At 48.9% G+C, this 133929-nt stretch overlaps 1 protein-coding gene and 1 pseudogene across 1 annotated transcript; one reads left to right on the top strand and one right to left on the bottom strand.

The window, feature by feature from the left end:
* The first annotated feature begins 5572 nt into the window (after window positions 1-5572).
* On the top strand, window positions 5573-5668 carry LOC119944851 (annotated as a pseudogene).
* A 30295-nt stretch (window positions 5669-35963) lies between these two features.
* NUDT14 (nudix hydrolase 14) lies at window positions 35964-122755 on the bottom strand. The gene is made up of 5 exons (XM_038765845.1): window positions 122650-122755; window positions 82576-82619; window positions 51179-51243; window positions 45329-45575; window positions 35964-36386 (listed from the first exon to the last, which is right to left on the bottom strand). The coding sequence occupies exons 1-5, from the start codon at window positions 122728-122730 to the stop codon at window positions 36122-36124; spliced, it is 702 nt and encodes a 233-aa protein (XP_038621773.1). The 5' UTR covers window positions 122731-122755; the 3' UTR covers window positions 35964-36121.
* Window positions 122756-133929: the final 11174 nt, after the last annotated feature.

Genomic DNA, 133929 nt, shown 5'->3' with positions numbered 1-133929 from the left:
ACACCTGTATATATGTGTATGTGTATGTATATATATATACACACATACATATATATACATATATATATACACACACACACACCTGTAAATATGTATATATGTGGCCGCCACCATTTATTCATTCACCCCCTCGATCCATTCAGGCATTCATTCATTCATTCATTCACCCCTTCAGGCATTCATTCATTCCATCGTCATGATGATGGTATACATATATATATGCACACACACCTGTATATATGTGTATATGTATTTGTGTATATATATATATATATATATATACACACATATATATACACACACACCTGTATATATGTGTATATGTATGTGTGTGTGTATATATATACACATACATACATATATATACATATACACACACACCTGTATATGTGTATATATATGTATGTGTATATATATACACATACATATATATACATATATATATATACACACACACCTGTATATATGTGGCCGCCGCCATTTATTCATTCACCCCCTCGATCCATTCAGTCATTCATTCATTCCATCGTCATGATGATGGAATACATATATACACATGTGTATGTGTGGCCGCCGCCATTCATCCCCCGCCATTCATTCATTCACCCCTTCGATCCATTCAGGCATTCATTCGTTCCATCGTCATGATGATGGAATGCATATATACACCTGTATATATGTGGCCGCTGCCATTCATTCATTCACCCCTTCAATCTATTCAGGCATTCATTCATTTCCATCGTCATGATGACGGAATACACAGAGACACCTGTATAGATGGGGCTGCCGCCGTTCATTCAGTCACCCCTTCAGGCATTCATTCATTCCATCGTCACGATGATGGAATACATATAGACACATATGTGGCCACCGCCATTCATTCATTCATTCACCCCTTCAGGCATTCATTCATTCCATCATCATGATGATGGTATATATATATATATATATACACACACCTTTACATATTTATATATGTGGCCGCCGCCATTTATTCATTCAACCCCTCGATCCATTCAGGCATTCATTCATTCCATCATCATGATGATGGAATACATATATACACATGTGTATCATCACCATCATCTTCAATCGTATTTATTGAGCGCTTACTATGTGCAGAGCACTGTACTAAGCGCTTGGGAAGTACAAGTTGGCAACATATAGAGACAGTCCCTACCCAACAGTGGGCTCACAGTCTAAAATGGGAAGACAGAGAACAAAACCAAACATACTAACAAAATAAAATAAATAGAATAGATATGTACAAGTAAAATAAATAGTGTATGTGTGGCCGCCGCCATACATCCACCGCCATTCATTCATTCAGCCCTTCAATCCATTCAGGCATTCATTCATTTCATCATCATGATGATGGAATACATATATACACATGTGTATATGTGGCCACTGCCATTCATTCATTCACCCCTTCAATCTATTCAGGCATTCATTCATTTCCATCGTCATGATGATGGAATACATAGAGACACCTATATAGATGGGGCCGCCGCCGTTCATTCAGTCGCCCCTTCAGGCATTCATTCATTCCATCGTCACGGTGATGCAATACATAGAGACACCTATATACATGTATGGATGTGGCCGCCGCCATTCATTCATTCACAGCTTCAGGCATTCATTCATTCCATCATCACGATGATGGAATACCTATAGACACCTGTATACATGTATAGATGTGGCCGCCGCCATTCATTCATTCACCCCTTCAGGCATTCGTTCATTCCATCGTCATGATGACGGAATACATATAGACACCTGTATAGATGTATAGACGTGGCTGCCGCCATTCATTCATTCACCCCTTCAGGCATTCATTCATTCCATCGTCATGATGATGGAATACATATATACACCTAGACTGTGAACCCACTGTTGGGTAGGGACTGTCTCTATATGTTGCCAACTTGTACTTCCCAAGCGCTTAGTACAGTGCTCTGCACACAGTAAGCGCTCAATAAATATAATTGATTGATATGTGGCCACCGCCATTCATTCATTCACGCCTTCAATCTATTCAGGCATTCATTCATTCCATCGTAATGATGATGGAATGCATATAGACACCTGTATATATGCATATATGTGGCCGCCACCATTCATTCATTCACCCTTTCAATCCATTCAGGCATTCATTCATTCCATCGTCATGATGATGGAATACATATAGACACCTGTATATATGTACATATGTGGCCGCCGCCATTCATTCATTCATTCACCCCTTTGATCCATTCAGGCATTCATTCATTCCATCGTAATGATGATGGAATACATATATATATACACCTGTATATATGTACATATTCATTCATTCATTCAATCGTATTTATTGAGCGCTTACTGTGTGCAGAGCACTGTACTAAGCGCTTGGGAAGTACAACTTGGCAACATACAGAGACGGTCCCTACCCTACAGCAGGTTCATAGTCTAGAAGGGGGAGACAGACAACAAAACAAAACATGTAGACTGGTGTCAAAACTGTCAGAATAAATAGAATATAGCTTCCAGACCCCCTTCTAGACTGTGAGCCCGTTGTTGGGTAGGGACCGTCTCTATATGTTGTCAACTTGGACTTCCCAAATGCTTAGTACAGTGCTCTGCACACAGTAAGCGCTCAATAAATACGATTGAATGAATGAATGAATCTGTAAAATGGGGATTAAGACTGTGAGCTCCCCGTGGGACAACCTGATCACCTTGTAACCTCCTCAGAGCTTAGAACAGTGCTTGGCCCATAGTAAGCACTTAATCAATGCTATTATTATTATTATTATTATTATTCTACTTATTTTTTTAATGATGCGCATAGGCATTCATTCAATCCTATTTATTGAGCACTGACTGTGTGCGGAGCACTGGACTAAGCGCTTGGGTAGTCCAAGTCGGCAACAGAGATGGTCCCTACCCAACAGTGGGCTCACAGTCTAGAAGCTGTATTCTATTTATTCTGACGGTTTTGACACCTATCTACGTGTTTTGTTTTCATTCTTTCAATTGTATTTATTGAGCGCTTACTGCGTGCAGAGCACTGTACTAAGCGCTTGGGAAGTCCAAGTCGGCAACAGATAGAGACAGTCTCTACCCAACAGTAGGCTCTCAGTCTGGAAGCTATATTCTATTTATTCTAACAGTTTTGACACCTGTCTATGTGTTTTGTTTTCATTCATTCAATCGTATTTATTGAGCGCCGACTGTATGCAGAGCACTGGACTAAGCGCTTGGGAAGTCCAAGTCGGCAACAGATAGAGACGGTCCCTACCCAACAGTGGGCTTACAGTCCAGAAGCAATATATTCTATTTATTCTGATGGTTTTGACACCTGTCTCCATGGTTTGTTTTGTTGTCTGTCTCCCCGTTCTAGACTGTGAGCCCGTTGTGGGGTAGGGACCGTCTCTATATGTTGCTGACTTGTACTTCCCAAGCGCTTAGTACAGTGCTCTGCACACAGTAAGCGCTCAATAAATACGGTTGAGTGAATGAATGAATCATCAGCACCACCATCATTCATCAACAAATGGAATTGGACCCTCCCAAGCACTTAGTACAGTGCTCTGCACACATTCCTCCCTTCAAAGCCCTACTGAGAGCTCACCTCCTCCAGGAGGCCTTCCCAGACTGAGCCCCCTCCTTCCTCTCCCCCTCCTCCCCTTCCCAATCCCCCCCACCCTACCTCCTTCCCCTCCCCACGGCACCTGTATATATGTTTGTACAGATTTATTACTCTATTTATTTTACTTGTACATATTTACTATTCTATTTATTTTATTTTGTTAATATGTTTTGTTTTATTGTCTGTCTACCTCTTTGAGACTGTGAGCCCGCTGTTGGGTAGGGACCGTCTCTATATGTTGCCAACTTGGACTTCCCAAGCGCTTAGTACAGTGCTCTGCACACAGTAAGCGCTCAATAAATACGATTGAATGAATGAATGAAAGTAAGCTCTCAATAAATACAATTGAATGAATGAATGAATGAATGATCATCATCATTCATCGACAAATGGAACTGGACTCTCCCAAGCGCTTCGTACAGTGCTCTGCACACAGTAAGCGCTCAATAAATAAGACTGAATGAATGAATCATCATCATCATCATTCATCAACAAATGGAATTGGACTCTCCCAAGCGCTTAGTCCAGTGCTCTGCACATAGTAAATACGATTGAATGCATTCATTCCCAGCTCTGCCACTTGTCTGCTGTGTGGCTTTGGACCAGTCACTTCACTTCTCTGGGCCTCAGTTCCCTCATCTGGAAAATGGGGATGAAGACCGTGAGCCCCACGGGGGACCACCTTATTACCTTATATCTCCCCCAATGCTCAGAACAGTGCTTGCCACATAGTAAGTGCTTAACAAATACCATTAGTATTATTATTATCATTCTTCATTCATTCATGCAATCGTATTGATTGAGTGCTTACTGTGTGCAGAGAGAGAGCAGAGCAATCGTATTTATTGAGCGCTTACTGTGTGCAGAGCACTGAACTAATCATGTCGAGGTCAGGATAAAGTTTTCCAGCATTTAGAACAATGCTTGGAACATAGTAAGCGCTTAACAAGTACCATCATTATTATTAGTAGTAGTAGTAAGCGCTTGGGAAGTACAAATCGGCAACATATAGAGACGGTCCCTACCCAACAACGGGCTCACAGTCTAGAAGCGGGGAGACAGACAACAAAACAAAACAAGTAGACAGAATTGTTTAATTGAGGATTAAAAAAAAAGAATGGGGATTTGGTTTAGGTCTCGTTCTGTTTAGAAAAATGTCCTTCCTCAGATGGGCCTTTCACCTAGCAAGTAGAGCACTGTAAAAATAATGATAATAATGATGATGGTATTTGTTAAGCGCTTACTGTGGGTTGCGCACCGTTCTAAGCACTGGGGTGTTCATCCATTCAATCGGATTTATTGAGCGCTTACTGTGTGGAGAGCACTGGACTAATAATAATAATGATGAGGATGGTATTTGTTAAGCGCTTACTATGTGCCAAGCACTGTTCTAAGTGCTGGAGGGGGGAATACAAGGTAATTCAGGTTGTCCCACGTGGGGCTCCCAGTCTTAATCCCCATTTTACAGATGTGGGAACTAAGGCACGGAGAAGTTAAGTGAATAATAATAATAATGATGATGATGGCATTTGTTAAGCACTTACTACATGCCTAGCACTGTTCTAAGCTCTGGGGAAGGTACAAAGTAATCAAGTTGTCCGAAGTGGGGCCTACAGTTTTAATCCCCATTTTACAGATGAGATCATTGAGGCCCAGAGAAGTGACTTGCCCAGAGTCACACAGCTGATAAGTGGCAGAGCCGGGAATGAATACATTCAATCATATTTATTGAGCGTTTACTGTGTGCAGAGCACTGGACTAAGCGCTTGGAAAGCACAATTCAGCAAAGAGAGTGCCAATTCATGCCCACACCGGGTTTACAGTCTAGAAGTGGGGAGACAGACATCAAAACAAGTAAACGGGCATCAATATAAATAAATAGAATTATAGCTATACACACATCAAGACAGGCAAACAGGCATCCAATATAAATAAATAGAATTGCAGCACATATACTAAAATTGGAACGATACAGAGAAGATTAGCGTGGCCCCTGTGCAAGGATGGCAAATTTGTGAAGCGTTCCATATTTTCAGTGCTTAGAGCAGTGCTTGGCACATAGTAAGTACTTAACAAATGCCATTATTAATATTATTAATTATAGATATGTGCATATATACCTGTGTTGTCGAGGGGAGAAGAGCAAAGGGAGAGAGATGAAGAGACGCGGAAGGGAGGGGGAGCTGAGGAAAAGGGGGCTTAGTCTGGGAAGGCCACTTGGAGAAGGTGAGTCTTCAGTTGGGCTTTGAAGGGGGTCTCTAGGATCTGGCAGCCGAGCCTGGAGGACGGGGAGTGGACATGGGTAGTAATAATAATAATAATAATAATAATAATAATAATAATAATAATAACAACAATAATAATAATAATGGTATTTTTTAAATGCTTACTATGGGCCAAGCACTGTTCTATGTGCTGGGGTAAATAATAATGATAATAATAATGATGGTATTTGTTAAGCTTATTTTGGGCCAAGCACTGTTCCAGGCACTGAGGTAGATAATAATAATAATAATAATGATAATAATGGTATTTGTTAAGTGCTTACTATGGGCCAAGCACTGTTCTAAGGTCTAGGGTAGGTAGTAATAATAATAATGATGATGATGTTAATCATAATAATAATGATAATGGTATTTGTTAAGGGCTTACTATAGGCCAAGCACTGTTCTAAGCATTGGGGTAGAGACAAGGTCAACAGGTTGTCCCACATGGGACTCACAGTCTTCATCCCCGTTTTACAGATGAGGGAACTGAGGCACAGAGACATTAAGTTGCTTGCTGAAGGTCTCACAGCAGACAAGAGGCAAAGCGAAATTAGAACCCACATCCTCTGACTCCCAAACCCGTGCTCTCGCCACTAAGACACGCTGCTTCTCATTAAGCATTTAGTATGTGCCAAGCACTGTTCTAAGTGCTGGGGTAGATCCAAGGTAAAAGGTTGGACACAGTCCCTGTCCCCCGTGGGGCTCACAGTCTCAATCCCCACTTTACAGATGAAGTAACTGAGACCTGGAGAAGTGAAGTGACTTCCCCAAGGTCACACAGCAGACAAGGGGCGGAGCCGGGATTAGAACCCATGACCTCTGACTCCCAAGCCTGTTCTGCTCTATTCACTAGTCCGGCTTTGTGGATTCCCTGTGGATCACGTGGGACAACCTGATTGCCTTGTATCTACCCCAGCGCTTAGAACAGTGCTTGGCACAGAGTAAGCGCTCAATGAATACCATAATAATTATTATTATTATCTTTTTTTTTACTAGTTTTTATTTTTAAAAGTATTCACCTGCAGGAAACCTGCCACCCCTCTGTTCTCTCCCGATCACAAGAAGCAGCGTGGCTCAGTGGAAAGAGCCCGGGCTTTGGAGTCAGAGGTCGTGGGTTCGAATCCCGGCTCCACCACAAGTCTGCAGTGTGACCTTGGGCAAGTCACTTAACTTCTCTGAGCCTCAGTTCCCTCACCTGTAAAAATGGGGATTAAGACTGTGAGCCCCACGTGGGACAACTTGATCACACCGTATCCCCCCCAGCGCTTAGAACAGTGCTTTGCACATAGTAAGCGCTTAACAAATGCCATAAAAAAAAACCCTCTAGCAAGCGGGGTGGATCCCAGCGGGGTGGATCACAGAGCCCCGGACTGGAAGACAGAGGACCCCGTTCTGCCCGCCCTGGTCGGCTGCGTGACCTTGGGCAAGTCACTCAACCCCTCTGGGCCTCGGCTTCCTCCTCTCCAAAATGGGGTTAATAGTACGAGCCTTCCCGCCGAACTGGCACGGTGGTAATGAGGGTAAAAGTGAGATCGGTAATGTGAGAGTGCTTTGGGAAATAAAAGTGCTGTCCAAAAATGAAAGTATTATAACCTCTTAAAGGCCTGTCACGGCCCGGCCTAGATGATAGGAGCCAGTATCCCCTTCGTTCCAGCTGGTAATCGAGTTGGCCGCATTTCGAGACACGGATCAACCCTCTCAGGGCTTGCCAACTTGTACTTCCCAAGCGCTTAGTACAGTGCTCAGCACACAGTAAGCACTCAATAAATACGATTGATTGATTGATTGATTTGCCTAGCTCCTTGAACTAGTGAGTTTCGGGAGTGAGAGCCTCATTACTTTCTCTGGATGGGAAGGATGAGATCTGGGGCATGGGGAGAGCAATAGTTTTGGGTTTGCCCCAAGGCAATAAGACTGCTAGACTCCAAAATGCTGTATTATTATTATTATCAATAATAATATAATCGTGTAATATAATAATATATAATATCACATATAATATATACAAAATATAATATAATATAATATGATATAATATAATATATAATATAATATAATAGAATGTAATATGTAATATAATAATATAGTAATATAATCGTATAATAATATTATTATATAATCAGTAATAATAATAATCATGGTATTTGTTAAGCACTTACTATGTGCCATGCACTGTACTAAGTGCTGGAGTAGATACAAGCTAATTGGGTTGGATACAGTCTCTGTCCCACGTGGGGCTCATAGTCTTAATCCCCATTTTACAGATGAGGGAACTGAGGCACAGAGAAGTGAAAGGACTCTCCCAAGGTCACACAGCAGACGAGTGGCAGAGCCAGGATTAGAACCCAGGTCCTTCTGATTCCCAGGCCCGTGCTCCTGTTCTATCCACCCGCTTTGACCCGAGCTTCCAACAATGGCCCCAGAGTGAGTGGAAGACAGTCAGTTAGTCAATCGTATTTATTGAGTGCTTACTGGGTGCAGAGCACTGTACTAAGCGCTTGGGATAATACACTACAACAATAAACAGTGGCAATCCCTACCCACAACGAGTTCACGGTGTAGATGGGGGGAGACAGTTATCAATACAAATAAACAGACATCAGTACAAATAAAAAAAATTACATACATATAGATAAGTGCTGTGGGGCTGTGGGTGGGTGGAGGAGAGGAAAGAAGTCAGGGTGACACAGAAGGGAGGGGGAGGTGAGGAAAAATGGGGCTTAGTCTGGGAAGACCTCTTGGAGGAGGTGGGCCTTCAATAATAATAGCATTTATTAAGCACTTACTATGTGCAAAGCACTGTTCTAAGCACTGGGGAGGTTACAAGGTGATCAGATTGTCCCTCGGGGGGCTCACAGTCTTAATCCCCATTTTCCAGATGAGGTAACTGAGACGTAGCCCCCTCCTTCCTCTCCCCCTCATCCCCCTCTCCATCCCCCCATCTTACCTCCTTCCCTTCCCCACAGCACCTGGATATATGTATATATGTTTGTACATATTTATTACTCTATTTTGCTTGTACGTATCTATTCTATTTATTTTATTTTGTTAATATGTTTGGTTTTGTTCTCTGTCTCCCCCTTCTAGACTGTGAGCCCACTGTTGGGTAGGGACTGTATCTATATGTTGCCAACTTGTACTTCCCAAGCGCTTCGTCCAGTGCTCTGCACACAGTAAGTGCTCAATAAATATGATTGATTGATTGATTGATTGACTCGCCCAAAGTCACACAGCTGACAATTGGCAGAGCCGGGGTTTGAACCCATGACCTCTGACTCCAAAGCTTTGAAGGCTTTGGTTTTGAAGGCTTTGAAGGTTGGGGGGAGATTCATTGTCTGTCGGATTTGAGGAGGGAGAGCGTGCCAGGCCAGAGGCAGGACGTGGGCCAGGGGTTGGCGGCGAGACAGGAGAAATCGGGGCACAGTGAGAAGGTTGGCACCAGTACCGATGTGATTGCGAGCCCACTGTTGGGTAGGGACTGTCTCTATATGTTGCCAACTTGTGCTTCCCAAGCGCTTAGTACAGTGCTCTGCACACAGTAAGCGCTCAATAAATATGATTGATGATGATGATGATTGCTGACTGGCCTTGGGTTTCCCGGGGCCCCAGCAATGATCTTCTCCCCAGCAAGGATCACCTCCAGGATCCCTTTGGGACCCGCGGTGGCCAGAAGAGATGGATTGAGCGATTTATTTTATTTTGTTAGTATGTTTGGTTTTGTTCTCTGTCTCCCCCTTTTAGACTGTGGGCCCACTGTTGGGGAGGGACTGTCTCTATATGTTGCCAATTTGTACTTCCCAAGCACTTAGTACAGTGCTCTGCACATAGTAAGCGCTCAATAAATGCGATTGATGATGATGATGATGATGTAAGCTCTCCCTCTAGACGAGAAGCTCCTTGTGGGCAGGGAAGGTGAGTACTCACTAGTATCGTAAGGTCAGTACAGTGCTCTGCACACGGTAAGCGCTTCATAAGTACCACCGATTCAATGTAAACTCCTTGAGGGCAGAGATGGTGCTCACTAACTAGCGTACTCTCCCAAGCACTTAGTACAGTTCTCTGCACCGAGGAAGCACTCAGTAAATACTATTGAGGGACTCGCAATTTCTCCACATTAGCACTTATTGTGAGCAGTGCTACTAATGTCAAAGTAATAATAATAATAATAATAATAATGGTATTTCTTAAGCACTGACTATGTGTCAGGCACTGTACTAAGCATTGGAATAATGGTAGTTGTTAAGCACTTACTGTGTGCCAGACACTGTATTCATTCATTCATTCAATCGTATTTATTGAATGACTGTACTAAGCGCTGGGATGAATACAAGGAAATCGGGTTGGACACAGTCCCTGCATGGGGCTCACAGTCTTAATCCCCATTTTACAAAAGAGGGAACTGAGGCACAGAGAATAATAATAATGATGGTATTTGCTAAGCACTTACTATGTGCCAAATACTGTTCTAAGTGCTGGAAGTGAAGTGACTTGCCCAAGGCCACTCAGCAGACAAGTGGCGGACCTGGGATTAGAACTCATAATAGTGGTATTTGTTAAGCGCTTACCATGTGCCAGACACTGTTCTAAGCGCTGGGGTAGATACAAGGTAATCAGGTCAGACACAGTCCCTGTCCCACATTCATTCATTCATTCAATCGTATTTATTGAGCGCTTACTGTGTGCAGAGCACTGTACTAAGCGCTTGGGAAGTACAAGTTGGCAACATATAGAGACGGTCCCTACCCAACAACGGGCTCACAGTCTAGAAGGGGGAGACAGACAACAAAACAAAACATATTAACAAAATAAAATAAATAGAATAAATATGTACAAATAAAATAAATAAATAAATAGAGTAATACATACATACAAACATATATTCATATATACAGGTGCACATGGGGCTCAGAGTCTTAATCTCCATTTTCCAGATGAGGTAACTGAGGCCCAGAGAAGTGAAGTGACTCTCCCAAGGTCACACAGAAGACAAGTGGCGGAGTCGGGATTAGAACTCATGACCTCTGACTCCCGGGCCCGGGCTCTAGCCACTGGGCCATGAGGTACTGATCTTAGATGGTACTATTCATTCATTCATTCATTCATTCAATCGTATTTATTGAGCACTTACTGTGTGCAGAGCACTGTACTAAGCGCTTGGGAAGTACAAGTTGGCAACATGCTAAGACTGCGTGAGTCCCATGTGGATCAGCAACTGCGTCCACCTGCTTATCTTGTACTTACCCCAACACTTCAGACAGTGCTTGGCCTATTAGAATGCGCTTAGCAAATACTACAATTATTATTATTATTATTATTATGAGTCCTAATCCTGGCTCCACCACTTGTCTGCCGTGTGGCCTGTAGTGTACCCTTAACAAATACCACAATTATTATTAGTACTATAATTATTTCAGAGCACCTACTGAGTGCAGCACATTGTTCTAAGTGCTTGGGAAAATGCAACAGAAGCGAAACACACTGACAATAAGCTTGAAATGGAATAGGGGAGACAGGCAAAACTATTTATAAACAGTGGGAGCAGAAGGAAGAACAAGGATTAGATTAACGCTCACCTAAATATCCCCTTTCCTCCTTCCTATCTGTAAATCGTTTTATTTCCTGTCTCCCTTTCTAGACTGTAAGCTCTCCCTGGGCAGAAATGCCTTGTGCTCTTTTGAATTCTCTCAAGAGCTTAATTTCAATCCTCAGGCTCAGGCTCATCGCGGGCAGGAAGCGCGTCTACCAACTCCGTTACATTGTACTCTCCAAGCGCTTATTACAGTGCTCTGCACACAGTAAGCTCTCAGAGGAAATTGGGGCAGGGACAGTGTCTTATCTGAATATAGTGTATTTTATCACAGTACTTGGCAAATAGTAAGTTATTATTATTATTATTATTATTATTATTATTATTATTATTATTAGTATCCACTCCTTCATTCACATTTATTGAGCCCTTACTCTCCCTCAGCACCTCCCAGATTTGGTCTTCCCTTTCCCTTCCTCCACCAGGTGACTTCTGTTTTTTTATAACCTTGTTTCAGCCCTGAAATATAATCAATCAATCAATCAATCGTATTTATTGAGCGCTTACTGTGTGCAGAGCACTGTACTAAGCGCTTGGGAAGTACAAGTTGGCAACATACATAACCTCCTGAAATATAACCTCCTGGGTCTTTAATTTCTCTGGTGCTCTAGAAAAAAATCTGCCTTCGTTACCCTTCAGGTTTCAGGATACTGTTATTTATTTATTTGTGCATATTTATTCTATTGTTTATTTATTTGTGCATATTTATTCTATTTATTTTATTTTGTTAATATGTTTTGTTTTGTTCTCTGTATCTCCTTTCTAGACTGTGAGCCCACTGTTGGGTAGGAACCATCTCTATATGTTGCCAACTTGTACTTCCCAAGCACTTAGTACAGTGCTCTGCACACAGTAAGCACTCAATAAATACGATTGAATGAATGAATGAATGAACTACCACAATTATGATGATGATGATGATGAACAATAAGTATAAATAAATTATTTTTAACTTGAGTGCACATACATACCCAAGGGTTAAGGCTGGGTATAAATACATATCTGTAATGTATTTTAATGTCCGTCTCCCTCTATAAACTGTAAACTCCTGTGGGCAGGAATCATGTGTACCAACTCTACTGTATTGTATTTTCCCAAGTGAATAATACAGGGCCTTGCACACAGGTAACACTCAATAATTACGACTAATTGATCGATGAGAGCACAAGGAGGCTGTTGGGAGAGTGTTGGGATTAAATGGGGGAAGGCTTCCTGGAGGAGTTTTTTTGTTTGCTTTTAAGGAAGATGGGGAAAGCTGATATCTGACAGATTTGGAGCAGCATTCATTCATTCATTCATTCAATAGCATTTATTGAGCGCTTAACTGTGTGCAGAGCACTGTACTAAGTACTTGGGAAAGTACAGTACAGCAATGAAGAAAGACAATCCTTGCCCACAGCGAGCTCACGGTCTACAGTAGCTTCCATGGTTTAGTAGATAGAACACGGGCCAGGAGTTATGTTGCCAACTTGTACTTCCCAAGCACTTAGTACAGTGCTCTGCACACAGTAAGTGCTCAATAAATATGATTGAATGAATGAATGAATGAATGAAGTCATGGCTTCTCATTCTGGCTCTGCCACTTGTCTGCTGTGCGACCTTAGGCAAGTCATTTCACTTCTCTGGTCCTCAATTCCCTCATCTGAGACTGTGAGCTCCACATGGGACAGGGACTGTGTCCAACCTGATTTGCTTGTATCCATCCTAGAGCTCAGTACAGTGCCTGGAACATAGTAAGCGCTTAACAAATACCACAGTTATTATTATTATTATTTGGAGGAGAGGGAGGGAGTTCAAGGATGTGGGGGGGGAAGTGAGAGGATGGGGACGGAAGCAGGAGGATCGGAAGTGGGGTTAAGTTGAGAAATCGCTGTTAAAAGAGCCAATGTGTATGATGGAGAGGGCTGTGATAAGTCTGGAAGCCAATAGTAATGAATTTCTGTTTGACGCAGAGGAAGACAGGCAGCTGTTGGGAGTTTTTGCTGAGCGACATTTCCGGAAGATTTCCTGTGAGTGGAGCACCATACTGAGGGCTTGGAAGAGATAAAAGACCCAGTCCCTGCCTTTGAGGAGCTTTCACTCTATCAGGGGAGACCAGTGGCTGCGAATTGGTGGCAGGAGCCCCAGGACAGTCAGGGGTGAGGAACCTTTGGAAGATTTGCTTGGGAGGAGTGGGGAGTTCGAGCTGGGATGTAATGGGAGAAGAGAGTGGGTCGATAAGCAGGAGAGAGCTGATGGGAGAGTCATTTTCATCACTGTCCTCACCATTGCTGTCTTTGTCACTGTCACCCTTCTTCTCCCATCTTTGCCCCAGGGTCTCTTTCCCTCTCCTGGTGGGAAAACCCACATTGCACCCCTAGCCTGCACCCAAGAGTGTCGGGGTGGGGAGGTGGAGTGGATTAAGTGGGGGGAGGTTGAGGGGTTGGGCTGGAGACAGAGGCAGGGCAAGTGGTCTCTCCACCCCTAGCTTGGGGGTGGGGGACTCTTCCCCTCCCCTGCCCCCCTCAACCTTCTCTTGACCGGTCCCACCACCCCTAGAGAGTCAGAGAGTGAACAGCGGAGCCGGGTGTATGTGTCTGCAGCAGGGAGGGGATACAGGGCTAGTTCAGACCTGATTCCACTGCAGAGCTGGGGGTGGAGCATTGAAACAGGGACCCACGGGAGTCTCTGAACGCTATTAGAGTCATGTCTCAGATACTTAACTAGAGCTCAGCCTGAAATCTCTGAGGTCATCGGATCTAAGCTGCGCAGATTCTCATCCAGCCGGCCGCCCACCCCCACAACTGAGGCAGTGAGGGGTGGCGTGTGGGAGCGGGGGGAGAGCGGGGGAGGGTTTGTCAGCAAACTGTGGCAGGTTCCTTGGGAGACAGGGAGACCCTCTGTTCTCAGAGCGGGTGGCGGGGGAGAGAGCCAGCGGTGATAGTAGCGCTGAGGCCTGTTACCTCGCCCTCAGGCCCGGATGAGAGAAGCGAGGAGCAGGCCGAGCCCCAGCCCCGGACATCCCTCACCCAAACTAGTGACGGCCTGAACGTCAGGCCTAGGAGACACCACCGTGGCCACAGAGGCACGGACACTGCAGCCGTTGCTAGGCAACGAGAGGATGTGTTTCCGGTTTAATGACTGACGTGTCAGGCGGGTCTCCTCTCCTTCCCCTAGGATGGAGGGTGAGGTGGGGTAGCGGGGGAGAGATGCCGTTGGCCAAGTTTAGTTGAAGGATGGGCGGGAGTCCCAGAGCACAATTCCCATGGGATAAGGGCCAGATCCGGAGGGTGCCGAATGGTTTGGAGGTTGGATTCATGGAAAAAATCTAGTGCGGTCTCTCCGCTACCTTCTCTGCTTCTGAACTCCCGGACCTATTTCCAGCCCAGGGGAGACTTTTTGAATCCAACATATGCATGCCTGAACCCAGGGTACATGTTGTAATCATAATAATAATAGTAATGATTCAGATACTTTTTAGGCACTTATTATGTGTCAAGTACTGCAAGCGCTTCATGCAGTGCAAAGCGCTTAGTACAGTGCTCTGCACACAGTAAGCACTCAATAAATACAATTGAATGAATATCCACTGTACAATGCAATCAGATCAGACACAGTCCCCATCGCACATGGGATTCAGAGTCTGAAGGGGAGAGAGAGCAGATTCAGAGAAGTTAAATGATTCGCCCAAGGTCACATGAGTAGACAAGCGGTGGAGCTAGGATTAGAACTCAGGTCCTCTGACTCTGAGGCCCGTGCTCTTTCCACTAAGCCGTGCTGCCTCCCACTCTCCAGCCTCGTCCACATTCTCTGCAAACTTGCAAATGTCTCAGTTGTTCAGACCACCTGGAGGTCATCATCAGCCCCACCGTCAATCAGGGCCACAGTCAATCCCGCCCAGGACTCTGCAGCCATCAGGGCACCGAGGCACTTGGAGGGATCTTAGGCTGATTATCCTCCGGTGTACAATCAATCAATCAACGGTATTTATCGAGCACTTACTACGTGCAGAGCACTGTTCTAAGCTCTTGGGAGAGTACAATAAAAGAGAATTAGCAGACACGTTCTCTGCGCATAATGAGCTTACAAGTCTAGAGGGAAAGGTAGGCATTAATAGGAATAAATAATTTAAAGATACCTACCCTCATTGTTAGACATGAACCACCCAACACCCCTGACTCTCTCCATCCTTGACTCTCCGCATTCATTCATTCAATCGTATTTATTGAGCGCTTACTGTGTGCAAAGCACTGTACTAAGCGCTTGGGAAATACAAGTTGGCAACATATAGAGGCGGTCCCTACCCAACAACAGGCTCACAGTCTAGAAGTGGGAGACAGACAACAAAACAAAACATGAGGACAGGTGTCAAGTCAGTGACTCAGAACAGGCCTGACTCTCCCCTCTCCATCCCTGACTCTCCCCACTGACCTAGGACAGATCATCCAACCTAGCACAGATCATTCAACCTAGCATAAATCATTCAACAACCCTGACTCTCCCTCTCCACTCCTGACCCTCCTCCAGGGACCCAGCATGGACCATCCAACATGCTGACTCTCCCCTTTCCACTCCTGCACCCCTGTCTCTCCTCTCTCCACTCCTGACTCTCCTCCAGAGATCCAGCATGGAGCATCCAACATCCCAACTCTCTCTGCATCCCCGATTCTCCTGTAATTGCCCACCATGGACCATGCCACACCCCTGACTCTCCCCTCAATGACCCAGCACAGACCATCTAATCCGCTGGCTCTCTTCTCTCCACCCCAACTCTCCCCCAAGGACCCAGTGATTGACTGATTAATTGATTGACTCCCTCGTGAAGCTGTTCAGGGAAACGGGAACCCCTTGCCCCCCGCCCCAGGAATGTGGACTTCCTTCATGACAACTCTGATGACTGTGGTGCCCATTTGCTGCCTAGAGAACTGTCAGGCCCATGCTCTTTCCACTAGGTCACTGGGTGTAGAGCAATGAACTGAGAGAACAATACATTAAGCACAATACAATACAATTAACAATTCAATCAATCAATCAATCGTATTTATTGAGCACTTACTGTGTGCAGAGCACTGTACTAAGCACTTGGGAAGTACAAGTTGGCAACATATAGAGACAGTCCCTACCCAACAGTGGGCTCACAGTCTAAAATGGGGAGACAGAGAACAAAACCAAACACATTAACAAAATACAATAAATACATGAAGCAGCATAGTATAGTGGCTAGAGCCCGGGCCTGGGAATCAGAAGGTCATGGGTTCTAATCCCGGCTCCGCCACTTGTCTGCTGCGTGACTCCCCCCCTTCTAGACTGTGACTTCCCCCTTATAGACTGTGATCTCGTTGTTGGGTAAGGATTATCTCTATTTGTTGCCGAATTGTACTTTCCAAGCACTTAGTACAGTGCTCTGCACACAGTATGCGCTCAATAAATATGATTGAATGAGTGAATGAAAGTCACTTGACTTCTCTGGGCCTCAGGTCCCTCATCTGTAAAATGGAGACTGAGATTGTGAGCCCTATGAGGGACAGGGACTGTGTCCCAACCCAATTTGCTTGTATCCATCCCAATGCTTAGTACAGTGCCTGACACTTAGCAAGTGCTTAACAAATACCATTATTATTATTATTATTGTTATTACATTAGCATCGGTAGCATCAATAGACAGGACCTGTGATGATAATGACATTTGTTAAATTCTATGAGTCAATCTCTGTTCCACATGCTGGGGTAGATATAATTAATCAGGTTGGACACTGTTCCTGTCCCACATGGGATTCACTGTCTAGGAGTGGAAAGAGCACGGGCTTGGGAGTCAGAAGACCTGAATTCTAATCCCAGCTCTGCCACTTGTCTGCTGTGTGACCTTGGGCAAGCCACTTCACTTCTCTGTGCCTCAGTTATCTCAACTGTAAAAATGGGGATTAAGACCCTGAGCCCCATGTGGAACAACCTGATTACCTTGTCTCTACCCTAGCACTTAGAATAGTACTTGGCACATTGTAAGCACTTAACAAACGGCATAATTATTATAATTATTATTTTGTAGATGAGGAAACTGAGGCACAGAGAAGTGAAGTGACTTGCCCAAGATCGCACAGTAGGCAAGTGGTGGAGCCTGTGAAACCATGTGAAAGAGCTGAAGGGAGGAGAAAGGGATCATTTTTGTCATAGAGAGACGTGATCCAAAAGCCACATCTTGTCAGAAGGAAGCCCAGAATCTGCAGGGCAGTTGGTCAGGTCTCCTCTCTTGCCCTGGGGCTCGCCCAACAGCTCATTCACACTGGGTGGGGAGAGGGCGAGGAAAACTATGTCATTTTGGGGTCCCCTTCTATTCTCCATCTACACCCACTCCCTTGGAGAACTCATTTGCTCCCATGGCTTCAACTATCCTCTTTATCCGGACGATTCCCAAATCTCCATCTCAAGCCCTGATCTCTTTCCCTCTCTGCAGCCTCGCATTTCCTCCTGTCTTCAAGACATCTCTACTTGGATGTCCTGCTGTCACAGCTCTAACCTAACATGTCCAAAGCAGAACTGCTTATCTTCCCACCCAAACCTCACCTCCCACGACTTTCCCAACACTGTAGACAATGCCACCATCCTTCTTGTCACACAAGCTCATAACCTTAGTGTTATCCTTGACTCCTCACTCTCATTCTACCCACACATTCAATCTATCACTAAATGCTACCAGTTCAACCTTCACAACAATGCTAAAATCTGTCCTTTCCTCTCCATCCAAACTGCTACCACGTTAACCCAAGCATTTATCCTATCCTGCTTTGATTACTGTAGCAGCCTCCTTGGCGACCTCCCTGCCTCCTGTCTCTCCCCACTCCGGTCCATACTTCATTCTGCTGCCCGCATCATTTTTCTACAAAAACGTTCAGACCATGTTTCCCCACTCCTCAAGAACCTCAAGTGGTTGCCTGTCCACTTCTGCATCAAACAGAAACTCCTCGCCATCGGCTTTAAAACACTCAATCACCTCACCCCCTCCTATCTCACCTCGCTGCTCTCCTCCAAGCCAGCCCACACATTGTACCTCGATCTCGTCTAGCACGATGCCGACCTCTCAGCCACATCCTGCCTTTGGCCTGGAACACCCTCCCTCTTCTTATCTGACAGATGATGACTCTCCCCACCTTCAAAGTCTTATGGAAGGTGCCTCTCCTCCAAGAGGGCTTCCCTGACTAAGCTGTCTTTTCCTTTTCTTCAACTCCTTTCGGCATCACCCTGACTTGTTCCCTCAAGTCAACCCCGCTCCCAGCCTCACAGCCCTTATGTACATAACCTTAATTTATTTATTTATATTAATGTCTGTCTCCTCCTCTAGACTGTAAACTCTTTGTGGGCAGGGAATGTGTCCATTATATTGCTGTGCTGTAATAATAATAATAGTAATAAAAGTTATAGTACTTGGTAATGGCTTACTGTGTGCCAAGAACTATTCTAAGCACTGGGGCAGATACAAATTTAATAAGCGCTTAATACAGTGCTCTGCACACAGTAAGTGCTCAATAAATACGATAGAATGAATGAATGAATGAATGAATGAATGAATTTAATCAAGTTGGACACTATCCCTGTCCCACCAGGGGCTCATAGTCAATCCCCACTTTACAGAGGAGGGAACTGAGGCCCACAAGGAGGTCCCCCTCCTCCCCCTCCCCATCCCCCCGCCCTACCTCCTTCCCCTCCCCACAGCACCTGTATATATGTTTGTACAGATTTATTACTCTATTTATTTTACTTGTACATATTTACTAGTCTATTTATTTTACTTTGTTAATATGTGTTGTTTTGTTGTCTGTCTCCCCCTTCTAGACTGTGAGCCCACTATTGGGTAGGGACCATCTCTATACGTTACCAACTTGTACTTCCCAAGCGCTTAGTCCAGTGCTCTGCACACAGTAAGCGCTCAACAAATACGGTTGAATGAATGAATGAATGAATGTAATCAAGTTGGACACTGTCCCTGTCCCACCAGGGGCTCATAGTCTTAATCCCCACTTTACAGATGAGGGAACTGAGGCCCAGACAAGTGGCGTGACTTGCCCAAGGTCACACAGCAGACAAACGGCCGAGGCGGGATTAGAACCGAGGACTTTTTGACTCTCAGGCCTGTGCTTCATCCGCTAAGCCATGCTGCTTCTCCCAAGCTGTTGTCCTCTCCCAAGAGCTTAGTACAGTGCTTTTCACACAGTAAGCGCTAAGTAAATATGACTGATATTGATTGATTGACTGACTGACCCTTCCCCGGAGAGGGGGCGGCGGGGAGAGGGTGAATCCATGTGGTTTCTTTCCAATCAGTCCCTCCACCTGGAGTTGGGCAGGCATCTAGCGGACTCTCCTCAGGCTCAGCAACCCATTCCTTTTCAATCAAACATTTCTCTGACCGCAGCTGGCCCCAACAGGGCATATCTGCCCAGGACACCAGACAGGGCCCCCGCCCCCCAGCCCCCAGCCCCCAGCCCCCGGCGGGTTTTACTGGGCTGGCCGACATGCACGAAACCTGTCAGCCTAATAAGGAAAATCTGAGCCATTTGTTTAAAGACTTGGTAATTTATGTTTTCCATTAGTGCACAGCGAGGCGAGGCTGTTTACTCTCTGTTTATGCAGCAGTTTTTAACCGCCGGGAAAAGAAACATCGGGATTTTGTCCCTCCCCCTACCCAGCTGCAAACCCCCAGACCCCTCCTGGAGAGGGAGGACCAGGCTCTGCTCTCCCCAGGGTCTGCCCAAGCTCAGCGGGGGTCCCCAGGAGATGGAAAAGGGAATGCTTCCCGACCCATTCATTCAGTCGTATTTATTGAGCACTTACTGTGTGCAGAGCACTGTACTAAGCACTTGGAAAGTACAAATCGGCAATGTATAGAGAAGGTCCTGACCCAACAACGGGCTCACAGTCTAGAAGGGGGAGACAGACAACAAAACAAAATAAGTAGAAAGGTGTCGATAGGGGCCATGGGCAGAGCGTGGAGCACAGGGTGAACGGAGCAGATTGGCTGGGTGAGGAGTTGGGTGACCTACCTTCTAATCCCCGTTCCGGTCCCTGAGTGACCTTGGATGAGTCACTTAATCTGAGAGATAGGGAGAACCATCCTCGGAGGGATGTGTGAGGATGCGATGAGTTCGCCATTGCGGCAGTGCTTTGGGGCATTAAAGTGCTCTACAGATCCAAGGTTGGATAATTATCTTCCTGCCGGGGTCCTTTCCCTCTCCCTTCCTGTCCCCCACCCCTAATTCCAGAAGGCCTCGGATCCCAGTGGCACTGGATCTCATTCAGGGAGACACTGGGGGGCTGTTTAGCACCTCAGCAATCATGGCTCCGGCCCTGCCCTTGCCTCCTAATTAACAATAACGATAATGATAATTGTGATATTGGTTGAGAAGCAGCCTGGCCTTATGGGCACAGCACCGCCTGAGAGTCAGAGGACGTGGGTTCTAATCCCGGCTCTGCCACTGGTGCGCTGTGTGGCATTGGGCAAGTCACTTCACTTCTCCCAACTCAGTTTCCTTATCTATAAAATGGGGATTTAACCCCTACTCCCTCCCATTTAGATTGTGAGTCCCAAATGGGACCAGGACTGAGCCTAGCCTGATTATCTCCTATCTCAGCACTTAGAACAGTACTTGACACATAGTACTTAATAAATATCACTTTTTTTAAAAAAAGCTTGCTACTTGTTGGACACTAGGATAGATAGAAGATGAGCAGGTCAGACACAGTCCCTGTCCCCCACAGCGCTCACAGTTTAAGGGGAAGGGAAAACAGTTATTGAATCCCCATTTTACAGATGAGGTTACTGCAGCATAGGGAAGTGAAGTGACTTGCAGAAGATCACACAGCAGACAAGTGGCAGAGCCGGGATTAGAACCCATGACTTTCTGAATTCCAGGCCCGGGATTTATCTACTAGGCCACGCTGCTTCTCTTCAGTGGAGTTGGTCCTGGGGGGAATATGATGGGGGCGGAACAAGAGAGCAAGTGGTGCTAGGAAAACTACCAGCACCAAAACCCCTTCCTTCTCATGGATCCTCAGTCCTGAAGTCTTCGGGATAGGGCCAAGGGTCCTCCATCATTTACTGCCAGAGACCCCGTCACTCTGTGCCAAGCCCTGTACTATGCTCTTCGTGAGAAGGGGATAATCGAGTCGGATGCCAACCCAGTTCCTCACAGGGCTTGCTGCCTAAGAGGGAGAGAGCAGAGCGTCTTATCACCACTTTACAGATGAGGAAACTGAGGCCCAGGGAAATGAGGTGTTTTGCCTGAGACCACACAGCAGGCTAGTGGGAGAACTGGAAGGAGGAGCCTATCTAATAAAAATGATGGCATTTGTTAAGCGCTTACTATGTGTAAAGCACTGTTCTAAGTGCTGGGGGGGGATACAAGGTGATCAGGTTGTCCCAAGTGGGGCTCACAGTCTTAATCCCCATTTTACAGATGAGGTAACTGAGGCTCAGAGAAGTTAAGTGACTTGCCCAAGGTCACACAGCAGACATGTGGTTAGTATGTTTGGTTTTGTTCTCTTTCTCCCCCTTTTAGACTGTGAGCCCACTGTTGGGTAGGGACTGTCTCTATATGTTGCCAACTTGTACTTCCCAAGCACTTGGTACAGTGCTCTGCACACAGTAAGCGCTCAATAAATACGATTGATTGATTGATTGATTGGAGCCGGGATTCGAACCCATGACCTCTAAAGCCAATACCCGTGCTCTTTCCACTGAGCCACGCTGCTTCTCTGCCACGCTGCTATCCGAGCTCAGCCCCCAAGGGAATAGATTACCTTGTATCTACTAATACGCAGTCTACAGGTATTGAATCCCCATTGTGCAGATGAGGGAACTGAGGCACAGAGAAGTTCAGTGTCTCTCCCTGGGTCACGCAGCAGGTACATGGCAAAACGGGGATTAGAACCCAGGCCCTCTGACTCTCAGGCCCCGGGATCTTTCCACTAGGCCCTGCTGCCTCTCAGGAGCTCTGGCCATGGGAGACATAATAATAATAATAATAATAGCATTTATTAAGTACTTACTATGTGCAAAGCACTGTTCTAAGTGCTGGGGAGGTTACAAGGTGATCAGGTTGTCCCACGGGGGACTCACAGTTTGAATCCCTATTTTACAGATGAGGGAATTGAGGCACCGAGAAGTTGAGTGACTTGCCCTAAGTCACACAGCTGACAATTGGCAGAGCTGAGATTCGAACCCATGACCTCTGACTCCAAAGCCTGTGCTCTTTCCACTGAGCCACGCTGCTGGTTAGCAGAGAGCCATCCTGTCACAGAGCCATCAGTTCCTGCCCCCAAGACCCGTGGCTCATCAAATAAACCACCCGTCTGTCTGTCCATCCGTCCGTCCGTCTGTCTGAATGCCCGTCTGCCTGAGCCGGACTGATTCAGATAAGGATTTCTCCCCAACTGCAGCAGGTGGCACCGCGTGGCTCAAAACAAACACCCGGGACATTCCTGCCCCTGCCCCCCCACCCACCCCTCCTGGGAGGACAGAAGATCTTGGGCTTGTGTGTGCACGCGACTGAGTGCACGTGTGCATAATAATAATTGTAATAATAATATATGGCATTTGTTATGCACTTATTATGTACCAGGCATGGTACTAAGCGCTGGGGAAGATACACGGTAATCGGGTGGGACACAGTCCCTGTCCCACATGGGGCTCACAGTCTTAATCTCTGTTTTACAGATGAGGGAACTGAGGCACAGAGAGTTTAAGTGACTTGCCCAAGGTCACACAGCAGACGAGTGGTGGAGCCGGAATTAGAACCCAGGTCTTTGGGACTCCCAGGCTGGTACTCTATCCATTAAGCTATGCTGAGTGGGTATGTGAGCATATGTGTGTGTGATTGTGTGCATATATGAACAGGTGTATACACTAATGTGGGTTTGTGTGCATGTGTGTCTGTGAGCATTCGGGGGGAATAATTGTGTACGGGCTTAAAGGACGATAAGCAAGGGTCCTGGACACATGCGTGTTTGATTGTACATGTGTGTGCGAGTTTGCTGGAGCCCGTGCATGCCTAAGTCGATCTCTTTGCATGTATGTGTATGCATCTTCGGCCTCCAGGGATTCACTACAGTGGATCTCAGTCCCAACAGAGGGAACGGCAGCACTGATTTCCCGGGAATCCGGACTCCGCCAGAGTTTCGCGGAACGTTTGCCGCCCCCCGGCCCGGCCCACCCCATTCCAGACTTTTCCTTTCTCTTTGAGGGGAAAGCGTCCACTTTGCCTTATAAGGGGGCCGGGCAGGGCCAACCAGAGCTTGTGTGAGGAGAAGCGAGGAGCCAAAGCCCCAGGCCCCCCTGCCCACCGCCCCCCACCCTCAGGCTCTCCCTGGAGGGTCTTTCAGGACCCGGCTGTCCCTCCCCCCAAAACTGGGGGACAGAGAGGGAGATGAGCTCGGGCCACGTGGGTCACCATGGCTGACGGCGGGCATCTGGGTGTGTGGGGGTGGTCAGGGCCACCTGCCACTCAGAGGTATCCACTTCTCTCCAGCTGACTGCTTATTCATTCATACAGTCAGTCAGTCATATTTATTGAGCACTACTGTGTGCAGAACACCGTACTACGCGCTCGGGAAAGTACAACGCAACAATAGTCTCGTTCCCTGCCCACAACGAGCTGTAGCTTAGCTGGGCCTCTTTGGGTATGACCCCTCATTCACATCCTTCCCGCTCCAGACATTCCCTCTCCCATCTCAAATCTGCCAAGCTAAGTCACCGTCCCTTCCCCAAATCCCGGGCCTGCCAATGTTGCCAATTTGTACTTCCCAAGCGCTTAGTACAGTGCTCTGCACATAGTAAGCGCTCAATAAATACGATTGATGATGATGATGATGACTTGCCGGTAAAGGAGCAGTGTTTCGGGGCTCCTCATGGCTCAGAGCCCATCAGCCTCTGGGTTCTAATTCTGACTCTGCCACTTGTCGGTGACCTTGGGCAAGACACTTCACTTCTCTGGGCCTCGGTTTCCTCACCTGTAAAGTGGTGATTCAATATCGGTTCTGATAATAATGATAGTAATGATGGTGTTTGTTAAGCACCTACTCTTGTGTCGAGCACTGCTCTAAGCGCTGGGGTAGATACAAGGTGATCAGGTTAGACACAGTCCCTGTCCCACATGGGGCTCACAGTCTCAATCCCCCTTTTATTGATGAAGGAACTGAGGCACAGAGACATGAAGTGACTTGCCCAAGGTCACACAGCAGGCAAGTAGTGGAGCTGGGATTAGAACCCAGGTCCTTCTGGCTCCCAGGCCTATGCCCTATCCACTAGTCCATGCTGCTTCTCTGTTTTCTTCTCTTCTCTATTCTCCCTCTTCATTAGACTGCGAGCCCTACGTGGGATAGAGACTTGCCTGACCTAATTATCTTGTACCTAGCCAGGTGCTTAGAACAGTGCTTGACACGTAGGAAACACTATAATAATTATTATTATTGCAGTTGTGGAAGCGGAATTCCAGGTGTTTCTATCTGCCTCAGGCACCGCCAACCCTGTTGGCCTCTCCAACGCAACACTTCATTCCCCGTCTAGACTGAGCTCATTGTGTGTCTGTTCTATTGTACTCTTCCAAATGCTTAGTACAGTGCTTTGCACACAGAAAGCACTCAGTACATATGACCGAATGAACGAGTGGAGTGTAGACTCTCTAGGTATCCCGGTCACTCCTCCTCTTTCCTCTCCTGCTCCTCCTCGTTCTGGTCTACTTCTCCTCCTCCGTGTCTTCTTCCTCCTCCCTTTTCCTTCTCTCCTCCTCACTCTGGTTTCCTCCACTTCCCCCTCCTCCTCACCCTCTTCCTCCGCCGGCTCCGGCCCGCTCATCCTGCTCATCCGGATGGGGAGGGGAGCGGTGGGAGGAAGGTCCGCGAGGGATTATGGAAACCGAATGTGTCGCTTCCCGCCGTTGTTTGCCGCCCTGGACCTCGGCCAGAGAGCACACAGATGATCACAGACTTCTCCTCTCTGGCCCGCGGCAGGTGGGCCAGTTCCAGGGCCTGCCTTCCCAGAATGGGTAACCTCCTGAGGGATATCCCCAGGGACGGGGGCAGCCGTCCACTAGACTCCTCTGCCAGAGAAGGGGCCGATTCGTTGGTCAATTCCACCTCCTTCCAGCCCAGGCCGAGATCCTCGTCCGGACGGTCTGCCACATCCCGGGTCCCGTCACCACGGGGCCTTGTGGGGTGACCTTGTGAGGTGACGGGATGGGCAGAGGAAGAGGCCGGTGGGCTCCCCAGGCCCCACATCAATCAATCAATCAATCAATCGTATTTATTGAGCGCTTACTATGTGCAGAGCACTGTACTAAGCGCTTGGGAAGTACAAATTGGCAACACATAGAGACAGTCCCTACCCAACAGTGGGCTCACAGTCTAAAAGGGGGAGACAGAGAACAGAACCAAACATACCAACAAAATAAGATAAATAGGATAGAAATGTACAAGTAAAATAAATAAATAAATAAATAAATAGAGTAATAAATATGTACAACCATATATACATATATACAGGTGCTGTGGGGAAGGGAAGGAGGTGAGATGGGGGATGGAGAGGGGGACGACATGCCCCTGACCCCTGGTAAGCCCGGTTCCCGCGCTTCTGGCCCCGGGTTTTCTCCTTCCCCGCGACCTCTCTGCCCAAGCTGAGCCGTTGAGGACCAGTTTTCTCCCCGCCCCAATGAGGATGTAATTTGTGCAACGATCTGGCTCCAAAGCAAACACGGCAGCAGCAGGTGCGGCTCATCGCTGATGCCTCCCTGCCCCAAGCCGGGGGGGTCCCCTCTCCCAGGAACTCCCGCCACTACTGGGGTGGGGGGTGGTCCCCAAGCCCCCCTTCATCTGCTGGAAACATTTCACTGATCCTCTCTGCAACCCCCACAGGGAGACTAGAAGCCTGATGGCGGTGGCAGGGAGGGGTCAGAGGTTAAGGGGCGGGGGGGGGGCGGGAGTTGGCAGACCCCAACTGGGATGGCAGGAGAGTAAGCCCCTCTGACTGGCCTGCCTATCTGTCCCCCTTTCCTCCACCTCCTCCCGTAATAGAAATAATAATAATAATAGCATTTATTAAGCACTTACTATGTGCAAAGCACTATTCTAAGCACTGGGGAGGTTACAAGGTGATCAGGTTGTTCCACATGGGGCTCACAGATGAACCCCATGGACACCCTCACATCCCAACCCAGTCACACCCAGGCATTGGCCACACTGGCCACTGTTCTGGGTGGCTTCTGGACATCGCAAAGTGTAGTGGCTAGAGCCCAGGCATTGGGGTCAGAAGGTCATGGGTTCTAATCCCAGCTCCGCCATTAGTCTGCTGTGTGACCTTGGGCAAGTCACTCCACTTCTCTGGGCCTCCGTTCCCTCATCTGTAAAACAGGGATTGAGACTATGAGCTGCTCATGGGGCAGGGACTGTGTCCAACACGATTTGCTTGGCTCCTCCTCAGCGCTTAGCACAATGCCTGGAACATAGTAAGCACTTAACAAATACCACAGGTATTATTATTATTAGACTGGACATCTACCAAGTGCAGAGCCTGGACTGGATGTCTGCTGTGTACAGAGCCCTGAACGAGGCATCTACATGAGAGCAGCATGGCTCCGTGGAAAGAGCACGAGCTTTGGAGTCAGAGGTCATGGGTTCAAACCCCAGCTTCACCACTTGTCAGCTGTGTGACTTTGGGCAAGTCACTTAACTTATCTGTGCCTCAGTGGGGTTTTTTGGCATTTATTAAGCGCTTACTATGTGCCAGGCACTGTTCTAAGTGCCGGGGTAGACACAAGGTGATCGGGTTATCCCACAGGGGGCTCACAGTCTTAATCCCCATTTTCCAGATGAGGGAACTGAGGAACAGAGAAGTTAAGTGACTTGCCCAAAGTCATACAGCTGATAATTGGCAGAGTTGGGATTTGAACCCATGACCTCTGACTCCAAATTACAGTTACCTCATCTGTAAAATGGGGATTAAGACTGTGAGCCTCCCTTGGGACAAAGAGATCACCTTGTAACTTCCCCAGCACTTAGAACAATGCTTTGCACATAGTAAGCGCTTAATAAATGCTATTATTATTATTATTATTATTATTATTATTATTACTATGTGCAGAGTCCTGGACTGAATGTCTACAGGGTGCAGAGCCTTATATTAGGTGCCAGCAAGGTACATGGGGCTGTACTGGATGCCTACTGGGTGTACTGGGCGGACCTAACAGGTGCTGAATTCTTTGTGACTAGGGGACATGCGCACAAGAGGTACTCAATAAATAACCATCACTACTACTGAGCAATGTACTGGCTGCTTCTGTAGCCAAAGTGTTGGACAGTATTATGAGAAATAATAATAGTGGGATTTATTAAGCACTTACTATGGGCCAAGAACTGTGCTGAGCACTGGGGTGTATACAAGATAATCAGATCGGGCACAGGGCTCGCAATCTATGATTCTGGGAGGACAAGGAACTTATCCCCACTTTACAGATGGGGAAACTGAGGATCAGAGAGGTTCAGTGACTTGCCCATGGTCAAACAGCGGCCCAGTGACTAATATGGGACTAGAATGAGAGTTAAATGCTGAATCCAGTGCTCTACACCCAGTGAGCACTCAGTGAATACCACTGATTCAATCGTATTTATTGAGCGCTTACTGTGTGCAGAGCATCCGCCCTTTCCTCTCCATCCAAACCGCTACCCTGCTAATTCAAGCTCTCATCCTATCCCGTCTGGACTACTGCACTAGCCTTCTCTCTGATCTCCCATCCTCGTGTCTCTCTCCACTTCAATCCATACTTCATGCTGCTGCCCGGATTATCTTTGTCCAGAAACGCTCTGGACATATTACTCCCCTCCTCAAAAACCTCCAATGGCTACCGATCAATCTGCGCATCAGACAGAAACTCCTCACCCTGGGCTTCAAGGCTGTCCATCACCTCGCCCCCTCCTACCTCACCTCCCTTCTCTCCTTCTACTGCCCAGCCCGCACCCTCCACTCCTCCACCGCTAATCTCCTCACCGTACCTCACTCTCGCCTGTCCCGCCGTCGACCCCCGGCCCACGTCATCCCCCGGGCCTGGAATGCCCCCAATCCCTCTGCCCATCCGCCAAGCTAGCTCTCTTCCTCCCTTCAAGGCCCTGCTGAGAGCTCACCTCCTCCAGGAGGCCTTCCCAGACTGAGCCCCTTCTTTCCTCTCCCCCTCGTCCCCCTCTCCATCCCCCCGTCTTACCTCCTTCCCTTCCCCACAGCACCTGTATATATGTATATATGGTTGTACATATTTATTACTCTATTTATTTATTTATTTATTTATTTATTTATTTATTTATTTTACTTGTACATTTCTATCCTACTTATTTTATTTTCTTGGTATGTTTGGTTCTGTTCTCTGTCTCCCCCTTTTAGACTGTGAGCCCACTGTTGGGTAGGGACTGTCTCTATGTGATGCCAATTTGTACTTCCCAAGCGCTTAGTACAGTGCTCTGCACATAGTAAGCGCTCAATAAATATGATTGATTGATTGATTGATTGATTGTACTAAGCACTTGGGAGAGTATAATAGAACAATAAACAGACACATTCCCTGCCCACAATGACTTTACAGTCTAGGGGGGGAGACAGACATTAACATAAATAAATAAATACCATTGATTGATTGAGAGAACCCAGGTCTCCTGACATCCTTTCCCATGGTCATAAGCAACACGGTTTAGTGGCTAGAGCACAGGCTTGGGAGTCAGAAGCTCACGGGCTCTAATCCCGGCTCTGTCACTTGTCTGCTGTGTGGTCTTGGGCAAGTCACTTCACTTCTCTGTGCCTCAGTTACCTCATCAGTAAAATGGGGATTAAGGTTGTGAGCTCTATTCGGGACAGGGACTGTGTCCAACCTGATTTCCTTGTATCCACCCCGGCGTTTAGGACCATGCCTGGCACATAGGAAGCACTTAACAAGTATAATAATAATAATAATAATAATAATAACAATAATAATAATAATAATAACATCACCTAGTGCAGATCCCTTTCTGGGTACTGACTGCACTGACTGCTGGGGAGAGGACGGTAGGGATTAGGGGCTCCTGTGTGAGCTGCCTTTTCTCTCTTCCAAGGGTCCCAGAACTGAAGAGTAGGGGAACAAGACAACTAGCTGTTCACCCAGTTTCCTCCCCTTGCCCCAGAAACATCTCCTCCATCCCAGCCTCACAGATTCCCTAAACCGGGCTGCAGTCATAATAATAAACAGTGCTTGGCACATAGTAAGCGCTTAACAAATGCCATCATTATGATTGTTATTATATTATTATAATTATAATATTATAATGATGGTGTTTGTTCACGTTTACTTGTGCCAAGCACTGTTCTGAGTGCTTGGATAAGATATAAGGTGATCAGGTTGTCCCGCGTGGGGCTCACAGTCTTAATCCCCATTCTACAGATGACCCCACTGTTTTCAAATCTACCAATCATCATCAATCGTATTTATTGAGCGCTTACTATGTGCAGAGCACTGTACTAAGCACCGTGATCAGCAACAGCGGTATATAAGCCCGTTGTATCGGGCACTCGGGGCCTTTTCCCTTAAGGAAATGAGCCCGCCGGGTGCGTTACCCCCTATTCGGTCTTCGGCCTTACCAATAAAACTTCATTAAAACTTTCGGCAATCACATGCTGTCTGACTAATTCTTTAGTCGCCCGGTGACTTGGCGGCCATCCGGAACAACCGCCGCCATCACATATGTATATATGTTTGTACGTATTTATTACTCTATTTATTTTATTTGTACATATTTATTCTATTTATTTCATTTTGTTAATATGTTTTGTTTTGTTGTCTGTCTCCCCCTTCTAGACTGTGAGCCCGCTGTCGGGTAGGGACCGTCTCTATACGTTGCCAACTTGGACTTCCCAAGCGCTTAGTCCAGTGCTCTGCACACAGTGAGCGCTCAATAAATACGATGGAATGAATGAACAACAGGCACAGAGAAGTGAAGTAACTTGTCCAAAGTCACACGGCTAACAAGGGGTGGAGCTGGGATTAGAACCCGCAACCTGTGACCCCCCCGCAAGCCCGCTCTCTTTCCACTTAGCCACGCTGCTTCTCTAAGCCATCATGCGCTCTCTCTCTCTCTCTCTATCGCTCGCTATCTCTGTCTCTCTGGTTGATGATACAAATCCCTCTCTCCGGGCAAGTTATGGGCAAGTTAGTACCATCAAATGTCCTTTTTTGGGCATGGCTGGAGGCTTTATTGATCACCATGTGGGTGGGTTTCCCCCCTCCCCGTCCCCCCAGAAAGCCACAACTGCCTTGGAAGCAGACATTGTACAGCCCGGACCCTGGACGTCTGCCAGAAACACGACGGTCAGATGTCTTCAAACTGGAAGATCACTAACATAATAATGATGGCATTTATTAAGCGCTTACTATGTGCGAAGCACTGTTCTAAGCGCTGGGGAGGTTACAGTAATAATAATGATGATGATGGTGGTATTTGTTAAGTGCTTATTATGTGCAAAGCACTGTTGCAAGCACTGGTGGGGATACAAGGGTGATCAAGTTGTCCCACGTGGGGCTCACAGTTTTCATCCCCATTTTACAGATGAGGGAACTGAGGCTCTGAGAATCAATCAATCGTATTTATTGAGCGCCTACTATGTGCAGAGCACTGTACTAAGCGCTTGGGAAGTACAAATTGGCAACACATAGAGACAGTCCCTACCCAACAGTGGGCTCACAGTCTAAAAGGGGGAGACAGAGAACAGAACCAAACATACCAACAAAATAAAATAAGTAGGATAGAAATGTACAAGTAAAATAAATAAATAAATAAATAAATAGAGTAATAAATATGTACAACCATATATACATATATACAGGTGCTGTGGGGAAGGGAAGGTGGTAAGATGGGGGGATGGAGAGGGGGACGAGGGGGAGAGGAAGGAAGGGGCTCAGCCTGGGAAGGCCTCCTGGAGGAGGTGAGCTCTCAGCAGGGCCTTGAAGGGAGGAAGAGAGCTAGCTTGGCGGAGGGGCAGAGGGAGGGCATTCCAGGCCCGGGGGATGACGTGGGCCGGGGGTCGATGGCGGGACAGGCGAGAGCGAGGTACAGTGAGGAGATTAGCGGTGGAGGAGCGGAGGGTGCGCGCTGGGCAGTAGAAGGAGAGAAGGGAGGTGAGGTAGGAGGGGGCGAGGGGATGGACAGCCTTGAAGCCCAGGGTGAGGAGTTTCTGCCTGAGAAAGTTAAGGCGAGAAGTTAAGTGACTTGCCCAAGGTCACACAGCAGACATGTGGTGGAGTCGGGATTCGAACCCATGACCTCTGACTCCAAAGCCCGTGCTATTGCCACTGAGCCACGCTGCTTCTACAAGGTGATCAGGTTGTCCCCCGGGGGGCTCACAGTCTTAATCCCCATTTTACAGATGAGGTAACTGAGGCGCAGAGAAGTTAAGTGACTTGCCCAAAGTCACACAGCTGACAATTGGCAGAGTTGGGATTTGAACCCATGACCTCTGACTCCAAAGCCCAGGCTCTTTCCCCTGAGCCACGCTGCTTCACATGGACACACACACACTGACACACACGGACACAAATACTGCTACTTACATCTGAAATTCGACTCACCTAAACTGTGAGCCTCACGTGGGACGGGCACTGTGTCCAACCCGACTAGCTTGTATCTCCCCAGCGCTTAGTACAGTGTTTGGTTCATAGTAAGCACTTAACAAATACCTTAATTGTTTATTTATGATTATGGTTATTATTATTACACATAAACACACAGATACTCACACAGGCCTACACAAATATACACCCTCACGGACGCACCAGCAGACGCTCAAGGACTCAACGGATATGGAAATCCAAGCTGTTGGCCAAGGGCCCCATGGCAAGAGAAGCAGCGTGGTTTAGTGGAAAGAGCACGGGGTTGGGAGTCAGAGGTTGTGGGTTCTAATTCCCACTCCGCCACTTGTCTGCTGTGTGACTTTGGGCAAGTCACTTCACTTCTCTGTGCCTCAGTTACCTCATCTGTAAAATGGGGATTAAGTCCGTGAGTCCCACGTGGGACAACCTAATTACCTTGTATCTATCCCAGCACTTAGAACAGTGCTTGGCACATAGTAAGCGCTTAACTAATGCTTAACTAACTAATTCTGACGATTTTGACACCTGTCTACATGTTCTGTTTTGTTGTCTGTCTCCCGCTTCTATACCGTGAGCCCGTTGTTGGGTAGGGACTGTCTCTATATGTTGCCGACTTGTTCATTCATTCATTCAATCGTATTTATTGAGCGCTTACTGTGTGCAGAGCACTGTACAAGTCCAAGTTGGCAACATATAGAGATGGTCCCTACCCAACAGTGGGCTCACAGTCTAGAAGGGGGAGACAGAGAACAAAACAAAACATATTAACATACTTACCAAACACTTAATACAGTGCTCTGCACACAGAAAGTGCTCAATAAATATGATTGAATGAGTGAATGAACTAATACCATTATTATTATTATTATTATTATTATTATTAATGAAGATATTGTGTATCAAGCCTATACTATTGCTTTTCCTGAGCGATTTCACGTTGGCCCCCTCTAGCCCTGAGGGGTGGACCGAACACTCCCCATTTTACAGATGGATAAAGTGAAGCCCAGAGAGGTTAAATGACTTGCTGAGGTTACTCAGCAAGGTAGGGGTCAAGCTGGGACTTGATGGAAGGTCTCCTGTCTCCATTAATAATAATAATCATCATAATGGCATTTGCTAAGTGCTTATTATGTGTCACTGTACTAAGTGCTGACACTACACTAAGCGCTTTGGTATTTTTTGAGTGCTTACTCTGTGCAGAGCACTGTCCTAAGCACTTGGAAGAGTCCCTCTGGACTCTAAGCTCTTGGCGGACAGGGAATGTGCCTGTTATATTGTTCTACTGTACTTTCCCAAGTGCTTAGTATGGTGCTTTGCACACGGAAAGCGCTCAATAAATACAATTGACTGACTACAATGCAGCTGAATTAGGAGATACAGTCCCAGCTCACAGCATTCTCACGCTTGTCATGAGGCTGTGGCTCAATGGGGCTGTGGTGATCAATCAATCAATCAATCAATCGTATTTATTGAGCACTTACTGTGTGCAGAGCACTGTACTAAGCGCTTGGGAAGCACAAGTTGGCAACATATAGAGACAGTCCCTACCCAACAGTGGGCTCACAGTCTAGAAGGGGGAATTTCTGATTTCTGCCATCCTGCCCGGGGCCACCCAACATGGGGTCCCTATGGTGGATGGGGGCGGGGTGGGGGGTGGCGGTGACTCCAGAGAAGCTGGGATGCCTTCGAGAAGCAGTGGTTAGAGCTCGGGCCTACGAGTCAGAAGGTCCTGGGTTCTAGTCCCGGCTCTGCCACGTGTCTGCTGTGTGACCTCGGGCAAGTCATTTCACTTCTCTGGGCCTCAGTTAGGTCATCTGTCAAATGGGGATTAAGACCGTGAGCCCCACGTGGGACACGGACTGTGTCTAAACTGATTAGCTTCTATCTGCCCCAGTGCTTAGATTGGTGCCAGGCACATAGTAAGCATTTAACGAATACCACAATTATTATTATTATTATTATTATTATTATTATTATCATTATTATTATTATTATTCCTTCTCAGGCCAGCCCAGGGAGTGTCTCTTCTCTCCTCCAAGAAGCCTTCCCTGATTAAGCCCTCCTCTCCTCTTCTCCCACTTTCGTCTGTCACTCTCATTTGCTCCCCTAATTCATTGCCTTTGTGGAGATTGTACTATATACTATATAGTAGTATAGTATATAGTATCCTGTATATATGTATACATATATGTATACATATGTAGTACAATATGTGGAGATTGTACTATATACTATATAGTAGTATATAGTAGCTATAGTAGTATAGTAGTAGTAGTATAGTATATAGTATCCTGTATATATGTATATATGTTTGTACGTATTTATTACTCTATTTATTTTACTTGTACATATTTATTCTATTTTATTTTATTAATATGTTTTGTTTTGCCATCTGTCTCCCCCTCCTAGACTGTGAGCCCACTGTTGGGTAGGGACCGTCTCTATAAGTTGCCAACTTGTACTTCCCAAGCACTTAGTACAGTGCTCTGCACACAGTAAGCGCTCAATAAATATGATTGAATGAATGAATTATTCTCTGTGCCTCCGTTACGTCATCTGTAAAATGGGGATGACGACTGTGAGCCCCACGGGGGACAACCTGATTACCTTGTATCTACCCCAGTGCTATGAACAGTGCTTGGCACATAGTAAATGCTTAACAAATACCATAATGATAATAATAATTGTTATTACATATACACATTCACCACTTGGCCCTGGCCCTGAATCAGGCAGAAACTCCTCACCCTGGGCTTCAAGGCTGTCCATCACCTCACCCCCTCCTACCTCACCTCCCTTCTCTCCTTCTCCAGCCCAGCCCGCACCCTCTGCTCCTCTGCTGCTAATCTCCTCACCATGCCTCATTCTCGCCTGTCCTGCCGTCAACCCCCGGCCCACGTCATGCCCCGGGCCTGGAATGCCCCCAATCCCTCTGCCCATCCGCCAAGCTCGCTCTCTTCCTCCCTTCAAGGCCCTACTGAGAGCTCACCTCCTCCAGGAGGCCTTCCCAGACTGAGCCCCCTCCTTCCTCTCCCCCTCACCCCCCTCTTCCCCCATCTTACCTCCTTCCCTTCCCCACAGCACCTGTATATATGTATATATTTTTGTACATATTAATTATTCTATTTGTTTATTTATTTTACTTGTACATATCTATTCTATTTATTTTATTTTGTTAATATGTTTGGTTTTGTTCTCTGTCTCCCCCTTCTAGACTGTGAGCCCACTGTTGGGTAGGGACTGTCTCTATATGTTGCCAACTTGTACTTCCCAAGCGCTTAGTACAGTGCTCTGCACACAGTAAGTGCTCAATAAATACGATTGATTGATTGATTGATTGGGAGAGGGGCTGCCAGGTAGCCAGGGTGGTTGAGGCTACAGACAGGGAGGGTGAGGCACAGAGGCCACTCATCCACTGACCGTGTGCCAGGAGTCCGAGACCAAACCCTGCAGGATGTTTGGTGGCTGACCCCCGGGGCTGAGGCCGTGCAGGTGATGGCCCCTCTCTCCGGCCTGGAGACACGCCCCCTCCCCACCTCTCCCCTGTGTCTCCCAGATCACCGGGTTTGGTAGCTGACCATGGCCACCGTGCCGCCACCCGCGTCTGTGGTCTGGATGACGACCCAACTCCATTCTAGGCCCGCCTTCTTGCCCACCCAGGTCGCCTCTCCGATGGGTATGGCTGATACCAGGACCAGCCCGGTCTGCAGGGGGGAGAAGTTGGGAAAAGCTCTTGGAAAATCCCAGAAGCACAGCTCCTCGGGAAAGTTGGCCTTGGCCATGTCTATCTCTTGGCCACCCGATCAATCGGGGAGTTCCCGGGCCTAGAAGGAAGGACCATTGTTTTCCAGGTGTCCACTGCTGTGCTTTTATTTCCCCAACCCTGACAAGGCTTCAACCGAGCCCTGCCTCCTGACTTTCCTTCTGCGAGGTCCTAGGGTTTTTCACACCTCCAGGGACCCCCAGGCTCCCACTTCTGGGGGCTGGAAGGGGGAGGGCCTGGGAAGAAGGTCTATATCTGGGTGGGCGCCAGCGGGGATGGGGATGGGGCGGGTGGGGGGAAGGTGCTGTGGAACCACGTGAAGCCGAAGATGACGCCCATGGTCTTGGAGAACTTCTCGTCATAGGCAAAGGCCAGGGACTCCCGCAGGGGGATGTTCACCACCTCAATCAGCTCCCCTTCCTCGGGCCGCCCTCCGCCTTCGCCCACCTTCATGGAATCCGTCACTTCTGCATAAAACATGGTCTGGGTCGATCCTGTCACGCCAACTCCCGACCTAAAGGGGAGATCGTCATGTTAGAGAGCCCTGGATGGCTTGGATGGGGATGGGGAGAGCACTGGCCTCTAGCTAATCCCTGTGCTGGGAATGCCCGCCGCTCTCCTCTTCGGCCTGCTCAGTCCCTTCCATCCTTAAATAATAATAATAATAATACTGATGGCATTTGTTAAGCGCTTACTATGTGCAAAGCACTGTTCTAAGTGCTGGGGGGGATACGTGGTGATCAGATTGTCCCACGCGGGGCTCACAGTCTTAATCCCCGTTTTACAGATGAGGGAACTGAGGCTCCGAGAAGTTAAGTGACTTGCCCAAGGTCACACAGCAGGCATGTGGCAGAGCCGGAATTCGAACCCATGACCTCTGACTCCAAAGCCCATGCTCTTTCCACTGAGCCACGCTGCTTCCCAAAGTGCTTCTTAAAGCGCTACTCCGATATTGCCTCCTGCAAGAAGTCTTCTTAGATTTGTCCATAGACAATCCTATCCACTGAAAGTCTCCAGTCACCTAATAGTAGTAGTAGTAGCAGCAGTAGTGGGAGTAATATTTATTGAGCTCCCTCTGTGTACAAGGCACTGTATTGAGCTCTTGGAAGACACAACCGAAACCCAAGACACAGTCTTTGTCTGCAAGGAGGTAACGCTCCAACAGGGAGAACTGGACAGAGAATTTTTGGCTACGAGAATGAGCCCAAGTGCTGAGGATGGGCACGCCAACTTGTACTTCCCAAGTACTTGGTACAGTGCTCTGCACACAGTAAGTGCTCAATAAATACGATTGAATGACTGAAGGAAGGTGGAAACAAAGAAATGCACCCATATCAGCTGAAGGGTTGTTAAGAAACTCAGTACTGTTCAGTAGTCAGGACAGGCTGACCTCTCGTTTCCAGAAATCCGGTACAAATCCAGTTTCCCTGCCCCGAGGTCTGGGGTCTGTGTCTTTTATGCTCCCACGGAGCAATTCTGGGCACCAAGAGACCTGAGTCGGGAGTGAAGCCTTCGGACTGAACGGACACCCAGGGCGCTCTGCCAGGTGACCAGGTGAGCGGCCAAGGCTGTCGTGGCTACCAAGGCAACTGGCCTCTGGGTCATGACGCTCTGACGCGGCACGGGCACTGTGCTACGCTCCTTTGGCTGTGAATGGAGCTTGCGGGTCAAATGCCTCAATGTGTATTCGGTTGTGGGCTGCACCCCTGCTTCCCGATTATCTCGTGGCACTCCAGCCCCCATGGAACTACAACCGGCAGGGAAGAGAGCGGGGATGGGCATGGCCCACGATACCAGCACTACAATTCATTCTTTTCTAGAGATTCTCAGTTCCAAAGTCTCAATCCCAAATCCTCCTCCGCCCTCGCTGACAGGAGACTGGACAGGGAATGCGTCTACCAGCTCGGCTCTATTAATAACGATAGCATTTATTAAGTGCTTACTATGTGCAAAGCACCGTTCTAAGCGCAGGGGAGGTTACACGGTGATCAGGTTGGCCCACGGGGGGATCACAGTCTTCATCCCCATTTTACAGATGAGGTAACTGAGGCACAGAGAAGTTAAGTGACTTGCCCAAAGCCACCCAGCTGGCAATTGGCGGAGCTGGGATTTGAACCCATGACCTCTGACTCCGAAGCCCGGGCTCTTTCCACTGAGCCACACTGCTTCCACTCATTCATTCATTCAATTGTATTTATTGAGCGCTTACTGTGTGCAGAGCGCTGTACTAAGTGCTTGGGAAGTACAATTCAGCAACAAACAGAGACAATCCCTGCCCACAACGGGCTCACAGTCTTCCAAGCTCTTGGTACAATGTTCTGCACACAGGAAAAGCTCAATAAATTTGACTGATTGACTGATCCCCATGACAAGATGTGCCTATTTATCTAGCGCTTCCTCTGCACAGAACACTGTACTGAGCACTTGGAAGAGCACAAAAGAGTTAACGGACACAGCCCCTGCCCCTGAAGGCTCTTGCAATCCAGCGAAAGAGATAGGGCTGCTGTGTGTTTTGGACGGTTAGCCCCTGGGTGCGTGGGGACGGTGCCCCCTCCTCTTCTATCGGCTTAGTGGAGAGAACACAGACTTGGGAGTCAGAGGTCATGAGTTCTAATCCCTACTCCGCCATTTGTCAGCTGTGTGACTTTGGTCAAGTCACTTCCCTTCTCTGCTCCTCAGTTCCCTCATCTGTAAAATGGGGATTAAAACTGTGAGCCCCACTTGGGACAACCTGATAACCTTGTATCTACCCCAGTGCTTAGAACAGTGCTTGGCACATAGTAAACACTTAATACTATTATTATTATTCTTATTGCCCCCATCTCGGCCCCTCTCCCAGCCAGGCGGGATCTGGTAGCCAGAGGAGGGGCTTCTTGTTTCTGGCCGGGCCCCACGGCGTCTCCCCACCCCCCGCCAGCCGGTTTCTGAGCTCTGACCTTCGGCTCTGGTCACCGGTATTGAAGCAAACACTTCCTCTCGGGCTCTTCTCATCCCTGTCTTATCTCCCGCCAACACTTTCCTGTTCGCCCGCCGGCTCGCTGAGGACCTTCTCGGGCCCGGGCTTTGGTATTTTTCTTTCAGCCTCTCCTCCTCCTCCTCTTGCTGCTGCTACTGCTCCCCTCCCCCTTTCTACGGGACCCCTCGACGTGTCCCACATTGTTGTCTGTACATTTTCTCTTCCTCAGTTTCCTGCGACACGTCTGACTTGAACGGGGCTGCTCTCCCACCGGCCCCTCTACGCCCGTTCTGGCCGGTGGCAGAGCTCTCTGTCCGGCATCCTAAGCACTTAGGGAAGACGCCACAAATGGAGAGGTTGGCACAAGAGTGTGTATGTGTGCGGCTGATCAATGCTGGGGGAAACACAAACACACACACACAGACTGCCCCCATTGTGCTGTTGCGCTGGCAGTGTCTCCTCCAAGAGGCCTTCCCCTATCCGCCCTCCCTCTGCATCGACAGCGTGGCTCAGTGGAAAGAGCCCGGGCTTTGGAGTCCGAGTTCATGGGATCAAATCCCGGCTCTGCCAATTGTCAGCTGTGTGACTTTGGGCAAGTCACTTCACTTCCCTGTGCCTCAGTTACCTCATCTGTAAAAAATGGGGATTGAGACTGTGAGCCCCCTGTGGGGCAACCTGATCACCTTGTAACCTCCCCAGTGCTTAGAACGGTGCTTTGCACATAGCAACCGCTTAATAAATGCCATTATTATTATATTTGGCTGTATATTAATCAATGACATTTACTGAACATTTACTGTGTACAGAGCACTGTACTGTTTGGGAGAGTACAATACAACAGAATTAGCAGACCCGTTCCCTGCCCATAATAGCCCTACAGTCTGGAGGAGGAGCCAGACAGTCTAGAGACTGTGACCAACCTAATTTGCTTGTATCCACCCCAGCACTTAGTACAGTGCCTGGCACACAGTAAGCGCTTAACAAGTGCCACGGTTATTATTAGAGGATGAGCTTACAGTCTAGCACGATACTGAAGACCTTCATTTTGTTCTGAAGCCTATGGTCACCACGCTCCATGCTCTTCCAGGCTCTCCTTCAGCCCTGCCCCTCTTGCTTATCCACTCTCTTCTCCCACCCAACCCCAGCTCATACTCTTTGTTCCCCTGATGACAACCTACTTATTGTGCTTCATTCTCATATAATAATAATAATAATAATAATAATAATGGCATTTGTTAAGCACTTTCCATGTGCAAAGCTCATTCAAGTACTAAGCGCTTCTCCTGCCTCCGAACACTTGCTAATCTCCTGTTCTCCCGCCTGGAATTCCCTCTTGGCTTCTCCTTGTGGGCAGGGATACCAACTCTATTGTACTGTCCCCTCCCAAGCACTTAGTACAGTGCTCTGCACTTAGTAAATGCTCAACTGATCGTTTGATAAATCACCCAGACTCTGGCATTCTCTCCATCTTCAAAGCCCTTCTGAAATCAGAAGGCCTTCCTCCAGAAGGCCTTCCCCAATTAATTTTCCTCCTCCCTTATGTCATACCCCCGCCGAAACCACCAGCTAGAGACTTCAGTGCCAACTCAACACTTACACATTCACACCCACACTTGGCACTTCTTCACAAACCAACTTATTCCCCCTCCATGGAAGTACTTATTCATCTGTATATCCAACTTTCTTTTTCTCCTCTTTCATCTGAAATTATTCTGTGTCTGTCTCCCTTGCAAGATTGCAACCTCTTTGAGAGCAGGGATTGTTGTCTTCTTTTGTCCTCTCCCAGGTGCTCGGCACAGTGCTCGGACCCCAACGGGTGCTCGGAAAACACTATTGGTAGTCGACTGATGAAACGAAAAGGTGAGCTGGCCTTTCGGACTCCATTTTCTATGTCCCTGTCTGTTGTGAGCCGGTGAGCTGCCTAGGTAGCAGAATTCCGAGATGGAGTTCAAGCTCAAGCTGCGGGCTCGTTGTGCACAGGGGACGTGTCTACCGACTCTGTTATCTGTACTCTCCCAAGCGCTCAGTACAGTGCTCTGCACACGGTAAGCGCTCAATAAATACCATTGATTCCTTGATTGATGGGCTGGCCTTGACGGGCTGACACGTTCCTTCAGGTTTCTTCAGACTTCACTGGCCCTCGGCAGCTGGCCAACTCAACAAGGTAGGGTGCCGTCACATACGTGTCTTCTGGGTTCCTACCGCAAGAGCCCTGTCACCCCCAGGAAATGACTCAGATAACGGTCTGGAGGACTTTGCTTGATGCTCCTGGGTGTGGTTGAGTGGGAGGAGTTTTCCTGGCTCCTCCACTTGACTGCTGTGTGACCCTGGGCAAATCACTTAACTTCTCTGTGCCCCAGTTTCATCATCTGTAGAACGGGGATTCAACACCTGTTCTCCCTCCCCTTCAGACTGTGTCCCACTTCCCTCCTTCAGGAGGTCTTCCCAGACTGAGCCCCCTTTTCTTCTGCTCCTCATTCATTCATTCATTCAATCATATTTATTGAGCACTTACTGTGTGCAGAGCACTGTACTAAGCACTTGGGAAGTACAAGTTGGCAACATATAGAGACGGTCCCTTCCCAACAGTGGGCTCACAGTTTAGAAGGGGGAGACAGACAACAAAACAAAACATATTAACAAAATAAAATAAATAGAATAAATATGTACAAGTAAAATAAATAAATAAATAGAGTAATAAATATGTACAAACATATATACATATATACAGGTGCTGTGGGGAGGGGAAGGAAGTAAGGCAGGGGGAATGGGGAGGGGGAGGAGGGGGAGAGGAAGGAGGGGGCTCAGTTTGGGAAGGCCTAAGAGCTTACTATGTGCCAAGCACTGTTCTAAGCACTGGGATAGATATAAGGTTATCAGGTTGTCCCACATGGAGCTCACAGTCTTAATCCCCGTTGTACAGATGAGGGAACTGAGGCACTGAGAAGTGAAGTGATTTGTCCAAAGTCACACAGCCGATACGTGGCGGAGCCGGTATTAGAACCCACAACCTCTGATTCCCAAGACCGTGCTCTTTGCACTAAGCCATCCTCCTCCTCCTTCTCCTCCTCCTCCTTCTCCTCCTCCTCCTCTTCCTCCTCCTCCTCCTCCTCTTCCTCCTCCTCCTCCTCCTCCTCCTCTTATATGCATAATTATTATATGCATAATTATATGCATAATAATACCATAATCATTATTTGCAACCTTTGAGTTGCGAAAAGCCCAACAGAATTCTCCCATCTGTCCCCAGCCTCCAGAGAAGACAGTCTGCACAAACCAACATTCTTCCCCTCTATGGAAGCGCTTGTTCAGCCATATCCACCTTTCTTTTCTCCTCTTCCGCCTGAAATTATTCTGTGTCTGTCTCCCTTGCTAGACTGCAACCTCTTTGAGAGCAGGGATTGTGTCTTCTATTGTCCTCTCCCAAGTGCTCAAAACAGTGCTCAGAGAACACTAATGGTGGCGGACTGATGAAATGAAAGGGTGCGCTGGCCATTGAACAGTGCTTCCAGTGCTTGGAACAGTGCTTTCCACATAGTGAGTGCTTAACAAATGCCACTATTATTATTATTATTATTTTGACTCCATTTTCGGGGTCAGTCTGCACTCCAGCCCCGATCCTGACCCTCAGGGCAGAGGGCTTCCTTCCTTCCTTCATTCATTCATTCAATCATATTTATTGGGCACTCACTGTGTGCAGAGGACTGTACTAAGCGCTTGGAAAACACGTTACAGCAATAGAGAGAGACAATCCCTTCCCACAACGGGTCAGCTGGGGCCCATGTGGTCCTGTCTTGGGAAGACCCTCCCCTCGCCCGCAGCGCCGGGAGGCAGCATAATCAAACCATGATTAATCATCTGTGGTCACTATTAAACGCTTGCTCCCTGCTATGCACTGTGCTAAGCACTGGGGCAGTGCAGCATGACACAGTGGATAGAGCACAGGCTTGGGAGTCAGAAGGTCATGGGTTCAAATCCCGGCTCTGCCACTTGCCTGCTGTGTGTGGCCTGGGGCAAGTTACTTCACTTCTCCGTGTCTCAGTTACCTCATCTGGAAAACGGGGATTGGGACTGTGAGCCCCACGTGGGACAGGGACTGTGTCCAGCCCAATTTGCTTGTATGCTCTCTAGCGCTTAGTACAGTGCCTGGCACATAGTAAGTGTTGAACAAACACTACAATTATTATTATTATTATTATTACAAGGTAAGGCAGCAGAAGAAGGACCCAGAAAGCCAGGGGGTCCTGGGGCTGAGGTCCCTCCCCACATACACACGTGCGACGGGGAAGCCAAGAAGCAATCGCCCGATCCCACGTGGCTTCGGGGGTAATTTCCACAGCCCTTTATGCCACTCCAAGCAGCAGGTGCAGAGGGACAAAATGGAATCGCAGCAATTAGCACCAAATTATACAGGGTTATATCGTCCTCGAACAGGTGTGCTAGCGGGCAATCTTCCTAATCGTCATATATTTTATTGTTCTGAGGCTATTAACCACTGCGCCCTGTCATAAAATGGGAAGGCAGGGAACATGGCGAGGAGGGTTTTGTGAGGCGGGTAACACCCGCCAGGAATACCACAAAGGAGGGCTCTGCTCTTTCAAGCCCTGGCGGTGTGGCTGTCCGACTCAAAAAGGGAGCCTCGTGGCTAGTGGGTCTTTGACAGAAATGCCGGTTTGCCTTTAAAAGTTCTAGCAGGATCAGAGGCTGGGAAACAACTGTTACCATGCTTGGGCAAACTCTGTTTCTAGGTGGGGTGTTGTTGGGGGGGGTCTCTCCCAACAGGAGTTTTCTTTGCCTAGAAAGGTCTGGGGGAGTCTCCTAATTGGTGGCAGGGGGATGGATGAAATAACCTGTGGGATCCCTTAGGGATGGGGCAGGGGTACATCTCCAGTTCATTTCTTGCTTCGCAGTCTGTCCAATCTGGGGACACGGGGTATCATAACTCCTCCGGGCACCCCCAAACCCTGGGAGGCTGGAGGAGGGAGAAATGGGGCGGGGGTCAGACAGAAGGATATCAGGACGAGGTCAATTTGGACTTAAGGCAGCCTGAGTGGGATGTCAAAACCCTGCCCAGCCCGAGTCACTAGGCCTTGGCTCCGGAGCAACCCCAGCCCCGGTAGCCCCTGGCTCCCTAAATGGGGCCAGCCGGGTCGGGGGGAGCCCGGGGAGCCCTTGTCTGGCTGGAAAGAATGAGTAAGAATGAGCCCATGAGGGGCTGGGATGTTGGAAGGAGGTGGAAAAAGGAGCAAGCTCTGAGTCTCCAGCAGGTGTGTCCCTGGACCATTAAGACTCATTTCTGGTTAACAGGGGGGCAGTCATTCATTCATTCATTCAATCGTATTTATTGAGCGCTTACTGTGGACAGAGCACTGTACTAAGTGCTCTGAAAGTACCATAGAGCAATAAAGAGAAACAATCCCTGCCAACAATGAACTCACAGTCCTGGGTGTGGGGGGGAGATAGACATCAAGACAAATAAACAGGCATCAATATAAATAAAATTATAAAATTATGGATATATATGGAAGTGCTGTGGGGCGGGAAGAAGGGGGAAGAGCAAAGGGAGAGTCAGGATGACACGGAAGGGAATGGGAGCAGAGGAAAAGTGGGGCTTAGTCTGGGAAGGCCTCTTGGAGGAGGTGAGCCTTCAGTAGGGCTTTGAAGGGGAGGCAGGCTTGGGGCACACATAGAGTGGCAGCGTGAAATAGAGGTCACTGGGAGGAGGGGTGCGGGGAGGAGGCCCCACAACCTCGGGTTTCCCCCTGCCAAGCTCATTCGCGCCCCATCTTGCCAGAACCCTGAGAGCTCATCAGCCGGGCCGCCAGTGGTGATTCACCCCGGCCGGCTCCCTGGGTCTCCTGTGGCTAATCCCGCAGGAAGCAGCGTCTGCCAGGACGCACAGCTGTGGCGCCCGCTCCCTTCCCCGCCGGCCGGTGCCCGTGGTCAGGCCTCCAGGGGGACGAGGCCCAGACCCTGATGGGCAGGGGACGGGGCACCAGTCTGCCTCACTCTGCCCCCAAACCTGGTGCCTGGCTCTCTGAGAGGGAGGGCCCGGGCTGGAGCCGGAGGAGGCCTGAGATCAGCCGGCCCGAGGTGGGAATCCAGGAGTCCGACGGCCTTTGGTCGGACCGGAGCGGGGGCCAACAGGTGTGGACGCTGGCAGCCAGGAAGAAGCCCAGACTCACACTTTTCCCCTTCCTCTCACCCTGGACTGGATCTCTGGGCAGGGAATGTGTCTGTTGTTGTATTGTTTTCTCCCAAGTGTTTAGTACAGTTGTTCGCACACAGTAACGCTCAATAAATACGATCAAATGGATGAACGATTCTCCCCGACCTCGTGCTCAGGACTCCACCCCACCATGCCCAAACAGGGATCACCCCATGAGATCTTTTTCGGGCCCCTCGAAATGCTGGGAAACTTGGGACCCCCGTAGGCCGAACGAGGAGATTGAGGCCTGATGACCAGCGGCAGGCCCGGTCTCTCCTCGGCTGGGACTCACTTGTACGACGTGATTCTCCTCAGGCCCGAGGCCGGAACCTGATAGCCACACTCCTCCAGGATCTCGGCGCAGGCCACCTCCTCCAGCGACAGGTCGGGCTTATCCAAGATGCCGGCGCACAACTCGTAAGTCACGCCTGCGGTGCTCGGCAGGGTCACCCCCTCCGCCCTGAGGTCCCTGGGGTCATCGGGGCCTCCGTCCGGGAAGGCTTCGGGGCACCGTCGCCCCAACTCCGCCATGTACACCGCTGGGGGACACGAGGAGAGACGGCGTGATCAGAGTTGGCCTTGCTCCCCTGTGCAGGACCCAAGTCATACAGCAAACCTCTCCTCACCCCTGGGGTCCCCCACCCCACCCCGGAGTCCCCTAAACTCGGCAGGAGGCTGAGCCTCAGCCCATCTGGGAGACCCCGTGGCCAGAGTCCCTTCTCGGTGAGTCCCTGGCCCTGGAAAGGAGCACCACACAGGGGTTCCCAATCTTGTCCAGTCTTGCTCTTGAAGGGAGGGAGTTTGGTTGGGGGGGCGGGAAGAATGAGGACAAGGATGGGGACGTTTCCCATGGGCACGGGCGTCTCAGACAGAAAGAGCAGCTTGTCTAGTTCCACCCCATCATTCGATTGGAGAAGCAGCATGGTGTAGTGGCTAGAGCCCAGGCCTGGCAATCAGAAGGTCATGGGTTCTAATCCTGGCTCCGCCACTTATAATAATAACAATGATGGCATTTATTAAGCACTTACTATGTGTGAAGCACTGTTCTAAGCGCTGGGGAGGTTACAAGGGGATCAGGTTGTCCCACAGGGGGGCTCACAGTCTTCATCCCCTTTCTCCAGTTGAGGGAACTGAGGCCCAGAGAAGTGAAGTGACTTGCCCAAAGTCACACAGCTGACAGTTGGCGGAGCCGGGATTTGAACCCATGACCTCTGACTCCAAAGCCCGGGCTCTTTCCACTGAGCCATGCTGCTTCTCATGCTTCTCACTTGTCTGCTGTTTGACCTCGGGCAGGTTGCTTTAATTCTCTGGCTCTCAGTACCCTCATCTAATAATAATAATGGCACGTATTAAGCGCTTACTATGTGCAAAGCACTGTCCTAAGCACTGGGGAGGTTACAAGGTGATCAGGTTGTCCCACAGGGGGCTCACAGTCTTAATCCCCATTTTACAGATGAGGTAACTGAGGCACAGAGAAGTTAAGTGACTTGCCCAAAGTCACACAGCTGACAATTGGCAGAGCCAGGATCTGTAAAATGTAAAATGGGGATTGAAACTGTGAGCCCCACATGGGACTGGGACTATGTCCAACCTGAGTTGCTTGTACCTACCCCGGCACATAGTAAGCGCTTAAATGTCGCTGTTATTATTATTATTATTATTGATCCACGTTATTTATTGAGCACTTATTGCATGCACAACACTGTGCTAAGCGCTAGGAACTTACTAAACTACAAGCTTCCAGGGGGCAGGGGTTCCATCTTCTACTCTTATCCTGCACCCCCACGCACGGCCCCCGGGAGACCCCACGGCCCTGTGCCTAACATCGGGCGCTCTGGCCTTCGTGAATAGAGCACAGGCCTGGGAGACTGAGTTCTAATCCCGGCTCCACCACGTGTCTGCTGTGTGACCCTGGGCAAGTCGCTTAACTTCTCTGTGCCTCAGTTCCCCTATCTGCAAAATGGTCATTAAGAGTATGAGCCCCTGAGCCCCCTCCTTCCTCTCCCCCTCCTTTCCCTCCCCATCCCCCCAGCCTTACCTCCTTCCCCTCCCCACAGCACCTGTATATATGTTTGTACAGATTTATTACTCTACTTATTTTACTTGTACATATTTACTATTCTATTTATTTTATTTTGTTAATATGTTTTGTTCTGTTGTCTGTCTCTCCCTTCTAGACTGTGAACCTGCTGTTGGGTAGGGACCGTCTCTATACGTTGCCAACTTGTACTTCCCAAGCGCTTAGTACAGTGCTCTGCACACAGTAAGTGCTCAATAAATACAATTGAATGAATGAATGAATGAATGTGGGACAGGGACTAGGTCCAACCTGATTAACTTCATCTACCCCAGTGCTTAAAACCATGCTTAGCACATAGTAAGCCTTTAACGAGTACCATGATTATTAATTATTATTCTTCTTCCTCCCGCCCCCCACCAGGCCTTAATAATAATAATAATAATAATAATAATAATGTCATTTATTAAGTGCTTACTATGTGCAAAGCACTGTTCTAAGTGCTGGGGAGGTTACAAGATGATCAGGTTGTCCCCCGGGGGCTCACAGTCTTCATCCCCATTTTACAGATGAGGGAACTGAGGCCCAGAGAAGTGAAGTGACTTGCCCAAAGTCACACAGCTGACAAGTGGTCGAGCTGGGATTTGAACCCATGACCTCTGACTCCAAATCCTGGGCTCTTTCCCCTGAGCCACACTGCTTCTCATAGGCCTTCCACCATAGGCCAGATCTATGGACCCCAGGTGCAACTGGGGTGGGAACAAGCGGTGGAAGCCAGCACCTGGAACTTTCATTCATTCAATCATATTTACTGAGCGCTTACTGTGTGCAGAGCACTGTACTAAGCTCTTGGGAAAGTACATTACAATAATCAGTGACATTCCCTGCCCACAACTAGCTCACAGTCTAGAGGGAACTCCGTGGCTGCCTCCAGGCCCAGAAATCCTGGAAAAAAGGTTGGCCCTGTGCTGGGCTCACGGCGGGAAAGACCCTCTGCTCTTGGGACTGAACAGGCTCAGGAAACGTTGGGAAGAGTGGCCCCTGCCCTGCACGCTTTGGGAGCTGGTGGCCCTAGGCCCCACCCCCTCCTCTTCCGCCCAGCCACCCCCCTTGGGAGCCCTCCAGGGTCACTGTTTTCCATGTCTGTGGAATCGGGGAGGGCGGGGGGGGGGGGTGGTCAGCCAGACCACTTTACCCAACAAAAGGCTGGGACCCCATCTCCTGCACCCCCGGCCCTGAGCACGAGTGGGATGGGGTAGACCAGAGAGGCAAGCAGGGCCCGGGGTCTTCCTCTCTGGGCCGAGAATTTCGGTCTCCCTGCGGTGACGTAACCGATTCCATGGCTTCGGCAGCTGTCCTGGGACGTGCTGGCCCCTGTGCCACCACCCCCCCTCCACTCCCCCGACTTCCCACCTGTTGGACCCTCCTCCTCCCGTGACCCATCCTCAAACCCGGGGCTCCCCAGAATGGCTGCGGACCACCAGCTTCAGCTGTCCACTCACCCTGCCCCACCTGTCAGGCCCTCCCCTCCCCTGACCTTGGGGCACAGCTGCTGGAGCCCCCCGACCCCGTGCTACAGTCAGGGCCTGTATGGCAAAGCGTGGGCCCGGGAGTAGTTTACATGGACTCATGTCCACACACACACACAGACACACAGACACACACACACAGGCACACCCGTGCACATGAGCACCGAAAGAAGGAGGAAGGTGTGGAGTAGCAGAACTCCCAGCCCCATCTTGGAGATGGAGAAAAACTGGGCCCCAAGAGGTGGAGCACTGTGGAGGAAGTCCTACAGCCAGATCGAGGCACAGCAGAGAGCTGTGCTCTTCAGGTGAGAAACCGGATTAAGGCGCAGACTGCCCGGCTGCCCGGATCGCAGCGTTGGGTGGCTTTCTGAGAAGCCAATGGCCTCACGTTGGAGCTACAGGACCCTAACCTGCAGTTGAGCGGTGCTTCTTGTGCCACCTTTCCCATCCTATGCCCTGGTCCCTCCATCACCTTGAGCCCAGCTCCCTTCGCCACCCTGGGCCCTGTTCCCTCTGCCAGTCTATGCCCTGCTCCCTCTATCACCCCAGGCCCTGCTCCCTCTGCCATCCCTTCCCCGGGTCCACCTGCCATTTTGTGCCCAGGTTCCTCCGCCACCCTGCAACCCGTTTCCTTCGTCACCCTGCATGCTGCTCCCTCTGCCATCCCGTGCCGTGCTCCCTCTGCCATCCTGAACCCTGCTCCCTCCACCTTCTTGCACCCTGTCCAAATCCTCGTCAGGGTCCAGGGACTGGCTCTGGCCACCAGCTGATAAAATAGGATAGATAGAGTGACAGAAATGAGGAAAGGGTTGGAAACAGATCCTATGGGAAGAGGATTTGGGGTGTTTCACCTGGGGAAGAGAAAGCTGAGGGGAGATGGAATCCCAGCCTGAAACCCCATGCAGATTTCTGGGTGGCAATTGTTTCCTAGTGTTCTCTGTTTCCCCTGGGGATGCCACAGGAGGAAATGGGCTGGGTTTTAAGCAGGAGGGATTGTGGGGGGTTTTTTTTTGCTTTTTATGGTATTTGTTAAGCACTCACTATGTGTCAGACACTGTACTAAGTGCTGTATGGTATTTGCTAAGCACTTACTATGTGTCAGACACTGTACTAAGTGCTGGGGTAGATCCAAGCTAATCAGGTTGGACACAGTCCCTGTCCCACATGGGGCTCAGTCTAAATCCCCATTTTACAGAGGAGACAACTGAGTCCCAGAGAATTGAAGTGACTTACCCAAGGTCATAGGGCAGGCAAGGGGCAAAGCAGGGATTAGAACCCAAGTCCTCTAACTGGTTGGACACAAGGAAGAGTTTCCTGACCATCAGGGAGATGATACCCACCAAACAGGCTCCCCTTGGGGTGCTGGCTGGGACGGGGGGGGTCTCCACTGCTGTAGACCTTTAAGGAAAGAGCAGAGCCCCATGTCTCCCATCTGGGTTCATTTTTGTACCTGCCGGAAGACAGGGGGCTGGACCAGATGAACCCATGTGGTCATTCATCCATTCAGTCATATTTATTGAGCGCTTACTCTGTGCAGAGCACTGTACCAAATACCTGGGAGAGTACAATACAACAATAAACGGACTCAATCCCTTTCTACAATGAGTTTAAAGCCTTCCAGCTCTGGGTCTCTGGGGTTCCATATCATTACGGTAAAAGAGGTTCCCTGGATTGGGAGAATTCAGAGCTGTTGGTGGTTCCTGACAGTCTCCTGGCTGTTCCTGCTGGGGGTTCACCTCTAGGAATGCACAGCGGGCATCCCTCAGCCCTGAGAAATAATAATAATAATTATGGTATTTGTTAAGCACTTACAATGTGCCAGGCACTGTTCTAGACGCCGGGGTGGATACAAGCCAATTGGGTTGGACACAGTCCCAGTCCCACTTGGGGCTTATAGCCTCAATCCCCATTTTAGAGATGAGGTAGCTAAGGCCCAGAGAAGTGAAGTGACTTTCCCAAGGTCACACAGCAGATAAGTAGCCAATGTGGGTTACTCCCCCAGGGCCGCAGGAGCACCGAGGGCCCGGGAGCACCAGGGCCCTCAGCGTTTCAGGAGCCGCCGATTCCTCCCCACGGGGGGGAGGGGGTGGCGAGGGAAGGGGGCGGGGGGAGTTGCCTCTGCCAGAACCTTCTCAAGGAGATTTCCCAGAAGGGTCTTGAAAGCGTTTCTTAGCAACCAAGATTTTTTAGACTGATTTAATGGGACCTGCTAAGGAAACAAACACTGTTATTGATTTTGAGCAAGTCAATATTTGCTTGAAATGGTAACAGTGAGACACGAGGATGGGTTTATGCCACAGAACTCGGCCTCTGGATGCCCATTCCCAAGGGGCCGGGGCCGGAAAGTCTCCCAAGAACCCTGGGGCCTGGGGCTGGGACTGGACCGGGCCTGCTTCCTTCACCTCAAGGTTTCCCCCCAACCCTTTGCCAATGCCACCCCTCAGCGTAATGCCCAACCGCTGCCCTGGGACAGCCCGCCCCCCCTCCCCATCCTCCCTCAACACACATACATTCACACACACACACATACACACACACACACACATGCACCCATGCATACACACGAATGCAGGAAGGAGTCAAGCGAGAGGGTTACCTGGGCGGAATTGCTTCACCAGGACAAAGCTCTGCTGAGTCGAGTTGAAGATCAGGATAGCTACGCTGTTGGGGAGAAGGAAGAAAGCAAAGATGATGTTAGGAACACAGGCCTCCAGAAGCGGAGGGGTCTAGTGGAGACAGCTTGGGCCTGGGAACCAGGGGACCTGGGTTCTAACCCTGGTTCCGCTGCGTCTCTGCTGTGCGACCTTGGGCAAGTCCCTTCAATTCCCTCAGCCTCGGCTTCCTCATCTGTGAAATGGGGATCCGATACCTATTCTCCCTCCCACTTAGACTGTGAGACCCACAAGGGACAGAGACGGTGTCTGACCTGATTATCTTGTGTTACCTCAGTACAGTGCTTGGCCCTCCCCATCCCCCGCCTTACTTCCTTCCCCTCCCCACAGCACCTGTATATATGCATATGCTTGTATGAATTTATTACTCTATTTTATTGTGCATATTTATTCTATTTCTTTTATTTTGTTAATGTGTTTTGTTTTGTTCTCTGTCTCCCCTGTCTAGACTGTGAGCCCACTGTTGGGTATGGACCGTCTCTATATGTTGCCAGCTTGGACTTCCCAAGCGCTTAGTACAGTGCTCTGCACACAGTAAGTGCTCAATAAATACGATTGAATGAATGAATGAATAGTAAGTGGTTAAAAACGCAATTATTATTGTAATTATTGCTATTATTTTTAATGTTATTTGTTCATTCAATTGAATTTATTGAGTGCTTACTGTGTGCAAAGCACTATACTAAGCGCTTGGGAGAATACAATATAACAATAAACAGATGCATTGCCTCCCTACAATGAGCTTACAGTCTAGACTGGGAGACAGACATTAAATAAATAAACAGATATAAGTGGTGTGGGGCTGGGAGGAGGGATGAATAAAGGGAGCAAGTAGGGGTGACACAGAGAGGAGAGGGAGAAGAGGAAATCAATCAATCAATCAATCAATCGTATTTATTGAGCGCTTACTATGTGCAGAGCACTGTACTAAGCGCTTGGGAAGTACAAATTGGCATCACATAGAGACAGTCCCTACCCAACAGTGGGCTCACAGTCTAAAAGGGGGAGACAGAGAACAGAACCAAACATACCAACAAAATAAAATAAGTAGGATAGAAATGTACAAGTAAAATAAATAAATAAATAAATAAACAGAGTAATAAATATGTACAACCATATATACATATATACAGGTGCTGTGGGGAAGGGAAGGAGGTAAGATGGGGATGGAGAGGGGGACGAGGGGGAGAGGAAAGAAGGGGCTCAGTCTGGGAAGGCCTCCTGGAGGAGGTGAGCTCTCAGCAGGGCCTTGAAGGGAGGAAGAGAGCTAGCTTGGAGGATGGGCAGAGGGAGGGCATTCCAGGCCCGGGGGATGACGTGGGCCGGGGGTCGATGGCGGGACAGGCGAGAGCGAGGTACAGTGAGGAGATTAGTGGTGGAGGAGCGGAGGGTGCGGGCTGGGCAGTAGAAGGAGAGAAGGGAGGTGAGGTAGGAGGGGGCGAGGTGATGGACAGCCTTGAAGCCCAGGGTGAGGAGTTTCTGCCTGATGCGCAGATTGATCGGTAGCCATTGGAGGTTTTTGAGGAGGGGAGTGATATGTCCAGAGCGTTTCTGGACAAAGATAATCCGGGCAGCAGCATGAAGTATGGATTGAAGTGGAGAGAGACACGAGGATGGGAGATCAGAGAGAAGGCTAGTGCAGTAGTCCAGACGGGATAGGATGAGAGCTTGAATTAGCAGGGTAGCGGTTTGGATGGAGAGGAAAGGGCGGATCTTGGCAATGTTGCGGAGCTGAGACCGGCAGGTTTTGGTGACGGCTTGGATGTGAGGGGTGAATGAGAGAGCGGAGTCGAGGATGACACCAAGGTTGCGGGCTTGTGAGACGGGAAGGATGGTAGTGCCGTCAACAGAGATGGGAAAGTCAGGGAGAGGACAAGGTTTGGGAGGGAAGACAAGGAGCTCAGTCTTCGACATGTTGAGCTTTAGGTGGCGGGCGGACATCCAGATGGAGATGTCCTGAAGGCAGGAGGAGATGCGAGCCTGGAGGGAGGGGGAGAGAGCAGGGGCAGAGATGTAGATCTGGGTGTCATCAGCGTAGAGGTGATAGTTGAAGCCGTGGGAGCGAATGAGGTCACCAAGGGAGTGAGTGTAGATTGAGAACAGAAGGGGACCAAGCACTGAACCTTGGGGAACCCCCACAGTAAGAGGATGGGAGGGGGAGGAGGAGCCTGCAAAAGAGACTGAGAAAGAACGACCGGAGAGATAAGAGGAGAACCAGGAGAGGACGGAGTCTGTGAAGCCAAGGTCAGATAACGTGTTGAGGAGAAGGGGGTGGTCCACAGTGTCAAAGGCAGCTGAGAGGTCGAGGAGGATTAGGACAGAGTATGAGCCGTTGGATTTGGCAAGCAGGAGGTCATTGGTGACCTTTGAGAGCGCAGTTTCCGTGGAATGAAGGGGACGGAAGCCAGACTGGAGGGGGTCGAGGAGAGAGTTGTTGTTGAGGAATTCTAGGCAGCGCGTGTAGACAACTCGTTCAAGGAGTTTGGAAAGGAATGGTAGGAGGGATATGGGACGATAACTAGAAGGTGAGGTGGGGTCAAGAGAGGGTTTTTTTAGGATGGGAGAGACATGGGCATGTTTGAAGGCAGAGGGGAAGGAACCAGTGGAGAGTGAGCGGTTGAAGATGGAAGTTAAGGAGGGGAGAAGGGATGGAGCGAGAGATTTCATAAGATGAGAGGGAATGGGGTCAGAAGCACAGGTGGCCGGAGTAGCACTTGAGAGGAGGGAGGAGAGTTCCTCTGAGGATACCACTGGGAAGGATGGGAGAGTAGCAGAGAATGTTGAGAGCCGGGGGGTTGGAGAAAGGGGGGAAGAGACTTTGGGGAGGTCGGACCTGATGGATTTAATTTTGTTAATGAAGTAGGAGGCCAGATCGTTGGGGGTGAGGGAAGGAGGAGGGGGAGGAACCGGGGGCCTGAGAAGGGAGTTGAATGTACGGAAGAGCTGGCGGGGGTGATGGGCATGGGTGTCAATAAGGGAGGAGAAATAGTTTTGTCTGGCAGAAGAGAGGGCTGAGTTAAGGAAAGGAGGGCTTAGTCAGCGAAGGCCTCTTGGAGGAGATGGGCCTTCAATTAGGCTTTGAGGTCGGGGAGAGTCAATGTCCGTCGGATATGAGGAAGGAAGGCATTGCAGGTCAGAGACAGGACGTGGGCGAGAGGTCAGCGGCAGGATAGGTGAGACTGAGGCCCGGTGAGAAGGTTCGCGTTAGCTGGGCCGGGTTATAGTAGGAGAGTAGCAAGATGAAATAATAATAATAATAATAATGGCATTTATTAAGCGCTTACTACATACAAAGCACTGTTCTAAGCACTGGGGAGGTTACAAGGAGATTAGGTTGTCCCACGGGGGGCTCACAATCTTAATCCCCATTTTACAGGTGAGGGAACTGAGGCACAGAGAATTTAAGTGACTTGCCCAAAGTCACACAGCGGACAATTGGTGGAGCCAGGATTTGAACCCATGACCACTGACTCCAAAGCCCAGGCTCTTTCCACTGCTTCAATAGGAGGGGGCAAGTCAATTGAGCGCTTTAAAACCAATGGTGAGGAGTTTTTGATGCGGAGATGGATGGGCAACAGCTAGAGTTTCTTGAGGAGTGGGGAAACGTGGCCTGAACATTTTTATAGAAAAATGATCTGGGCAGCAGAGTGAAATTCGGACTGGAGTTGGGTGAGACAGGAGGCAGGGCGGTCAGAAAGGAGGCTGATACAGTAATGAAGGTGGGATAGGATACGTGATTAGATTAACACAGTGGCTGTTTGGATGAAGAGGAAAGGGCAGATTTTAGCGATGTTGTGAAGGTGGAAACCGACAGGATTTACTGATGGATTGAATAAATGTGCCAAATCGACTGTGAGCCCATTGTTGGGTAGGGACCGTCTCTATGTGTTGCCGACTTGTACTTCCCAAGCGCTTAGTGCAGTGCTCTGCACACAGTAAGTGCTCAATAAATACGATTGAATGAAATGAAATGAGAGAGAGGAGTCAAGAATAACACCAAGGTTACGGGCTTATGAGACAGGAAAGATGGTGGTGTCTTCTACACTGATTTGTTAAGTGCTTACTATGTGCCAGGTGCTGGGGGAGATCCAAGCTAATCAGGTTGGACACAGTCCCTGTCCCACATGGGGCTCAGTCTTAATCTCCATTTTGCAGAGGAGGTAACTGAGGCCTGGAGAAGTGAAGTGACCTGCCCAAGTTCACAGAGCAGATAAGCGTTGGAGCTGGGATTAGAACCCAGGTCCTCTGGTCCCTAGGCCCGTGCTCTATACACTAGGCCATGCTGCTTCTCAAGCATAAAGGCAACAGAGCTAATGGGGGAGCAGGGACCCCAAGAACAACTCAACCCCAACATGGGAAAATCGAAGCTCTTGCTGTTCGTTCAGGTCCTGGGATTCAGGGGGAGGGAATTAGCAGTCCTTTGGGGCGGAGTTTCTGGTCTGGAGCCAGGATGTGTCAGATTTGCATTCCTTGGGCAAAATGATAGCATTTCTCTATTTTATTTATTCAGGGCCTTCACCTCCGGGGACAGAGCCTGGTTGGTGACATGCTTATCGTGCGGGTTTGGTTCAGTTCCCGGTCACGCAGGGCCACGGGAACCAAACCCCTGCCGGGCCCGGGTAGAAGAAAGGGGCAGGTTTGGCGTGGCGGTGCTTGCCCCGTGGGCTGCCTGCCCGGTGGGCATCCTCTTTGAGGATTGGTATCCCCTAGGTCCAGCAGATGGGAGCGGGGTTGGGAGTGGGTGGTCTGCTCGGGGCTCTTGATGGGGCTGGAAAGATGCCACCCACCCTGTGGAAGATCCTTCTAGCTGGACAGACTCATGGACGGGGTCTCCACCTGGATCGGGTGCTGGACAGACCCATGGATGGAGCCTCCCCAGGCCAGGAGGTGGGCAGACCCACACATGGAGCCTCCATCTGGGATGTGTGGCAGACTACAGAAGCAGCGTGGCTCAGTGGAAAGAGCCCGGGCTTTGGAGTCAGAGGTCATGGGTTCAAATGCCGACTCCGCCAATTGTCAGCAGTGTGACTTTGGGCAAGTCACTTAACTTCTCCGTGCCTCAGCTACCTCATCTGTAAAATGGGGATTAAGACTGTGAGCCCCCCGTGGGGCAACCTGATCACCTTGTAACCTCCCCAGGGCTTAGAACAGTGCTTTGCACATAGTAAGCGCTTAATAAATACCAAAATTATTATTATTATTATCAAAGGACAGAGCCTCTTCCTGGGATGGGCAGTGGACAGACTCACAGACAGAGCCTTCCCCTGGACTAGGCATTCATTCATTCATTCATTCATTCATTCACTCAATCATATTAATTGAGCGCTTATGTGTGCAGAGCAATGTACTAAGTGCTTGGGAGAGTACAATACCATAATAATCAGGCACATTCCCTGCCCACAAAGAACTTACAGTCTAGAGAGGGGGAGGTGGACATTAACATAAGTGAATAAATGACCGATATGAACCTAAGTGGTGTGGGGCTGGGAGAGGGGAAGAACAAAGGGAGCAAGTCCGGGTGAAGCAGAAGGGAGTGGGAGATGAGGAAAAGAGGGGGCATAGCCAGGGAAGGCCTTCTGGAGGAGATGGGCCTTCAATAAGGCTTTAAAGAGGGGCAGAGTAATCGTCTGTGGGATTTGAAGAGGGAGGGCGTCCCAGGCCAGAGATAGGATGGGGGCGAACGGTCGGTGGCAAGATGGGTGAGATCGAGGGACAGTGAGAAGGTTAGCATTAAAGCAGTGGACAGACCCCTGGGTCTGTCCAGGACAGGAGGTGGACAGTCCCGCAGACAGAGCCTTCCCCAGGGACAGGTGGTGGACAGACCCACATACGGAGTCTCCCCTCATGCCGGGTGGTCGTGGACGGACCCACGGACAGAGTCTCTCCACCGCGGAGTACAGGTTGTGATGGTGGCTGGAGGCTGTCATTCTGACTCTAAGGCCACGCTGCCCTCCCAGATGATCTCACAGAGAGGCGGACGTGAGAGGAGGAGGGAGTCTTAAAGACGCCTTCAAACCCAACCTTCAGACGTAAATGTCCTGTAAGACAGATTCCGGGAGAGCTGACCGGCACCCGGCCGCACAGGGGAGAGGTGTCAATCTGGGAGCCCTGATTTTTGCAGCCTTCCCCCGCCCCCCTCTCCCAGGGAAACATCTGCTCCAGCGGCGGCGGCGGCCCGAGCCAGTTCAGAGCAGCCTGGCCGGCCACGTGCGGGCACAAAAATAGCCTGCAAGGAAGGAAGGCTCCTTCTCGGGTGGGACAGACGGCCCTGGTGTGGGCTTCTGAGCGAGGCTGGCCGGCCGGCTCATCTGGGAGGGGTCTCAGGGAGGAGCAAACACTCAGTGGCTCTACTGTGTCCCCAGCATGGGGCTCTGGGACCCACCCGATTGAGACAATCTGACCCCGCTTTGCAGCCCTTGCCTGGATCTGAATTCAACAGAATTCCCGGTGGTCTGGGGATCTGTGTGCATTTGTCTCCGCCACCAAAGAAGCAGTGCGTCCTAGTGGAAAGAGCCTGGGTCTAGGAGCCAGAAGACCTGAATTCTAATCTCGTCTCTGCTGCTTGCCTGTGGTGGGATCACAGTCACGTCACTTCACTTCTCTGGGCCTCAGTTTCCTCATCTGTACAATGGGCACTCAATACCCATTCTTCCTCCCACTTAGACTGTGAGCCGCGTGTGGGACGGGGACTGTGTCCGACCTGATTATCTTGTATCTACCCCAGGGCTTGGCATATAGTAATTGCTTAAAAATATCCCCATTAACATTATTATTGTTCTCCTATAAGGAGATCTGCCCCAGCTCCATGGAGTACCGATCCAGCCTTGTGACGTGCCACTTTTGGGGGCCGGTCCGACCTGGTCAGGAGCCAATGGGGACCCCCCGACCACACCTTGATCCAGATTCCCCCCACCCCAACCTTCCCCAGCATCGTGACCTCCTCCCCTGCCCCACTAGATTGTAAACTTGTTGTTGACAGGGAATGTGACTGTTTATTGTTATTTTATACTCTCCCAAGTGCTTAGTACAGTGCTCTGCGCATAGTAAGCACTCAATAAATACGAGTGAGTGACACGCAGAGGTCTGCGGCTGGTCGGCTATAGCAGGATCAGAGGGCCGGTCAGTCAGTCAATCATCAATCGTATTTATCGAGCGCTTACTATGTGCAGAGCACTGTACTAAGCGCTTGGGAAGTACAAATTGGCAACATATAGAGACAGTCGCTACCCAACAGTGGGCTCACAGTCTAAAAACCACATTGACCACAGTCAATGGTATTTATTGAGCGCTTACTGTGTACAATGCACTGTACTAAGCGCATGGACACAATATAACAGATACATTCCCTGCCCACAATAAGCTTACATTCTATAGGGGGCTGGGGGGGTATGGTGGGGGTACCACACCACACCTTTGTGCATAGGCTGGGTGCGGTGCCTCTGGGTGACCACCCCCGAACCCTGCCATATATCGCCCTCGGTCTCCACAGCGGGGGTCTCTGATGATGGGCAGACCACCCGGGACGGGCCTCCGTGAGCAAAATGGGACTACCCTGGCCCAGACCTGGGCAGACTTATCCTGGCTGCACAAGCCACGGGAAGCGGAGGCGGGCCGGTGCTCGGAGCGGGGACTGAGCGCCACCACAGCAGGAAAGAGGGAGACTTTCCTTGGAATGTCTGAGGTCTGAACAAGAATTTAATCTGACACTGACATCAAAGGCCTAGCCCTCACAATGGGCTTCATGTCCGCGCACGCCAAAAAAATGCACAGGATTCATTTTCTGTTGCTCCTTTCCTGGAGAACCGGAGAGCCGTTCCCCGGCAAAACTCCCCCCTTCCCCTCCCCGCCACCCCCACGCCCTTGGCAGGACGCAAGCCCTCTTGGGGAAGGGCCACCAGATCCAAGGAGGAGGGAGGAGATGTTTTAAGGAGGCAGAGAAGTGCGGCCTCAAAGAATGTGGCTTCACAGCTGAGATCTGGGAGACAACTGTGGCAGACAGTTAATGATGGTATTTATGGTACCCATTAAGCCCTTACTATGTGCCAAGCACTGTGCTAAGAACTGGGGGTGGATTTCAGACCATTACACCAGACTCAGTCCCCGCCCCACCATGGGGATCACAGTCTCAGAGTTAGGGAGAGCAAGTATCTCTTATCCTCAGAAGAGGAACTAAGACACTAAGGGAATTTAAGCGACTTGCCCAAGAGGTAAGGTGCGATGAGAACTCAGGTAATAATAACAATAATAATTCTGGTATTTGTTAAGCACTTACTGGGTGCCAGGTACTGTACTAAGCGCTGGGGTGGATATAAACAAATCGGGTTGGACCCAGTCCCTGTCCCACATGGGGTTCACACCTTCAATCCCCATTTCCCAGATGAGGTAACTGAGGCACAGAAAAGTGCCCAAGATCACACAGCAGACAAGTGTCACGGCCAGGATTGGAACCCACAACCTTCTGCCTCCAGGCCCGAGCTCTCTCCATTACATCATGCTGCTTCCCAGTCCGATGATTCCCTGTCCCATGTGGTGTGGAGAGCTGAAATCAGGCAGCCAAAAGCTAGGTCAGAGGGCCGAGGGCGGGTTTGCAGCGACTAAGGACATGGATGTTGAGACCTCCTAGTTGAGAGCCAAGAGACCGCTGCGGCGGCCAGACCAGCCCGGCCCACTGCCGTCCAGAAAGGAGTGGCTTCTGAACGGAAGCTCCGGGAGGATGTGGGAGACAAAGAAGCAAAAGTGAACACAGCACCGGACCCTGCGTTCAACACACACAACCGCACCACAGAGGACAGTCTGTGTGTGTTTGTGTGCGTGATGTGGCCGGCCGGAGCTGTGGCCCCCGGTGTTCACCGCCCCAGACAAACCCATGCCCACCGGGAAACATCGCCCCTGGGGAGTCTCCCCTTCCTGCACACAGCTCAGCTAGACAGGCATCGTACCTGCCTATGCACAAACGTGTGCATATGTAATGCTCTATATCTAATCCCCCCACACACAAAGGCACCATCATTTGTATGACGGAAGCCCCCCAAGGACCGGAACAGTGCCCACCCCCAGTGCCCACCGCCAGTGCCCAGCTTGGGCTGTTTGTTTTCGTTCTGATGGTATTTGCTAAGCGCTTACTATATGCCAGGCACTGAACTAAGTGCTGGCCAACTGGGTTGGATGCAGTCCCTGTTCCACATGGGGCTCACAGTCAATCCCCATTTTCCAGATGAGGGAACTGAGGTCCAGAGAAGTGAAGCGACTTGCCCAAGGTCACACAGCAGACGAGGGGCAGAGCCAGGACTAGAACCCGGGTCCTTCTGAGTCCCAGGCCCGGGCTCTGGCCACTAGGCCTTGCTTGTACGCATTCTATGCACCCTGCCTGCCCCATCCGACTGTCACGGGGCCTTCGAGGGCAAGGAGTGTGTGTTGTCCTCCCTCTGTCCCTGCCCAGGGGTGCCCAGGCCAGGACTCCGCCCCCAGGGTTGCCCGGCGGAAGGAAGCCTGCCTCTCTCTCAGCCGCTCACTCTTCAGCCAGAGAAAAGCCGTTCTGATCCCGATCCCAACCCTCTCTCCTTGGGGCCCTGTTTGGGAGTTAATACCTCTCTGGATTGCACCACGCCTTACTTCCAAAGAACTTTAAGAGCCACCACCCCAAATATTGATTTCAGGGCCCCGGGGGTTATTCCAGGAGGGAGAGGCGGACGAAGGATGGGGGGATGGGGGTGTCCCCGATGTTTCGTACTGCCCCCCGGATTTCCTCTAAGCCCCCGATGAATTCTCCGGGGCCCCGAGCTGTCCTGGGGCTCTCCCTCATCCTCTGTCTGTGACTCCAGTGGAGAATATTCCCTGAGTCACCCATGGCACGACCCTCTGCCCCGGTGATTTGTTGTCTGACCTGGGTCAGGCTGCTGGCCCGTCTGCGGGGGCAAATGCTGACTGTGGCTTTCCAAGAGAGTGGCAACAGGGCCAGGAAATCCCTTAATGGAAGAGCGGAGGGGGAGGGGGCCGTGGGGAGGGGAGGAAAAGGGAAAGGCGAAAGGGAAAGGAGAGGGGAGGGAGAGGTGGGTGGACAGTGGGCTTCCCCTTCCTGAGACCCTGGGAGGGCTCAGAGAGGATGGGGCTGGCCTCTTCAAGATAAGCTTAGACTAAGACCGTCCCGGCCGGCTAATTGATGAAGCGGAGAGAGAGTCCGGCGCTGACCTTCTGCGGCTCCAGTCGTCTGATGGGGGCAGTGATCTAGCTACACAGCGCGGGGCTGCCCCTCCGACGGCCACCTCTTCGGGACTGCAGAGGGCCTGGCTTTGAGAAGGAAGGCGGAGGGGGTCGGCGGCCAAGGGGTCGGGGAAGGGGTGCCCACCTGCCTCCGAGCTGGAGGAAGAGCTTTCGGAAGGAAGAGGCACAAGGCCCGGCCACCGTCCCGACAGCGTCTGGCCTCTCGTGGTGGGTCGGTTTCTCTTTTCCCTGTCCATGTTACTTGGGGCGGGGGGCGGGGGGGCCGAGGTCAGCCGCTCACCCTAGGGACCTGAGGGAGGATACAGCAAATGGACCTGATGGATGTGGTCAGTCTCCCGGTCCCGTTGGCCATTTGGGCCACTGCTGGCGGCCCCAAGTTGGGGGCTTCTGGGAGCAGAAACTGGGCTTGCAAAACTGGCCTAAACCATGTTTGTGAGTGGGGGTGGGGCTGCAAGGGACGGCATGGGGAGAGGGTTCTTCTTATCAGAGAAATCGAGGATGCTGGAGAAGCCACAGCCCTGAGTCTTCAAGACCTGGTCATTTGGGCAGTGACACTCACACTCTCTCACTCCTGCCGGTCTGAGTCCCCATGGGGCTTGGGCTGCCACAAATAAGTAGGCAGGCAGGGGTGCTGTACATCGCAAAGTGCCCGCAAAGTTTCTTACGCGCAGGTCGGTCATCACCATAGCTTTGGAGCTCTTCGGTTGACACCTCACTCTGCCATTCTCCTAAAGGACAGGCCAGCCTCCTCGATTCAGTTCTCTGCCTCTCGGTTTAGCTCTCTACCTACCTAGCCATCCTTGGTTTTCAAAGATCAATCAATCCATCCATGATATTTATTGAGCGCTTACTGTGTGCAGGGCGCTAGGCTGAGCGCTCGAGCACTGGACTAAGTACTGAATTAAGATGACCCTTCTGTTGTTGGGCAGCGGGCTGCCTGGGTAGCAGAATTGGGTGACAGCATTCAGTCCATAAGTGGTTGGCCAGTGAAAATCAATTGTGATGAATGTCGGTCATCCTGGGCATGTTACCGAAAGGCAGAAGCAAGAAAGGCCTCGGGATAAGTCTTTCGGTAAGGACACAGAATAAATGTGCTTGCTGTGGGAAGGGATCGTCACTCTTTAATTGCCATATTGCACTTTCCCAAGCGCTTAGTACAGTGCTCTGCATACCGTAAGTGCTTAATAAGTACGATTGAATGAATGAATTTCGAGTGAAGGAACATTTTTGGTTACACTGTCCTGGGGACCAGAGCAATGGGACTGCCCTCCTTCAGGGCAGGGATCACATCTATCGACTTTACTGACCTCTCCCAAGTGCTTAGCACATTGCTCTGCACACAGTAAGCACTCAATAAATATCTTTGTTTGACTGATCAGTTGCTTGACGACTGGGCAGAGAGCCGGGATGGGGTCTCCTGAAAATTCTCTTCCCTTCCTTGAGCTTTCTCCAGCCTGACAGCATACCAACCTGCTGGGATTGTGGACTTTAATGGAATCCCAGCTCTTTGCTTGCCACTTCTCCCTCTTCACATGAAAGGAGGGGCCTGGTTCGTTCGGAAAATAAATCTCCCCACCACCCCGCTGAATTTGCGTTATTTCTGTACGTTCTTTCTATCCCCCTCCATCATCTCTACAACCACGCTCCTGGATCTCACTAATAACGACTCTCCGGCCAGGTGCTCCAGCCTGTTCGAAAGGGTTAAGAAACCTAATAGTAGATTTCGTGCTGTAGGAGAGTCACGCATATCAATTAGCCGGAATAACCTACCATTGCTTTCTCTCTAAGTGATTATCATAAAAACGGAGCGTGAGTAGGTCTGTGGGTGGATGAACACGTGGGGCTGCCCTGGTTTTCCCTGGAGCTGCGGGCGACCTGGAAATGGGACCCAACGCGACCCAACGCCGAGCTGGGGCTTTGGGGGAGGCAGGGGTGGACGTCCTGAAAAGCCAAAGCGGGACGTCTTGAGGTCTCCAAGGAGCCAACAAAGCACACGGATGGGGGTGAAGCGGGGAGGAGACTGGAATTTTCCAAAGGCTCTAGATTGTAAAGTCCTCGAGGGCAGGGATTGCCTCTACCACCTCTAATGTCCTCTCCCAAGTGCTTAGTACAGTGCTCTGAGCCCAGTACACTGTACGCTTCTTGAAGGCAGGGTTTGCGTGGTTTAGTGGAAAGAGCACGGGCTTGGGAGTTAGAGGTCATGGGTTCTAATCCCGGCTCCGCCACTTGTCAGCTGTGTGACTTCGGGCGAGTCACTTCAGTTCTCTGTGCCTCAGTTCCCCCATTTTACAAATGACTGTGAGCCCCACGTGGGACAACCTGATAACCTTGGATCTACCCCAGTGCTTAGAATAGTGCTTGGTAGACAGAAAACACTTAACAAATACCATCATCATTATTATTATTTACTTTACTCTCCCAAACACTCAGTACAGTGCTCCGCACGTGCTCCTTTACGGCAGGATTGTATCTAATTAATAAGCAGTCAGAACACAGTGCTTTGCAAACATGAACTGTAAGCTCCTCCTGTAAGGGGTTGTATCTATTTACTGTATGCTCCTCAGCCCCTTTTGTTTTGTTTTTTTAAAAAGGTATTTGTTAAGCACTTACTGTGTGCCAGGAACTGTACTAAGCGCTGGAGTAGATACAGGTTAATCAGGTTGGACACAGTCCCTGTCCCATAAGGGGCTCACTGTCTTAATCTCCTTATCTACCTGATTAGTAGAGATTCTTCCCTTCCCCATGGCACCTGTATATATGTATATATGTTTGTACATATTTATTATTCTATTTATTTATTTTACTTGTACATATCTATTCTATTTATTTTATTTTGTTTTGTTTTTTTTCTCTGTCTCCCCCTTCTAGACTGTGAGCCCACTGTTGGGTAGGGACCGTCTCTATATGTTGCCAACTTGGACTTCCCAAGCGCTTAGTACAGTGCTCTGCACACAGTAAGCATTCGATAAATACGATTGATTGATTGATGAGGTAACTGAGGCCCTGAAAAGTGAAGTGACTTGCCCCAGGTCACACAGCAGACAAGTGATGGAGCCAGGATTAGAACCCAGATCCTGCTGACTTAAAATAATAATAATGATGGCATTTATTAAGCACTTACTATGTGCAAAGAACTGTTCTAAGCGCTTCCAGGCCCATTCTCTATCCACACACTGCTTCTCAGTACACTGTCCTTCGTACAGTGCTCTTCACACAGTATAAGCTCCCTGAAGGCAGGGATGGTATCTACTTTCTCTATTGTACTCTCCCAAGTGCTCAGTAGAGTGGTCATCACACAGTAGAGGGTAAGCTCATTGAGGGCAAGGATCGTGTCTACTTTACTGAACTCCCCCAAGCGCTCAGTACAGTAAAAACCTCAAAAATGGGGCAACTGTGGGATGGAAGAGAACGTTCTTTTACAAGGAGGGAAATGGACAAAGGAGAGGAAACAGAGAATGGGGAATGAAGGGGCCTTTGTCACTACTCACCTTGTGACCTCTCCAGCGCTTAGAACAGTGCTTCGCACATAGGAAGCGCTCAATAAATGCCGTTATTATTATTATTATTATTACTAGGTCTGTTTCAATAACCTGGGAGAGCAGGAGTGTGCCCACCTATATCTCCAAGTGTAAATCTCAAAGAGGGGTGAAATGGTGAAATGTCCCACGGGAGGGGAAGCATTTCATGGAGACCACTCAATGCTCAGGTGGAAAAAGCCCAGGCCTGGGAGACAGAAGACCTAGGTTTTTGTTTGATTTTTTGTCTGTGGTATTTGTTCAGTGCTTACTATGTGCCGGGTACTGTGCTATGCACTGGGTAGATACGAGCTAATCAGGTTGGATACAGTCCATGTCCCACATGGAGGCTCACAGTCTTCACCCCCATTTTACAGATGAGGTCACCGAGGTAACGAGAAGTGAAGTGGCTTGCCCAGGGTCACATGGCCAATGTGTGCTGGAGCCAGGATTAGAACCCAGGTCCATCTGACTGCCAGACTCGTCCTCTATCCACTAGGCCACACTGTTGCTAATTCCACTCCACCACCTGTCTGCTCTGAGACCTTGAATGAGTCACTTCACTTCTCTGTGCCTCAGTTTCCTCTTCTGTAAAATGGGGATTCAATGCCTGTTCTCCCTCTTGCTTAGACTAGGAGCTCAATGTTGGACAGAGACTGTCTGACTTGAGGATCTTGTATCTACCCTGGGCGCTTAATACAATGCTTGGCACGCAGTGAGTGTTTAACAGAGACCACAGTGATGACAATTATTATTACTATTACAGAGGACTGAGAGAAACATAGACCCCCCAACCCCCCAACCCCTGACTGGCAGGGCGGGAGATCAGGTAACCAGGAAATCAGAGGGGAAGTTACGCCTTTCACTCCAACTTGACCCTCCCTCTAAACTGTATGAGATTCTGTTTCCTCTTAATCAGCTCCCGAGGGGTCTAAAACCGTGACGGGGCTCTGGGCATGGGGGCTGATTTAATAATAATAATCATAGTATCAGTTAAGCCCTTTCTATGGGCCAGGCACTGTACTAAGCGCTGGGGTGGACACAAGCAGATGGGGTTGGACACAGTCGCAGTTTCACATGGGGCTCAGAGTTGCAACCCCCATTTTATGGATGAGGTAACTGAAGCACAGAGAATTGAAGCGACTTGCCCAAGGTCACACAGCAGACAAGTGGCGGAGCTGGGAGTGGAATCATTAATCAATCAATCGTATTTACTGAGCGCTTACTGTGTGCAGAGCACTGTACTAAGCTCTTGAGAAGTACAAGTTGGCAACATATAGAGACAGTCCCTACCCAACAGTGGGCTCACAGTCTAAAAGAAGAAGAAGATGTCTAAAAAGTAGAACTCATGAGCAGCGTGGCTCAGTGGAAAAGAGCACTGGCTTTGGAGTCAGAGGCCATGGGTTCAAATCCCGCTCCACCAATTGTCAGCTGTGTGACTTTGGGCAAGTTGCTTAACTTCTCTGTGCCTGAGTTACCTCATCTGTAAAATGGGGATTAAAGACTGTGAGCCCCCCGTGGGACAACCTGATCACCTTGTAAACTCCCCAGAGCCTAAAGCAGTGCTTTGCACATAGTAAGCGCTTAATAAATGCCATGATGATGATGATGATGATGATGATGATGATGCCCTTCTGACTCCCAGCCCCGTGCTCTATCCACTAAGCCATACTTGGCTGCTCTTGGTGTGTGGGATGCCGAATTTGGGGAGAAGAGCCTATTCCTCTTCAAATGATACTCACAGCCCCTGGCACGCTCTACCCTAGAGCTCCCCTTTGCTTCAGGTTTCTGGGGGGACGGGGGTGGGTGGGGAGACCACAGAGAAGCTCATTTGCACCCTACCCAGGCCCCTGATAGACTCCCTTCCAAGCACTTTACATTTTTAAAAATGGAATTTGTTATTAATAATAATAATGGTATTTATTAAGCACTTCCTATGTGCCAGGCACTGTACTACTACTAATAATAATGATAGCACTTATTAAGCGTTTACTAAGTGCCGAGCACTGTTCTAAGCGCTGGGGAGGTTACAAGGTGATCAGGTTGTCCCACAGGGGGCTCACAGTCTTAATCCCCATTTTACAGATGAGGTCACTGAGGCCCACCCAGAGAAGTTAAGTGACTTGCCCAAAGTCACACAGCTGTCAAGTGGTGAAACCGGGATTTGAAGCCACAACCTCTGACTCCGAAGTCCGGGCTCTTTCCACTGAGCCACGCTGGAGTGGATACCGACAAATCGGGTTGGACACAGTCCCTGTTCCATGTGAGCCTCACAGTCTCAATCTCCATTTTACAGATGGGGTAACTGAGGCACAGTGAAGTGACTTGTCCAAGATCACAATAACAGAGAGGTGGTGGTGCCAGGATTCGAACCCATGACTCCCAGGCCTGCGTTCTATGCACTAGGCCACGCTGTTTCTCCCATGATCTCCAGGCAGCAGACGGGCAGTGGGGATGCAGCCTTCTACAGGAGGCTCCCTCTTCATAGCCTTATTCAAAGCAAGTATGTTGCCAACTTGTACTTCCCAAGCGCTTAGTACAGTGCTCTGCACACAGTAAGCCCTCAATAAATACGACTGATGATTGATGATGAAGTCTCGTCCAAGAGGCCTTCCCCTCCTAGGCCCTCATTTCCTCTTCTCCCTCTCCTTTCTGTGTCACTCTTGCACTTGGATTCACACCCTTTATTCCCCCGTTCCTTAGCCCTGGAGTAGAAACGAGATAATCAGGTTGGACACAGTCCATGTCCCACATGGGGGCACAGCCTTCATCCCCATTTTACAGATAAGGTAACCGAGGGAAAGAGAAGTGAAATGGGCAGGGAACATGTCTACCAACTCTGTTCTACTGTCCTCTCCCAAGCGCTTAGTCCCCTGCTCTGCACACAGTAAGCACCCAATAAATACGCTTGATTAATTGATAGGAGATCCTTTGGCCACTGGCCTCTGGGCCTGGTCACAGTTTGGGCCAAGAATACTTGTCTCCTGCGTGACCTTAGGCAAGTCACTTCACTTCTCTGTGCCTCAGTTCCCTCATCCACAAAATGGGGATTGAGACTGAGCCTCATGTGGGACAAGGGACTACGTCCAACCTGATTTGCTTGAATCTACTCTAGGGTTCAGTACAATGCCTGGTATACAGTAAGTGCTTAACCATTAAATAAAAAAAGAGAAGGTCTCTGCAGGGCCTCTCCACTCATGGAACCCTGCTTTGAGCAGGACTGGGCAGTTCACGGCCTCGGATCCAAGGAAAACGGCACAGAGCGACTTGGGGGAAAGCGTAGGCCGGCTTGTGGGGAGTAAAGTGGCTGAGCTGGGGTGTAGTGGGAGCGGAGCGAGGATAAACTGGAGGGAGAGAGTTGATTGAGTGCCTTAAAGTCAACGGTCAATCGGTCAGTCAGTTGTATTTATCGAGCGCTTACTGTGTGCAGAGCCCTGCACTAAGAGCTTGGGAGGGTTCAGTATAACAGTATAACAGACACATTCCCTACCCGCAACGAGCTTACAGTCTAGAGGTAGCAAAAGACAGACAATAGCATAAATAAAGAAAATTATAGATTGATTCCCTGCTCCGTCCTGGGCACCTTCAGGGCGCCGGACTGGGTGACTGCACTGTGCTCTTGGCAAAACACACTTGAGCTGGGAGACACGTACGCTGCCCTCAACAAGCTTACCTCCCACCTGACCTGAATCAATCAATCATATTTATTGAGCGCTTGTGTGCAGAGCACTGTACTAAGTGCTTGGGAAGTACAAGTTGGCAACATATAGAGACGGTCCCTACCCAACAGTGGGCTCACAGTCTAGAAGGGGGAGACAGAAAACAAAACCAAACATACTAACAAAATAAAATAAATAGAATAGATATGTACAAGTAAAATAAATAAATAAATAAATAGAGTAATAAATATGTACAAACATATATACATACTGAAGCCCTTTGGGGATTGGGAGAGTGTCTCCCCACTGTATTGTCCTCGCCCATTCGCTCAGTACAGTGCTCTGTTCAGAGGGAGAAAGTGGTCATTCATTCATTCATCCAATCGTATTTATTGAGCGCTTACTGTGTGCAGAGCACTGGACTAAGCGCTTGGGAAGTACACGTTGGCAGGGAATACCATCGGTCGAATGAGCCATGTGATGTGGAGGATGCTGGGATAGACGCTCAGCTCTCGACTGGGCTGGGGATGGCACTGAGCTGCCTGTGTTTCTGGGCACCAGCTTATCCGAACGCCAGTTGACCGACGTATTAAATCGACCACGGCCCCTCGCCATACGTATACACACACACACACACACACATATGCACGAGGAAGCACCCGTGCACACAGACATCCAGAAGTCCAGGGAATGAAGGAAAGCACAATCTGACAGCGAATCCCGACAGTGTGACTGACTGAGGAGTGAAGAATCAGGCGGCCTGCAACCCGTGCCCAGCATGGGTTGTGCCATGGGGCACTGAGGGCACCACCAGGTTTAATCAGAGGTTAAGAGGCTCAACCACCCTGCGTTCTTCCCGAGAACCGGGATTCCCGTAAAGGTCTGGCTCTTTCCCGGAAGTCCTGGGAAGGCCTTTCTCTGGAGCCCCTGGAAGGCCCAAGCCGGCACGGTCTCTCCCAGCAGCCCAAGGACTAAATGCTGGGCCAGGTGGCAGGGAGCATCAGAGTGGTCCACTAGATCCTGGGCCAAATCCTGTGGGTACCTACTGACCGGCCCCACCCTGATGATGGTATTTGTTAAGCGCTTACTATGTGCAAAGCACTGTTCTAAGCCCTGGGGAGGTTACAAGGTAATCAGGTTGTCCCACGGGGGGCTCACGGTTTTAATCCCCATTTTACAGATGAGGGAACTGAGGCACAGAGAAGTTAAGTGACTTGCCCAAAGTCACACAGCTGACAGTTGGCGGAGCCAACCCATGACCTCTGACTCCAAAGCCCAGGCTCGTTCCACTGAGCCACGCTGCTTCTCCATTTAAGGAAGACATGGGGGGCTTCTATCCGCTGTGGAGTCTGAGTGACCCGATTGACGGGGCTTATGCAGAGAACCAAATCTAGCTGGAAACGCCAACCGGGCCATCCACCCTAAAGACGGGAGAAAGCCGGAGCAGAGATCCAGGCAAGAGCGGGGAGATCCCTGGCTCCTTCAGGGCCTGGAGAGATGGGGGTGCTGGGGATGGGGGGGCCCGGTCCCTTCCCCTGCCTCCCAGCAGCTCTCGTCTTGCGTTTCCTAAGCCCGGCCCACCGAGCCGGGCGCCGTGTCTGGGCTTGATGCTCCACGGGCCCGACTGTTACATAACGTGCCCCGCTCCCCCGCCCGCCTGCCCGCCCGGGTTGGGAAGGCCGGCCCAGTTAACTGGATTGCAACTCGCTTCGGCTTCTGCTGTCCCTTCTGGTTCCCCGCTTTCTGACTAATGAACATAATTGGTCCCCGGCCTCTTTATAACATCCTCTCACATATTTGTGGGGAGGAATCACGCCCTCCCCGCCAACCCCGCCACCGCCCCACCTTCCGCCCGCGCGGGCCCTGTTCCCTCTAGACTGAACACGCCCGGCTCGCTTCACATTCCGCGCCTGGAGGTGCAGCGCTCGCTTTCTGGACCCGATTCCATTTTGGGGCCTTTCCCTCCCGTCTGCGAACCCGCAGCTGGTCGGGGAGAAAGACCCGAATGCCCTCCTGTGCTCATGGGAGAGCTGGGGGGTGTGGGATGGTCCCGGCTGGGTCACTGGGGTGGAGGGAATGATGGAAAGCGGGAAATCAGGGGTGTGTGTTGGTCTGTGTTGGGTCACTGGGAGAGAGTCAGGGACGGAGAGCGGCATCCACGAAGCAGCGTGGCTTAATGGAAAGAGCACGGGCTTGGGAATCAGAGGTCGTGAGTTCCAATTCTGGCTCCACCACTTGTCAGCTGTATGACTTTGGGCAAATCATTTCACTTCTCTGTGCCTCAGTTACCTCATCTGCAAAATGGAGATTAAGACTGCGCATCCCACGTGGGACAACCTGATAACCTCGGATCTACCCCAGCGCTTAGAACAGTGCTTGGCACGTAGTAAGCGCTTAACAAATACCGTCATCATCATTAGCATCATCATGGAGAGGGGCGAACTAAGGGTATTGGATGACCCATGCTGGGTCACCAGGGGAGAGTCAGGGATGGAGAGGGGCGAGTCGGGGGCAGTGAATGGTCCATCCCCTGACTGTGAGGTTGAGTGTCCAGGAGGGCAACCAACAAGTTCCTCCAAGGGTCCCGATTCCCAGAATCCTGGGCTGGAGGGACTGTGAGGCTGACCACGGGAAACACCACCAACGATCAGATATATTGCTGTCCAGTGCCCCAGGACCGCTAGGTGCCCCTGGCTAGGTTTGGGGCCCAGGTGTGTCCACCGAAGGGGTTGGGGAAGCCCCCCGCTAAACCCTGATATGGCTCCAGAGGGAGAGGGGGACAACCTGCAGACAGAGAGAGATGTTTCGGGTCACTGGGGTAGGGCCTTCTGGCCGGCCAAGGTCACCAGGAGCACGCATGTGAGTCCCCGGGAAACCCGCCCACCAGCTTCTGTCCCTTTTGATCCGGTAACTTCCAGACCACAGAGGAAGGTTCTCGGTCCTCATTCGGATTTGCCTTTAATCAAAAGCTTCCTTCCTGATTCATAATTTCTCTTAATCGCCCCAGTTTCGCAACGCACATCGCTAAATGGATGCGCAGCTCCCACCAACCGTGGCATTATGCAAATCCACGGGGGATCTGAGTGAACTTGCCTCAGAGCCCCTGGCACCAGGGGTTCCCGTTGCCTCTCGTTAACAACAACGACTCCTGACCAGCCGCCTCGAGGCTCTCCACCTGCCCGCTCCTGCTTCTCTATCCGCTCTTTCCTCCCGCTACATCCCAGCTCACGCTCATCGCTTCTCCCAACTTTAGCCTAGCCAAACCTTTCTTGCAACACTCTGACCAATGAACACGTTCGTCTCCCTCTCCGGCACTCCCTCCTCGCTCCAATCTACCAAACCACATTCCTGGCCTTCTTCAAAGCCTCCTGAAGAGCCACCTCTTTTTTTTTTTTAATGGTATTTTTTTTTAATGGCATTCCTTAAGTGCTTACAATGCAGCAGGCCCTGAACTAAGCACTGGGGTAGATACAAAATAATCACGTTGGACAGAGTCCATGTCCCAGGTGGGGCTCACAGTCTTAATCCCCATTTTACAGAGGTAACTGGGGCAAAGAGAAGTGAAGTGATTTGCCCAAGGTCACAAGCAGACAAGTAGCAGAGCTAAGATTACAACACAGATCCTCGGACTTCTAGACCTGTGCTATTTCCACCACGCTGCTTCTCACCTCTGCCAGGTGGCCTTCTCTGATTCATCCTCCCATGCATTCCAGTCAAGCCATGGCCTCAACCCCCTCGGCCTCCTTGGATACTTATCTTTCTATGGATTATTGAATGATGTGTCTATCTCCTCTCATGTTCTTTAACTACTTGTCTATTTGTATCAACCCATTATTTGATTATTATTATTTTATTAATGATGTGCATATAGCCATGATTCTATTTATTCTGATGGTTTTGACAACTGTCTACTTGCTTTGTTTTGTTGCCTGTGGCTCAGTGGAAAGAGCACAGGCTTTGGAGTCAGAGGTCTTGGGTTCAAATCCTGGCTCTGCCACTTGTCAGCTGTGTGACTTTGGGCAAGTCACTTCACTTCTCCGGGCCTCAGTGACCTCATCTTTAAAATGGGGATGAAGACTGTGAGCCCCCCCGCTGGACAACCTGATCATGATCAACCTGACCAAGGCCTTGTAACCTCCCCAGCACTTAGAACAGTGCTTTGCACATAGTAAGCGCTTAATAAATGCCATCATCATTATTATTATTATTACCCATTCTAGACTGTGAGCCTGTTGTTGGGTAGGGACCGTCTCTATATGTTGCCGACTTGTACTTCCCAAGCGCTTAGTACAGTGCTCTGAACACAGTGAGCACTCAATAAATACGATTGAATGAATGAATTATTATTATTGTTTGTTAAGAGTGGTTAAGTTGATTGAAGTGGTTAAGAGTGGTTAAGACTGGTTGATTGAATGAGGGTGATAGCCGATCTGCCAAGAACACTCAAAATATGCCCTGAAGACAGGTTTGGAAAGCTCCTGGCCTGAAAATATTACACCAGCCCTGGACTTTCCACTGAAATAAGCAGATGGAGAGGGTGTATTTAGGCCATTTGGGAAGTGTAGATGGCTCCTAACCAACCCAGATTCTGAGCCATCTGAGCCTTTTTAATTTCACAACAGATCCTAGGCAGCCACAATGTTCTGTGGAGGGAAGGTCTCACATATACCTTACCCTCCTGTTTTGTCAAAACTTTTTTTTATTTTTTTCTTCACCACTGCACCTGTATATATGTATATATGTTTGTACATATTTATTACTCTATTTATTTATTTTATTTGTACATATCTATTCTATTTATTTTATTTTGTTAGTATGTTTGGTTTTGTTCTCTGTCTCCCCCTTCCAGACTGTGAGCCCACTGTTGGGTAGGGACTGTCTCTATATGTTGCCAACTTGTACTTCCCAAGCACTTAGTACAGTGCTCTGCACACAGTAAGCGCTCAATAAATATGATTGATTGATTGATTGATTGATGGTATTTCTTAAGTGCTTAATATGGGCCAGGCACTGTACTAAGTTCTGGGGTAGATACGAGCTAATCGGGTTGGACACAGTCCATGTCCTAAGTGGGGTTCATAGTCTTTAACCCCCATTTTACAGATGAGGGAACTGAGGCCCAGAAAAGTGAAGCAACTTGCCCAAGGCCACACGGCGGACGAGTGACGGGGCCAGGATTGGTACCCAGGTCCTTCTGACTATCCAATTGGCCACCCTGCTTCTCTTTTTCCATTAGGGATGATGGAGACTTGAAGCTAGGAGAGACTCCAGCAGAGACATTCCTCCATCTCTGAGGGAGCGATCTCTTCCTGTTCCAGCTGGAAATCAGTCATCGGAGAGGAGCACTGGGCAGGAGCTCAGTACACGAGACCGTTGACCTCCATAACAACCCGCGCACCCGGAAACAGTGGGTGCTGGCTTCCACGACCCAGGGGAAACCCCAAACGGTCTGCATCCTGGGGCTGGCTGGTGCCAGGCAGCGGGGCTGTGAGGCAGATCGCGGCCCCTCTCCGATGAGCGGTTTGAATTTTAAACCAAATTCCACTCATATCTGGCTAAGCCCTTATTCCGGCCCCGCACGGGACCGTCCATCTGGTGAGGGGAATCGGGGCTCACTGTCGGAAATGAAGCCAGGCCGTGAGTTCGGGGTAGGCTGGAGCCATTGAGGAGGTCGTTGGGGGGCTGGTCCTGGCCGAGTGACCCCCGGCGTGGCATTCCTGAAAGGTGGAGGAAGGAGTCTCGGCCTCCCCTCTGACCATCGCTCTCCCCATTGCAGCCACTGGATTGGCCGTCAGCGAGGCAGCTGTTGTCCCCGGGAAGCTGACAAATGGTCCGGGTCTCGGAAGGAGTGAGCCGACATATGACGCTGGCCCTGCCCGTGGACTGGCAAACAACCATCTTAGAAATGTCCTCCCCAAATCCCAGAAGCCGAGGACCACTGGTGTGTGTGGAAGGGATCTGCTGTTTCCCATTCGCCTGCTCCTCTGCTGGGCGCGGGACAGGCAGAGAGGCGCATGCACAGAGACCGTGGCAGACACACCCAGGAGGACTCTGAAGCAGGCTATTCCACACAAGCAAGCATGGCATACTGCATAGAGCATGGATCTGGGAGACAGAAGTTCATGGGTTCTAATCCTGGTTCCACCACTTGTCTGCTGAGTGACCTTGGGCGAGTCACTTCACTTCTCTGGGCCTCGGTTACCTCATCTGTAAAGTGGGGATTGAGTCTGTGAGCCCCACGTGGGACAGGGACTGTGTCCAACCTATTTGCTTGTAACCACCCCAGCACTTATTACAGTGCCCGGCACATAGTAAGCACTTAACAAATACCATAATTGTTATGACTGTTACCTGTCCATAAAAAGGAGAGACGCTGAGAAAGGAGGTGGGTTTCAACCAGGAAGGCTTCCTGTTGCAGGGGGGAATTCAAGAATCCTGGGAGCTGTGAAGACCACCCAGGATTTCTCCACCAGCTCTCCCAAATCCCAACATCAGATTCCTGTTCATTCCTCCCCAAAGGGTTTCTACTTGCCGTGCCCAGCTCTCTGACCACTGCATATCCCAGAAGCAGGCTGAATTTTGACTCCAGGCTGCCTGTCGATCCTTAGCTCTGAAAGATATCCCCATTGATGAGCCAACAAGCCATCTCTCCATCTGACTTCTGACCTCTCAACTGCTCTTCAAATAATACTGAGATATTTATCTGAGCCAGACAGATTGAGTGAAAATGTGTGGTGGGCTGAGCCCAGGGATAGGCTTGGGATGTGGAGGGGTAAGAGAAATTAGAGGAAAGAAACACCCCCAAAATCCTAGGAGGCAGAAATTCATTCATTCAGTCGTATTTATTGAGCGCTTACTGTGTGTAGAGCACTGTACTAAGCACTTGGGAAGTACAAGTCGGCAACATATAGAGACGGTCCCTACCCAACAACGGGCTCACAGTCTAGAAATCACCCATGCCTTGAAACCCAGCAATGGTTGTTTCTCGTTTTTTTTTTTTTAATGGTATTTGTAAAGTGCTTACTATATGCTGGACACTGTACTAAGAGCTGGGGTAGATGATACAGGTTGCTTAGAGAAGCTTAGAAAAGCAGCGTGGCTCAGTGGAAAGAGCACGGGCTTTGAAGTCAGAGGTCATGGGTTCAAATCCCAGCTCCTCCAACTGTCAGCTGTGTGACTTTGGGCAAGTCACTTCACTTCTCTGTGCCTCAGTTACCTCATCTGTAAAATGGGGATTAAAACTGTGAGCCCCTCATGGGACAACCCGATCACCTTGTAACCTCCCCAGTGCTTAGAACAGTGCTTTGCACACAGTAAGCGCTTAACAAATACCATTATTATTATTATTATTATTATTATTAGATACAAGCTGATCAGATTGGACACAGTCCATGTTCCACTTGGGACTCACCATGTGAATCCCCATTATACAGATGAAGTAAGCGAGGAACAGAGAAGTTAATTGACTTGCCTAAGGTGACACAGCACACAAGCGGCAGAGCCAGGATTAGAATCCAGGTCCTTCTGGCTTCCAGGCACTTGCTATCTACACTAGGTCATGCTGCTTCTCTTTTGGCCCAGGTTCCTTACTCTGCATCTGGTGGCACAGTCAACTCTCCATTATCCAAGGTAACAAGGGGAAAAGGGAGCTGAGAAAACAGAAATCCATAGAGGGTTCCTCATTTTCCAGTTGGCTCTTCCTCGCGGAGCTGCTTAGGAGTGGAACTGGTTGTTAGGAGTTCCCCTGGCACCAACCTGTATCATCCACAGATTGAAAAATGTGTTTGCAAGATTTTTTTATGGTACTTGTTAAGTGCTTGCTATGGATCAAACACTGCTCTAAGTGCTGAGGTAGATATAATTTCATCAGGCCGGATACAGTTCCTGTCCAACATGGGCCTCGCCGTCTTAGTAGGAGGGAGAACAGGTATGGGATCCCCATTTTGCAGTCGAGGGAACTGAGGCACAGAGAAATGAAGTAACTTGCCCAAGGTCACTCAGCAGAGAAGAGGCAGAGCCGGGATTAGAACTCAGGTCTTGTGGCTATCAGGCCTGTGCTTTATCCACCATGCTGCTTCCCTAAGCAGCAGCCTCAGACACCCAAGTCTTGCATCACCCGATTCATTCATTCCATCGTATTTACTGAGCGCCTTCTGTGTGCAGAACACTGTACTAAGCGCTTGGGAAGTACAAATCGGCAACATATAGAGACGGTCCCTACCCAACAACGGGCTCACCCAATTCTCACCTCCGTTCTGCTCTGGCCCTCACAGAATCTCCACTGCCCTTAGGAAGTGAACACATTTGCAGATAAAATGTTCAGCGGGATACCTGATTCGGTTTTGTCTGGAACGCCTGTGGACAGGCGCCCCTTCACTTCCCTTTTTTTCCGGGAGCCTTTTGGAGCCTCGGAGAATTTATCCCAAAAAACCTCCTGGCCCCTGTACCACCCCCATCTCCCATCCCCTGCTTTGTATTTCGTGATAAACCAGATCCTCTCCTTTTGACATGCATTTGTGTAAAGAAACAAGGATGGCCTTTCCACTCATTGCTGGTCTTGTCTTCACATGCCTGCTATTGCAGACAAAAATGTAAAGCATCTCTTATAACACCTTGAACATCTGGACTTGTTTTTATTTTTTTTTTCATCTCGGTCTGCCGCTGTCTTTTGCTTTAGTAAATTTTTGTGATCCGCCTCCCCCCAGCCAAGACCCCAACAGTCGCTTTCCTTCCCTGAGTGACCAAAAGTGGCATAAGAGACGAGGGACCCTGATGTCGGAAATCTGTTCACCCTTGCTTTGCTGACCAAGGGCCCTCAGGCAGAATCAATCAATTGATAAATACAAGTTGTTGCAAACTTGTACTTCCCAAGCACTTGGTACAGTGCTCTGCACACAGTAAGCGCTCAATAAATACGATTGAATGAACCAATGAATGAATGATAAATGGAATTTACTCTGCGTTTACCAAGTGCTGAGCACCACGCTAAGCGCTTGGCACTCAAAGAGCCACAGGGATAGACACTTCTTAAAAGACAAACAGAGCTTGCACAAACCCTACAAAAATAAACGGCCTGTTCTAAAGAACATTTTAGAAAGTGCCCTGACTGGTTGGGTTTTTTTCCTAGGCAAACTGGCCTATTTTGGTACTCGACACGTTTTCAGGCTAATAATCCTAACTGTAGCATTTGTTAAGACCTTACTGTGTGCTAAGCATGATACTAAATGCAGGGGTAGATATAATATATACAGAGATGGTCCCTGTTCCATGTGGGGCTCGTGGGTCACATAGGAAGGAGATGAGGCATTTAATCCCCATTTTACAGATGAGGAAACTGAGGCCCAGAGAAGTTAAGTGACTTACCCGAGGTCACACAACAGGCAAGTGGCAGAGCTAGGATTACAACCTAGGTCTTCCAACTCCCGGACCTGGGCTCTTTCCACTAGACCACACTGCAGCTCATTAAAACCCAAGTTTTGTGTTTTCTACTCGTAATTGCACAAGAGTCCATGCTTACACAACTGGGATTTAATTGAAGAGTTTTTTCTCCTACAAAATTTTTTGATGAATGTTTCTGATGCTCATTTTGTAACCAGACTGCCAGAGGAAGTCAGAAATACAAGGATTTTCCCATAGCATGGGGTGGTCTTGAATCACCTAGTGGTACGGGAAAACTGTAATTCTGTGACAATTAATTTAAAAAAGAATCATCGGGGTGGGAGGTAGGTGGCTTGAAGATATTTCCGTGGCTGGTATTTTTTATGTAAATTACTATATTATCATTATGTCCACCCTTAGCAAAATGCTTTATGTTTCTCACTGTTATTTTAGTGAGCTAAGTACTATAAAGTCTCAGAAACACAAAATGTTGGGGAATGAAAGGGCTAATGTTGAGGTACCACTGATGTGGGAGGTTACTATTTTCAGCTCCCCAAGATAACTCGCATTTCCTCCTGCCTTCAAGACACCTCTACTTGGATATCCTCCTGTCACCTCAAACTGTAAGCCCCATGTGGGACAACCTGATTACCTTGTAGCTACCCCAGTGCTTACAGTGCTTGGTACACAGTAAGGGCTTAACAAATACTATTACTATTATTATTATTGTTGTTATTATTATTATCATTATTATGTCTAAAATGGCACTTATCTTCCCACCCAAACCCTGCCCTCCCCCTGGCTTTCCCATCACTGTAGATGGCACCACCATGCTTCCTGTCTCACAGGCCCACAACTTTGGCATTATCCTTGATTCCTATCTCTTATTCAATCCACATACTCAATCCGTTACTAAATCCTGTCGGTCCCACCTTCACAACGCCGCCAAAATCTGCCCTTTCCTCTCCAATCAAACTGCTGCCACGTTAATCCAATGACTTATCCTATCCCACCTTGATTACTGTATCAGCCCCCTTGCAGACCTCCCTGCCTCCTGTCTCTCCCCATTCCAGTCCATACTTCGCTCTGCTGTCCAGGCCATTTTTTTTTACAAAAACGTTCAGGCCATGTTTCCCCACTTCTCAAGAAACTCCAGTGGTTGCCCAACCACCTCCACATCAACTAAAAACTCCTCACCATTGGCTTTAAAGCACTCAGCCACCTTGCCCCCTCCTATCTCAACTCGCTACTCTCCTATTTCAGGCCAAACTTTTCACTATCTCATGGCCGACCTCTCACCCAAGCCCTGCCTCTGAACTGGAACGCTCTCCCTCCTCATATCTGACAGATAATGACTCTTCCCCCGCAAAAACCTTATTGAAGGCCCATCTCCTCCCAGAGGCCTTCCCTGACTAAGCCCTCCTTTCCTCTTTTCCTACTCCCTTCTGTGTCCACCCTGACTTGATCCCTCTATTCAACCTCCCGCCCAGCCCCACGGCAATGTACATATCTGTAATTTATTTATTTATATTAATGTCTGTTTCCCCCTCTAGACTGTAAGTTCGTTGTAGGCAGGGGATGCATCTGTTTATTGTTATAATGTACTCTCCCACGAGCTTATTACAGTGCTTCACACACAGTAAGCACTCAATAAATATGATCCAATAAATGAATGAATAAGTGCCACCCACCATAAAACTCTGGAATTCTATCAGTTTCCTCCAAATTGGCTACCAAGAAGGATCAAGAAGGGGAAAAGATTTGGGCATTTGGAGCTCCCCTGGAAATATGCTCTGATGAAAGCCTCTGGATTCCAGCGCTGGGGCACCATTTATGAAATACAGGGAATTCCAACATTCCCCCAACTTCCACCCAATGGGCCCAGAATTCCTAGTGTTCACTGCTCACTTAGGCCTTGTGGCACTATAAAAGGGAAGTGCTTGCAGATGTTGTGTTACGTATACAGGCCTTCCTAACATACACAGTCATACACAGAGAAACAGAGATGCAGGTTGTTCAGAGTGAGCCAGCAATCAAAGCTCCTGGTGAAATTAGAGCCACCAGACCTCTCACTCCACGGTAGAGTGGCCATTCATCTGATTGTGTAATGGACAGTCCGGCTTTCAGATGATCTAATAAGAATGAAGATGCTTTTAAGTTTTTTCTCTGTGCCAAGCACTGTGCTAAGTGCTGGGGGCAGATACAATACAATCAATTTGGACATAGCCCCTGCCCACACAGAGCTCCCAACCTGAGGGATGGAGAGTAGGGATTTTAACCCTATTTTACAGGTGAGGAAACTGAGACACAGAGAGATCGCAGAGGTGGCAAGGGGCAGAATTAGGAGGAGGACCTGGATTGGCACAGTTCCACTAATGCATCACTTAATGTCTGGTATCTTCCTTTATAAACACTCCATCTCCGTCCCTCTCAGCCCCTTCTGCCAAGTCCCACAGCAGCCCAGAAAAGGTGCCCATGTTTCTGGGGACGCAGAAAGGCGATATCCCAGTTCTGGGAGCGTGGGCAGGGGTCCAAATCCACCCGGTGACATGCTCAACGGAGAAGAGAGCATCTCTGTCTCTGTCAGGGGCTCAGTTGGAAGGCTGCCTCTCCCAGAAAGTTTTATGGTATTTGTTAAGTACTTACTATGTGCCAGACACTGCAGTAAGCACTAAGATAGATACAAGCGACTCAAATTGGACACAGTCCCTGTCCCACATGGGGCTCACAGTCATAGTCCCCATTTTCAGATGAGGTAACTGAGGCCCAGAGAAGTGAAGCGACTTGCCCAAGGCCACCCAGCAGGTGAGTGGTGGAGCCAGGATTAGAACCCAGGTCCTTGTGATGTCCAGGCTCAGGGTATCCACAGGCTATGAAGCTTCTCTCCACTCGCCTGTCCTTTCTAGGCTTCAGGATTGGTCCTGGTCCCAGGGAGGAGGAAAGTTGGGGGCAGGAGGAGCTGAGGCGGTTGGGGGTGCTCCCCAATGGGGATTCAATTCAATCGTATTTATTGAGCACTTACTGTGTGCAGGGCACTGTACTAAGCGCTTGGGAAGTACAATGACATTGAGCAGATGTCGGGGCTGAGAGGATCATCCAGCACTCGGGAGCCTGGCTGGGGACCACCCAACTCCAGACCCTCAGGACCCGGATCGTGGTTCCAGAACAGAAGAGGCAGATTTAGAGAAGCAACATGGCCTAGTGGATAGAGTCCGGACCTGAGAGTCAGAAGGACCTGGGTTCTAATCCTGCTCCGCCACATGTCTGCTGTGTGACCTTAGGCAAGTCACTTCATTTCTCTGTGCCTCAGTTACTTCATTTGCAAAATGGGCATTAAGACTCTGAGCCCCACTTGGGACAGGGACTGGGTCCAACCCAATTTGTTTGTATTACCCCGCAGCGCTTACTACAGTGCTTATCACATTATAAGCACTTCACAAATTATTATTATTATTTGGAAAGGGCTGGCAAAGGACATCAACGAATGGGCGACAAGCTCGTTATGGGCAGGGAACATGCCTGCTAATTCGGCTGCATTGTACTTTCCCAAGTGCTTAGGACAGTGTTCTGCACATCACGCTCAAAAAATATTATTGATTGATTGACAAATGTCATGGCACTGTGATGGATGGATAGGACCGGACAGTTGAATGACCCCTTCCACCCTCCACCCCCCGACACACACACACAGAGCCCCACCTTTAGAGTAAAGGTGGAGTCAAAACAGGCCTTCTGTCTTGAAACTCTCAGGATGGTAGTAAGGGGAATGGGTTGAAGAGTTCCTTGGGCTCCAGACAATGCTTTAGCCAATTTTGAACCTCTTCCCCCCAAAAGGTCATAAAATAGTCCCTTTGCAAAGCATTTTGAACAGTTTTCTATCTTGGGTCAAGAAGTTTTACAGTTCGAGGGTGAGAGCTAACAGTCCTTTCACGCTTGTGTTTGGAGAAGCAGCGTGGTTCAGTGGAAAGAGCCTGGGCTTGGGAGTCGGAGGTCATGGGTTCTAATCCCGGCTTCAACACTTGTCAGCTGTGTGACTTTGGGCAAGTCACTTAACTTCTCTGGGCCTCAGTTCCCTCATCTGTAAAATGGGGATTAAGACTGTGAGCCCCACGTGGGCAGCCTGATCACCCTGTACCCTCCCCAGTGCTTAGAACAGTGATTTGCACATAGTAAGTGCTTAACAAATGCCATCATTATTATTATTAACTTCTCTGGGCCTCAGTTCCCTCATCTGTAGAATGGGGATGAAGACTGTGAACCCCACGTGGACAACCTTGATTACCTTGCATCCCCCCCAGCGCTTAGAACAGTGCTTGGCACATAGTAAGCACTTAACAAATACCAACATTATTATCATTATTATTATTATCCAGGAACAAAGGCCCCCCCAGCAGGACAGTCAGGGGAATCTGGTCTGAACCCAACATTCATTCATTCAATCGTATTTATTGAGCGCTTACTGTGTGCAGAGCACTGGACTAAGTGCTTGGAAAGTACAATACAGCAAAAGAGGCAATCCCTACCCACAGCACACATCTACGCACTTACCTGTCATGAGTCCTCATGAAATCCCAGGCTTTCTGAGTGCCATTCTGAAAGACACAAGAAAGCCAGACGGGTTAGGTCCGGAAGGCGCCGGGGCTGAGGTGGCAGAGGTCAAATGGCACAGAGAGGCATTCACACCCAGACCCAGGTTCCCTCTTTTCCCACCCATCCGTTTCCCTCGTCCCCCTCTCCATCCCCCCCATCTTACCTCCTTCCCTTCCCCACAGCACCTGTATATATGTATATATGTTTGTACATATTTTTTACTCTATTTATTTACTTATTTTATTTGTACATATCTATTCTATTTATTTTATTTTGTTAGTATGTTTGGTTTTGTTCTCTGTCTCCCCCTTTTAGACTGTGAGCCCACTGTTGGGTAGGGACTGTCTCTATATGTTGCCAACTTGTACTTCCCAAGCGCTTAGTACAGTGCTCTGCACATAGTAAGCACTCAATAAATACGATTGATGATGATGATCCGTTTCCCTCCCATTCACCTCCGCCCTCACATCCCACCTGCCCGGCCCCACCAGGGCTTGCCTTGCCAATCCAATCCAATCAATCGCATTTATTGAGCGCTTACTGTGTGTGGAGCACTGTACTAAGCGCTTGGCCAGTGCAATCCAGCAATAAAGAAAGACAACCCCTGCCCAAACTGGGCTCACAGACCAACCTGACGATCTTACTTCTATGAGAAGCAGCGTGGCCTGGTCAGCCCACCTCTGGATCCCCCAATTAAAGGGGAGGAAACTAAAGCTGCCCTCACCTGGACCCATGAACCCAGCCAACTGCTCCAAGCCACAGAACACCTGTGTTAATAACACAGAACACCCAGAGAAGCAGCGTGGCTCAGTGAAAGAGCCTGGGCTTTGGAGTCAGAGGTCATGGGTTCAAATCCCAGCTCCACCAAGTGTCAGCTGTCACTTCACTTCTCTGTGCCTCAGTTACCTCATCTGTAAAATGGGGATGAAGACTCTGAGCCCCCCGTGGGACAACCTGATCACCTTGTAACCTCCCCAGCGCTTAGAACAGTGCTTTGCACATAGTAAGCATTTAATAAATGCCACTAAAAAAAAAAACACACAAAAAAACCACCTGAAGCCAAGACAAAATGGAAGACTTCTGAGCACCCACCAAGTCACCTGGTCAGGCAAAACTGAATGATTCCTTCAAGATAATAATAATAATTATGGTATTTCATTCATTCATTCGTTCAATCGTATTTATTGAGCGCTTACTGTGTGCAGAGCACTGTACTAAGCGCTTGGGAAGTACAAGTTGGTAACATATAGAGACGGTCCCTACCCAACAGCGGGCTCACAGTCTAGAAGGGGGAGACAGACAACAAAACAAAACATGTTAACCAAATAAAATAAATGGAATAAATATGTACAAATAAAATAAATAAATAAATAAATAGAGTAATAAATACATACAAACATATATACATACATACAGGTATAGGTTAAGTGCTTTTATATTTGTATATTTGTATATTTGTTGAGCGCTCACTATGTGCCAGGCACTGTACTAAGCGCTGGGCTGGATACAACCAAATCAGGTTGGACACAGTCCCTCTCCCACGGGGGGCTCACAGTCTCAATCCCCATTTTACAGCTGAGGTAACTGAGGCCAAGAGAAGGGAAGAGACTTGGGCAAGGTCACACAGCAGCCAAGTGGTGGAGCCGGGATGAGAGCCCATGACCTTCTGACTCCTAGGCCTGGGCTCTAGCCACTAAGCCATCCTGCTCCCCACAGCAGATTAACGGGATCTCGATCTCAACAACTGGGGCTGGGACAGGCTGAGGGCCCGGTCTGGGAATCCTGCCTAGTCCCAGGGACCTGGTGTGGGATGGCGGGCGGCCTCAGGAAATTTTTGAGGAGAGGAGAGAAGCGGGCTGAGGCGTATAGCAGGATTGAAGGGGGAAGAGGCTGGAAGTTGAAAGCCTGGTGAGGGGGCTGAGGCTGGATATGTCTCACGCTGGCTGTTTGGGTGAAGGAGAAGGGTTGGAGCCAGGAAAAGGTTGGCGCTGAGAAGCAGTGTGGCGTAGTGGATAGAGCAGGGGCTTGGGAGCCAGAAGGACCTGGGTTCTAACCCCGGCTCTGCCACTCATCTGCTGGGTGACCTTGGGCAAGTTGCTCCACTTCTCTGGGCCTCAGGTCCCTCATCTGTAAAATGGGGATTAAGACTGTGAGCCCCACGTGGGACAGGGACTGTGTCCAACCTGGTTATCTTGTAGCTACTCCAGTGTTCAGTACGGTGTCTGGCACGTAGTAAGCACTTAACAAACACCATTAAAAAAAAATGGTTGGGGAGGAAGAACTGGTGGGGTTTAGCAGTTGACTAAGTGTCAGTCCTGAAAGACAGTGAGGGACGCTTGATGCCTTTCCCAAAGCGTCGCTCTTCCAGGACTTCTAGTGTCCCGGGGACAAAATGTGTGTGGCGGGGGGGGGGGTACCGTCAGGGCATGCTGATGGCTGGAGATATATTTCCACCTGGCCCCCTGGGCTAACCGACTCTCCCAGCTCTGTCCACCTGGACCTCTGGGCTACCCGACTCTCCCTGCGGCCTCTGAAACAAGTCAAGTGCCCTATCTGCAGAGGACTCCAGCCGTCCTCAGGGAAGTAGGGAAGAGGGGGAGTGTGATGATGATAAGCTTTCTGGGCAGATTTAGATTACCCGCGAAAGTCCCTTCTAGAGAGCCAGCCCCTCATTCATTCATTCATTCAATCATATTTATTGAGCACTTACTGTGTGCAGAGCACTGTACTGAGCTCTTGGGAAGTACAAGTTGGCAACATATATAGATGGTCCCTACCCAACAACGGGCTCACAGTCTCCTAACCCACTCTCTGCCACCACCTACAATTAAACTCGATGGGCCTGAGCTGCAGGCCTAGCTTCATCTTCATCACCGATGGCCGCGGGGTCTCCTCGGCCCCTCCAAAGGTGAGTTCCCGGACAGGGCTGGGACCACCAGGGTCCAGAGAGGAGGATACACTCTTCCCCGGCCTCGAGGCATTTCCAATCAATCCAGGGAGACAAAGTGGAGTCTCTACACCACAACGAATGCAGACGGCTTCATACAGAAACTCCAGGAGGAAGAGGGGCTGCCTGACTGGTTTGGGTCCCTGGCCCGGCTCGGTTGTGGGAAACTAATAATAATAATGATTGTGGTATTTGTTAAGCGCTTACTATGTGCCAGGCACTTTACTAAACACTGGAGAAGCAGCGTGGCTCAATGGAAAGAGCACGGGCTTGGTAGTGAGAGGTCGTGGGTTCTAATCCTCGCTGCGCCACTTGTATGCTGTGTGACCTTGGGCAAGTCACTTAACTTCTCTCTGCCTCAGTTCCCTCTTTTAGACTGTGAGCCCACTGTTGGGTAGGGACTGTCTCTATATGTTGCCAACTTGTACTTCCCAAGCGCTTAGTACAGTGCTCTGCACACAGTAAGCGCTCAATAAATACGATTGATGATGATGATGATGATGATGTAAAATGGGAATTAGGACTGTGAGCCCCACATGGGACAACGTGATTACTTTGTATCTACCCCAGTGTTAAGAACAGTGCTTGCCATGTAGTAAGCGCTTAACAAATACCATCATTATTATTATTATTATGAGCCCCACATAATTACCTTGTATCTACCCTAGCATTAAGAATAGTGCTTGGCACATAGTAAGTGCTTAACAAATACCATCATCATTATTATTATAAGCAAATAGGGTTAGACATAATCCCTGTCTCATGTAGGGTTCACTGTCTCAAGCCCCATTGTACAGATGAGGTAACTGAGGCACAGAGAAGTGAAGAGACTTGCTCAAGATCACCAGGCTGACTTAGCTGTGTGACTTTGGGCAACTCACTTAACTTCTCTGGGCCTCAGTTACCACATCTATAAAATGGGGATTAAGACTGTGAGCCCTCTTGGGACCACCTGATCACCTTGTAACCTCTCCAGTGCTTAGAACAGTGCTTTGCACATAGTAAGCACTTAATAAATGCCATTAAAAAAAAAGTGTCAGGGCTGGGATTAGAACCCATGACCTTCTGATTCACAGGCCCATACTCTATCCACTAGGCAATACTGCTATCTTTCCCCACTCTGGGTGGAGGAGGAAGGGAGAGGGGGTAGGACCAGAGGAGGGGCAGCGGGGGCCTAGTGGGCAGAGCCCGGGCTTGGGAGTGTGGACTCCTGTGTTCTAATCACTTGTCTGCTGTGTGTGACCTCGGGCACAACGCTTAACCTCTCTGAACCTCGCTTTTCCCATCTGTAAAATGGGCATTAAATTCCCATCCTCCCAGTGTGGGGGACTGGGCTGTGTTTGATCTGCATGGATTTACCTGCCCCAGAGCTTAACACAGTGCTTGTCATTCATTCTTTCATTCATTCAATCGTATTTATTGAGCGCTTACTGTGTGCAGAGCACTGGACTAAGCGCTTGGGAAGTACAAGTTGGCAACATATAGAGACGGTCACAGAGTACGCGCTTAACAGACACTGTTATTATTCTTTTTATTATTTGTGCGGAGGTGGGGGGGGGGTGAGTAGCGGAGGGGGGTGGGGAAGCTGGGGTGCTACTGCTTAATCACACACATACACACACAAAAAAAAACCCTTCCCCGGGTCCCTAACTTCCGTTTCATCAGAGAGCATGCAGGACTTCCTCTCCTTCCCCAGAAGCCAGGATGAGTCCAGCCAAGGGAAAGTCGGGGACCTGGCTGGCTTCTGCATGGCTTAGCAGAAAGTGCACAGGCTCGGGAGTCAGAGGTCATGGGTTCTAGTCTCGGCTCTGCCACTTAGCTGTGTGACTTTGGACAAGTCACTTAACTTCTCTGTGCCTCAGTTACCTCATCTGTAAAATAGAGATTAGGACCGTGAGCCTTACGTGGAACAACCTGATTACCTTGTAGCTCTCCCAGTGCTTAGAACAGTTCTTGGCACATACCAAGTGCGTAACAAATACCATTATTATTATTATTATTATTATTATTCAGTCCTGTCCTCATGGGCCTGAGACTGTTGGCCCAGAGAGGGCTTTCCCGCGCAATTTGTTTGCTGATTGACGATAGAGCTATTCTGGGAGGCCCTGCCCCGGCTGCTTGGAGGCTGGGGGATGGATGGGATGACCGCTTGGTCTTCCTTCTAGGACAGGGATGGTGTAATTAAAATTAATTTGCAATTCAAAAGGGGACTCCTGGTTAACTCTGGCCCACTTGGCTGGACGCTGCGGCAGGCAGGCTGTGAGTTTTTCCAGTTTTAGGAGCAGAAGGGAAGACCATCAGCTCCCGAGCCCAACCATCCTGAGCCAGGCCAGGAATCTGCCTACCAAAGAGGCATCAGGATGCCCAGGACAACTATGCAAAATTCAATTATTTTAAGGTTTTAAGATGCTTCTTTCAACTGTAATTATTTTCAATATGACCCCTGACGTCCCAGGGGGTGAACCGCTGGAGATTCCACCAATCATCCGACCTCCAAATGTCAGAAAAAACATGTCACAGCTTCACACCAATCAACCAATTAACCCATCTCTGACATTTACAGAGGGCTTATTGTGTGCAGAGCACTGTGCGGAGCGTTTGGGAGAGTACAACAGAGGTGTTAGACATGATCCTTGCCCTCGAGGAGCTAACAGTCTACTGTGGGCGAAGCACTGTTCCCTGTGCTCAGAACAGAAAATGTGTTCTGAACACTTGGGAGAATACAATATTGTAAATATATTGTATAGTTAATTGTGGAATTTGCTAAGTGCTTACTATGTGCCAGGCACTATATTGAGCACTGGGGTGGAGTCAAGCAAATTGGGTTGGACACAGTCCATCTCCCGAATGGGTGTTCACAGTTTTAATTTCCATTTTACAGATGAGGTGACTGAGGTCCAGAGAAATGAAATGACTCATCCAAGTCACTATCATCCAACTATCATCTCTACGCAGATGACACCCAAATCTACATCTCCTCCCCTGTTCTCTCTCCCTCCCTCCAGGCTCGTATCTCCTCCTGCCTTCAGGACATCTCCACCTGGATGTCTGCCCGCCATCTAAAACTCAACATGTCCAAGACAGAGCTCCTTATCCTCCCTCCCAAGCTCTGTCCTCTCCCTGACTTTCCCGTCACTGTGGACAGCACCACCATCCTTCAGGTCTCACAAGCCTACAACCTTGGTGTCAACCTCGACTCTGCTCTCTCGTTCACCCCACACATCCAATCCATCAACAAAACCTGCCGGTCTCACCTTCACAACATCGCCAAGATCCACCTTTTCATCTCCATCCAAGGTACTACCTTGCTGGTTCAATCTCTCATCCTATTCCGACTGGATGACTGCATCGGCCTCCTCTCTGATCTCCCATCCTCCTGTTTCTCCCCGCTTTAGTCTGTCTATTCTTCACTCTGCTCCCTTCCCACAGCACCTTTCTATATTTGTACAAATTTATTACTCTATTTTATTAATGATGTGTATATAGCTATAATTCTATTTACCTACTTTGATGGTATTGATGCCTGTCTACTTGTTTTGTTTTGTTGCCTATCTCCCCCTTCTAGATTATGAGCCCATTGTTGGGTAGGAATTGTCTCTATCTGTTGCCAAACTGTACTTTCCAAGTGCTTACTACAGTACTCTGCACACAGTAAGAGCTCAGTACTGAATGAATGAATGAATCCAAGGTCACGAAGCGGACAAGTGGCGGAGCTGGGATTAGAACCCAGGTCCTTCTGATTCCCAGGCCCTTGCTCTATCCACTAGACCACGCTGCTTCTCAATTGTATAAAGGAGCTTGTAGTCTACTGTGTGCAGAACACTGAACTGGGCATATGGGGAGAGTACAAAAGAGGTAGAAGAAATAATCTCTATCCTCCAGGAGCTTACTCCAAATGTCTGAAGTTCCAAATACGTTGCTTTCAGATTCTGCGTATTCTCTCCTGGTGCCTACTAGTCGTCTGCTTAACAAATACTATAGTAATAATACCAATAGTACCAACTCTGTAGTATTGTACTCTCCCAAATGCTTAGTACAGTGCTCTACGCACAGCAAGTGCTCAATAAATACCATTGATTTACTGACCGACCGTGGAGGATGTGGGGCAGCAGTAGCAGCCTCATCTCTGAAAAATCTCTTAGGAGCACAGTGGCCTAGTGGGAAGATCCCAGGCCTGGGAGTTCAGAGGACCTGGGTTCTAATCCTGCCTCTGCTATGTCTGCTGTGTGACCTTGGGAAAGTCACTTAACCTCTCTGTGCCCCAGTTTCCTCACCTGGAAAAATGGGGATTCAGTGCTTGTTCTCCCTCCTACTTAGACTGTGAGCCCCAGGTGGGACAGGAACTGTGTCCAACCTGATTAACCTTTAGCTATCCCAGTGCTTAGAAAAGTGCCTGATGCATAATAAGTGGTTAACAAATATAATAAAATAATAATGATAACAATAATAATCCGGCCTCCAGTCTCTCCTCCAGTCCACACTTCACTCTGCTGCCCAGTTTATTTCTCTAAAGTGTTGTTTGCACGGTATTCTCAACTGTGTCTCAAAATCTTCCAATAGCTGCCCATTCCTCTCTGCATCAGAAACTCCTGGCTGTCGGCTTTAGGGCATTCAAATTTATTTTTATGGTATGCGTTAAGTGTTTACCATGTGCCAGGCACTGTACTAAGAGAAGCAGCGTGGCTCAGTGAAAAGGGCTTGGGCTTTGGAGTCAGAGGTCATGCGTTCAAATCCCGGCTCCGCCAACTGTCAGCTGTGTGACTTTGGACAAGTCACTTAACTTCTCTGTACCTCAGTTCCCTCATCTGTAAAATGGGGATTAAGACTGTGAGGCCCCTCGTGGGACAACCTGATCACTTTGTAACCTCCCCAGTGCTTAGAACAGTGCTTTGCACATAGTAAGCGCTTAATAAATGCCATAAAAAAAGTGTTGGGGTAGATGCAAGATAATCAGGTTAGACACAATCCCCGTCCCACACGGGGCTCACAGCCTCAATCCCCATTTTACGGATGAGGTAACTAAGGCATAGAGAAGTGAAGTGAGTCGCCCAAGGTCACCCAGCAGACGAGTGGCAGAACTGGGATAAGAATCTAGGTCCTTCTGACTTCCAGGCCGGAGGCTTAGTGGATAGAGCATGGGGTTGGGAGTCCGAGGTCATGGGTTCTAATCCTGGCTCTGCCACTTGTGTATGACTTTGGCAAGTCACAACTTCTCTGCGCCTCAGTTACCTCATCTGTAAATTGAGGATTAAGACTGTGAGCCCCATTTGGGACAACCTGATTACCTTGTATCTACCCCAGCACTTAGAACAGCACTTGGCACATAGTAAGCCCTTAACAAATACCATTATTATTACTATTATTATTACCTTTCATCCTTCATTCCTCTCCAGCTGAACTAGATGTTGTATCCCATTCTCATCTCTCCTACTCCCCACTTGTTTTTTTTTTGCTCACGTCCTCCCTCCAGCCCAGAACTCCCTCTCCCTTCACATCCGGCAGACGCCTGCTCCCGGCAGATCTTCAAAGCCCTCCTGAAATCCCATCTCCTCCAGGAGACCTTTCCTGATTAACCTTTCATCTCCCCACCCTACATCCCCCTCCAACTACACTTCAGCACGTCTGCTCCAGCTAACCAGCTGGCTGCTCAGTGCCCCCATAGCACTCCTGAACATATCTTTATTCTCTATTACTTCCTCCTGTCTGTAATTTATTTTAGTGTCTGCCTCCCCCGCTAAACTGTAAGCCCTCTAAGGGCAGGGGTCTTCAGAGAGTCAGTCGTATTTATTGAGCGCTATGTGCAGATCACTGTACTAAGCACTTGAGAGAGGACAATGTAATGGTTGTTGTGTGTACTAACTCTTCCATACTCTCCCCCAGGCTCAGTACAGTGCTCTGGACAGTGCTCTGCACACCGTAAGTGCTCAATAAATACGATTGAATGAATGGATTGTAAATTCATCGTGGGCAGGGAATGTGTCTGTTTATTGTTGTACTGTACTCTCCCAAGTGTTTAGTACAGGGCTCTGCACACAGTAACAGCTCAATAAATATTATTGAATGAAAGAATGAATAAGCGCTCAGCTAATACGATTGAATGAATGCTCTGCACACAGTAGGTGCTCACTCAGTACAGTTTATGGATTGATTGATCAGATTAGCTGGGCCATAATAATAATAATAATAACTGTGGTATTTGTTAAGTGCTTATTGTGTGCCAGGCACTGTACTAAGCACGGGAGGGAGGCAAGCAAATCGGGTTGCCTGCAGTCCCTGTCCCACGTAGGGCTCGCAGTCTCCATCCTCATTTTCCAGATGAAGGAACGGAGGCCCAGAGAAGTGAAGTGATTTGCCCAAGGCCACACAGCAGACAAGAGGCAGAGCGGGATTAGAACCCACGACCTTCTGGCTCCCAGGCCCATGCTCTATCCACTAAGCCATGCTGCTCGTTTCCAGAGTCCCGGGGCCCAGCCACTCTTCCAGGCTGGAAGTGTTTTGGGAAAGAAGGGCCAGCTCATTCACTGCCCAGAATGCGGCAGATAAGGCTGCACAAGTGCGTTCTCGCTGTTATCAGGCCAGCGATCCCTACAGTCAGGCTAACCTGCACCTGCCCAAATAAATAAATCAATAAACCACCCAGCATTCCTGCGTCCCATTCTTCCCAACGGCAGCACCTCCTCGGCCTGCCATTCATTGTTAATGCCAGTGCGGGCGGATGTAACTCAAACCCGACTGTTGGCGCTGAGTTTCGGCTGGGCTGAACCACCTAAGGCTTAATTAACTGATGAGGGCGGGGAGGTCCCTGGCCGCCCGCCGCCTGCCATCCATGTCCCAGGCTGCGGGGCCCGCTCTCCATCCCTGCTCCGCGGCCCTGCCCCGCTCGGACCACTGGCTTCCTCAGGGCCCACGTGGGACCCATCCGGAGGATCCCCGGCTCGTTCCGGGGAATTTGGGGAGGGTGAGCCGGGGTGGCTGCTTGCCAGGACCCCCCTGTCCTTCCCCCTTACTCGTCGGTAATAACCTTGGCATTTGTTAAGCGGTTCCTCCATGCCAAGCACTGTAGTAAGCACTGGAGTCGGGTGGAACATGGTCCCTGTCACACAGGGGCCTCATGGTCTCAGTGGGAGGGAGAATGGATGTTGAATCCCCATTTTACAGATGAGAAAACCGAGGCCCAGAGAAGGGAAGTGACTCGCCCAAGCAGGCACGTGGCGGGGTTGGGATGAGATCCTCTGGCCCGCCTCCAGGCCTCGGCTCTTTCCGCTAGGCCGGGCCACTTCCCATTCTTCGGCCTCCTCTGCACCTTCCGCATACTTGCGAATGTCACAAGGAACGTGGCTTAGTGGATACAGTATGTGCCGAGGAGTCAGGAGGCCCTGGGTTCTAATCCTGGCTCCTCCACTTGTCTGCTGTGTGACCTTGGGCAAGTCACTTCACTTCACTTCACTCCTCAGTTCCCTCATCTATAAAATGGGGATTAAGATGTTGAGCCCTGTGTGGGAGAAGGACAGTGTCCAACCTGATTAACTTGTATCTACCCCAGCGCTTAGAACAGTGCTTGGCACATACTAAGCGCTTAACAAGGACCATAATTATTATTCTCAAACATCCAGCCCCAGGCGGGCGGTCAGGAAGCGCTGCCTCTGCCCCTCCAAGGCGCCGAACGCTAAGATGCACCAATTCCAATTAAGACGCACCAATTCCAACTGCCCAGTTGGCGGAAACCCATGAATCCCAAGTGTCTTCCGCGAAGTGATGGAGGAAAGGAGAAACTCAACGACTCAGGCGGCACGCTCCCCGCCAAACCTCCCAACCTATGGAAAAGGCTCGGTCAGAATTCCAGCCTCGCCTCCAGGCGGGAAGTGGTCACCCTCACAACTCAGAAATGTCCGGATAGTTGCCCCAGATGGTCCCATCTAGTCTTCGAATCGGACCCGCTGCTCCAGGCCCGATGCAGAATCACGAGGCGCTGGAGCTGGGAGGGACTTCGGGAGGTCATCAGTCCTATCCCCCTGCCTCGGGGCAGGGCCGCGCACAAACCGTTCCACCCCGGCCCACGACGGTCAACCACCGGGGCTCCATTACCCGCGCCCACGGCAGCCGGCTCCCGAGACGACTGCTCGTGGAGTTTGATTTCAGGGGAGCGAGCCCGTCCAACAGCTTCGGCGTCGTGTTACGGGTAAGACGGATTCTTTACATGGCAGAAACCAAACCCAGACTGCTTTCCCCGCCCCTGGAGGAGTGAGTCTGAATAAGTCCTCCTGCAGCAGGGACACACAAGTGACGAGCATTAATCCACTTAGGGAAAAAAAAAACCCATCCCAGCACGTACACCTGAAAAGACACAAGTGAGTCGGCATTCCTCTGTCTACCCTTTCATTTTGGCCGGCGAAAGAGGATTTGGCTCGGGACTTTGCTTTTTTGTTTTTATATCAAAGTGGGACAAAGCATCTTCTCTCTCCCTAAAGGCTCAAAATCTCCTAGTGTTGATCCTGAAGGTCACTGCGTTGGACGGCTACATTTTGGAGAGTTTGTGTTCTCCCCCATTGGAAAGCAGGCTCCTTAAGACCAAGTGATGCCCTTTCTATTTCTATTTTACGTTCTTAATGACTCATATGGTGGTCTGAACAGAGGGGGCATCCAGTACACCCAGTGTAGGGTGATGGAGCTGGATGAGTGACTCGGTTTCCAGATGCCTGCCCACTCTTTAATTATCAATAGCACTTATTGAGCGCTACTTTGAACTCTTCCAAGAGCTCAGTACAGAGCACTTATTGAGCGCTATTTGCAGAGTGCTGTACTGAACTCTTGGGAGAGTTCAAAAGACACGAACCCCATCCTCAAGGAGTCCATAGTCTAGAGGGGGAGACAGGAATTAAAATAAATTATTATTATTAATAATAATAATAATAATAATAACGATGGTATTTGTTAAGCAGTTACTATGTGCCAAGCAATGTTCTAAGTGCTGGGGTAATAATAATAATAATAATAATGATAGCATTTATTAAGCGCTTACTATGTGCAAAGCACTGTTCTAAGCGCTGGGGAGGTTACAAGGTGATCAGGTTGCCCCACGGGGAGCTCCCAGTCTTAGTCCCCATTTTACAGACGAGGTAACTGAGGCACAGGGAAGTGAAGTGACTTGCCCAAAGTCACACAGCTGGCAATTGGCGAGTCGGGATACAAAGGCATCAGTTTGTCCCTCCCGGGGCTCACATCTTAATCCCCATTTTGCAGATGAGGGAACTGAGACACAAAGAGGTTAAGTGACTTGCCCAAAGTCACACAGCCGATAAGTGGCAGAGCTGAGATTAGAACCCACAACCTCTGGCTCCTAAGCCCGTGCTCTTTCCACTAAGCCATGCTGCTTCTCTGAATGGTATTTGTTAAGTACTTACTGTGTGCCAAGCACTACTTTAAGCCCTGGGGGGGATACAAAGTAATCAGGTCATCCCTTGTGGGGCTCAGAGTCTTAATCCCCATTATACAGATGAGGTAACTGAGGCACAGAGAAGTAAAGTGACTTGCCCCAAGGTGCAAAGCTGACACATGGAGGAGCCAGAATCAGAACCCATGACCTCTGACTCCCAAGCCTGTGCTCTTTCCACTGAGCCACGCTGCTTCTCAGCTAGGGTTGGCTACTATGAAGACTGCTTGGGAACAAGTACCTAAGTGTTTAGACGGATACAGACCCAAGGGCATGGGTGATGCAGAAGGGAGGAGGATGGGATGGGAAGATGAGAGGTTAGTAAGGAAAGGCTTCCTGAAGGAAATGGGCTTTTAGTTGGACTTTGAAGCTGTGGAGAGCAGCGGTCCGTCAGCTCCGACGGAAAGCCTGCCGCCTCCAAACTCCCCCTTTTCTCCCAGCAAGGTGGTAGAGCTAAATAGAGAGACACTGAGGCAGGTGGCACCGATCCCCCTCTGCCAACAAACAGGCTGGCAGCTCTGGCCGAGGACTAGCCGAGGCTGGGTGAGGAAAGAGTTTGACATTTTCCCCTCGCTGCTGGCCGATGCCACCGGTTTCAGCGGCAAACTCCCACCCTATAGCGGGGCCGGGGATCCCACCGGCCCCGACCCCGGGGCTCAACCCTAGCTCGGCCTCACCGCCGCTGACCGGGAGCAAACTTGCCACTGGGACTGGCTGACCTGAGGTGAGGCCCGTTCGCGTCTGCCCCCAGCCTGGGTCTTCTGGAAATCCAGGGGTCTCCCGCTCATAATAATAATAATAATAATAATGGTATTTGTTAAGCACTTACTATGTGCAAAGCACTGTTCTAAGCGCTGGGGAGGTTACAAAGTGATCAGGTTGTCCCACGGGGGGCTCACAGTCTTAATCCCCATTTTACAGATGAGATAACTGAGGCACAGAGAAGTGACTTGCCGAAAGTCACACAGCTGACAGTTGGCGGAGCCAGGATTTGAACGCATGACCTCTGACTCCAAAGTCCGTGCTCTTTCCACTGAGCCACGCTGCTTCTCCAAAGCTCATGAAGAATACAGCTGTCCAGCAGCTTGGCCAGGGCCAGAATTGCCTGGCACCGAACGCGCCCAACAAGCCAATTCATTCATTCATTCAATCGTATTTATTGAGCGCTTACTGTGTGCAGAGCACTGTACTAAGCGCTTGGGAAGTACAAGTTGGCAACATATAGAGACAGTCCCTACCCAACAGTGGGCTCACAGTCTAGAAGGCCAATCTCCTCGGGTGCCCCCTGCCACCACCGCCCCGAGGACGGGACAGGAGGATGGGGACCGGGGAAGGCTGGAGTCCACACAGGAGGCGGGACCGGCGGCTACATGGCATCCCTTTTGCCCGTCCTCTACTGGCAGCAAAACCACAACAGTGACATTCGACAAGAGCAGCGGAGCCCGACAAGCCCGGGCTTGCTGGTGGTTCGGCTCCACAAAGAGGAACATTTCCTTTCCATGTTCTTTGTCAGGTGAATCAGAGCAAGTCAAGTGCCAGGTTCCTGCAGTGACCCGCCGACTTTTTCCTTTCTCCCGGAACCCGGACCGATGTGGGGGCTGCGTGGGGAGGCTTGAGGGGCATTTACTGAACGCTTATCAGTGTGCAGAACACTCTACTTCACTTGAGAGAGTACAGTACAACAGAGATGGCAGACACATTCCCTGCTCACAGCTAGAGAAGCAGCATGGCTCAGTGGAAAGAGCATGGGCTTTGGAGGCAGGGGTCATGGGTTTGAATCCCAGCTCTGCCAAGTGTCAGCTGTGTGACTTTGGGAAAGTCACTTAACTTCTCTGGGCCTCAGTTCCCTCATCTGTAAAATGGGGATTAAGACTGTGAGCCCCACGTGGGACAACATGATCTACCTGTAACCACCCCAGCACTCAGAACAGTGCTTTGCACATAGTAAGCGCTTAATAAATGCCATCATTATTAGTATTATTATTATTATTAGTTGCGTTCTTTCCACCGGGCCACACTGCCTCCCTACACTAGACAACACTACCTGCACTCATTTCTCATGGTCTGACCATCCCTTTCCCCTGAAGGGGACCAGATAAAACCGAGCCCTGAGCTGAGGGCCCCCTTCCCAGTGTCCCCCTTCCTGACCGACTGGCGGCAGCTACTCTACTGCCCTGTTTACGTCTCCCTATCCCGTCTTCGGCCTACCCTGCCATGTGTCCAGGCAGGGATTCTGTCTGTTGTACACATGTTTTCCAAGCACTTAGTACAGTGCTTAGCACGTGATAAGCGCTCAAAGAATATGAATTATAATAATAATAATGATGGCATTTATTAAGCACTTACTATGTGCAAAGCACCATTCTAAACGCTGGGGAGGTTACAAGGTGATCAGGTTGTCCCATAGGGGGCTCACAGTCTTAATTCCCATTTTACAGATGAGGGAACTGAGGCACAGAGAAGTGAAGTGACTTGCCCAAAGTCACACAGCTGACAACTGGTGGAGCCAGAATTTGAACCCATGACCCCTGACTCCAAAGCCCGGGCTCTTTCCACTGATCCACGCTGCAGTGTTTTGCACATGGTGAACGCTCAAAGAATACGAATTATAATAATAATAATGATGGCATTTATTAAGCGCTTACTATGTGCAAAGCACCGTTCTAAACGCTGGGGAGGTTACAAGGTGATCAGGTTGTCCCACGTGGGGCTCACAGTCTTAATCCCCATTTTACAGATGAGGGAACTGAGGCACAGAGAAGTGAAGTGACTTGCCCAAAGTCACACGCTGACAATTGGCGGAGCCAGAATTTGAACCCGTGACCCCTGACTCCAAAGCCCGGGCTCTTTCCACTGAGCCACGCTGCTTCTCTGATTGATTAATGACTGAGTGATTGATCAGTCAATCAGTCTGTGACTGAATGATCACAGAATGATTGACTGACTGATCACTTCCCTCCCTGCCCATCCATGGCGGGCATTGCCGTTCTGGGACGGCATATGTTTTACTTGTACATATCTATTCTATTTGTTTTATTTTGTTAGTATGTTTGGTTTTGTTCTCTGTCTCCCCCTTTTAGACTGTGAGCCCACTGTTGGGTAGGGCTCAGAGAAGCAGCGTGGCTCAGTGGAAAAAGCACGGGCTTTGGAGTCAGAGGTCACGGGTTCGAATTCTGCCTCCAACAATTGTCAGCTGTGTGACTTTGGGCAAGTCACTTAACTTCTCTGTGCCTCAGTTCCCTCATCTGTAAAATGGGGATTAAGACTGTGAGCCCCACATGGGACAACCTGATCACCTTGTAACCTTCCCAGCGCTTAGAACAGTGCTTTGCACATAGTAAGCGCTTAATAAATGCCATCATCATTATTATTTATTATTATTAGGGACGGTCTCTATGTGTTGCCAACCTGTACTTCCCAAGCGCTTAGTACAGTGCTCTGCACACAGTAAGTGCTCAATAAATACGATTGATGATGATGATGATGATAGGACAGTGGCCCTGGGCCAGGCGGATTTAACAGTGGCTCTGATTTATGTCGCGTGGCTGAGTTGGCTTCCAAGGTGAAGCCCCAAACCTAACCCTAAGCCTTATCCTAACCCTAATCCCGACCCTAATTAGCTTTGCTTTTTAAATTACAGTGGCCTCAGCTCTTCTCCGAGCCACGGCAGAACGGCTCTGACGGTGAGATAGATGCCCAGAAGAGACGTTGCAGGAAGGAGGGAGGAGAAGCAGAGCAAGATAAAGAGACTGAGGCCTGGCCCAAACCAGTTTGGCCTAAGCCTGGGTCCCACTGGAAACTGTTTGGGGGTGGGGGAGGTTAGTGGTATTTCTTAAGCACTTACTGTGCGCCTCGCACTAATAGTAAAACAAATACAAGCTAATACAGATGGCACATACTAAGTGCTTAACAAATGCCATAATTATTATTCCGTGCAAGCACTGTGCTAAGTATTGGGGTAGTTGCGAGATAATCGGGTTAGGCAGCGTCTGTCTCTCCACTGGACTCACAGTCTAGAGAAGCAGAATGGCATAGTAGTAATAATAATGGCATTTATTAAGCGCTTACTACGTGCAAAGCACTGTTCTAAGCACTGGGAAGGTTACAAGGTGATCAGGTTGTCCCTCGTGGGGCTCACAGTCTTAATCCCCATTTTACAGATGAGGTCACTGAGGCACAGAGAAGTTGTGACTTGCCCAAAGTCCCGCGGCTGGCAATTGGCGGAGCCAGGATTTGAACCCCTGACCTCTGACTCCAAAGCCCGGGCTCTTTCCTACTGAGCCATGCTGCTTCTCTAATAGTAGTAGCAATAATAATAATATTACTATAGTAATAATAATAATAATGGTAACAACATGGGCCTAGTAGTCAAGGACCTGGTTCTAATCCCGGCTCTGCCACATGCTTGCTGTGTGACCTTGGGTGAGTCACTTCACTTCCCTGTGCCTCAGTTCTCCTGCTCTCCCTCCTTAGGTAGAACAGCATGGTAGAACAGCGTGGCTCAGTGGAAAGAGCCCGGGCTTGGGAGTCAAAGGTCATGGGTTCTAATCCCGGCTCTGCAACTTGTCATCTGTGTGACCTTGGGCAAGTCACTTCACTTCTCTGTGCCTCAGTGACCTCATCTGTCAAATGGGGATGAAGACTGTGAGCCCCACGTGGGACAACCTGATTACCCTGTATCTCCCCCAGCGCTTAGAACAGTGCTTGGCACATAGTAAGCGCTTAACAAATACCATCATCATTATTATTATTATTATCTATACTGTGAGTCCTATGTGGGACAAGGACTGTGTCCAACCTAATTCACTTTTATCTACCCCAGCACTTAGAGCAGTATTCAACACACAGTAATAGTGCTTAACAAATGCCATTTAAAAATAAAACAAAAAAACCCGGTATTGAATCCCCCTTTTACAGATGAGGAAACTGAGGCCCACAGAAATCAGGCGACTTGACCCAGGGCAGTCGGGAAGTAGGGCAGGAGTGGAGCCGGGGTGAGAACTCAGGTCCACTAACTTCCAGGCCCAAGCTCCTTCTGCTAGGCCGCACCGTGTGTAACTCTGTGCGGGGGGCTCTGCTCAACGACCCTCCCAGTTGGCGGGATTTTTAGGGGGCCACTCTTTCTCCAAGGCCACCGGGCAGGGACTTGGGATGGTCCCACCCCCAGGTCAAAGACCAGTTTTAACTCGCCGGGAAGATCCCCGAACAGCGGGCAGACAGACGGCAGCCAGGCGTGGAGCGGCGGCACCAGAAGCGCTCGCCGTTCAAAGGGGTGTTTTATCAACCCCGGCTCCCCACCCACGCACCCCCCTGCCGCCGACCCTTCCCCTCCCCGCTCTGGGCCGCGGGAGGCAGAGCAAACACGGTGGATCGCGCCCCTCATTAGTCACCTGTCCGCCCAGCACCTGGGCCCCGCCACCCTGGACAAGCCCTCCACGCCAACGGCTGGAATGCTACTTTGGCCCCCTGCCCACCGGAGCCCTCTGGGCTCACTTCTAGCCCCCCTAAAAAGCCTTGGGATGCCAACCTCCACATAGCTATGCTGTTCCCTGGCACCGGGCTCCTGAAGCCTGCCATCTGGGAGAGACTCTGCCCCCCAAGCACATGTGCATGCATACACACAATCCCCCCACCCGCCTGCCATCCCTCCTACTTTGGCACGAGGCCTTCTTTTTTTCTTTTTTTTAAAAGGCATTTGTTAAGCGCTTGCTATTTGTCAAGCCCCGTTCTAAGCGCTGGGGTGGCTACAAGTTGATCCGGTTGGACACAGTCCCTGTCCCACCTGGGGCTTACAGTCTAAATAGGAGGCAGAAGAGGCACTGAATCCCCATTTTGCAGTTGAGGAAACTGAGGCGCAGAGAAATGAAATGACTTGCCCACAGTCACAAAGCAGGCAGGTGGTGGAGCTAGGATTAGAACCCAGGTCCTCTGGCTCCTGGGCCTGGGCTCTTCCCACTAGACTTCCCTTCTTGGCTTCCAGAATGCCAGAAATGTCTGAACCTCTGCTCCTTTCGGCATGGCGCCCTATCCCTCTTGTTGTATATAGGGTTGTTGTGTCTTTTCTGTTGAATCTGTGTTTTTATTGTGTCATCCTTCTTGATCCTTCTTGTGTCATCCTTGTAGCCCACCCCCATTCCCTGTCAAGGACCAGATCTGATTCTCACTTGCGCATTTTTTCTCCAGCATTTATTTCAATGCTCAGCACAAAGTACTTAGTAAATAATAATCATCATCATCATCATCATCATCATCAATCGTATTTATTGAGCGCTTACTATGTGCAGAGCACTGTACTAAGCGCTTGGGAAGTACAAATTGGCAACATATAGAGACAGTCCCTACTAAATAATAATAATAATAATGGTATTTGTTAAGCGCTTACTATGTGCAAAGCACTGTTCTAAGTGCTGGGGGGATACAAGGTGATCAGGTTGCCCCACGTGGGGCTCACAGTGTTAATCTCCATTTTAAAGATGAGGGAACTGAGGCACAGAGAAGTTAAGTGACTTGCCCAAAGTTACACAGCTGACAATTGGCAGAGTCGGGATTTGAACCCATGACCTCTGACTCCAAAGCCCGTGCTCTTTCCACTGAGCCATGCTGCTTCTTTTTGCCATTGCTATTACCACTATTATTACTTCCACCACCACCATTCATTCATTCATTCAAACATTTATATTGAGCGTTTACTGTGTGCACAGCACTGTACTATGCGCTTGGGGTGTTCTATTCTATTTTATTCAGTTTATTTTGTTAATATGTTTTGTTTTGTTGTCTGTCTCCCCCTTCTAGACTGTGAGCCCGCTGTTGGGTAGGGACCGTCTCTATATGTTGCCAACTTGTACTTCCCAAGTGCTTAGTACAGTGCTCTGCACACAGTAAGCACTGAATGAATGAATAAATACGATTGAATGAACGAATGAATGAGAGTACACTATAACAATAAACAGTGACATTCCCTGCCCACAGTGAGTTTACAGTCTAGTGGGTGGGAGAAAGACATCAGTATAAATGAATAAACTGACAGGTATGGACATAAAGTGGTGTGGAGCTGGAAAGGGGGAAGGCCTTCCCAGACTGAGCCCCCTCTTTCCTCTCTCCCTCCTCCCCCTCCCAATCCTCCCCGCCTTACCTCCTTCCCCTCCCCACAGCACCTGTATACATGTATACATGTTTGTATGTATTTATTACTCTATTTATTTATTTTACTTATACATATTTATTCTATTTATTTTATTTTGTTAACATGTTTTATTTTGTTGTCTGTCTCCCCCTTCTAGACTGTGAGCCCGCTGTTGGGTAGGGACCATCTCTATATGTTGCCAACTTGTACTTTCCAAGCGCTTGGTACAGTGCTCTGCCCACAGTAAGCACTCAATAAATACGATTGAATGAATGAATGAATGAATGAATGAAGAGCAAAGGGAGCAAGTCAGGGAGATGCAGAAGGGAGTGGGAGAAGAGGAAAACTGGGGCTTAGTCTGGGAAGGCCTCATGGAGGATATCAATCAATCAATCAATCGTATTTATTGAGCTCTTACTGTGTGCAGAGCACTGTATTAAGCGCTTGGGAAGTACAAGTCGGCAACATATAGAGACAGTCCCTACCCATGTGCTTTCAAGAAGGCTTTGAAGGCTTTGAAGGGAGGGAGAGTGATTGTCTGTCGGATGTCTGAGAAGCAGCGTGGCTCAGTGGAAAGAGCCCGGGCTTTGGAGTCAGAGGTCATGGGTTCAAACCCAGGCTCTGCCAATTGTCAGCTGTGTGACTTTGGGCAAGTCACTTCACTTCTCTGTGCCTCAATTACCTCATCTGTAAAATGAGGATTAAGATTGTGAGCCCCCCGTGGGACAACCTGATCACTTTGTAACCTCCCCAGTGCTTAGAACAGTGCTTTGCACATAGTAAGCGCTTAATAAATGCCATCATCATCATCATCATCATCATTTGAGGAGGGAGGACATCCCAGGCCAGAGATAGGCTGGGGGCCAGGGGTCGGCGGTGAGACAGGCAAGACGGAGGCACAGTGAGAAGGTTAAACCAGAGGAGCAAAGTGTGCAGGCTGGTTTGGAGGAGAGAAGCAAGGTGGGGAGGAGTGGGCAAGGAGGTGGATTGCTTGAAAGCCAATGGGGAAGAGTTTTTGTTTGCTAGGGAGGTGGATGGGCAACCACTGGAGTTTCTTGAGGAGCAGGGTGACATATCTCAAACGTTTTTGTAGAAAAATGATCCGGACGGCAAAAAAGGTACAATCGTTGTAATAAAGAAGGGCAACTGCTTGAGAAGCAGTGTGGCTTATTCATTCATTCAATCAATCGTATTTATTGAGCACTTACTGTTTGCAGAGTACTATACTAAGCGCTTGGGAAGTACAAGTTGGCAACATATTGGAAAGACCCCGGGCTTGGGAGTCAGAGGATGTGGGTTCTAATCCTGGCTCCGCCACTTGTCTGCTGTGTGACCTCGGGCAAGTCACTTAACTTCTCTGGGCCTGTTACCTCATCTGTAAAATGGGGATTGAGACTGTGAGCCCCACGTGGAACAACCTGATTGCCTTGTATCTCCCCCAGCGCTTAGAACAGTGCTTGGCACATAGTAAGCGCTTAACAAATACCATAATAGTAATAATTCATTCAATCGTATTTATTGAGCGCTTACTGTGTGCAGAGCACTGTACTAAGCGCTTAATACTAATAATATTAGTATAATAATATATATCATAATACATAATAATAACTAGTAATAATAATACTTGGCGGCAATTCTCAGAGTGCCTGCTGAGAGACTTCTCTGGTATCACCGGCCTTGGAAAGCCAATCAGACCATCACCGATATTTAAAGATTCCCAAAGCCTTCTACCACCAGTCACCCGCTTCAATGCGTCACAAGCCCCATTCCTCCTGTCTAACCTGAATCCATCCCGCTGTCACACAATCACACCTTGTGTTGTCCTCGGCAGAGATCGAGAATCGGGGCCATTGGCAGACGCAGTGGCCTTTGCCAAGGTTATGTGAGAGGCTGGAGCCCCAGTTCAGATTCATTCTCTCCAAGACAGTTCCAAGAAAGGAAGAGGAGAGAAATCTAATGGGGACAAATAGCCCCAATTTATCCCATGGGGAGTTATGCTCCACTTTTGACCACTGCTGCTTTCTCCATTGTCTTAGTCACTGTACTTGATGTTCAGAGGCTGCTGGACACTGTGGGTTGGCATTTTTGGGGGTCGGTGGTGGAGGTAACAAGGAGGGATTTAACCTAGGTTATGAAAACGGGCAGCAAAAAAGCCCCAAAGGATTATTTTAACCCTTCCTGAGGGCTGCTTTTAGATAATAATAATGATGGCATTTGGTAAGCGCTTACTATGTGTCAAGCACTGTTCTAAGCGCTGGGGTAGATACAGGTAATCAGATTGTCCCATGGGGGGCTCACAGTCTTCATCTCCATTTTACAGATGAGGTAACTGAGGCACAGAGAATAATAATAATAATAATGGCATTTATTAAGCACTTACTATGTGCAAAGCACTGTTCTAAGTGATGGGGAGGTAACAAGGTGATCAGGTTGTCCCACGGGGGGCTCACAGTCGTAATCCCCATTTTACAGATGAGGTAACAAGCACAGAGAAGTTAAGTGACTTGCCCAAAGCCACACAGTTGATAAGTGGCAGAGTCTGGATTAGAACCCATGACCTCTAACTCCCAAGCCTGCACTCTTTCCACTAAGCCACACTAGCCCCTGCATGGGGATTCAATTAAAAACAGCAGCCTATTAATACCTGCGGCATTTCTTAAATGCTCACTACGTGCCAGGCACGTGCTAAGCACTGGGGTAGATACAAGACAGATAGTCAGGTCAGGCCCAGCCCCTGTCCCACAGAGGACTCCATCTAAGAAGAGGGAGAATGGGTCATTCACCCTCATTTTATCAGAGGCTCAGAAAAGCTAAGTGACTTGCCGGTCACAAAGCAGGCAAGAGGTGGTGGCAGAATTAGAATCCAGGTGTCCTGGTTCCCAGGCCCGCGCTGTTTCCACTAGGCCATGCCATTAAGCTAAATGCAGCCCATGCTCTATTAGCGACTTTGTGGGGCCAGAGATCCTGCGGCCACCTCGAATCCTCAGGCAAAAGGCCCACCCTTTATTTTGACCAGGTGACTCAACTGGATGGTTCACCCTCTAGACTGTAAGCTTGTTGTGGGCAGGGAATATTTATTGTTGCATTGTACTCTCCCAAGCACTTAGTAATAATAATATAATAATAATAATGACGGTTATTTAAGTGCTTACTATGTGCAAAGCACTGTTCTAAGCACTGGGGGGATACAAGGTGATCAGGTTGTCCCACGTGGGGCTCACAGTCTTAATTCCCATTTTACAGAAGAGGTAACTGAGGCACAGAGAAGTGAAGTGACTTGCCCAAAGTCACACAGCTGACAATTGGGGAAGGCAGGATTTGAACCCATGACCTCTGACTCCAAAGCCCAGGCTCTTTCCACTGAGCCATGCTGCTTCTCTATTCTCTTCTCTAGTAGAGTGCTCTGCACACAGTAAGTGCTCAGTAAATACTACTGACTGACTGGCTGACCCCCAAACCTCTTTACGGGGTCTGATGGCCAGGAAAGAAACAGATTGGGATGTTTCTTCTACGGGGATTCTCCCCGCCCCAGTTCCCACACAGGACAAGGGGAACAAGGACAGGGGATGGGCCACAACAGAGGTGTAGCCATCACCTAGAGAAGACACGATGCAAATAATAATAATAATAATCATTATTATTATTATTATTATCATGGTATTTGTTAAGCACTTACTATGTGCCAAGCTCTGTTCTAAGCACTGGGGTAGATACAAGGCAATCAGGTTATCCCACGTGGGGCTCACAGTTTTATCAAACCTGCAGCCGGGGGGATGAAGGAGGAGGGGGGAAGAGGAGGAGGAGCAGGAACAGGAGGAAGAAAAGGAGCAGGAGCAGGAGGAAGGGAGGGGGAGGACAAGGAGGGGAGGAAGAGAAGAAAGAGGAGAATAATAATAATAATTATGGCATTTGTTAAGCACTTACTATGTGCCGGGCACTGTACTAAGCGCTGGCGTAGATACAAGCAAATCGGGTTGGACACAGTTCCTGTCCTATTTGGCTCTCACAGCCTCAATCCCCATTTTACAGATGAGGGTACTGAGGCCCAAAGAAGTAAAGTGACTTGCTCGAAGTCACACAAGAGGACAAGTGGTGGAGCCGGAATTAGAACCCATGACTTTCTGACTCCCTGGCCCGGGAAGTGGAGGAAGAGGAGGAGGAGGAAGAGGAGAGGAGAAGAGAAGGAGGAGAAGGATATGAAGGATTAAGAGAAGAAATGGAGGAAGAGGAGTATGGTTCAGTGGAAAGAGCACAGGCTTTGGAGTCAGAGGTCATGGGTTCAAACCCCGGCTCCGCCAACTGTCAGCTGTGTGACTTTGGGCAAGTCACTTAACTTCTCTGTGCCTCAGTTCCCTCATCTGCAAAATGGGGATTAAAACTGTGAGCCCCCCATGGGACAACCTGATCACCTTGTAACCTCCCCAGTGCTTAGAACAGTGCTTTGCACATAGTAAGTGCTTAACAAATACCATCATTATTATTATATTATTATAGGAGGAGGAAGAGGAGAGGAGACAAGAAGGAGGAGGAGAAGGAGGGGAAGGATTAAGAGGAGGTATGGAGGAAGAGAAGGACAAGAGGAGGAAGAGGGAGAGGAGGAGGAGAAGGAAGAGGGAGAGGAAGAGGGAGAGGAAGAAGGCGAGAAAGTGGGGAGGAGGATGCAGCGAATCTGCAGTTGGGTTGGCCACTGCCTGGCCAGAGCAGGCCACTTAAGTGAACGCTGATTTTGTGAGCCGCTTCTTTTCAGTGACATTAGGGGGAAGGCTTTGGGCTCCCCCTGAATGTGACACCCAGTGGTTATCTGGGGCTTGGCGAAGTTGGAGAAACAGCTCTGTTCCATCTTAATGGGAAAAAGACCCTTTGGCCAGGGATCGTACCAACCTCAACAGGACTGCGTACGTCACACCCAGAGAGAGAAAAGATCCTCTGCCGGCGATTCCTCTGGGGGCTAGGATTACCTCTGGAGGAAATCCGTGGGTTCCATATCGACTGAATCAGTATCGTAAAGAACCCATTAACCGATCTTAAGTGGGGAAGGAGAGGGAAACATGATGCTTCGTCATTATTCCTCTCAGCTCCAATCCCCCTCACTCAGCTCTCTTTCCGGAGCAGCCAAACTCCTCTCCCGGCCCCTACCACTGCGCAATTTAGATAATAACCAAATGCTTGACCTCAGTTGCTGTTCCACGATGCTTTCTCATCCCACCCCAAATCTGTCATGCTGGAATGAGCAGCGGGTTCGTTCATTCATTCATTCAATCAATCGTATTTATTGAGCACTTACTGTGTGCAGAGCACTGTTCCCCCATAGTGCCCGTTCCCTGCAGCCCCCTGGGAACAAGGGAAGAGGGGGGTTTGGGGAGAGAAGCAGTGTGGCCTAATGGGTAGAGCACGAGCCTGTGAGTCAGAAAGACCTGGGTTCTAATCCCAGCTCCGCCACTTGTCTGCTGTGCGACCTTGGGCAAGTCACTTCACTTCTCTGAGCTTCAGTGGGCTCATCTGAAAAATGGAGATTAAGACTGTGAGCCCCATGTGGGACATGGGATGCGTCCAACCTGATTAGCTTGGATCTACCCCAGAGCTTAGTAGCGTGCCTGGCACAGAGAGTGCTTAACAGATACCATAAAAAAAAAGTCTCCATCACAACGTGCCTCAAAGACCAAACCAAGTTGGAAGACCCAAGGGCCCTGAGACGCGGGTTATGAGTCTCAAGTGTTCCAGCCAGCTGGCGGCCCAGAAAACCTTTTCCCACAATGCTCCGATGTCTGAACGGCAGAAATAAAAAAGGCAGAAGCCCGTTTATTTACAGAGCAGACGCGTGCCGGTCTTCGATTGGAGGCGGGGCGGCAGGCTGCCTCTCGCGAAACCCAAGTTTTGGGTGCCACCGATTGCAGTGAAATTTCCCTTTTGGTGAGAACACCCAACCCGCGCTTCCCTGGAGCAGTGCCTCGACAAGCCCCTTCTGGTACTCATGTGCTTGCCAACTGCAAGAGGGTGAGATAAATAAAGAAGGTTTTTTCCCCCCCCGCCTCCTTGGGATTCTACTCTTGGTTACACAGGATCACTCTACCCTCTAACCTGAGGTTAAAAATTAAGAGGACATAGCCTTACTGAATACACGCTATCTGATTTATTTTCTCTCGGGAGCTTCCTGAGGGTCATTATAGTATGGCACTTTCCCCTTCTTCCTGAAAGGGCCCTCTGCTCGATCCTGGGAATGAGCAGGGATCCCCAGAGCACCCCAGGAACCATCTCTAGATGAGGCACAAGGGAGACCAGGCCCTGACATTTTCACCCTCCCTGAAGTGGGCATGGAACGCATCTACCAACTCTGTGGTATTGTAATAATAATAGTATTGGCATTTATTAAGTGCTTACTATGTGCAAAGCACTGTTCTAAGCGCTGGGGAGATTACAAGGTGATCAGGTTGTCCCACGGGGGGATCACAGTCTTAATCCCCATTTTTACAGATGAGGTAACTGAGGCATAGAGAAGTTAAGTAACTTGCTCAAAGTCACACAGCTGACAAGTGGTGGAGCCAGGATTTGAACCCATGACCTCTGACTCCAAAGCCCGGGCTCTTTCCACTGAGCCATGCTGCTTCTTTACTCCCCCAAGCGCTTAGTACAGAGCTCTGCAGACAGTAAGCACTCAATAAATACCACAGCTTCTCTCACCATTCCTGAGTCTTTCCCCAGAACCTCTAATGGGTCCCCAAATCCCTCCCCTCCGATTAGGGCTGACTCGGGGAGCAACTGCTGTCAGAGAGCCTGACCCATTTTATTAATAATAATGATAAAAATGATTGTGGAATTGTGGTAAAGAAGCAGCATGGTCTAATGGAAAGAGCCCAGGCCTGGCAGTCAAAGGACCTGGGTGCTAATCCTGGCTCTGCCACATATCTGCTGTGTGACATTGGGAAAGTCGCTTCACTTCTCTGGGCTTCACCTGCAAAATGAGGATTCAATCCCTGTTCTTCCTCTGACTTTAGACTGGGAGTCCCATGTGGGACCTGATTATCTTGTATCCAAGCCTCCCTCCCTTCTTGCCCCTTCTCTCCCTCCCTGCCCCCTACCATCCAGCCCCTCCCTAGTAATGTATTCATCACATCTGCCCCTGAAAATCCCATTTCCTGTTCAATTTGGCCCTCCAGGGCTCCGGGGCCTGCTGCCCCACTTCTCCCGTAGCCTTCTGCCTCCGTCCCCACTTCCACACCTCTGTTGCCCCCTGTAGCCACCACCACCAGGGCTGCCAGGACCACCGATGCCACCTGGGCCTGCTTTTGTTCTTTCTCATTCATTCATTCATTCAATCGTATTTACTGAGCGCTTACTGTGTGCAGAGCACTGTACTAAGCGTTGGAAAGTACAATTCGGCAACAGAGACGAACCCTACCCAACGGGGTCACAGTCTAGAAGGGGGAAGACAGACAACAAAACTAAACACAGCAAGTGGACAGGCATCAATAGCATCAATGCAAATAAATAGAATGATAGATATATGCACATTACTAATAAAATAAATAGAATAATAAATATGTATGTATATACACAAATGCTGTGGGGCGGGGGGTAGAGCAGAGGGAGGGAGTAGAGGCGATGGGGAGGGAAGGAGGAGCAGAGGATCAGTCCAGAAGGCCTCCTGGAGGAGGTGAGCTCTCAGTAGGGCATTTAAGCGGGGAACTGTGCTAGTTTGGCGGATGTGAGGAGGGAGGGCATGCCAGGGCAGGCCGCCCTCCCTGCCATCGCCGCTGCCGAGAAAACTGCTGGGAGAGGTCAACTTGGTCCTTGCCCCCAACCCTGTTGGCCTTTGATTCTTCCCTAACCCAGCCACCTGTAGATCAGGGAGGGGAGCGGGAAACAGCCTGAGCGTCCCAGCGCATGCCGCCCGGATGCGAGGAAAATGGCAGTTGGATGAAAGATCGGGGGTTCAGGGCTGATACTGCATTGCAAAGCTCTCTGTTCATCAGGGTGTAGGTCCGTGTTTGTCTGTGTCCAGGGCACAGGCCTGAGAGTGGCTCTGCCACTTAATAATAAGCGCTTAATAATAATAAGCACTTCTGCACTTGAGAAGCAGCATGGCTCAGTGGAAACAGCATGGGCTTTTGAGTCAGAGGTCATGGGTTCAAATCCCAGCTCCACCAACTGTCAGCTGTGTGACTTTGGGCAAGTCACTTAACTTCTCCGTGCCTCAGTTACCTCATCTGTAAAATGGGGATTAAAACTGTGAGCCCCCTGTGGGACAACCTGATCACCTTGTAACCTCCCCAGTGCTTAGAACAGTGCTTTGCACATAGTAAGCGCTTAACAAATACCATGAAAAAAAATAATAGTATTTATTCGTATTAATGTCTGTCTCCCCCTCTAGACTATAAGCTAGCTGTGGGCAGGGAATGTCTCTGTTTACTGTTATATTGTACTCTTATAAGAGTTTGGCACAGTGCTCTGCACACAGTAAGTGCTCAATAAATACGATTGAAAGAATGATCGTTAAGATTGGGGCAGGGTGAGTAAACCGGACCTAGGGGAGCAAAGTGCTTAGGCTGGGCTGCAGAGAAGTTATGTGGCTTTTTGGAAAGAGCCCGGGCTTGGAAGGCAGAGGTCATGGGTTCTAATCCTGGCTCTGCTACTTATCAGCTGTGTGACTTTGGGCAAGTCATTTCACTTCTCTATGCCTCAGTTATCTCATCTGTAAAATGGGGATTAAGACTGTGAGCCCCATGTGGGACAACCTGATTATCTTGTATCTAACCCAATGCTTAGAACAGCACTTGGCACATAGTAAGCGCTTAACAAACACCATCATTATTATTAATTATTATTGTTATCAGTGAGGTGCAGCAGGTGGGAGTGAGGTGATTGAGTGCTTAAAGCAGAAGGTAAGGAGCGAATCCTCCCATTTTCCATGCATAAGTGAGGCCGATGGCCAGCGATCCCCATTCTGTGGATAGTGCTGAGTTTACTGCCTGGGTCTCCCTCAGATCAGCCCCTCTACCAAAATATCCAAAACCCAGGAGACCCAAGACCCCAACACACAACAGCCTGGGCATGCATGCCCAAGAGAGAGACCACCTGTCCCACCCTCAGGGCTCGCTCACATTTATATTGATGCCATTGATGCTTGTCTACTTGTTTTGTTTTGTTGTCTGTCTACCCCTTTCTAGACTGTGAGCCCGTTGTTGGGTAGGGACCGTCTCTATCTGATGCCGAATTGTACTTTTCAAGCGCTTAGTACAGTGCTCTGCACACAGTAACCGTCAAAAAATATGACCGAATGAATGAATCTTAGTATCCATGGTTGCCTCTTGGGATGAGCCAATGTCGGTCCCACCGTCCACTGCGCGGCCTTGGTATGCACTTGTATGTTCCATATGCCTGGCACAACCATCCAGATGACTCTCAGGCCACATAAAAATCGCCACTTGACCACTTTGTGGTTGCTAGAACTAGGGCACAGGTCAGTTCATAGGTAGCCAACTCCATCACATCCTTTCAAGGGGCCTCGCCAACTTCCAATTGGTGCCAGCAATTATGCCATAATCCCATCCTTATCTTGGGGAGCTGGTTCCCATGGAAATGGTTCCCCATCAGGGGAATCTCAACAGTACGCTTTTCCCTTCCCAGCCCCTTCCTTGTCCAGGAAAACTGCAACAGAAAAATGTCTCCCTTCGTACACAGCCACAAGATCCAGAGCAAGCGTTCTCCTGATTCAATATCAATATATCCAAATGGGGAGAAATCCCTTTCTGCTCCGCTATTAATAATAATGACGGCATTTGTTAAGTGCTTACTGTGTGCCAAGCACTGTTCTAAGCACTGGCCACAAAGAAATCCTCCCCTGACTTGTCAAACAAGAATTTTCAAAGGTTTCTAGTTCCTGCGTCCTCAGGCAGCAAAATCCTGTCATTCCTCGGAAGCTGAAATTTCTCCTAAACATTTTGGCTTGAAGAGCTCCTGAGATGCCTCAGGGCGGGGACTGAGTTGATCTCGAACCTATGGAAAGAACAAAACCTACCTCCGGCCCTCCAGACTTTAAAGAAGGTTTATAATTTCTGTTCAGATTATAAACGCCTGAAACTTTGGTCAAAAGCAACTTCTCACTTCTCTGTCTCCTCTGTTTCTCTCAGATGGCAGAAAGGGACTTGGGAGACGGGGGAGGAATGCCTTTTCCCCATGATGGCCCTGGCTAAGATCAATCAGTGGTATTTATTGAGTGCTTTACTATGTGCAGGGCACTGTACTAAGCTCCGTGGAAAGTGCAATGCAGTTGATAGACGCGATCCCACGAGGAGAAGCAGTGTGGCTTAATGGATAGAGCCCGGGCCTGGGAATTAGAAGGACCTGGGTTCTAATCCCGGTTCCGCCACATGTCTGCTGTACCTCACTTCTCTGGGTCTCGGTTACCTCAGCAGTAAAAAATGGGGATTAAGTGTTTGTGCCCCATGTGGGACAGGGCCTGTGTCCAATCCAATTTGCTTGTATCTACCCCAGCATTTAGTACAGTGTCGGGCACATAGTAAGCGCTTAACAAATATCACTATTATTATTATTATTATTATTATTATTATTATTATTATTCAGGGCTCAACTGAGAATGGAGAATGAACTAGGCCAGGAGAGCTACTGTTGGCAGGGGAGAGGAAGAGGAAGAAGAGGAAGAGGAGGAAATGAAACCCAGCTGGTGACAAAAAAAGTCTCTAGAGGAAGGCAATCCGGTCTAGTGGGAAGATGTTAGAACCAAAAGTCAGGAAAGCAGAGTTCTAATTCCAGGGCAACTCCTGGCCTGCTGTGCGACCGTGGGCAAGTCACTCAACTTCTCTGGGCCTCAGTTTCCTCCTCTTTAAAATAGAGTGGCTTGTGAGGCCTGTGAGAGAGAGGGGTTGTGTCCAACCTGATAATCCTGTAGCTATTCCAGCACAGGATTACCGCACTATTCCTGAAGTAGGGGGAACTGAATTTCTCTAAAACTACATTGTCAAAGTGTTCGGTTCCTTTCCTCCATTACCACATTCTAATGAGCAGCCGCTGCCTATCACGGAAGTTACTAAATGGTTGCCTAAAACCAAAAAAATAATAATAATAACTCAAAAGCCACTCCAATTTGCCCAGATGCATTACCTGGAGAAATTGATTGTCTCAATAATCATTTGTCTTTGATGTGCTAGAGCAGCAGGGCGTTGCTTGTTTTGACAAGTAGCTAAACATTCCCTATTACTTTAATGGCAGCATTTTAACTGTCAGACTTTAAAGAAGGTTTCTGGGATTATTAAAGAGAGACTTGAGCTCTAGTGAATGATGTGGGCAGGGGACAGAAGCGGCTCCTGTTTCTACTGGTTCGTGGAAATACAAAACACCAAATTCTCGATTTTATGGCAAATGAAAAGAAAAAAACTACTCTCTAGTCTGTTAAACTTGTGGGCAAGGAACACATCTACCAACTTTGTTGCACTGTGCTCTCCCAAGTGCTTAGAGCAGTGCTCGGCACACAGTAAGAGCTCTATAAATACTATTAGTTGACTGAGAAGCATCAAAATATTTCAGACCCTGGGTACTCTTCAAAAATAGAAGGATTATCAGAACGATAACTGGTAATCCTCAATCCCAAACACGAAAAAAATATTTTTCTCCCCAATCCTTGTTAATGTGCAGCCCCACCAGAAAAACGTGGTTTAGCAGCAAGACCAAAGAACTATCAATCAGGAGATCTGGGCTCTAAACCTGGCTCTGTTACTTGCCTGATGTGTGACCTTGGGCAAGTCACTGAACTTCTCTGGGCTTCAGTCTCCTCATCTGTAAAATGGGGACTCAATACCCGTTCCTCTTTCCCCTTAGCCTCTGAGTTTCATATGGGAGAGGGGTAGTGTCTGATCTGGTAGAGTCTACCCCAACGTTTAATACATAGTAAATGCTTAGTACAGTGCCTGGCACAAAGTAAATGCTTAACAAAAGCCATAAAAAGTGCTTAGTAAATACCACCACTATTGTTGTTATTATTATCATAATTATTATTATGTGATAATAATAATAATGGCATTAATTAAGCGCTTACTATGTGCAAAGCAATGTTCTAAGCACTGTGGAGGTTACATGGTGACCAGGTTGTCCCTCGGGGGGCTAACAGTCTTAATCCCCATTTTACAGATGAGGTAACTGAGGCACAGAGAAGTGAAGTGACTTGCCCAAAGTCACACAGCTGACAATTGGCAGAGCCAGAGTTTGAACCCATGACCTCTGACTCCAAAGCCCGGGCTCTTTCCACTGAGCCACGCTGCTTCTCTATCTAACCTGTATGACCTAACCTGTATGACCCTATGACTCAAATGCATACAGGCAGAATAAGCCACACTGGGCAGTAGACATTAATTTTTACCACTGATGAAACACCACTGAATTATACACCTCCTCAGGCCTCCCCTACAACCACTCCTTTGCTCCAAAAACTCAGTCATCGTCAGCATGGGCAGGGAATGTATCTAACGACTCTGTTGTATTGCACTCTCCCAAGTGCTGAGAACAGTGCTCCGTGCACAGTAAGCGCTTGATAAAAACCACTGATGACTATGGATGATCTGAGTTTCTTCCTAGCAGAGATCTGCCCCTCCATCACAAATCCAATGGCCACCGCTTCCAGCCCTTGGAAGGCCATGGAGACCCGCCTTCAGACCCAACACCAACCAACCAATCATTCTACAGAGCACTTACTGTGTGCAGAGCACTGTTCTAAGCACTTGGGAGAGTTTGATACAACAATAGACAGACACATTCCCTGCCTGCAACAAACTTACAGTCTAGAGGACTCTCTACCCACTCTGGTCCATACTTCACCCTGCTCACCAGATCAGTTTTCTACAAAAACATTCAGTTAATGCTTCCCCACTCCTCGAGAACCTCCAGTGATTGCCCAGCCACCTCTATATCAAACAGAAACCCCTCGCTATAGGTTTTAAAGCAGTCACTCACCTTACTCCCTCCTGCCTCCCCTCACTATTCTCCTTCCACAACCCAGCCTGCATACTTCACTCCTCTGGTGCTCGCCAGCGTGGCTCAGTGGAAAGAGCACAGGCTTTGGAGTCAGAGGTCATGGGTTTGAATCCTGGCTCTGCCACATGTCTGCTGTGTGACCTTGGGCAAGTCACTTAACTTCTCTGAGCCTCAGTTACCTCATCTGTAAAATGGGGATTAAGACCGTGAGCCCCACGTGGGACAACCTGATCACCATGTATCCCCCCCAGAGCTTAGAACAGTGCTTTGCACGTAGTAAGCGCTTAACAAATGCCATTATTATTATTATTATCCTGTCCCTTTGGCCCTCATCCTGCCCCTGGCCTGGAATGCCCTCCCTCCTCATTTCTGACAGACAATTACTCATCCCCCGTGCCCAAGCCTTACTGAAGGCCCATCTCCTCCAAGAGGCCTTCCCTGACTAAGCCCTCCTTTCCTCTTCTCCCCCTCCCTTCTGCTTCGACCTGACCTGCTCCCTTTATTCATCCCCTCTCCCAGCCCCACAGTACTTATACACATATCTGTCACTTATTTATTTATATTAATGTCTGTCTCCCCCACCCCAGACTGTAAACTCCTGGGCAGGGAATGTGTCTGTTTATTGCTATATTGTATTCTCTCAAGCGCTTAGTACAGTGCTCTGCACACAATAAGCACTCAATAAATCCGATTGACTGACTGACTCATTGTAGGCAGGGAATATGTCTACCAATTCTGTTATATCGTACTCTCCCAAGAGCTTAGTACAGTGCTCTGCACACAATAAGCACTCAATAAATATGACTGACTGACTCATTGTAGGCAGGGAATATGTCTACCAACTCTGCTATATCGAGAAGCAGCGTGGCTCAGTGGAAAGAGCACGGGTTTTGGAGTCAGAGGTCATGGGTTCAAATCCCGGCTCCACCAATTGTCAGCAGTGTGACTTTGGGCAAGTCACTTCTCTGTGCCTCAGTTCCCTCATCTATAAAATAGGGATTAAGACTGTGAGCCCCCTGTGGGACAACCTGATCACATTGTAACCTCCATGGCGTTTTGCACATAGTAAGCGCTTAATAAATGCCATCATTATTATTATTACCATACTCTCCCAAAACCTTAGTACAGTGCTCTGCACACAGCAAGCCCTCGATAAATATGATTGATTCATTAATCTACCTAGTGCTTTGCACACCATAAGTGCTTGAGATACTATTATTAAAAATAATTATTAATCATTGTAATTAGCTGGGCCCCCCACTTCTTCCGCTCTTGATCATTTCCTACTGTCTCTCCCCTGCTCCCTGGCATCGTCCTAACAATGCAGCGATCAAGCAGGCTGCAGGCACTTCAACTGAAAAATTTTGATTTTTCCACCTCGGTGTGTTTCTTTGTGTGTGTGAACGATCAAAAGCAGCGAAGAGCAACCATCAGTCAATCAGGCTAATCAGTACAGCAGTTGGGCAGAGAGGGGATGGAAGCATGGCTACCACGGGGACCATCTGGGCAAAGGAGTTTGAGTGGCCTGCCACTAGAAGACCCCTGCAAAGGGGAAGAATGCCGGAGAGGAGAGAGTTTAATAACACGCCACCGAAAATCCAAGAGTGGATCATCCACTTGGAGATAATCAGGTTTACTCCTTAATGAAGCAAAGTCTCAGCCGTGAAATAATCAGTGGTATTTGTTAAGCGCTTACTATGTGCCAGGCACTGCTCTAAGTGCTAAAGAAAATAGTATTCGTTAAGCACTGACTATATGCCAGGCACTGTACTAAGCGCTGGAGTGGATACAGGCAAATCAAGTCAGACACAGCCCTTGTCCCACATGGGGCTCACAGTTTCAATCCCTATTTTACAGATGAGAGAACGGAGGCACAGAGAAGTTAAGTGACTTGCCGAAGGTCACACAGCAGACAAGTAGCAGGGGCGGCCTGGAGGAAGGGAGCTCCCATTTCAATACAGAGAGAGCTGTCAACTTGTACTTCCCAAGCGCTTAGTACAGTGCTCTGCACACAGTAAGTGCTCAATAAATACAACTGAATGAATGAATGAATGAACTGTGCAGAAAGGAGGCCAGATGGGAGCTTCCAGAAGGACACAAGCCCTTTCTGTCCTTTAGAAACAAAGATGGCCCCAATTACTGTGGTTATTTTCTGCCACTTTGACAAAAAAAATTCAGGAGACAGAACTGGCCACGATTCCCCTTTGAACTGCAGATGGTTCTGCTGTTGTCCCGGCCTCCCAAATGTGACTCCCGATTAAATCAACAGGACCCAGAAGAAAACCGCATCCATTATTCCCCCCAAGCAGGCGTTGCAAACTCAGCCTTACTGGGCAGGGCCCCCCCGCCTCTTTGGGTGCCAAGGGACCAGTGGCCAATCTTCCTCAGATGACCTCAGCCGCGGTCCCCATGGCTGGGGCATCCGACGGCTCTGAGACCAATGCCCCGTCAGACCGGGCAGGAAATGGACAGGAGAAGAAGAAGAATAATACTACTGGCATTTGTTAAGTGCTTACTATGTGCCCACTGGGGTAGATAATGTGCAGATTGGACAGGGACCCTGTCCTACACGGGGTTCACAGACTAAGAGGGAGGGCGAACTTGTATTGAATCCCTGTTTTACAAAAGAGGTAACTTAAGTATAGAGGACTTGCCCAAGGTCAAAAAGCAGGCAAGGGGCCAGGACTGGAAACCGAGTCTTCGGACTTCCAATTCCATGCTCCTTCCGCTAGCTCCTTCCGCCACTTCTTGAAACAGCAAGTTGCTCAGATGACGCCTCTGATCTCCGGGGGAAAGAAATATACTGGGCTGCGTAGAGGACATGGCCCGGATAGTGATATAACAAAGTTAAATCTCCGGTCTCCGTGAAACCTTGGCAAGGCCTCTCTCCTTCTCTAGGAAAACAGATGTAGAGACCCGGGGAAGTAAAGCCTTTTAATCATCTTGCCTGGGGTTCCTCCCTGGCCTCTCTTCCAAACCAGCTGTGGTGATTTTGATCTTCATGATGATTAGTTGATGGGAGAAACCAAGCCTATGCAGGGGGGTGAAGTGACCTTGGGTAAGTCACTGAACTCTGGGCCTAAATTTCCTCATGTGTACAAACAGGGTTCAGTAACTCCTCCCTCAGACTTAGACTGGGAGGCCACTGTGGGACAGGGACTGTGTCCTACCTGATTATCTTGTATCTCCCTGGGGGTTTAGTACAGTGCTTAGTGCTTAGTAAATGGTGAACAAATACCACAATTATTATTATTATTATTATTATTATTATTACTAATAAAGAGAGTGATGAGAGAATCAAGTCTCTCATTAAGGGGGAGTCAGAGGAGAATCTCCCCAGGACACATACTCTAAAAAGCAGCCTGGCCTAGTGGATAGGGCCTGGGCCCGGGCTCCGCTACTTGTTTACTGTGTGGGCAAGTCACTTTGCTTCTCTGTGCCTTGGTTACCTCATCTGTAAAATGGAGATTAAGACTGTGAGTGAGCCCCACATTGGACATGACAATGACAATGACAAGGGCTATAATAAGCCCTTAACAAATACCATTAGAAAAAAAAAATGGCTGGAAGCCAAAACTCCTTAGCTTGTAAGCTCCTTGAGGGCAGGGATCCTGTCTATTTACTCTTTATTCATTCACTCAATCATATCTATTGAGCACTTACTGTGTGCAGAGCACTGTACTAAGCTCTTTATCTAGACTGTAAGTTCCTTGTGGGCATGTCTATCAACCAAGTTGTACTGTACTCCGTGTGCTCTGCACACAATAAACATTCAATAAAAATCACTGATTAATGATCACCTCCCAAGTGCTTCTGACAGAGCTCTGCACAATAAACGCCCCGAATGAAAATTCCCGGCCAAGGGTGTCTCATCCCGTGCGCCGGAGGTGACCCACACATTACTGAGTGGCCCGAAAGGACCGCGGGGATGGTCAGGGCCGCAGCTGACCCGAGAGGCTGCTAAGAAAGCACCTCTGCTAGAAAATCCTCTTCTGATGCTTCTCAACTAAAGCAAAAACGTCTTCGTGGGGAAGACTTCTTTGGAGGAAAATTTGGGCCACGGCCCTAAAAATGGAGGGAGTCTCTCCTCCGGCCTCAGTACAGTGCTCTGCACACAGTATATGCTCAATTCATTCATTTAATCATATTTATTGAGCGCTTACTGTGTGCAGAGAGCACTGTACGCAGTGTGTCTCAGTGGAAAGAGCCTGGGCTTGGGGCAGAGGTCGTGGGTTCTAATCCCGGCTCCTCCACTTGTCAGCTGTGTGACTTTGGGCAAGTCGCTTCACTTCTCTGTGCCTCAGTTTCCTCATCTGTAAAATGGGGATGAAGACTGTGAGCCCCACGTGGGACAACCTTGATTACCTTGTAACACCCCCAGTGCTTAGAACAGTGCTTGGCACATCATCAATCGTATTTATTGAGCGCTTACTGTGTGCAGAGCACTGTACTAGGCGCTTGGGAAGTACAAGTTGGCAACATAGCAAGCACTTAACAAATACCAACATTATTATTATTATTACTAAGCTCTTGGGAAGTACAAGTTGCTCGATAAACATGACTGAACGAATGAATGAAAAGGAAAGGAATCGGCAGCAAATGAAGAAGGCAGCTCCATCTGCCCTGGAATTGGATGACCTTCCGATAGGTGACCTCCCTGCCGGCCAAGGGGATGGGAGTCTGGGGAGAAGTGACCTCATGCCCCTTATGCCACAGGGCCCGGGGCGCGGGCTCCATGGTCAGCAGGTGCCCTCCGGCTCGGGGCTACGCTCACGCATCTTGCCTTCCTCGGTTTCTGGGTCGGCTGGTGCCATCTGACACTGGCCGGCGGGGTAGACCTTCCCGGTGCCACGGAGGGCCTTGGCCCCATCAAGGTGGGGTGGCGAGAGGGTACAGCCAGCACATTCCCCGCTTTCGGAGCCGGGTCCCACAAATACGAGAGCCTGAGGGACGTTCGTGGGGGGAGAGGACCCGGGAGAAGGGCAGGAAGGATGGGAGGAGGAGGAAGAGGAAAGGCGGAGTGAGGCGGGCAGGGCTCCAGATGGCTAGGGCTGACCGACGGTGGAGGAGAAAGGTGCGGGGCACTCCTGGGCTCCTCGCAGTTTAAACCCCACCCCGTGGTCCCTCTCCTTGGGCAACAGCAAAGATCAATCAATCAATCAATCGATCGTATTCATTGAGCGCTTACTGTGTGCAGAGCACTGTACTAAGCGCTTGGGAAGTCCAAGTTGGCAACGTATAGAGACGGTCCCTACCCAACAGTGGGCTCACAGTCTAGAAGGGGGAGACAGAGAACAAAACCAAGCATATTAACAAAATAAAATAAATAGAATAGATATGTACAAGTAAAATGAATAGAGTAATAAATATGTACAAACATATATACATATATACAGGTGCTGTGGGGAAGGGAAGGAGGAAAGGCCGGGGGGATTGACTGACCTGGGGGTGAAAAACGGATTAGGGCTTTTTGTGGGCTGACAGTCTTGGCGGGGGGGGGGGCAGTGTGGCTTAGTGGAAAGAACACAGGGCTTGGGAGTCAGCAGGTCGTGGGTTCAAATCTCAGCTCCGCCACTTTTCTGCTGGGTGACCTTGGGCTTAACTTCTCTGTGCCTGCTACCTCATCTGGAAAATGGGGATTAAGACTGGGAGCCCCACGTGGGACAACCTGATTACCTTGTATCTACCCCAGCGCTGAGAACAAATAGTGAGCGCTTAAAAAATACCAGAATTATTAATTGTTATTATTATTCCTGTGCTCTGGGGCCTGGAAGAGGGGGGCTAGAGGGGGATGGAGGGGTGTGGGCCTGACTAAGCCCTCTTTTCCTCAGCTCCCCTTACGCCCTCGAATCGCTCCCTTTGCTCTTCCCTCCCTCTCCCTGCCCCACAGCACTTATGTTTATATATCTATATATATTATATAACTATATATTATTATATATTTTATAATTGTATATGATGATATAATATATAATAATATTATTATATATAACATATTATTATATATAATTCTATTTATTTATATCGATGCCTGTTTACTTTTTGTTTTGATATCTGTCTCTCACCCAGCCTCCCAGACTGTAAACCACTGTGGGCAGGGATGGTCTCTATTGCTGTATTCTACTTTCCAAACGCTTAGTACAGTGCTCTGCACACAGTGAGCACTCAATACATACGATTGAATGAATGAATGAATGAATGAGCAGGGATTGTCTCTCTCTATTGCTGTATTGTACTTTCCAAGTGCTTAGTACATTGCTCTGCAGAAAGTGAGTGCTCAATAAATAGGACTGAATGGACAGGGATCATCTCTCTTTATTGCTGTATTGCTGTATTGTAATTTCCAAGTGCTTAGCACAGTGCTGTACAGAAGCACTTTCCTCCTTCCTCTCCCCTCCTTCCTCTCCCCCTCCCCATCCCCCCAGCCCTACCTCCTTCCCCTCCCCACAGCAGCTGTATATATGTTTGTACAGATTTATTACTCTATTTATTTTACTTGTACATATTTACTATTCTATTTATTTTATTTTGTTAATATGTTTTGTTTTGTTGTCTTTCTCCCCCTTCTAGACCATGAGCCCGCTGTTGGGTAGGGACCGTCTCTAATAATGATGGCATTTATTGGGTGCTTACTATGTGCAGGGCACTGTTCTGAGCACTGGGGAGGTTACAAGGTGATCAGGTTGTCTCACGGGGGGGCTCAGAGTCTTGATCCCCATTTTCCAATTGAGGTAACTGAGGCCCAGAGAAGTTAAGCAGCATGGCTCAGTGGAAAGAGCCCGGGCTTTGGAGTCAGAGGTCCTGCGTTCAAATCCTGACTCTGCCAACTGTCAGCTGTGTGACTTTGGGCAAGTCACTTAACTTCTCTGTGCCCCAGTTCCGTCATCTGTAAAATGGGGATTAAAACTGTGAGCCCCCACTGGGACAACCTGATCACCTTGTAACCTCCCCCGCGCTTAGAACAGTGCTTTGCACATAGTAAGCGCTTAACAAATACCATCATTATTATTATTATATGTTGCCAACTAGTACTTCCCAAGAGCTTAGTACAGTGCTCTGCACACAGTAAGCGCTCAATAAATACGATTGAATGAATGAATGAATGAATGCAGTAAGCACTCGATAAATACGATTGAATGAATGAATAAATGAATGCACATAGTGAACGCTTGATAAATACGATTGGATGACTGAATGAATTGAATGAGTGAGTGAATGGACATGGGGTGGGGGCGGGACAGTTCGCGGGGTGGGGGTGGGGGACCATTTCATTCATTCATTCAATCCCGGGGTTTGGGGGGGACTGGGGGTCGGGGCCGGGGGCCTGCCCTGGATTTGGGGGTCTGGGGGCGGGACCACCCCGGTGCCCGGGGTTTGGGGGGTCTGGGGAGGGGCTTGGGGCGTGCCCTGAGTTTGGGGGTCAGGGGTAGGGGGTGTATCCTGGGTTTGGGGGAGCGGGGGCTGGAGCGTGCCCTGGGTTTGGGGCATCCGGGGGCCGGGGGTTTGCCAGGGGTTTAGGGGGTCTGGGGGTCTTGGGGGGGCGGGTCTCACCTGGCGGTAGTGCAGCGTGTAGGGCCTTAGGAAGGGGGAGGCCACGCAGCGAGCCAAAGTCAGGCCGTCCACCTGCTCCATCGCCCGCCCAACCAACCCCAGGCCAAACCAACCCCAAACTGAAACCGAAACTGAGGTCGGGGCCGGGGATCGGGGATCGGGGGTCCTGGGGAGGTTGTCGGGGGCGGGAGAAGCCGACTTTGAGGCCCGGAGGGCCTGCTGCGGCCTAGTGCGGCCTAGTGGAGCCTGAGGCGGGAGTTTGAGTGAGCCACACTCGGGTCAATCAATCAATCAATCAATCAATCAATTGTATTTATTGAGCGCTTACTGTGTGCAGAGCACCGTACTAAGCGCTTGGGAAGTACAAGTCGGCAACATATAGAGACGGTCCCTACCCAACAGTGGGCTCACAGTCTAGAAGGGGGTGATAGAGAACAAAACCAAATATATTAATAAAATAAATAGAATAGATAGGTACAAGTAAAATAAATAAATAGAGTAATACATATGTACAAACATATATACATATATACAGGTGCTGTGGGGAAGGGAAGGAGGTAAGGTGGGGGGGATGGAAAGGGGGAGGAGGGGGTCCCTTTCATTCATTCGTTCAATCGTATTTAGTGAGCAATTACTGTGTGCTGAGCACTGGACTAAGCACTTGGGAGAGTACAAATTGGCAACATTTAGAGACGGTCCCTACCCCACAATGGCTCACAGTCTAGAAGTCCTTCCCACCCATCCTTGACCCCTGACCCCCACCTCGGTGCCCACTCGTGCCTCTTGGCCCCCGGGGAGGGAGCCGGGCCTGACTGACCATCTCTCCCCTGCCCACCCCAACCATCGGTTAACGACTGACCAGCCGGCGGACACACCGACCCACTGACCAGCAGGCCACAGACACACCGATTCATCAACTGACCAGCTGGCAGACCCACTAGTCGACTGACTGACTGACCAACAGACACACCGGCTGACTGACTGACTAGCCAACAGACACACTGACTGGCCTACCGACCAGCTGACAGAAATACTGACTGACTGACCAACAGACTGACCAACAGACAGACACAATGACTGACTAGCTGACAGAAACACCAACTGACTGACTGACCAACAGACAGACACACCGGCTGACTGACCAGCCGACAGACACACTGACTGGCCTACTGACCAGCTGACAGAAACACCGACTGACTGACTGACTGACCAACAGACAGACACAATGACTGACTAGCTGTCAGAAACACCAACTGACTGGCTGACCAACAGACAGACACACCAGCTGACTGACCAACCAGCCGACAGACACACTGACTAACCAGCTGACAGAAACACCGACTGACTGACTGACCAGTTGATAGACCCACTGACCGACCGGCCAGCCGGCAGGCTTGCCGACTGACCAGCTGACAGACACACCAACTGACCAACTGACAGACACACTGACCGACTGACTGATCGGCTGACAGACACACCCACTGACTGACCAGCCGACAAAGAAGCAGCGTGGCTTAGTGGAAAGAGACCAGGCTTGGGAGACAGAGGTCATGGGTTCTAATCCTGGCTCCGTTACTTGTCAGCTGCGTGACTTTGGGCCAGTCACTTCACTTCTTCTCTGTGCCTCAGTTCCCTCATCTGTAAAATGGGGATTAATAATGATAATAATAATAATAGTATTTGTTAATCGCTTCCTATGTGCCAAGCACTGTTCTAAGCATTGGGGTAGATACAAGGTAATTAGGTTGTCCCACGTGGGGCTCACAGTCTTAATCCCCATTTTACAGATGAGGTTACTGAGACACAGAGAGGTTAAGTGACTTGTCCAAAGTCACACAGCTGATAAGTGGCGGAGCTGGGATTAGAACCCATGACCTCTGACTCTCAAACCCGTGATTGTTCCACTAAGCCACTCTGCTTCTCCCTTGAACCCCACATGGGACAACCTCATTACCTTGTATCTACCCCAATGCCTAGAACAGTGCTTGGCAAATAGTAAGCGCTTAACAAATACCATCATCATCACCTACTGACCAGCTGACAGACACACTGACTGACCAACTGACCAGCCTACAGATACACTGACCAGCTGACTGATAAGCTGCCAGGCACACCCATGATTGACTGACCGCCCAGCCAACAGACATGCCAACTTACTGGCTGACCAGCTGACAGACACATCGACTGACTAATTGACCAGCCAACAGAAATACCAACCAACTAATTGACCAACTGACCAGCTGACACGCATTAACCGACCAACAGACAGACACCCACCGGCACAGGCCGACAGACTGTCCAATCAATCGTCTGACCAGCTGACAGATTGACAGACAGAGAGACAGGTGGACTAAACTGCGGACGCACTGGCCAGCCTAAGCCGTCAACCAGACCACCCTCTTGTCCACCTCACTGGCTTTCTGTCCGCCTCACCACCTTCTCATGGATAAATTGACCATCACACCCACCAACCTGTGTGCCGGTCATCTTTTCCTGTGGCTTGTGCAGCCCGGAAAGTGAAGCCCTTGAAGATAGCCAGCCACAGAGATTTCCCACAAACACCTCCTGAATCACCTGCCTGCCACGGGGCACACACTATGGCCAAAACCAATGGTGTGAGTGAACTGGCATCCTATGAAGTTTGGGTAGCCAGCACTTAGTACAGTGCCTGGCACATAGTAAGCGCTTAACCAAGTGCCATCATTAAAGGTCAGACCTCTGCCCATCTCACGGGACCCCCAAGGATTCTGCTGTGATGGTCAATCGGTCGTGCTTATTGAGTGTTCATGGGATTCATTCATTCATTCAATTGTATTTATTGGGCACTTACTGTGTACAGAGCATTGTACTAAACACTTAGGAGAATCAATCAATCAATCGTATTTATTGAGCGCTTACTGTGTGCAGAGCACTGTACTAAGCGCTTGGGAAGTCCAAGTTGGCAACATATAGAGACAGTCCCTACCCAACAGTGGGCTCACAGTCTAAAAGGGGGAGACAGAGAACAAAACCAAACATACTAACAAAATAAAATAAATAGAATAGATATGTACAAGTAAAATAAATAAATAAATAAATAAATAGAGTAATAAATATGTACAAACATATATACATATATACAGAATGCAAAAGAATAATAAAAAGACACATTCCCTGCTCACAACGAGCTTACAGTCCAGAGGGGGAGACAGACATTGATATAAATAAATAAATGACGGATACAAGCCTTCCGGAAAACCCGATTCAGCTTGACCAGGGGACATTCCCTGATTACACCACTATAATCTGTGGCCTCTGGGAGGGGGATGAACAAAGGGAGGAAATTAGTGGCGCAGAAGGGAGTGAGAGAAGAGGAAAGGAGGGCCTAGTCAGAGAAGGCTTCTTGGAGGAGACGTGCTTTCAATAAGGCTTTGAAGTCGGGGAGAGTAATTGCAGAATACCATACTAATCATTTGAGAGAATACAATATGACACATTTCTTGCCCACAAGGAGCTCACAGTCTAGAGGGGGAGACAGACATTAAAATAAATTATGGACATGTACATAAGTGCTGTCGGGCTGAGGGTGGGGTGAATAAGGGGTACAAAGTGCAAGGGTAACGCAGGAGGGAGAGGGAATGGGGGTTAATGAGGGCTTAGCTGGGGAAGGCTCGGAGGAGATGTGATTTTAATAAAGCTTCCTTGGAGTCGGTATAATTAGGTCATTTGTGTGTCTACTGACTGTCTACTTTCATTCATTCAATCAATCATATTCATTGAGCTCTTGGGAGAATACAATGCAATAAATAGTCACATTCCTTGCCCACAGCAGGCTTACAGTCTAGAGTGGGGGAGACAGATGTTAATATAAATAAATAAAATGACAGATATGTATATAATAATAATAATTGCATTTTTTAAGCGCTTACTATGTGCCAAACACTGTTCTAAGCGCTGGGGGGGATACAAGGTGATCAGGTTGTCCCACGTGGGGCTCACACTTAATCCCCATTTTATAGATGAGGTAACTGAGGCCCAGAGAAGTTAAGTTCATTCATTCACTCACTCATTCAATTGTATTTATTGAGTGCTTACTGTGTGCAGAGCACTGTACTAAGCGCTTGGGAAGTCCAAGTTGGCAACATATAGAGACGGTCCCTACCCAACAGTGGGCTCACAGTCTAGAAGGGGGAGACAGAGAACAAAACAAAACATATTGACAAAATAAAATAAATAGAATAAATATGTACAAATAAAATAAATAAATAAATATAGTAATAAATATGTACAAACATATATACAGGCGCTGTGGGGAGGGGAAGGAGGTAAGGGGGGGATGGGGAAGGGGAGGAGGGGGAGACTTAAGTGACTTGCCCAAAGTCACACAGCTGACAAGTGGTGGAGTCAGAATTTTAACCCATGACCTCTGGCTCCCGAGGCCGTGCTCTTTCCACTGAGCCATGTGAGGAAAAGCAAAGGAAGAAAGTCAGGGTGACCCCAAAGGGAGTGGGAGATTTTCGGAGTCTACTCAGAAAATGGGCAGTCAGGTGGTCTGCTGCCCATCGTGGATAGCTTGTGCGTGTGCCATATATAACCTCATTCACCTCATGGGTCTTCCTGCCTACAGCAGCGTGGTTCAGTGGAAAGAGCCCGGGCTTTGGAGTCAGAGGTCACGGGTTCAAATCCTGGCTCCGCCAATTGTCAGCTGTGTGACCTTGGGCGAGTCACTTAACTTCTCTGTGCCTCGTTCCCTCATCTGTAAAATGGGGGTTAAGACTGTGAGCCCCCCGTGGGACAACCTGATCACCTTGTAACCTCCCCAGCGCTTAGACCAGTGCTTTGCACATAGTAAGTGCTTAATAAATGCCATTATTATTATTATTATTATTATTATTGTTATTACAGCCTTACCCCACTTAATTCTATACTACCTGCCACTGCACCTGGATCATCACCTGGAAACATCTCTACCTGCCTCTCTCCGCTCCTCAGACTCCTCCAGTAGCTCAACCCATCTCCATCTACTTCAGCAAAAACTCTTTAAGGGATTTCACCAGCCCTCCCCAAGTCACTTGCTACTCCCCAGCTCATAAGCTTCACTCTTCCCAAACTCACCTAACTGCACCTCTCTAGACTCTATTTCCTTGACTCCCCCCTTTCACACCGTCCCCCTGACCTATAACTACTTCCCCCTCCAAATCCCCCTCCTCATCTTCAAAGCCCTCCTAAAATCTCCACCTCTTCTAGGACGCCTTCCCAGATAAATTCACAACATCCCAAGCCACATCAACAGAACAGCCACTCTTAGCACTTATGAATTTCATTCATTCATTCATTCAATCATATATATTGAGCGCTTACTGTGTGCAGAGCGCTTTACTAAGCACTCGGGAAGTACAAGTCGGCAACATATAGAGACGGTCCCTACCCAACAACAGGCTCACAGTCTAGAATTGTATTCCTTTTAAACTGTGAGCCCACTGTTGGGTAGGGACTATCTCTATATGTTGCCAACTTGTACTTCCCAAGCGCTTAGTACAGTGCTCTGCACACAGTAAGCGCTCAATAAATACAATCGATTGATTGATTCCTAACCTCAGCTCTTATTATATTCAACCCATCAATGGTATTTATTGAGTGCTTACTGTTTGCAGAGCACTGTACTAAGCATTCGGGAGCATACAAAACAACAGAGTTGGTAAATATGTTCCCTGCCCACAAGGAGCTTACAGTCTAGAGGGGGAGACAGACATTAATATAATAAATAAAGTATGGATATGTACAGTATATCATAGTGGCTAGAGCGTAGGCTTGGAAGTCAGGAGGTCATGGGTTCTAATCCCAACTCTGCCACATGTCTGCTCTGTGACCTTGGGCAAGTCATTTCACTTCTCCATGCTTCAGTTACCTCAGTTGTAAAATGGGGATTGAGACTGTGAGCCCCATGTGGGACAGGGACTGTGTCCAACCTAATTTGCTTGTATTGACCCCAGTGCTTAGTACAGTGCCTGGCATGCAGTAAGCATTTAACAAAAAGCACAATTATTATTATTGTTGTTATTATTAGTATTATTATTAAAAGTGCAGAGGAACTGAGGGTGGAGTGAATACCTAAAGGGACTAGATCCAAGTACATAGATGATACAGAAGAGAGAGGGAGTTGGGGAAAGAGTGCTTAATATATTCACATATGATTGATATATATTTGATTATTTATTTACCTGTTTCTTCCTAACAATTGTATTATTTCATACTGACTCATTTTTACTACTTTTGGTTATATTCAGTCAGTCATATTTATTAAGTGCTTCAGTGTGGCTCAGTGGAAAGAACACGGGCTTTGGAGTCAGAGGTCATGGGTTCAAATCCCGGTTCTGCCAATTGTCAGCTGTGTGACTTTGGGCAAGTCACTTAACTTCTCTGTGCCTCAGTTATCAGTAAAATGGGGATGAAGACTGTGAACCCCCCGTGGGACAACCTGATCACCTTGTAACCTCTCCAGCATTAGAACAGTGCTTTGCACATACTAAGCGCTTAATAAATACCATCATTATTATTATTATGGGTTCAAATCCCGGCTCTGCCAATTGTCAGTTGTGTGACTTTGGGCAAGTCACTTAACTTCTCTGTGCCTCAGTTATCAGTAAAATGGGGATGAAGACTGTGAGCCCCCCCGTGGGACAACCTGATCACCTTATAACCTCTCCAGTGCTTAGAACAGTGCTTTGCACATAGTAAGCCCTAAATAAATATTATTATTAATTAACAGTGCTTTGCACATAGTAAGCACTTCACAAATACTATTATTATTATTATTATTATTATTATTATTATTATATGAAGAGCACTGTACTGAGCAATTGGGAGAGTACAATAAAACAGAGTTGGTAGACATATTCCCTGCCCACAAGGAGCTTCCTAGTCTTCCTTCCGGTCTCACCATCTTTAAAACATGTTATCATTTTTATCTGAGTCCCCCATTAGAGTTCAAGCTCCTTGAGGGAATGGAATAACTGTTTTGCTGGCTCAGTGCTAGGTGCTTAATAAATCCCCACTCCTCAAGAAATTCCAGTGGTCGTCCATCCACCTCTGCATCAGACAAAAACTCCTCACCATTTGCTTTAAAGCACTCAATCAGTTTACCCCCTCTTCACCTCGCTACTCTACTACTACAACGCAGCCCTCACACTTCAATCCTCCAACGCTAACCTACTCACTGTACGTGATCTCACCTATCTCGCTGCCAACCTCTAGCCCACGTCCTGCCTCTAACCTGGAACGCCCTCCCTCCTTATATCCGACAGACAGTGACTCTCCCCTCCCTTCAAAGCCATAATGAAGCCCCATCTCCTCCAAGAAGCCTTCCCAGGCCAAGCCCTCCTTTCCTCTTCTCCCACTCCCTTCTATGTCTCCCTGACTTGCCTCCTTTATTCATCACCCCTGTCCAACCCCACAGCACTTATGTAAAGATCTGTAATTTGTTTATTTCTATTATTGTCTGTCTCCCGCTCTAGACTGTAAGCTTGTTGTGGACAGGGAATGTGTCTGTTTATTGTTGTATTGTACTCCCTCAAGTGCTTAATATGTTGCTTGACACACAGTAAGTGCTCAATAAATATGATTGATTGACTGAAATACCCAATCAATCAATCACTTGTATTTATAAAGCATTTACTATGTGCCAAACAGTGGACTCAGCATTTGGGAGAGAACAGGATAAGAAATAATTCATTCATCCATCCATTCATTCATTCATTCAATTGTATTTTTTTGAGCGCTTACTGTGTGCAGAGCACTGTACTAAGCACTTGGGAAGTACAAGTCGGCAACATATAGGGACGGTCCCTACCCAACAATGGGCTAGTCTACAGTCTAGAAGGGGGAGACAGACAACAAAATAAAACATGTAGACAGGTGCCAAAATCGTCAGAACAAATAAAATTATAGCTATATGCACATCATTAACAAAATAAATAGAACAGTAAACAAGTAAAATAAATAGAGTAGTAAATCTACAAATATATACAAGTGCTGTGGGGAGGGGAAGGAGGTAGGGCGGGGGGGATGGAACAGTGCTTTACACATAGTAAGCACTTAATAAATGCCATTATTATTATTAGAAAGGGACGGGGCTGAGGGTCTTGGGTCTGCCGGGGTGGGGCCTAGTGGGGGTTTGGGGTGAGGGAGAGATGGGGGACAGGGACAGGGGGACTGAAGTAGCCTGTGTGTGGCAATTGCTGTATGGGCATCAACCGATCAATTAGTATTAATTGAGCTACTTCTGGGTGCAGAGCCCTGTTCTAAGCACTTGGGAGAGGATAATAGATTTAGTAGATCTGAACCCTGCCCTCGAGTAGTTTTTTAATCCAGCTACGGAGTGGGGAGGGAACTAGACAGTGATATAAAGTACAGATAATGATACTGACTGTGCTATTTAATACCTACTTATGGTATTTGTTAAGCGCTTTACTATGGCCAAGCACTGTTCTAAGTCCCTGGGGTAGATGCAAGGTAATCAGGTTGTCCCATGTGGGGCTCACAGTCTTAATCCCCATTTTCCAGATGAGGGAACTGGAGGCGTAGAGAAGTGAAGTAACTTACTCAAGGTCATACAACAGACAAGTGGCAGAGGCAGGATTAGAACCCACAACCTCTGACTCTCAAGCCCGTGCTCTTGACGCTAGGCCATGCTATGCTGGTATTTGTTAAACTCTCACCGTGTGCCAAACACAGCAACAGATATATAGTCTGAAGAGGAGGGAGAATGAGAATTGAATCCCTCTTTTACAGATGAGGTAACTCATTCGTTCATTCAGTCAGTCATATTAATTGAGTCCTTACTGCATGCAAAGCATTGTACTAAGCACTTGGGAGAGTACAATAGAACAATAAACAGACACATTTTCTGCCCACAACAAGATTACAGTCTATAGATGAGTTTACAGTCTAATGATAATAATAACAATGGTATTTGTTAAGCACTTACTATGTGTCAAGCACTGTTCTAAGCGCTGGAGTAGATACAAGGTAAGGTAATCGGGTAAGGTCTAGAGAAACTGCGGCCCAGAAAAGCTCAGTGACTTGCCCAAAGTGACCCACCAGGCAGGTGGCAGAGCCGGAGTTGGAAACCAGGTCCTCGGACTCCCAGACTTGTGCACTTATTACTAGGCCACGTTGCTTCTCAGAAGGCAGACGTTATAAACTACACAGATATGAGAAGCAGTATGGCTTGGTGGAAAGAGCCCGGGATTGGGAGTCAGAGGTCGTGGGTTCTAATCCCTGCTCCGCCACTTGTCAGATGTGTGACTTTGGGCAAGTCACTTGACTTCTCTGTGCCTCAGTTACCTCATCTGTAAACTGGGGATTTAGACTGTGAGCCCCATATGGGACAACCTGATAACTTTGTACCTATCCCAGCGCTTAGAACAGTGCTTGGCACATAGTAAGCGCTTAACAAATACCATCATTATCATTATTATTATTCTATAAGCCCCATGTGGGTAGGGTTTTCATCTGCCAAATCCTACTTTCCCAAGCACTTAGTTCAGTGCTGTACACACAGTAAGCGTCCAATAAATACAATTGATTGATTGATTCCTGGGAGTGAGGAGAGGTGTGACTACTTAAAGTGACTCTGGCCTTTCAGTTTTCAATTGAGATTGTTGTATTCACCAACCCCACAACCCCTCTCTAATTTTACAGCTCCAACCTAACACCACTACAAACAAAGACACACTGTGCATGGGGAAAACCCAGGGAGGTGCATGGTAAAGAGGGAGGCTGATGAGTCTAGACCCTGGGGTTGCTGGGAGGAAAGGTGCCATATTCAAAGATTTCTCCTGCCACCCTTTAGAATAACGACTCTGCTGTAGGAGTTCAAAGAGAATAGCACTGATAGAAGATGAGTCCAAAGTGGAGAGGACCTAGAGTGGTGCAACTGATGGAGAAGCAATTGTATACCCTCCAGACTATAAACTCTTTGTGGGCAGGGAATGTGTCTGTTGTTATATTGTACTCTCCCAAGCACCTAGTACAGTGCTCTGCATACAGTAAATGCCCAATAAATACGATTGAATGAGAAGGAATGAATGAATACACTGAGAGCTCAATTAGCCAGGGGCCGATGACCCAGTTGGTGAATTATTCAAGGTCTCTTTGGCTCCCTTCCTTCTGAACTGCTCATCTGTCCTCTCCTCTTTTCAGGGAAAAGGGGGTAGGAAATTCAGATGTGTCCATTTTGCTCCTCTGAGAACAGTTCTGGAAAAAATCTCAGTGAAAGAGGCCGTTGGTACTGCGGACCAATGTGAGTTTGTGTGTTATTATTATTAGAACAGTGCTCGACACATAGTGAGCGCTTTAACAAATACCATAATAATTCGTATCAAACAGAAACTCCTCACCATTGACTTTAAAGCAGTCAATCACCTTTCCCCCTCCTACCTCAACTCGCTTTTCTACTACTACAACCCGGCCGGGACACTTGGCTCCTTTAATGCTAACCTTCTCACTGGGCTTTGATCTCATCTATCTCGCCACCGACCTCTCGCCCACATCTGCCTCTGGTCTGGAACGCCCTCCCTCCTCATATTCGACAGACAATGACTCTCCCCACCTCCAAAGCCTTATTGAAGGCACATCTCCTTCGAGACGCCTCTCTCCCGCTCTAGACTGTAAGCTCGTTGTGGGCAGGGAATGTGTCTGTTTATTGTTGTTATTGCTCAATAAATACGATTGACTGACTGATAACAATGGTAATAATTAGTGGGCTTCAGTTCTCCTTTTCATCTTCCCCGTCAATCAATCAATGGTATTTATTGAGTGCTTCCTATGCACAGATGGTTGCACTTAGCGCTTGGGAGAGTACAGTACAATTCTTTGGAATAATCCACTATGTCTGGGAATGAGAATCCTCTGACAGTTTTGAGTCTTGAATGTTTTTTTTGCAACTGTAACGTGCCCTGCTGAAGTGCTGAACTGTGTTTTCACAAGTGACATAAGGAAAACTGAACTACTCCTGGGGAAAGTGCATCCTTCTTTGTCAGTAGAGCGGTGTTTACATCACATGGGGAACCGAAACAGCCAAGATGGCAGTTCTCACCAGCAGAACTGAGAATGGAAACATCTCAGATTTCCCTCCTGCCACTTGAGAAATGTGAATCATAAAAAATTCCACATTTCCCAGCACTTGGTTTTATGTCTCTCAACAAAATCACTACTGTTATCAGTAGTATTACTATGGCACTTATTGAGTCCTTACTTTGTGCAGAGTATTCATCTGAGTGTGGGAGCAGAGAGGAGTTG

The sequence above is a fragment of the Tachyglossus aculeatus genome, chromosome 23 (genome assembly GCF_015852505.1).
Source record: "Tachyglossus aculeatus isolate mTacAcu1 chromosome 23, mTacAcu1.pri, whole genome shotgun sequence".
In the NCBI taxonomy this organism is placed as follows: Eukaryota; Metazoa; Chordata; class Mammalia; order Monotremata; family Tachyglossidae; genus Tachyglossus; species Tachyglossus aculeatus.
Note: the sequence above shows the minus strand (reverse complement) of the source record. Positions and strands in the feature narration are given on the sequence as shown.

Bases quoted from the DNA above. Each gene is read 5' to 3' on its own strand.
- NUDT14 (XM_038765845.1), bottom strand. From the start codon at position 122,730: ATGGAGCAGGTGGACGGCCTGACTTTGGCTCGCTGCGTGGCCTCCCCC. The intron at 51,244-82,575 runs GTAAGTGCGTAG...TCTCCCCAACAG, and splicing joins TTCATGAGGACTCATGACAG to CGTAGCTATCCTGATCTTCA. The intron at 36,387-45,328 runs GTGAGTCCCAGC...TCTCCCCTTTAG, and splicing joins AGGAGAATCACGTCGTACAA to GTCGGGAGTTGGCGTGACAG.